The 144,179-nt window shown below is 42.3% G+C and overlaps 2 protein-coding genes across 4 annotated transcripts; both read right to left on the minus strand.

The window, feature by feature from the left end:
• Positions 1-8,329: 8,329 nt before the first annotated feature.
• Positions 8,330-29,684, minus strand: LOC106612955 (tsukushi). 2 transcript variants are annotated; one of them, XM_014214670.3, is made up of 2 exons: positions 29,411-29,684; positions 8,330-11,348 (listed from the first exon to the last, which is right to left on the minus strand). In XM_014214670.3, the coding sequence occupies exons 1-2, from the start codon at positions 29,417-29,419 to the stop codon at positions 10,287-10,289; spliced, it is 1,071 nt and encodes a 356-aa protein (XP_014070145.3). In that variant the 5' UTR covers positions 29,420-29,684; the 3' UTR covers positions 8,330-10,286. The 2 variants fall into 2 exon arrangements, with proteins under 2 accessions (XP_014070145.3, XP_014070146.3); XM_014214671.3 differs by lacking the exon at positions 29,411-29,684 and adding an exon at positions 13,662-13,831.
• A 2,220-nt stretch (positions 29,685-31,904) lies between these two features.
• LOC106612954 (serine/threonine-protein kinase ULK2) lies at positions 31,905-107,422 on the minus strand. Of its 2 annotated transcripts, XM_014214668.3 has the most exons (26): positions 106,085-107,421; positions 95,535-95,627; positions 95,291-95,332; positions 64,063-64,095; positions 62,235-62,271; positions 53,158-53,331; positions 52,614-52,687; positions 52,361-52,462; positions 52,103-52,161; positions 51,924-52,006; positions 51,757-51,807; positions 51,527-51,615; positions 50,910-51,078; positions 50,586-50,640; positions 46,268-46,414; positions 44,192-44,340; positions 43,973-44,056; positions 40,417-40,688; positions 40,108-40,289; positions 37,288-37,397; positions 36,789-36,932; positions 36,149-36,363; positions 35,875-36,053; positions 35,525-35,643; positions 35,036-35,329; positions 31,905-34,573 (listed from the first exon to the last, which is right to left on the minus strand). In XM_014214668.3, the coding sequence occupies exons 1-26, from the start codon at positions 106,172-106,174 to the stop codon at positions 34,509-34,511; spliced, it is 3,111 nt and encodes a 1,036-aa protein (XP_014070143.3). In that variant the 5' UTR covers positions 106,175-107,421; the 3' UTR covers positions 31,905-34,508. The 2 variants fall into 2 exon arrangements, with proteins under 2 accessions (XP_014070143.3, XP_014070144.3); XM_014214669.3 differs by lacking the exon at positions 36,789-36,932 and having other exon boundaries at positions 106,085-107,422.
• Positions 107,423-144,179: the final 36,757 nt, after the last annotated feature.

The raw sequence follows: 144,179 nt of genomic DNA on the forward strand, positions 1-144,179 counted from the left end.
AAACACCTAGGTATTTGTAATTGTCCACATATTCTAAGTCAGAACTGTCCAGAGTAGTGATGCTAGGCGGGCGAGCGGGTGCGGGCAGCGATCGGTTGAAAAGCATGCATTTAGTTTTACTAGTGTTTAAGAGCAGTTGGAAGCCACAGTTGGAGGCTGTGATTGGTGTGTAGGTGGATATTGGTATAAGACATATATAATGGTCTGTGTAAGGGGAACCCCTATATGGGAACAAATCAGACGGCTACATTAGGTTTAACGGCCTTAATGAACACATTTTGGCACTGCGGAAGAAATATGTGGCCTAGTCTTCCTCCTGGTTGGTCAGGATACTACACCCTAGTGAGACTAAACACCTCCCTTATGATTATTCCAACGCAGCATCCAACCCGGTCTCAAAGGAGAAGAAGTTTGAGCAAACACAACTCAGTTCCCCTAGGCCATAGGTGATCAACCCCTTGGGAAAACTTCTGGAGAGGACTTGTGCCCTGGTATAGGGCCACTGAGAATGCTCATGAAATAGGTAGGCTGGGTTATGTTCCTGAAGGGTATATCAATTCAACCATGCTTGGGTTTAGAGCTGCCTCCGCGGAAATAAAACAGAATAGGTTAATGACTTTGCAAAATAGGGCAGCCTTGGATTATCTGTATGTACTCTAGCGGCAACTTCATGTTATAATTTCATTCCAGACTCTACTGGAAATAGCTCTACTGCCATAGAACAATTAGACAAGCTAAGCATTAATGGAAGGAAAAGCTGGACAAGGCAGATTACCTTTTGCATGGCTGACTTCCCTGTTTGGGCCTTGAGGAGCAACATTTTTCCATGGCCTCATCTATGGCCTAGTAATCCTTTTTGCTGTACCACTTATCATTGCTCGTGTTAAGAAACTATGTAGCAAAGCGGTTGACACTGTCCTCATTATGCCATTACTTATCATTGAAGATGAGGCATCAGAGCCTTACCCCCCAGACTTGTTTCCCATGCCTGATTACATGTCTGATGAAGATGATGCTAATCAAGAGCATCGGGATGACAACGTCGAGCTGATGGTGCACCAGGTCTGTAGGACATGCCTACAGTGAGGCTTTTGTAAGTGGTGCTCTAAGGAGCTTCATGCGGGTTATTTTCACCATGCTGAGCCTTACCAGTGTGGACAGTGTCAATGTGATGATTGTCCTCTTCATACAGACGAAGAGTGTACTCCTTGTAACTGTTTAAATAATTTGTAACTGTTTAAATGATTTGCAACTGTTTACATTATTCCCTTAAGAATGTTTTGCACTATGAGAAGGTTGAAAGCTCAGTGGCTCTATGGAAGCCATTTACAAAGATAATGTACAGGTGTAAGAAAGCCCTCTCCTACAATGCTTTATATTTTGCTTGGTTGAAGTTTTGCTTAGATTACATCATAATTGTCTTACATTATGAATTATTACTTACATGTTTACTCGTAATTTTGTATTAGGTTGAGATTAGTCTCAAAGGGGAGGAATATGGTGGAATATGGTGGAAAATTACAAACTCTTTTATGTACATGCACATGAGCCTTAAACCTGTACATTTACACTGCCTGTTTGAAGGTCTTGTAAAAAGAAGCTGGCATTTTACCACTCTGCCTATGTTCATTCAACTTAGTCACACGGCCAAAGACAAAGGGCCATCTGAGAGTGACCAGTTTTTGGTCCATCCTGTTATTTTCGTATCTTTCAAGGGCACTGCTGTGTGGAGATATGAAGAGAACAGAGGATGGCTTGCAGTAGGGATGACCATGGATGTTCTCTTGACAAATGTGTGAATGGATCATTTTCCTGTCATGCTAAGCATTCAAAATGTAACGAGTACTTTTGGGCCTCAGGGAAAATGTATGGAGAAACAAATACATTATTGTCTTTAGGAATGTAGTGAAGTAAAAGTTGTCAAAAATATAAATAGTAAAGTAAAGTACAGATACCCCAAAAAACTAAAGTACAGATAAACCAAAGAAATGCTCTACTGTAAGACAGAGTAAGACTGGGGTTACTTCAGGATGTCATGCTGTGTTTTTGATGAGGTAAACCTATTTGTATTATCTCTGTTGACACAGAATATGAACAAAGTCCCACCACCATACAGTGTCATTACAGCAGGGCTAAGAGGAGGTTAAAAAAGTGGGTCATCCATCAACACATGGGCTAAAGCGGAACAAAGAAGGCACTTCATGTGTGATTATTAATAGGCCAGCTCCTTGGATTTGATCTACCCCTGGGTTTAACAATATCACATTTCCTACTCACATGACATTAGAGACAGAAGAGGACGCGAGATCTCATTCGCTCCTTTTTTATCTGGTTCATATACAGTCAATGAACTAAGCAGACCAGACTCAGCTGCTAATGCATTGGAGCCACCCCTTAAGCAGACTGGATCAGTGACAAAAAAAAAATCAATGGTAAATGGCCTGAGTGGGACATCTTCATTTATCCACAATCTTTGGAAATGCTTCTCTGTCTCTCTTGCTGAGATACTCTAAAAACACACCACTTGGATACAGCTACCAATGGAAGTTACTTTTTCGTAACAGGTTAGGAGAATTAGGTTAAGGTTAGGAAAAGAGTTATGGTTAGCGAAAACTCACTTCCAGTTGTAGCTGAATCGAAGTGGCATGTTTTTAGGGAGCCCCTCTATGCTGGCATTAGAGGTATAACTTCCTCCTCTCAGGGAACTGGCCAATCAAAATCCTCATCAAGCCAGATCCAAAGGCAAAGGGATTCTGTGGATAACAGGGCTATTGATAAGGGTGCTGCTGAGGTCTTTAAAATATTTTTGACAAAAAATGACACTAGTTCAATGCAATACAAATGGCGCTAGGATATACTGTATGTCTGCAGATAGCTACTGTACATTAGCAACCACTCTTAGACATCCAGGTTACAGTATGACAATTTTCTGTGAATTCCACGATGTGTTAATCTTTTTGTCAGATGAAGACATGTTGTCATAAAAAGTGTAATGAAAATCTTTACATTTACTGGGAAGCATTGATTTTTCTCAGCTAGTGAATTCATAATGCATGGAGCCCATGGCCAGCTGTGTGTGTGTGTGTGTGTGTGTGTGTGTGTGTGTGTGTGTGTGTGTGTGTGTGTGTGTGTGTGTGTGTGTGTGTGTGTGTGTGTGTGTGTGTGTGTGTGTGTGTGTGTGTGTAATGAACACTATAATGAACACTATCTTATAATCCATTATGAAGTGGCCTGGGGATGTTGAACATGTCTCCAGAAGGTTCAGTAAGTAAACCACTGCTGCATTAAAACACCTCAGGAGAGTTGAGCCTTTGGCTCACTGCTATGTGTTCTCATGGGCTACCTTGATACAGTACCTCTGAGAGTGTCATGACCCCTCATATACCTGAACCTTTTATATTTCCCTGGAGAGATGTGTGGATATCAGTCTAAAACCACAGATAAAGTAACAACCATAGTGCACAGCAGATTGAGTCACAAACAGGTAAATAAATAGTAAAGAAAAGTTAAAATCCTTGCGACTCTCTTATGATTCTCATTTATGTTATTATTCTGATTAGTTGTATTTGGATTGCAAATGTTTTTTTGTTGTTGTAATTTAACACCGTTCAGGTTGATCCTGTCAGGCTGACCTGAAGGAGGTAGTTGTGATTGACAGCCCTCCAACCTCCCCGCCTCCAAATTCCTGCTCTCCAGAAGATAGACAAATGGCCCAAACATCTGGAACTGGTTTACTAATGGGGCCATCTGCAGAGGGCCAAACTCTCAGAAAATCAAGTTTGCTCTTCTCTCTCTTTATCACTCTCTCTCACACACAACCTCTTTTGCTGCTTGGTTGGCTAAAATATATCTAAAAGAGTATTAACTGAAGCAAAATCACTAAGGAAATATACTGTTTAGTTGATCCTAGCAAGCCATACTTTTCCTGAGCAGGATGTTGTAATATAGATGTAATCTGGAGGAAACCTTTTGTGGAGTCAGACTTTTCTTGGTACATGGGTCTCTTAGAATTTCAAAGAACTGTGCTTTGGCAACCACTGCAAGGGCTGAAGGGACACCTGAATGCTCTCTGTGTCTCTGAGGAGGAGCACACAATGGAACACTCTCAGAGCACAGAGATCTGTGGAGTTACAGCCAGCCGTCATTACACATTCAGGCCGCTCTCCTCCTTCTTCTTCTCCCCTTCTCTTTCCCTCTCATCGGCTTCAGACATCAGTCCACAGTTGCATGGCTCCCTGCCTGGAACTAGTGTATCTGACCGCTTGTGTTTATTAAGGACCTCTCGAGTGTGTGTTTGTGTGCGTTTACAGGCAGAGTTCAAAGTAAATAAAGGAAGGAAGTTAGGCAGCATGTGAAAGTAAATAAAGTGATGCACTAGGCACTGAGGAAGACATAAGTGCTATTGTTACAGGACACATCCTTTGAGTCAGTACAGCAAACAAAATGAAATCACATAAATCCAGCTCTATGAAATACAGGGAATTCTGTGAAATTGTGAAACCCTGTTGGAGTGACGACAGTGGGCTTTAAGTGTGGTGTGTGTTGAAACCCAGACAATGTACACTACCATTCAAAAGTTTGGGGTCGCTTAGCAATGTCCTTGTTTTTGAAAGAAAAGCACATTTTTTGTCTATTAAAATAACATGAAATTGATCAGAAATACAGTGTAGACATTGTTAATGTTGTAAATGACTATTGTAGCTGGAAATGGCAGATTCTTACATTTTTTTAATATATAGATTTTTTTACCTCCTTTTTTTCTCCCCAATTTCGTGGTATCCAATTGGTAGTAGTTACAGTCTTGTCTCATCGCTGCAACTCCCACACGGACTCGGGAGAGGCGAAGGTCGAGAGCCATGCGTCCTCCGAAACACAACCCAACCTAGCCGCACTGCTTCTTGACACAATGCACATTCAACCCGGAAGCCAGCCGCACCAATGTGTTGGAGGAAACACCGTACACCTGGCGACCTGGTCAGCGTGCACTGCGCCCGGCCCGTCACAGGAGTCACTAGTGTGCGATGAGACAAGGATATCCCTGCCGGCCAAACCCTCCCTAACCCGGACGACGCTGGGCCAATTGTGCGTCACCCCATGGACATCCCAGTCGCGGAGAATGGCTGATTTTTTATGGAATATCTACATGGGCATACAGAGGCCCATTATCAGCAACCATCACTCCTGTGTTCCAATGGCATGTTGTGTTAGCTAATCCAAGTTTATGATTTTAAGGCTAATTGCTCATTAGAAAGCACTTTTGCAATTATGTTAGCACAGTTGAAAACCTGTTCTGATTAATGAAGCAATAAAACTGGCCTTCTTTAGACTAGTTGAATATCTGGAGCATCAGCATTTGTGGGTTCGATTACAGGCTCAAAATGGCCAGAAACAAAGCACTTTCTTCTGAAACTCGTCAGTCTATTCTTGCTCTGACAAATGCAGGCTATTCCATGCAAGAAATTGCCAAGAAACTGAAGATCTCGTACAACGCTGTGTACTACTGCCTTCACAGAACAGCGCAAACTGGCTCTAACCAGAATAGAAAGAGTGAGAGGCCCCGGTGCACAACTGAGCAGGAGGACAAGTACATTAGAGTGTCTAGTTTGAGAAACAGACGCCTCACAAGTCATCAACTGGCAGCTTCATTAAATAGTAGAGGTCGACCGATTATGATTTTTCAATGCCAATGCCGATTATTGGAGGACCAAAAAAGGCCGATACCGATTAATCTGACGATTTAAAAAAAATAAGTATTTATTTGTAATAATGACAATTACAACAATACTGAATGAACACTTACTTTAACTTAATATAATACATCAATAAAATCAATTTAGCCTCAAATAAATAATGAAACATGTTCAATTTGGTTTAAATAATGCAAAACAAAGTGTTGCAAAAGAAAGTAAAAGTGCAATATGTGCCATGTAAGAAGGCTAACGTTTAAGTGCCTTGCTCAGAACATGGGAACATATGAAAGCTGGTGATTCCTTTTAAAATGAGTCTTCAATATTCCCAGGTAAGAAGTTTTAGGTTGTAGTTATTATAGGAATTATAGGACTATTTCTCTCTATACGATTTGTATTTCATATACCTTTGACTATTGGATGTTCTTATAGGCACTTTAGTATTGCCAGTGTAACAGTATAGCTTCCGTCCCTCTCCTCGCTCCTACCTGGGCTCAAACCAGGAACACATCGACAACAGCCACCCTCGAAGCAGCGTTACCCATGCAGAGCAAGGGGAATAACTACTCCAAGTCTCAGAGCGAGTGACGTTTGAAACGCTATTAGCGTGCACCCGCTAACTAGCAAGCCATTTCACATCGGTTACACCAGCCTAATCTTGGGAGTTGATAGGTTTGAAGGGGTGGGTATAATTTAAGGAACGTTCCAACAGGAATCTGTTCCAAAAATCAGATTCCTGTGGCTCAGTTGGTAGAGCAGGGTGTTTGCAACGCCAGGGTTGTGGGTTCGATTCCCACGGGGGGCAAGTACAAAAAAAAGAAAAAGAAAAGCATGATATGTATGCATTTGCTACTGTAAGTCGCTCTGGATAAAAGCGTCTGCTAAATGACTTAAATGTAAAGTAGAAGGTTGCCAACCAACAATGCATACAAACCTAGGTAACTAGCTGCCGAATAGGCATCAACTCACCATGTAGATTATTCTTAATGTTTGTCCATAGGCAACCAGAGTGAGGACAGACATTTTTCGGAATAAACGTGATGAGTGAAAAATGCAATGAAATAGACCACTCCCTACTCGGTATCTTTTTCTGCCGCTATACAACTTTGTATGCGTTGTTTTTTGGCAACCTTGTTATTTACGAAGTTTTTGGAATAGATTCCTGTTGGAACGTTCCACAAATTATACCCACCCGGCTTGAAGTCATAAACAGCTTGAAGCACAGCGAAGTGCTGCAGGCAAAACGCACGAAAGTGCTGTCTGAATGAATGCTTACGAGCCTGCTGGTGCCTACCACCGCTCAGTCAGACTGCTCTATCAAATCATAGACTTAATTATAACATAATAACACACAGAAATACGAGCCTTAGGTCATTAATATGGTCGAATCCGGAAACTATAATCTCGAAAACAAACGTTTTTTCTTTCAGTGAAATACGGAACCATTCTGTATTTTATCTAACGGGTGGCATCCCTAAGTCTAAATATTCCTGTTACATTGCACAACCTTCAATGTTAAGTCATAATTACGTAAAATTCTGGCAAATTAGTTCGCAACGAGCCAGGCGGCACAAACTGTTGCATATACCCTGACTGCGTGCAATGAACGCAAGATAAGTGACACAATTTCATGTTAGCAGGCAATATTAACTAAATATGCAGGTTTAAAAATATATACTTGTGTATTGGTTTTCAAGAAAGGCATTGATGTTTATGGTTAGGTACATTGGTGCAACGACAGTGCTTTTTTCGCAAATGCGCTTGTTAAATCAACACCCGTTTGTCGAAGTAGGCTCTGATTCAATGAGAAATTAACAGGCACCACATCTATTATATGCAACACAGGACACGTTAGATAAACTAGTAATATCATCAACCATGTGTAGTTGACTAGTGATTATGTTATATTGATCGTTTTTTATAAGATAAGTTTAATGCTAGCTAGCAACTTACCTTGGCTTCTTGCTGCCCTCGCGTAACAGGTAGTCAGCCTGCCATGCAGGCTCCTCGTGGAGTGCAATGTAAGGCAGGTGGTTAGAGCGTTGGACTAGTAACCGGAAGGTTGCAAAAACAAATCCCCGAATCCCCCCTGAACAAGGCATTTAACCCCTGTTCCTAGGCCGTCATTGAAAATAAGAATAGGTTCTTAATCTGACTTGCCTAGTTACAAAGAGGTGTAAAAAAAAAAATAATAATAATTTTTAAAAAAAACTTTAAAAAAAAGGTATAACATATTTTTTTTTAATAAACAATTTTCTTTAAAAATAAATAAATAATTTTTTTTTAAATTGGCAAATCGGTGGCCAAAAATACCAATTACCGATTGTTATGAAAACTTGAAATCGGTCGACCTCTATTAAATAGTACCCGCAAAACACCAGTCTCAACGTCAACAGTGAAGAGGCGACTCCGGGATGCTGGCCTTCTAGGCAGAGTTCCTCTGTCCAATGTCTGTGTTCTGTTGCCCATCTTAATCTTCTATTTTTATTGGCCATTCTGAGATATGGCTTTTTCTTTGCAACTCTGCCTAGAAGGCCAGCATCCCGGAGTCGCCTCTTCACTGTTGACGTTGAGACTGGTGTTTTGCGGGTACTAACTGGCGGCTTCATTACACAGACATTACAAAACTATTTGGACAGCTGTCAGTGTGAGAATAATCCATTTATTTTACATTTATAAAGTTATAACTGAGTGTACAAAACATTAAGAACACCTGCTCTTTCCACGACAGACTGACCAGGTGAATCCAGGTGAAAGCTATGATCCCTTATTGATGTCACTTGTTAAATCTACTTCAATCAGTGTAGATGAAGGGGAGGACACAGGTTAAAGAAGGATCTTAAAGCCTTGAGACATTAATTGTGTACATGTGCCATTTAGAGGGTGAATGGGCAAGACAAAATATTTAAGTGCCTGTGAACGGTGTATGGTAGTACGTGCCAGGCGCACCCGCTTGTGTCAAGAACTGGAACGCTGCTGAGTTTTTCACCCTCAACAGTTTCCTGTGTGTATCAAGAATTTTCAACCACCCAAAGGACATCCAGCCAACTTTACACAACTGTAGGAAGCACTGGAGTCATCATGAGCCAGAATCCCTGTGGAACGTTTGACACCTTGTAGAGTTCATGCCCCGACAAACTGAGGCTGTTCTGAGGCAAGGAGGGGGGGGGGGGGGGGTCAGGGGTGCAACTCAATATTAGGAAGATGTTCTTAATGTTTTGTACACTATCGATAAAGAAATATACAATCTTTACGCAGATGTTTAACATCCAAACCAGCTCATGTGAAGTTATGAGGCTGATTGTCTCTTTCGGTCCATATTATACCACAGGGATAGCAACCAAGGCAGGTGTTCAAACATGTAGTTGTTGTTGCACAGAATATCTGAAGGATTTTGGCCAATGTAGATCCAAAGTTGATGCTGTAGAATAGCTGCGACATTTACAATATTTCAAAGTAGGGTGAATAATACAATGTATCAAATGACATGTGGTATAGTGTTTCAGTTAAAACACACTTCTCTGTCAGAAGAGATATGAAAATACAGGACAAAACATGTCTGTCTAATACAAGTACAAGGAGACAGTTTTATGTTTTGAAATGAATGGTCATGGTCATGAGAAACGGATTCAATAATGGAGCAGCGAAAAAACACCTGGGTGACATTCATAAATGTGTTTATACATTGATTTGTTCAGACCACATTTCAACCTCAGTTGTGTAACTGCTCTTTGAAACAGAACAGGCAATGTTGGCTTCTAGGTCTTAGACCATGTAAACATGACTGAACAAGATAGCAGGAGAATGCGTCCACTTAATAAAACTAGACATCAGAGGAGGCTGGTGGAAGGAACTATAGGAGGATGTGCGCATAGCAACAGCTGGAATGGAATAAATGGAACATAGTCAAATGTGGTTTCCAATCTTCACCCGGCACAGCCAGAAGAGGACTGGCCACCCCTCAGAGCCTGGTTCCTCTCTAGGTTTCTTCCTAGGTTCCTGTCTTTCTAGGGAGTTTTTCCTAGCCACTGTGCTTCTACATCGCTTCCTGTTTGGGGTTTTAGGCTGGGTTTCTGTATAGCACTTTGTGACATCTGCTGATGTAAAAAGGGCTTTATAAATACTTCCTATGATAGCTATATACTCTACATAGGATGTTTACATTTCGTTCTGAAATAAGGGTGGTCCTTGCATAGTAATGTGTATACTTCAATGATCTGATAATTGTTATGGAATATAACAATATTTTTCCTAATGGCTGAGGTCTGTTTCTATTTCCAGATCCTAAAAAACGAAATGGTTTTAATATAATATCCATCAATGCTATTGCTAGCTTGCTACTGTAGTTGAAAGACATGCTTTATGCATAGCAAGCATGACGTGATAGTACAGTGGATTAATATAAATACCTCAGGCCTTTGGAATAAAAGCAAAATACACATTTTTTAATTTAAATTTAAACAAAAACTGTTCAAATAGTAATTATCATGATTGGCAGCAATAACAAAAAGTCTTCTTTGCATATAGTGATATAAGGCACAGTTTTAGCACTAATGTGTTAGCTAGATGTCCATACTGAAGGCAACGATCCGAACACAATCACGAGATGACCCCTTCAACGTCACAGGTTAGCACCTCGTCATGTTTCTGTTCCTGTCCAAGCTGCCTGTGAAACTGGCCCTGCTTTTGAGCCCTCCAACAATGGATATTCTGGCCCAGGGTAATACTCTTGATGCTTGGCAAGTGACTTAGCATGTTATTTGGCAATGACGTTACTCCAGAGTTGGACAGATTGAGCTCCTGTAGAGACACAAGTCCACTGAAAACAGCTGGGCTCAGTGTTTTTAACTTGGCGTTGTTGGACAGGTCCAAGACCTGAAGGTTCTGTAGGCCTCTGAAACAGTTGGGCTGGATGTTAAAGAGCTCAGGAAGCCCACTGAGGGACAGGTAAACAAGGTCCTTGAGGTCCTCAAAAGCACCCTCCTCAATGTGGGAGATACTGTTCCCATCCAGGCTTAGGTCCCTCAGCAGGATGCCTTTTAGCTTGGGCACGGCCCTCAGCTGGTTGGCTGCTAGAGTCAGGCTCTGGACATGTAGCAAGGGGCTCCTAGAAGAACTCCAGGAGACCACTGTCAGCCGGTTGTGGGACAGATCCACGCTGATTGCCTCTCCGTGATCTTTAGTGATGAACATGTCCAGATCAAACTCCCGGAAGTGGTTGTGGCTGAGGTCCACCTCGACCAGGGGGAGGCCAGAGAAGCAGCCCTCTTCCAGGCCCTCCAACGAGTTGTGGCTGAGGTCCAGAGACTCCAGGTAGCGCAGCCTGGACAGGGCCTTGGGGCTGACCATGGAGATGAGGTTGTTGCTGAGGTCCAGGCTGACCAAGGTGGTATAGCCAGGCCCAGAGAGCATGGTGTCGGTCAGCAGGGACATGGAGTTGGAGGACAGGTCCAGGTGGGCAGTGTCCAGGGGGATGGAGATGGTGTTGATGCTAGGGCCCACTCCCCTGCAGTCCACCCTGGTCAAGCTGAAGCTGTCGAACAGGCCGAAGCTCTCCACCTCACAGTGGCAACCCGGGTGGCAGTTCTTCACGGCTCCAGCCTGGCCATGGACAGCCAGGAGCATCCACAGGCTAACATACAGGAGAAACGCCATCATGCTCTGAGGGGACACAAAAACAAAACAAAGATGTTACGTCAAATGTATTCAGATACTTTTAATGTATGTGGACACCTCTTCAAATTAGTGGATTCGGCTATTTCAGCCACACCCGTTGCTGACAGGTGTATAAAATCGAGAACACAGCCATGCAATCTCCATAGACAAACATTGGCAGTAGAATGGCCTTACTGGAGAGCTCAGTGACTTTCAACGTGGCACCGTCATAGGATGCCACCCTTCCAGCAAGTCATTTTGTCAAATTTCTGCCCTGCTAGAGCTTCCCCTGGTCAACTGTAAGTTCTGTTTTTGTGAAGTGGAAATGTCTAGGAGCAACAACGGCTCAGCCACGAAGTGGTAGGCGACAGAATGGGACCACTGAGTGCTGAAGCTTGTAAAAATAGTCTGTCCTCAGTTGCAACACTCAATACCGAGTTCCAAACTGCCTAGGGAAGCAACGTCAGCACAATAAATGTTAATCGGGAGCTTCATGAAAAGGGTTTCCATGGCCGAGCAGCCGCACACAAGCCTAAGATCACCATGCGCAATGCCAAGCGTCAGCTCGAGTGGTGTAAAGCGCTCCGCCTTTGGACTCTGGAGCAGTGGAAACTGGAGCAGTGTTTTCTGGAGTAATGAATCCCGCTTCACCATCTGGGAATCCAATGGACGAATCTGGGTTTGGCGGCTGCCAGGAGAACACTACTTGCCCCAATGCTTAGTGCCAACTGTAAAGTTTGGTGGAAGAGGAATATTGGTCTGGGTCTGTTTTACATGGTTCGGGCTAGGCCCCTTAGTTCGAGTGAAGTGAAATCTTAACGCCACAGCATACAATGACATTATAGACAATTCTGTGCTTCCAACTTTGTGGCAACAGTTTGGGGAAGACCCTTTCCTGTTTCAGCATGACAATGCCCCCATGCAAAAAGCGAGGTCCATACAGAAATGGTTTGTCGAGATCGGTGTGGAAGAACTTGAGTGGCCTGCACAGAGCCCTGACCTCAACCCCATCGAACACATTTGGGATGAATTGGAATGCAGACTGTGAGCCAGACCTAATTGCCCAACATCAGTGCCTCAACCTCACTAATGCTCTTGTGGCTGCAAGTCCCTGCAGAAATGTTCCCACATCTAGTGGAAAGCCTTCCCAGAAGAGTGGAGGTTGTCATAGCAATAAACAGGGGACCAACTACATATTAATGTCCATGATTTTGGAATGAGATGTTTGATGAGCAGGTGTCCACATACTTTTGGTCATGTAGTACATCTAAGAAAAGGTAAACGGAGAGATACATGGAATACTAATAATCTAATCTCTTCCCTTTTTTCTAATATAAAAAGGTACAGCTAATTGGATATAATTTTCAGTGACCCGAAATAAACACACAGTATATGGGCCATTAACAACACTCTGCATCATCTGGTGAACAGAGCAACACCCTGATAAGTTAAGAGGAGATCGGGGCTCCATAGACACTACAGGCAGTAAATAATCTGCGAGTCACATTGATATGCAATCCATTACGGAGATATAAATACATACAGCTAGCGTTAAACACATAATGCATAAACATAATCTCCACATAACATTAAAAACAAAATAAATATGACAAATGTGTTAACGGCCATAATTTACTTTTTTTATTTTTATAATTTTTATTTAGCAGACGCGTGTTAGTAGTTCATGTTTTCAAACTGTATTCCTTCCCTCAAACCACTTATCTGAACAACATTACATTGAAGATTACACTCGGAACAGACAGTAAATGTAGTTTTAGAATTCAAATAAAGAGTTTTTCCTTTCAAAATGCCACCGTAGCCATATTTGTTACTCTTGTTTATGGATACACTTCAAGCTTTCCTTGCAACACACACCAACAGCCCTAATTTCTCTTTTCTTTGGGCTCCCAATGGATTTGACCTCATTTTCTTTATCAAAATGTATCACAAATGTTTTCTTAGTTTACAACACAAACTATTCATGGTTGTGATGATGCAAGCGGAGACATCATCACTGAAGGTCCTTATAATATCTGTGTCTAATCTGTCTAATGTGTCTTTAGGAAAGTCCTCATCGGTCTCCTCCAAGCCGACAGTTATGTATAAAGATGTCTAATACACCAGTAGCTACTCATTAGAAAGTTCACATTCACATATTAAGTATTGTGTGGCAAAAGGCACGCATTGATGACTACCGTATCACAAATAACAATGGAATGCCATTGGCAAAACAGTTAAATGATTCCTTCAGAAACCTTGAAAACATTTAAATAAGTTGAATAACCAAGCAATAAGTAAAAATGAAAATGCACTTCATACCACTATTTTCTGTTGTTGTTGATAGTTTCTTGTTCACTGCACAGCTCTAGATATCTAACTGAGAAGGCTAGTGGTTCGCAGGACTTTAGTTCCTGAACCCACCTAACCTGCGTCCTTTGTGCAGGAAAAATGATCTGCTTCTAAACCTCTTTGTGCATTTGGCAGCAACACTGCCATAATGAGTAGAGCACAGAGTACCCACACGCAACACATGGAAATTGGACAAAGGTTAAAGGGGCAATCAGCAGTTGCTACATTCATTTAATTTGTACTTGGAAATGAATGATATGTACCCATTGAGTATTTAAAGAATATAACTTATAAATGCCTCATGAGTTTAGTTAAACTGTCATACCCCATCAGAACACAAAATATAAGCTTGTTTTACACCAATGTTTGTAAACAAAGTAAATGAAAACAAACACTGTATTGCCTAAAAACATGGTTAAAACTATAATTTTGATATCATGGATGGTCTGTCCTTGCATCTATAGCTGTCTTTTGAGAGTAGTAACATTTCTCTAACCCCATCCCAACAGCTTTTTACCAAAACAGTGGTGGGGAGGGCTTTAGTGTTGTTTCAATTGCTGATTGCTGCTTTAACAGTTGTAGTTGTATAACAACTGGATAAGTGTTCAGGAGGTGTATAGCCAAGCATGACCCAGCAGAAACGCCATTGAAGGATTGATCATTAATTTGTGCAGTGGGCCAAAGTTAGGTAAAGTCCGTGGAAGGTTATCACATCAAGTTTTCCTGTAGTCAAATGACCAAATTGACCTCTAATGGCCTCATGGGTGGAATGTTATTAATATCTTTCATTATTTCGTAATTAATTTAAAACAAATTAAACAGCAGAAAATCAGGTGTTTCTATGTCAAGGGGTTTTGTTATATTTCAGTCTTCAGTGATGTATATAAAGTGTAATATTGGGATGCAAACTCAAAATGTAATACATACTTTATCTAGCATGGTACAGGTGTCTTTTTTTAACAACTTGACCATGTGTGTGAGGTGTATACTTTCGTTTCAAAGTAGATTTGTTTAAGACTACCAAGAAACACTCTGCGTGGCCCTGATTTAGTCCACTGAATTAAAAGGTTTGAAAAGTTCCAAAGGCTACAGAATGGCCTGCAAAGGCTACAGAATGTTCTTATGTAACAGGGGATGTTGGATAATCAAAAAGGACATCTGGAATACTTGAGATTCAACATGAAGGCTGATTATGTGTTAAGCTTCCCAGAAACTCTGATATACTCAACTGGAGCTTTTCATTTTGTGTGGTGGTTGAGACTGTTTATTTTATTAATCTGAAGGTTAAAAAAATGCCCAGTAATACTGGTTCTGATGTTTAAAATCAGGCAAATGTATACCGAATTTGAGTAATGTAGCAAAATGTTGGTTAAAAAAAATAATTCTGCAAAGATCTATCAGATTTGCACATAAATAAGTCAGTTTCCCTGTATCCAGTGTGAAATACTGCCCCCTATCCCAAACAGATTAAAAACCAAAAACCGATGTCAAAGCTACTGTGCATACCTATATAACGAAGGTACATGACGCAATGACGCCATGTAAAATGTTGCACTACACATGTAACACAGCATTCCTAACCTAGCCCACACAATGTCTGCTGTGTGGATCGAGCAGTCAACAAGTCGAGCAGTCATTTGAAAGAGTAAGAACATTTCAGCGAGACAACTCAAAGGCGAAATCCATTAACCTGTTTGGGATAGGGGGCAGTATTTTCACGGCCGGATAAAAAACGTACCCGATTTAATCTGGTTACTACTCCTGCCCAGAAACTAGAATATGCATATAATTAGTACATTTGGACAGAAAACACTCTAAAGTTTCTAAAACTCTTTGAATGGTGTCTGTGAGTATAACAGAACTCATATGGCAGGCAAAAACCTGAGAAGATTCCATACAGGAAGTGCCCTGTCTGACAATTTGTTCTCCTTCTGTGGCATCTCTATCAAAAATACAGCATCTCTGCTGTAACGTGACATTTTCTAAGGCTTCCATTGGCTCTCAGAAGGCGCCAGAAAGTGGAATGACGTCTCTGGGCGAAAAACAGCAGGAGTTTTTGTGAGTGGTCAGGCAGGGAACAATGACACTGGAGATGCGTGTGCACGAGACGACTCCATGTTTTTCTTTCAGTCTTTGAACGAATACAAAGTCGCCCGGTTGGAATATTATCGCTATTTTACGAGAAAAATAGCATAAAAATTGATTTTAAACAGCGTTTGACATGCTTCGAAGTACGGTAATGGAATATTTTGAATTTTTTTGTCACGAAATGCACTCGCGCGTCACCCTTCGGATAGTGACCTCAACGCACGAACAAAACGGAGCTATTTCAATATAACTATGGATTATTTCGAACCAAAACAACATTTGTTGTTGAAGTAGAAGTCCTGGGAGTGCATTCTGATGAAGAACAGCAAAGGTAATCCAATTTTTCTTATAGTAATTTTAAGTTTAGTGAGCACCAAACTTGGTGGGTGTCAAATTAGCTAGCCTGTGATGGCCGAGCTATCTACTCAGAATATTGCAAAATGTGCTTTCGCCGAAAAGCTATTTTAAAATCTGACACCGCGATTGCATAAAGGAGTTCTGTATCTATAATTCTTAAAATAATTGTTATGTTTTTTGTGAACGTTTATCGTGAGTAATTTAGTAAATTCACTGGAAGTTTGCAGTGGGTATGCTAGTTCTGAACATCACATGCTAATGTAAAAAGCTGGTTTTTGATATAAATATGAACTTGATTGAACAAAACATGCATGTATTGTATAACATAATGTCCTAGGAGTGTCATCTGATGAAGATCATCAAAGGTTAGTGCCTCATTTAGCTGTGGTTTTGGTTTTTGTGACATATATGCTTGCTTGGAAAATGGCTGTGTGATTACTTTTGGCAGGGTACTCTCCTGACATAATCTAATGTTTTGCTTTCGCTGTAAAGCCTTTTTGAAATCGGACAATGTGGTTAGATTAACGAGAGTCTTGTCTTTAAAATGGTGTAAAATAATCATATGTTTGAGAAATTGAAGTTATAGCATTTTTAAGGCATTTATTTTGCGCGCCACGCAATATAACGTAGGGAACGTCTGTCCCTAACAAAGCCAAAATAATTGAATTCCTTGCCCTTGACAAACAACCGTTCTCTGTCGTGGGTGATGTTGGCTTCGCCGACTGGTCGAGAACAGGTACACATTAACAAGTGCGCTATTTTTCAGATGTTGCCCTTACAGAGTAATAGCGTCACTGCTATTAGCTTCACGACATATATACTATGGAACGCCGTTTGGGTCTTTGCGTGTCAAAAAAGATACAGTAGCACTGTCAAAGCTGTAAAAAAAAATCTGCAAACAAACACTGGCCACGAACGATGTGTTAACAATACCGAGTTGGTAATAAAGCATAATTTGTTCGACTGCAACTTCTGGGGTAACTAGCTTTAGCTTGGTACCTAGCTAGCACTAATACAACCAGCCTGAAAACAATGACCAGTAGAAACTGCAGTCGTTTTCATTATTATTAGCAATGATTTAGGAACATTTGTGAGTTAGTATTAGCTAGGTTGCCACTTCTTGTTCGCCTATTGAAATTGAACTTCAGTTAATGAAAATAAATAGCTAGTATTGGGTTTTTTCCAGAACATATGTGGCAATTATTTATTATTTGCAGCGCTGTCATTCAACAGCCGATGATGCGCTGTAAGCCATTGATTTGTCACTCCCACTCGCCAAATGGTCTCATTCTCGCAACAAGTTCTGACTGAGCTCAATCATCATGAAAAGCCAATACACCGATAAGATTCTCTCTTTCATACAAACTTTGAGAATTAACGAGGAGCTCCGTCAATGTGTTTTGTGCGGGGAAGTGTTTAGTAATGAGTCAATCAAAACGAACAAATTCATATAACGACACACCCTGACCAAACATCCACAGCATGATGGTATACCCAGGGAATTCTTTCAGAACAGGACAGAATGCTTCAGGAAACAGTGCTTCGACAGTGGAAAAGTAAGTCAGCTAGCAAGGCATTGTTGTCATTTTATAAAAGGCGATGAAAAGCAGAAATAAGGGAGTACCATCTCATAGTAGTATACAGTTGAAGTCGGAAGTTTTAAAACTTGTTTTTCAACCACTCCACAAATTTCTTGTTAACAAAGTATAGTTTTGGCAAGTCGGTTCAGCCATCTACTTTGTGCATGACACGTAATTTTTCCCAAAATTGTATACAGACAATTTATTTCACTTATAAATCACTATCACAATTGCAGAAGTTTACATACACTAAGTTGACTGTGCCTTTAAACAGCTTGGAAAATTCCAGAAAATTATGTCATGGCTTTAGAAGCTTCTGACATGCTAATTGACATAATTTGAGTCAACTGGAGGTGTACCTGTGGATGTATTTCAAGGCCTACCTTCAAACTCAGTGCCTCTTTGCTTGACATCATAGGAAAATCAAAAGAAATCAGCCAAGACCTCAGAAAAACTATTGTAGACCTCCACAAGCCTGGTTTGTCCTTGGGAGCAATTTCTAAATGCCTGAAGGTACCATGTTCATCTATACAAACAATAGTACGCAAGTATAAACACCATGGGACCTCGCAGCCATCATACTGCTCAGAAAGGAGACGCGTTCTGTCTCCTAGAGATGAATGTACTTTGGTGCAAATAAATCCCAGAACAACAGCAAAGGACCTTGTGAAGATGCTGGAGGAAACAGGTACAAAAGTATCTATATCCACAGTAAAACGAGTCCTATATCGACATAACCTGAAAGGCTGCTCAGCAAGGAAGATGCCACTTCTCCAAACCCGCCATAAAAAAACAGACTACGGTTTGCAACGGCAAATGGGGACAACGATTGTACTTTTTGGAGAAATGTCCTCTGGTTTGATGAAACAAAAATAGAACTGTTTGGCCATAATGACCATCGTTATGTTTGGAGGAAAAAGGGGGAGGCTTGCAAGCCGAAGAACCATCCCAACCGTGAAGCACGAGGGTGGCAGCATCATGTTGTAGGGGTGCTTTGCTGCAGGAGGGACTGGTGCACTTCACAAAATAGATGGCATCATGAGGTAGGAAAATTATGTATATATATTGAAGCAACATCTCAAGACATCAGTCAGGAAGTTAAAGCTTGGTCGCAAATGGGTCTTCCAAATGGACAATGACCCTGTTCTGTTCCAACCTAGACAGATATGTAAGAGTTTTTAAATGGGGGAAATAAACATGACTAGCTATTTATATGGCTATTTCATTTCATTGTTATTTGTTTTTGTCTATACTGCATTTGTTTTAGGCATAAGGGCAATGAAATGTACCAATATTTACATATAGTTCCACATGATCCTAAGCTTGGGTCCCAGGAAAACACAGAATTTCTAATTTGGGTCCCAAGCTGAAAAAGTTGAACAACCCCTGCTCTGCAGTTTCCATGCCCTAATGTGAAACCAAATAAAAATTAGTTCAAGGCAATAAGATAACGGTGGCTAAATGCCAGAAGGGAAGACGTAAGGAGGAAAAATGTATAAGAAGTATGTATCAAGACTGGAAAGGGAGTTGCTTCACGAACCAGCTCGGCTTTTGTCATATTGTAATAAAAGTCTAATTGAACTCACAGGCTTCGGTAGTTGATAAATATGATTGACTGTTTACTTCCACGACACTTGCCAGCTACTTAACCCTGTTGCCCAAAGCTAACGTTATAAGCAGCCAGCTAGCTTCATCTGGCTAGTGAGGCTCGATCGGACCGGGTTATGTGTTGTGAAGCTAGCTACACTAAGGATTAGGCACAATAGTGGAATTTGCGGTTTTCCTTCAAAATAAATGTATGTCATTGACTGTGATGCAAATGAATACAAATAGTAGAATTATGCAAAACTTTTATTTTGAAGGCTAACCGCAAAGTCCACAGTTGTGGCTAATCCTTATTATGGCTAGCTTCACATAGATGGGTCCGACCACCGTTAATCTAATAAAAATATATAAATTAGGGTTATTTTAGATGACACCTAGCTATATAGTTAGCTAGCTAACTATAGCTAATGAAACAGATGATGTCGTTATGCTATGTTATTGGGGAAGAACATTGTTTGCATCCATGAGCTAGCTAGCTTTTTTTTTATGACCAGCACTGTAGGTGCGCGAGACAACTTTACCAGCATAATAGCATACGTATCGATGAATCGTTGTGACATATGAAATACGAGTTATAGTGTAATCAATGTGTAATAACTACGTAAAAAATGTATGAGCGTGTTGAATTATTATGTGACGTGCAGTCATATTCAGGTCCTGATTGGTCAACAAGCTTATTTGACACGTCAAAAAGAATGAAACGACTGATCAAATGAACAACGAAACAGCACAGCAAGTAAGTGAAAGAAATAGGTTTTGATTATGTTTTACTGGTAATGGGGACATATGTAAATGGGAACAAAATAACTTTTTGGTCAGTGTGGTGTGTGTTTGTGTGTGTGTGTGTAACCTTTATTTAACTAGGCAAGTCAGCTAAGAACAAATACATATTTACAATGACGGCCCGGACGACGCTAGGCCAATTGTGCGCCACCCTATGGGACTCCCAATCACGGCCGGATGTGATACAACCTGGATTCGAACCAGGGACTGTAGTGACCCCTCTTGCACTGAGATGCAGTGCCTTAAACCGCTGTGTCCATGTGTGTGTGTTAACTATTTAACTGTACTAGAATGCTTAAAAGGTCACAAAAATTGTAAATATCGGTATCGTTTTTTGGGGGGCAAGGAAAATATTGGATATCGGTATCGGCAAAGAATGGCATATCAGTGCATCACTACTGACTTCACACAAATCCAAGATAAGGGATATATATATATCTTTCATGAGGTTGTGTTTTCACAACACTGGATGAACTTTTACTACCCATGTTTTCCTTTTAATTAAAACTATTATTTTAACAGGAAATCATCCTCCTCCATCCTCCCCAGACACCGACTACACCCTGAGTGAATAGCTTTATTAGAAAACTGATGAGGGGGCAGACTAAAGCCATGCAGTGGGAATCTGTGGCTAAAACTAAGTGCTCATTTAGTTTAGAAGTCTAGTCTACTACATTGGTGCAGCTAGTGTCTTTCCCTCTCTCTTCATTGTCCATGTATGTTATCCATGAATACATCTGCTGCTCTTTTACTGGGGGCCGTGAACATTTCCACACCAGGTGTTTCTCATATCCTTTCACCAATAAATTACAGCAAATGACTGTTAGCCCAGACTTCAAATCAGCTCAACATTTACCACTATAATTACATGACAACTACGGCTGTTCGCGCCTCAACTCTCCTTATGTGAAATTATAGGCCAAACACATCTCACTTTTAGGATCTTATATTTCAACAATCTTATATCCTCGTAATACACCATATACAGTGCATTTGGAAAGTATTCAGACCCCTTACCTTCTTCCACATTTTGTTATGTTACAGCCTTATTCTATAGTTGATTAAATCTATTTTTTTCTCTCCTCATCAATCTACACACAATGCCCCATAATGACAAAGCAAAACTATATATATATATTTTTTTAAATATCACATTTACATAAGTTTTCAGACCCTTTACTCAGTACTTTGTTGAAGCACCTTTTGCAGCGATTACAGCCTGGAGTCTTCTTGTGTATGACGCTACAAGCTTGGCACACCTGTATTTGAGGAGTTTCTCCGATTCTTCTCTCCAGATCCTCTCAAGCTCTGTCAGTGTCACGCCAGCTCCCACTCTTCCCTGCGCCAGGCTCCCCATCATTGTGTACTCCTGCCACCATCATTATGCACACTTGCCTTTCCCCCATCACGCGCATCAGCGATTAATGGACTCACCTGGAATCAATCACCTGTTTATTACCTCCCCTATATTTGTCAGTTCCCCAGCTCTGTTCTCTACTGCTGCATTGATTGTTGTTTGTCATTGTGTATCCATGTGTTGACACTGTTTCTGTCTTGCTCTTTGTCTGTTCCTAATTAAATGTCAACTCCTCATACCTGCTTCTCGTCTCCGGCGTTGGTCCTTACAGTCAGTTTCGATGGGGAGCGTCGCTGCACATCTATTTTCAGGTCTCTCCAGAGATGTTTGATCGGGTTCAAGTCTGGGCTCTGGCTGGGGCACTCAAGGACATTCAGAGACTTGTCCAGAAACCACTCCTACGTTGTCTTGGCTGTGTGCTTACCCATGCCCAAACTGGACTCGTGCGTGCATCCGTGTACGCCATTGTGCGCAAATAGATTTTGTCCCACAACACCAAACGTGATCACGACACGCAGGTTGAAATATCAAAACAAACGCTGAACCAATTATATTAATTTGGGGACAGGTCCAAAAGCATTAAACATTTATGGCAAATTAGCTAGCTAATAAACATTGAGTTGTTATTTTACCTGAAATGCACAAGGTCTTCTACTTCAATAATTAATCCACACAAAACCGGATCATACCTGGAGGAGCAGGAAGAAAGAGAGCAAGCCAGAAGCTCAGTGAGGAGCCAGACCAGCCAGACCCGACAGACCAGAAAGAGGTTAGTGGAGCAGTTGGTTAAATACCCTGAGCCCAGGTGGCTCCAATCACACCAGCTGCAATCACTAACAACCCTCCTCTGCCTGCAGGGGGAACCACCCCTGCACTGCAGAGGAGGAGCCGTGACATGAGAGACAGAATAACAACAAAAAAATCCAGAAAAACGCATGTCAAAAATGTTATAAATTGATTTGCATTTTAATGAGGGAAATAAGTATTTGACCCCCTCTCAATCAGAAAGAATTCTGGCTCCCAAGTGTCTTTTATACAGGTAACAAGCTGAGATTAGGAGCACTCCCTTTATGAGTGTGCTCCTAATCTCAGCTTGTTACTTGTAAAAAAGACACCTGTCCACAGAAGCAATCAAGCAAGCAGATTCCAAACTCTCCACCATGGCCAAGACCAAAGAGCTCTCCAAGGATGTCAGGGACAAGATTGTAGACCTACACAAGGCTGGAATGGGCTACAAGAACGTCACCAAGCAGCTTGGTGAGAAGGTGACAACAGTTGGTGCAATTATTCGCAAAATGGAAGAAACACAAAAGAACTGTCAATCTCCCTCGGCCTGGGGCTCCATGCAAGATCTCACCTCGTGGAGTTGCAATGATCATGAGAACGGTGAGGAATCAGCCCAGAACTACACGGGAGGATCTTGTCAATGATCTCAAGGCAGCTGGGACCATAGTCACCAAGAAAACAATTGGTAACACTACGCCGTGAAGGACTGAAATCCTGCAGCGCCCACAAGGTCCCCCTGTTCAAGAAAGCACATATACATGCCCGTCTGAAGTTTGCCAATGAACATCTGAATGATTCAGAGGACAACTAGTGAAAGTGTTGTGGTCAGATGAGACCAAAATGGAGCTCTTTGGCATCAACTCAACTCGCTGTTTTTTGAGGAGGAATGCTGCCTATGACCCCAAGAACACCATCCCCACCGTCAAACATGGAGGTGGAAACATTATGCTTTGGGGGTGTTTTTCTGCTAAGGGGACAGGACAACTTCACCGCATCAAAGGGACAATGGACGGGGCCATGTACCGTCAAATCTTGGGTGAGAACCTCCTTCCCTCAGCCAGGGCATTGAAAATGGGTCGTGGATGGGTATTCCAGCATGACAATGACCCAAAACACACGGCCAAGGCAACAAATGAGTGGCTCAAGAAGAAGCACATTAAGGTCCTGGAGTGGCCTAGCCAGTCTCCAGACCTTAACCTCTTGGCGTTCCCCTAGGATAGGGGGCGCTAAAGCGATTTTTGAAAAGAATTTGTGCCCATTTTAAACGGCCTCCTACTCAAACTCAGAAGCTAGGATATGCATATAATTAATACTTGTGGATAGAAAACACCCTGAAGTTTCTAAAACTGTTTGAATGGTGTCTGTGAGTCGACTCATAGGCAGCAACCCGAGACAGATGGAAACTGTAAGTGGAATTCTGAATTGCAAACTCAACTTCATCACGTTGCCTATTAATCACACCGTGAGCTATGGTTCATTGAGCACTTCCTATTGCTTCCACTAGATGTCCCCAGTCTTCACAAATTGGTTTGAGCCTTCTACCTGTTAAAATTTAATGAATGAGACGCTGTGGAACGTGGTCACACGGAGAGGGCCATCACCATTATGACGCCGGCGCCCCTGGTTACCCTCCCCTTTCGAAACGTTTTGAAACAATGCAATCGTCCCCCTCGAATCTTATTGGCTCTCTTGTTGAAAAACGCCCTGAATATTTATGTTATACAACGTTTGACATGTTTGAACGAACCTAAATGGGGAAAAAAATGCATTTTCTCGAAATGGCTGTCCTGTGGCCGACGAAGCATTTGGATCAGCCTTCAGACGCGCTAACAAGAACAAGCTCTTGGAACATAAAGGAGTCATTTTTTCGAACGAAAATACATTTGTTGTGGACCTGGGATTCCTGGAAGTGCTTTCTGATGAAGACAACCAAAGGTAAGGGATTATTGACAATAGTATACAAGACTAGATGTGATATGCGATTGTTCCAAGATAGCTAGCCTATTGCTATTGCTAGCCTATTGTTCTGAGTATCGCATCCCCTTTTATCGCAAAGTGTGATTACCCAGTAAAGTTATTTTTAAATCTGGCATTACAGGTGCTTTCAAGAGATATTCATCTATAAATCTTAGAATGACAATATTACATTTAAAAAATGTTTTCGAATAGTAATTTAGTAAATTGTAGCTCTGTTTCATCGGATGCATTTGAGGGAAAATAGTTAGTCAACGTTACGCACCGATGTAAAATGCTGTTTTTATATATAAATATGAACTTTATCGAACAAAAGAATGCATGTATTGTGTAACATGATGTCCTAGGTGTGTCATCTGATGAAGATTGTCAAAGGTTAGTGCTGCATTTAGCTGTTTTTTGTGATGCATGTGGTTGGTCGGAAAATGGCTATGTGGCTACTTTTACGATATACTCCTAACATAATCTAATGTTTTGCTTTTGCTGTAAAGCCTTTTTGAAATCGGACAACGTAGTTCGATTCAGGAGAGGTGTATCTATAAAACGATATAATTTGAAATTTTTTCTTTAAATTTTTTTATTATAACATTTTGTTAAGCTAATGGCGATATGATTTTTCGCTGGATGTCCGTCCGAGGCCGCACAGGGGTTAATCCCATAGAAAATCTGTGGAGGGAGCTGAAGGTTCGAGTTGTCAAATGTCAGCCTCGAAACCTTAATGACTTGGAGAAGATCTGCAAAGAGGAGTGGGACAAAATCCCTCCTGAGATGTGCAAACCTGGTGGCCAACTACAAGAAACGTTTGACCTCTGATTGCCAACAAGGGTTTTGCCACCAAGTACGAATTCATGTTTTGCAAAGGGGTCAAATACTTTTTTCCCCTCACTGTAGATACTTTTGTACCTGTTTCCTCCAGCATCTTCACAAGGTCCTTTGCTGTTATTCTGGGATTGATTTGTACTTTTCACACCATAGTACGTTAATCTCTAGGAGACAGAACGCGTCTCCTTCCTGAGCGGTATGACGGCTGTGAGGTCCCATGGTGTTTATGCTTGCGTACTATTGTTTGTACAGATGAACGTGGTACCTTCAGGCGTTTGGAAATTGCTCCCAAGGATGAACCAGACTTGTGGAGGTCTACAATTAGTTTTCTGAGGTCTTGGCTGATTTCTTTTGATTTTCCCATGATGTCAAGCACAGAGGCAGTGAGTTTGAAGGTAGGCCTTGAAATACATCCACAGGTACACCTCCAATTGACTCAAATTATGGCAATTACCCTATCAGAAGCTTCTAAAGCCATGACATCATTTTCTGGAATTTTCCAAGCTGTTTAAAGGCACAGTCAACTTAGTGGATGTAAACTTCTGACCCACTGGAATTGTGATAGTGAATTACAAGTGAAATAATCTGTCTGAAAACAATTGTTGTAAAAATTACTTCTGTCAAGCACAAAGTAGATGTCCTAACCGACTTACCAAAGCTATAGTTTGTTAACAAGAAATGTGTGGAGTGGTTGAAAAACGAGTTTTAATGACTCCAACCTAAGTGTATGTAAACCTCCGACTTCAACTGTATGTGTACATTTATTTTGCAAAGCTCTCGCACTCAACGTGTCCGGTATGGGCAGTGTGTTAAACAGGGTTGTTGTCCAATTGGAAGGTGAACCTTCGCCCCAGATTGAGGTCCTTAGCGCTCTGGAGCAGTTTTTCATCAAGGATCTCTTATTACTTTCCTCCATTCAGCTTTCCCTCGATCCTGACCAGTCTCCTAGTCCCTGCCGCTCAAAAACATCCCTAGAGCATGATGCTGCCACCATCATGCTTCACCGTAGGGGATGTTATTGGCCAGATGATGAGCGGTGCCTGGTTTCCTCCAGACGTGACGCTTGGCATTCAGGCCAAAGCGTTCAATCTTGGTTTCATCAGACCAGAAAATCTTGTTTCGCATGGTCTGAGAGTCCTTTAGTTGGCTTTTGACAAACTCCAACCAGGCTGTCATGTGCCTTTCACTGAGGAGTGACTTCCGTCTGGCCACTCTACAATAAAGGCCTGATTGATGGAGTGCTTCAGAGATGGTTGTCCTTCTGGAAGGTTCTCCCATCCCCACAGAGGAACTCTGGAGCTCTGTCAGAGTGACCATCGGGTTCTTGGTCACCTCCCTGACCAAGGCCCTTTTGACCCGGTTGCTCAGTTTAGCCGGGCGGCCAGCTCTAGGAAGAGTCTTGGTGGTTCCAAACTTCTTTCACTTAAGAATGATGGAAGCCACTGTGTTCTTGGGGACTTTTAATGCAGCACACATTTTTTGGTACTCTTTCCCAGATCTGTGCCTCAAAACAATCCTCACATGCTGACCAGACCAGATAGGTCGCGTGCGCGAGCGTCGCAAAATAAATGTAGAAATCAATGTTATTCAATTATTGCACCCACACAGGTCGCGTGTGCAAGCGTCGCAAAATAAATTTAGAAATCCATGTTATTCAATTATTGCACCCACACTGCTCGCGAGTGCCAACGAGCGTCTGCGATGCCAAGGGCTAAAATATAACTCCTTTCTATTTCTGACGCAGATCGCGCTGAAAGTCCTGCCTCTCCCATCTCCTCATTGGTTTTTAGAAGCAGGTACCCACGTGCCATCTCCTTATTGGTTATACCCACGTGGGTGATTGAAAGACGAAATGTTTTGCCGGTTCGTGGTAAAAGTGTAGATGCCAATCACCATATAAGTTCAAAGATGAAAAAGCCTGGAAGGAGGAGAGATGACTAGAAACAATTCAGTTGGCTGTTTTATGTGTGGATTAATTGTCGGAGTAGAAGACCTTGTGCATTTCAGGTAAAATAAGAACTCAATGTTTATATCCCAAGACAAATTAGCTAGCAACAGCAAGCTAGCTAAATAGGACAAATTAGCTAGCAAGTGCAAGCTAACTAGCTAAATTGCCATGCATGTTTAATGCTTTTCGACCTGTCCCCAAATTAATGTCATTGGTTCAGAGTTTGTTTTGATATTTTAACCTGCGTGTCATGATCTCGTTTGGTGTCGGGGGACAAAATAAATCTATACACGATAGCGCACGATGGTGCACGCGCACAGCCGGTTTGGGTTCCGTGTCAGAGCTCTACAGACAATTCCTTTGACCTCATGGCTTGGTTTTTGCTCTGACATGCACTGTCAACTTTGGGACCTTATATAGACAGGTGTGTGCCTTTCCAAACCATGTCCAGTCGATTGAATTTACCACAGGTGGACTCCAATCAAGTTGTAGAAACATCTCAAGGGTGACCAATGGAAACAGGATGCACCTGAGCTCAATTTCGAGTCTCATAGCAAAGGGTCTGAATACTTATGTACTGTACATAAGCTATTTCTACTTTTTATCATATGGCAGAAATGTCTAAAAACCTGTTTCGCTTTGTCATTAGGGGTATTGTGTGTAGATTGATGAGGGAAAAAAATAATTGAATCCATTTTAGAACAAGGCTGTAACGTAACAAAATGTGGAAAAAGTGAAGGGGTCTGAATACTTTCCGAATGCACGGTACATTTCATCTGACTTTCCTTATTCTTTAACTCTCAACATGTGAGTAATAAAAAGTTATGCTGTGTGGGAACTGGGAAGGATGTTTTACTGCATTTTCAGCTATTGTTCAGTTTAATTTGATGTCCCGGCATCTGAGGATGTGTTGAGCCTCATTAGTATAGGCCTACGTAGGCCTTTGCAATGTAACGCATACCTGATCTCTGCTGCTCATACAGCAGGTCTATCAGAGTTCAGAAGCATCCTCCATGTGGTGGAGAGTACACTCTTAGAAAAAAGGGTTCCAAAAGGGTTATTCGGCTGTCCCCATAGGAGAACCCTTTTTGGTTCCAGGTAGAACCCTTTTTGATTTTAGGTAGAACCCTCTATGGAAAGAGTTCGACCTGGAAATAAAAAGGGTTCTAAATTGAACCATTGAAAGGGTTCTCTTATGGGGCCAGCTCTTAGGTTTTAGATAGCATATTTTCTTTCTAAGAGTGTATTTTACCAGCTTAATCCCAAAGTCAAAGCCTACAAACAATGTAATTAGGAGATAGATGGTGCGGGCACGCTAATCCATTTAAGACAAATTAATGCATGACATTAAGAAGAGCCACGTTTAATGTGAACTTGAAGTAGTGCAGAAAACAGTATAGGCTAGGCTCATCAGGACAACAACAAGTAAGTCCTCATTTGCCATGATTAATATGGTTGAACTATTGCACTGTCTATCTGTCTGTGATGTCAGTGTATGGTTAGAGTTTACATAGCGTGTTAAAACTTCAAAAGTGGTCTTAAGATGAGTTCCACACCATCTGTTTTGAATATCTAGCTACCTGACTCAATCCCAAATTAATGGAAACGATGGGCACTAATGTCATCATTTCAGACACTTAATTTCATAGTTCAGATGGTGTCTATCTTTCACATTCATTTGGAATTAAGGAATACAAGCATGGTGCATGGGTGCGTCCCCCGTGGATGGTAGTTGTGATTTAGCTTTACCCATATTCTATACACATGGCATGACATTATCTCAACATTAGATTTTAGAGTGACGTTTCTCGTGTTTGCCATAATAATCGTAAAGACATGGCAATGTCTTCCTTGCATTCTTTAGATAAAGTCTGACTCAAAGCCCTATGCATGCATATCCACATAGGCTGCCTACATGACACTTTCAAGAAAAAAATTATTTAGTACTTAAGCGCAATATGAAATGGAGGAGTAATACGAGTAATACAAGTAATACAAGGCTAGCAAATTAACTTCGTTTTCCGCTGGAAATCACATTTCCTGTAGCCGTGGCAAACCGAGCCTTACCTTGCAGCCTACCGACTTTTCTGAGACTATCAAACTCATCCGTGAGAAATGAATCAAATCTCATATCTACCAGACGACTACCAAGTCCCGCCACCTTCCTCTGTCAATCATCACTCGATTTGTCACTTTCTCTGAAGCACATCACCCAACCAAGTTTACGCATTTGGCCTGTGAATAAGTAATGGTTTTCTGGGGTTTAAAATATAAAGTAACTATATGATTATAATTGTAATTAAATAATATGATCTGACCTCCGTCGTTCCGAGACTTGAAAACCTTGAAATCCAAAGAAAACTAAAATACCGTTGACAATAAGGGTTATTCTAACTTGCTCACACATTTTCAGACATACCTTGACCATCAAATAGGAATTTAGATAGTTGGCTCGCCTGGACAATCCAGTTTACTTCACAGCGCCAAGGAATCCTGCATGAGACTCAACTTCCGCTCCCATTTTTATTAGTCCCATATCATTGTGTGGTTCAGGCAAACTAGAGAGATGTCTTGCGGTTTTATATTAACTGTCAGTGCTGCGACTAGCTATTCTGATTGGAGGTCGAGACGAGACTCCCCCCAACTTCTTCGCAGAGCACTGAAGTCCGGATAGGTTTCCTTCAGCGCCCCTGTCTTTTTCTAATCACTTTTGATGTTGGTCACGAACGGTGCGCGCTCTAGTGGCGAGACTGGTGCAAGAACCGTCATGAAATTATTCCATTGTTACAGATATACAGAATGTTATGCAATAGAGCCTCACAGTGGAAGTGTCATAATACCCATAGAACCTAGCGTCAAACACGGAAATGGTTCCAATCGTTCACTCACCATTCATTTTTCACATTGGGCATTAAAATAAAGGCTGTGTTTCGTGTAGGCGTTGATAACCATGTAAATCTCTCTCGGACAAGGTGACATATCAATATATTTGGCTCCATTTACTCTGATTCGAAAATGCTAATTCGTATCAAAGTAGACATAATGCAAACTATAAATCCCTGCAAGCTCCTGCACATCATCTCTAGCTGGCACCTTTGCTAACAGGTATTATGTCAATTTTAAACGTGCACAAGACTTCACAGAATTGTCCATTTAAAGAAATGTAGACATTTCTTAATTACTACATTAAGCTAACATTAGATAGTTAATCCAGAGAGACTTATCTTTATCTTGATTCAGCAGTCTCGTCCAGATCATCATGGCATTTGTAATTCTTTGTGATAGCCACATTAGCAGCTAATTAGCGTTTCATTTTTGGTGGGGGAAATACAGGCATATATTTTGATAAGTCACCTTCTTCTAGAGAGATTTACAGTTATCAAAACTTCACGCCAGGGTAAGACTACATGAAACAGCCCTTATTTGAAGTGCTTCTAAAATCCCATATAGGAAAAATGAACGGCGTAAAAACGATTGGAATCATTTCCCTGTTTGACTGCTAGTTTTTATGGGTATTATGACTCATACTGTGGTACTCTATAGGACATCTGTTTTTACTCAACATGATTGGGTTCTACTTTAGGAAACATAGCCCTTTTGGCTAAAGGAAATTTAGAATATTTTTGCGCTTGCACACCTTAGGGAAAATGTGGCTGTTAATGAAATGTGAAACCCCAAATAGCCTACTGTATCTATTATCTATCTAGAAACACTAGAATGCCTAAGGGTATGCCTAACAGAATTTAACAATGTTACGTAGCCTAACTCAAGATTGCATTTAGGAAATCTAAGTATAAAAAGGCAACAAATTTAGTTTGGTTAATGGGAAATGTCCCCAATAATGCAGACTAATGGATTCCATGCTTTTAGTTCTTTACATCTACTGCAGCCTCAATATGGTGATGAAGGCCATTCATAGCAACTAACAAATGGTTGATGTAGACATAAACAGCAACAGGGGCACTGGGTGTTAACAAAGCTTTAAGAGGAAGAAAAGGCCATTGCTGCACAATATTGGGCGTGACGCTGTTCATCTGTGGGTTCTGGGCTACATTAATTGTTTTCACAGTATAATGACAGAGAGTGGGCCACAACACACACACACACACACACACACACACACACACACACACACACACACACACACACAAATGAAGAGGCAGGTATGAAAAACACTGAAGTGGAGAGAGAAAACAATACAATGACTTTTCAACTGTGGGCTTCCCTCTCCTTTTTTTCACAGAAGTGGTCCTCTTGTCAGAATAATTTTGGAACCTGGCCGCACCTCTCCTCTAACTGGACTTGTTCAGGTCTGTAAAAAGAAAACAGCTGAAGTCGAGATTAAAAGGTTGCCACAAACAGTTTGTGTACTAGATCAATTTGTATGCAGAATTTGTTTCAAGGATAAATAATTTGCTGACTGTGTCCTCAGAAAACATAGGCAGTAACAGTCCTAAAATATCCCTTCCTCCCCATCTGTCACCTTCTATTTGGCAGTAAATGACTGGAAGAGTTAGAATAGTTCCATAGAGAACCGTATGATTTTGGAATCCTGTTAATTTATTAGGTGATATTCAGAGAATGAGCCCCTTGTGTAGCTAATTATGTTATCAGAATCTGTATGGATGGGGATGCTTGTTACAGATGATAAAAAGTTACTCCAGCTGAGGGATGGGGCTGGAGAAATGTAACCACCACCAGAACTATGGACTGGTGGGCAATGTAATTGACATGATGGTTTGAAACATACTTTGAAGCTGTATATTGATGTTGTGCAAAAAAAAAAAAAGGATTCTGGCTCAATCTATTGAATGTTTGAGTCAAAATTACTGCTAATTGGCTCAAATGGGGTCCCTCGAAGACCCACAAATGTTATATTAGTATTTTCCATGAAGTAAGACAGACCATGCATGTAGTTCCAACTTTTCTTTTTAATTAACAAAGGCTGAATTTGTAGAGTTCCATAAAGAAAGATGCCCTTTAACACATATCAAGTAAAACATTAACATTTCTCATTGAAAAAGAGGTGTGTGGAAATTCAGTTGCATTTTCGTGGTCGGTTCGGGGGGGATTGACCATCACAAGAGTTGGTATGCATTCAGCTTCAGGTGCAAATGACAGGGAGGGTAAATACATTCACTCTACGGGATATAACATGTGCTTAGTACCAATGGTTTGTCTCTAAAACAGTCCATCGTTAGTACTCCATTCTTCATAAACTACTGCTAGAGAGGGTGTGTGGCCTAAAACCCCAGCGCTATAAATAGATGCATGTATTAGGTCAATTCAGACAGACTATTGTTTTTAATTTATTCCTCCCTCAACTCAGTGCACAGAAAAGGCTTTTTGTGGTGCAGTGCTCACCAGCAGGGGAGAGGACACAAGAAGAACAAAACCAAAATAAATCACAGAAACTTGGATATGTCTATAAAAAAAGAACAGTACATCATAAAAAAAACCTAGTGGCCACCAGTTGCAAGTTTATGCATTACACAGTATTCACACTTGTACAATAGGAAATCAAAGGAGTCTGCCCACTTTTCAAACAGGCTTATGAGGCAGCTATTCTTCTGTAATGGACTTTCTATGATCACTGGCCTTTTGCATACCTGACGTGTGCAGACTCACTAACACTATTGTATTGCGAGCACAGCAGATGTTTGGGGAGAGAACAGACTTGAATGGTTGCTAGGCACTGCCTTTCTTTACTTCCAATACACCGTAGATTTGATCTCTCCACATAGAATTTCCATATCCAGTATAGTATATGAACAGTCCTAGTACAAAGAGGAAGTTGTGTGAAGATGTTCTGAGCAGCTGCCGTGTGGTTGGCACCTTCCTCTGTGCCAGGGACCTCTAATGGAGGTAGGTTGACTGAACCCGTGGCAGGCGTGGTTAAAAGGACATATCAAATCTCTATGTACATAAAAATGTTTGTGCTCTTTGAGAGGCAGGGCATCCAATGGCGTTGTCTCGCTCACTGACCCCCTCACTCTCTCACTGTGCTCTCACACACACTTAGGAAAACAAAATAACAAAATCCCATGCACAACATACACATTTTTTACACTCTTGCAAACATCAATTTACAAGGAAATTAGCTACAGTTATTCATGTATGAACATAAAAAAGCTTGTTTCTGTATTATTTAGCGAAAATGAAACTTAAGGTAATTACTCAAGTAATTTGACTGTTTTGTCTTGATTCACCCTGGAGAGGGGGGTGCCCCCTTGGTTAACTGATCAGGAGCCCCTCCTCCCCAAATGCCTATGCTGGTCACCGCTAAAAGTTCCACAGGCAAAGAAAACGTCAATTTTAGTCTGATTCTCTGTCACCCACAGGCTTCTTCTTACCATAGTATTCTAAAAGCCCACCAGTGGTGTGGAGATGTGTAGAGACTGGATGTTTCATATGACCCCTCACCCCATTTCCATGGCAACACTTATTCAGAGAGCATGCGAGCAGGTTGCCCAGCAATGAGGGAGAGCTGTGGCAGGGCGAGTGGTGTTGCAGGCTGAGGAGGGTGTGAGAGACCCCCCCCCCCATCCCTTTAACCCACTTGAGCTACAGCTCGCAGCCTTCACACTTCTCTTACCTAAATTGTCATGGCAAAGTGTCCCCCCCACATTTCACAATAAAGTGCTTCAGCTAACAAATGAACAAAAAGATCTAATTACAAATCTACAGATTCCTTTGCTCTTCAGGATTCCTTCCATGTGTGTAACAACAGTGTGTGTGTGTATTCTTGTACTGTAAAGTGTGTGTTTGGGCGTTTAAGTGTGTGTGTATTTGTTTCAGTGTTGGCCAGACTGCCTGCCTTTAAGTTGACTAATCTCATATACTCCTTCCTTCCACTTCAATACTAAAGACGATGTCAGGCGGGGATCACATCATCCTTCTTCTTCTATCCCAAACCAATAAATAATCACAACAGCATTAATAACACAGAGTAAAAACCTTTACATTATTATAATAACAACTGTGAATTGCATTAAAACGTTTTCTTTTTCATCGGTGTATAAGTCTCTGGGTTGTCATTGTCCTCATGTCAATCTCTTTCTTCTGGTACAAAATAATTTTAAAAATCCTGCAAGTCAGAAACAAAAAGCTGGGTAGTTTGTTTGATCTGGTGGTGTGTGTCCTCGTCCCACTCTCTTCCAGGAGTCGGTTGACAGACAGCATGCGAGAAGATGCCTGCGTCTTGTTCATGTCCTGTGAATGTCTGTTGCAGGATCATTGGATCATCTTTGGTAGTGAATGTGTGCATCATCTCTTCTGCACTTCAGCGGTCAGTCTGCGATGCCAAAGAAGGTTTAATACTATATGTCGTGTTGCTGTTTGCTTAAACTCAGAAAAAGATAAAGAATCTGAAAGTTACTTGAACTGCTACGTGAGTGAACATTGGGGTTCTGTGCTTGTTCTCAAGTTTCTATGGTTAGGGTAGAGAGTGGTCCCTCTGGGCAGAGAAGGAAGGCAGGGAGGTCACAGCTGCCCCTGATGTGTGTGTGTGTGATCTGCTACTCGTACAGTGTGACAGTGCAGTAGCAGAGGGCAGAGATTCTCCGGTCCACACTGGCCTTGTCTGTTGAGGAGACACAAACACAATCAGAACACAGTCACTGGAGCGGATGTTCCATGTCACAATGCCTTGGCTGCCATGCCACACACTCTGTCAAAGCATCATAATGCACTCTAAACCTACTCTGATTGAAGCCTCATCTGAATGCAGCTCAGAGATAGAGTAAGTGGTTGAAGCAAGCCTGTGAGTGCCGGTTACCATTATGATAAGAGGTCAAAGGGATTGTTCTCAAGAGACTCTAGTTAACACACTTGACTGTCCATACTAATATCCATGTCCACTACACCAGAGTCTCTGATACACTACAATGTGATAAGCTAGTCTGGTCTCTGACAGAGCCTGTTGGGGGAGTCTAGCCTGGTTGTCAGATGGATTTGTGCCTTTGGCCATACATGACATATCAATGGCGTGGCAGAAACAGACTGGTATCCAATCTATAGTTGAGGACGGTGGGTGGATACTTACACTTGGCCACATTTTCAATGTCTGCAGGGTCCTGGAGGATCTTGGAGAGGCCATCTAGCAGCATGGCAGCCTTGTTGTAGCGGTAGGCTATGTCCTCCGTCTGCTGAAACATCTCATCCAGAGCTGCAGACTGCACTGTTTCCACAGCGTGGTTGTAGATGAGTTTCTCTGCGGTCACACTGTTGATCTCGTCTACAAAGCGCTGCTTGTCGGAGAAGAAGTGGTTCAGCTTGTCTGTGAGCCGACGACACAGGGAGATGCAGCTCTTGTAACGCTCGTTCAGACTCTTCACCACTGAGCAAGGGGAGGGAGGGGGAGAGAAAGCTAGTTATGCTCAAAATAAACTAAAATAATGATATCTAAGTATTATACATGCATCTGGATACTAATGATATTTTAAGTTAGTGTGCCGTTTTTAAAAAATGTATTTTTTTCCATAAATACTATAGTGTAATGGTACTGTTACCGGTCTGGGGACTACTGTCTTACCCTGCTTGACTGCACTGGAGGGGTTGAGCTTGGCTGATTTAATCTGGGCCTTGGCCAGGTGGAGGGAGGAGGCTAGGAGCTGGGCAGCCTTCATGTACAGCACCAGCTGCTCCACCTGCCTGTAGAGGGCAGTACAGCACACATTACTAACCTATACATCTTACTTCTTTTCATGGCTTTTCTTTCTAAAAAAATAAAATCATCCTTTTCTTTCACAACATTTATTTAAATTGTGATGAAACAACGTTTTTTGTGCATCACTGACGAAATGCAACAGGTTTGGGTCCGAACTAAAACCAAAATACATTCAGTTAAACTGACCCTCCCCGCATATTTGGTCTCTCCCTTACCCCCACTCCTTGCTGAGCTGGCTGATCTGGTCCACTACCACACTCTCCTGAGGGGGGTAGAGGGAGGCAGCCGATATACCCAAGTCTGCCCCTCCTGCTCGCACCGCTGCGATATCCAGGACACAGTCAGTGAAGGACAGCATCATCCGTAGGTGCATCAGAGTGTCTGTGTGCTCTCGCTGTAGTCACAAACACGTGATACAGGTCAGATATCACATAAAAACGTGTGCAAATAGAAATGACACACACACACACAGAAGGTCCCCTCTCTCACCTCCATGAGTGTCTCCTCAGGTAGCTCTGGGGCCTCGAAGGTGATGAATCCATCCAGGCTGGGGGGAGAGGTACCGTAAGGGACATAGCGTAGGCTGCTGGGACCTGCCTCTGCCCCCCCTTGGGGAGGGGTCCCAATTGCCATGCCTGGAGGAGAGCCCACATAAACTCGCCCACTGGTGGAGCACAGGGAGCCTGCCGAACTGTTGGAGCCCACTGAGATCGAGAGGGATATAACTTTATTGTTCATGTGAGTCATTTTGTAGACCTATCACTTTGGCATAATTTGATTGCTCTTTTCATTGGTTGAATTTGAATTCTAGAGAATTTCAGATTTTAAGATACAATTTTTATTTTATTTTCCAGAACAATGTTCAGTCCACTGAGACAGACTATTATTGATAGTACCCACTAAGATGGACAGCACAAGGAGAGGGAGAGAGATTGCCCACTAAATTGCAGTTATGTACCTCAGGGGACTGGCACTGGAACCACTACCCCTGAGTGAGCGCTTCACTCCAGGTAGGCAACATTGAGTGTCATAGTAATTAGCGTTAGCTAGGAGGGTGTAGCTTTGGGAAGTGGGGTTTAGCAAATGGTTAGCCTAGCAGGTTAGCCGCTGACGCAGTGAGCGGTCTCACCTGAGGTGGTGCGCGGCCGGGTGCCCAGGTGGCTGCAGGTAGGGGGGGTGCTGCTGTTGGGGGGCGAGCCCACGGTGAAGAGAACGGTCCGGGGACTCGCCGCCCCGCCCTGAAGCTGAGCCAGCCCAAACGGTCCTGCCGGGGCTAGGGAGGGAGGGGGCGGTCATTCACACTAAGCCAATCAAGCTCTCACAGGAAGTGCCTGTCAGAGCAGCCAATCCAAGCAGTTCATGCAGGGCGAGAAGCCATGAAGCAGAAAGACTGGTGAGTCTTTGTATTAGTCTTGTTCTTTGGGACAATGACAAGTGTCATCTACTAAACCATTGTTGTCCAGGTCAGTTTACTAGCTAGGTTATTTCTTACTAAACTCTCTAATTTCACAACCCATTTTCTGTCTCCAGCTGTTTTCTAATTAAAGGTACAAACATCTGTTCCATTAATTATACCGGTGAGGACAAACTAGAACAGTGTGTGTGTGTGTCAGTGTGTGTTTATTTACCTGTATCCATGGGCCGCTCTGTGTTGAGGCTGTCCGTGCTTCCCTGGTAGGGCTGTCCCCCTAGAGTGATTCTGATTGGCTGTTCAGACAGACGGCCAGTACTGACAGACCTGGGAAGAGAAATACATGCAGAACACATTGAGATGAGGAAGAGATACACTATATATACAAAAGTGTGTGGACACCGCTTCAAATTAGTGTATTCGGCTATTTCAGCCACACCCGTTGCTGAAAGGTTTATAAAATCGAGCACACGGCCATGCAATCTCCATAGCCAAACATTGGCCGTAGAATGGCCTTACTGAAGAGCTCAGTGACTTCGATGTGGCACCGTCATAGGATGCCACCTTTCCAACAAGTCAGTTTGTCAAATTTCTGCCCTGCTAGCGCTCCCCCGGTCAACTGTAAGTGCTGTTATTGTGAAGTGGAAATGTCTGGGAGCAACAAGGCTCAGCTGCGAAGTGGTAGGCCACACAAGCTCACAGAATGGGACCGCCGAGTGCTGAAGCTCGTAAAAATTGTCTATCCTTGGTTGCAAAACTCACTACAGAGTTCCAAACTGCCTCTGAAAGCAATGTCAGCATAATAACCGTTTGTCGGGATCTTCATGAAATGGGTTTCCATGGCCAAGCAGCTGCACACAAGCCTAAGACCACCATGCACAATGCCAAGAGTTGGCTGTAGTGGTGTAAAGCTTGCTGTCATTGGCCTCTGGAGCAGTGGAAACGCGTTCTCTGGAGTGATGAATCACGCTTCACCATCTGGCAGTCGGACGGACTAATAATGGTCTGGGGCTGTTTTTCATGGTTCGGGCTAGTCACCTTAGTTCCAGTGAAGGGAAATCTTAATGCTACAGCATACAATGACATTCTAGACAATTATGTGCTTCCAACTTTGTGGCAACAGTTTGGGGAAGGCCCTTTCCTGTTTCAGCATGACAATGGCCTCGTGTACAAAGCGAGGTCCATACAGAAATGGTTTGTCAAGATCGGTGTGGAAGAACTTGACTGGCCTGCACAGAGCCCTAACCTCAACCCCATCGAACACCTTTGGGATGAATTGGAATGCCGACTGCGAGCCAGGCCTAATTGCCCAATATCAGTGCCCGACCTCACTAATGCTTGTGGCTGAATGGAAGCAAGTCCCCACAGCAATATTCCAACTAGAGGTCGACCGATAAATTGGTCGATTAACCGATGTCAAGTTTTTCATAACAATCGGTAATCAGCATTTTTGGACGCCGATTAAACTGTGTGGCAGGCTGACCACCTGTTACGCGAGTGCAGCAAGGAGCCAAGGTAAGTTGCTAGCTAGCGTTAAACTTATCTTATAAAAAACAATCAATCTTCACATAATCACTAGTTAACTACACATGGTTGATGATATTACTAGGTTAACTAGCTTGTCCTGCGTTGCATATAATCAATGCGGTGCCTGTTAATTTATCATCGAATCACAGCCTACTTCGCCAAATGGGGGATGATTTAACAAAAAAGCGCATTCGCGAAAAAAACACAATCGTTGCACGAATGTACCTAACCATAAACATCAATGCCTTTCTTAAAATCAATACACAGAAGTATATTTTTTTAAGCCTGCATATTTAGTTAAAAGAAATTCATGTTAGCAGGCAATATTAACTAGGGAAATTGTGTCACTTCGCTTGCGTTCATTGCACGCAGAGTCAGGGTTTATGTAACAGTTTGGGCCGCCTGGCTCGTTGCGAACTAATTTGCCAGAGTTTTACATAATTATGACATAACATTGAAGGTTGTGCAATGTAACAGAAATATTTAGACTAAGCGTTGCCACCCGTTCGATAAAACACGGAACGGTTCCGTATTTCACTGAAAGAATAAACGTTTTGTTTTCGAAATGATAGTTTCCGGATTTGACCATATTAATGACCAAAGGCTCGTATTTCTGTGTTTATTATATTATAATTAAATCTATGATTTGATATTTGATAGAGCAGTCTGACTGAGTGGTGGTAGGCGGCAGCATCGTAAGCATTCATTCAAACGTTACTGTGTTTGCCAGCAGCTCTTAGCAATGCTTGATTCACACGCTGTTTATGATTTCAAACCTATCAACTCCTGAGATTAGGCTGGCAATACTAAAGTGCCTATTAGAACATCCAATAGTCAAAGGTATATGAAATACAAATGGTATAGAGAGAAATAGTTGCCGCGTCATAATTCCTATAATAACTACAACCTAAAACTTCTTAACTGGAAATATTGAAAAACTGGGAATATTGAACCACCAGCTTCATATGTTCTCATGTTCTGAGCAAGAAACTTAAACGTTAGCTTTTTTACATGGTGCATGTTGCACTTTTACTTTCTTCTCCAACACTGTTTTTGCATTATTTAAACCAAATTGAGCATGTTTTATTATTTATTTGAGACTAAATAGATTTTATGTATGTATTATTGTATTATTATTGTATTAAGTATTTTATTTTCATTGTTCATTCAGTATTGTCATCATTACAACGCCAATACCGATTATTGGAGGACCAAAATAAGCCGATACCGATTAATCTGCCGATTTATAAATCGGCATCGGCTTATTTTGGTCCTCCAATAATCGGTATCAGCGTTGAAAAATCATAATCGGTCAACCTTTAATTCCAACATGTAGTGTAAAGCCTTCTCAGAAGAGGGTAGGCTGTTATAGCAGCAAAGGGGGCAGCAACTCCATATTAACGCCCATGATTTTGGAATGAGATATTCAACAAGCAGGTGTCCACATACATTTGGTCATGTAGTGTATATTACCCACACAGAAAGAGAAAGACCATAGTGCTCACATTACCTGCCAAAGTTGGTCCTACTGGCCTCAGGGGCAGACTGGCGCCCACTGGGATAGGGGGTGCAGTGGTGGGCACAGATGTCCCGTGCGTCCGCCAGGGTCTTAGTGGGTGTGGGACTGTCTGCCAGGGCCATCAGGTTACAGGACGCCTGCGTCTTAGGGATCTTGAATGGAGCCGAGATGGGCTGAACAGGGACAGAGGTCAACAGTTATTGGGAATACTCACTCCAAGGTTGTGGCAAGTAGGACCGTAGCAAAACAGATTTGGGCTTATGATTAAAATATGCCAAAATGGTTATCAACTTAACCGACCTTGGTGGGGGAGCCAATGATGGTGGGCAGCGGTGACTTTGTCAGCCAATCAGAGGAGCGGGGAGAGGTGCCCAGGTGTTTGGTGGGGGAGGTGCCTAGATTGCCAGGGCGACCCAGATGAGGGGAGTGGCTGGGGGGGTAGTTGGAGGTGGAGGGCTGGATGGGGTCTGACAGCTGCTTGTGGAGTTTCTGTCTGGTTTGGTAGACCTCGGTAAGGGTGGGGGCACTCTGAAGGCGAGCCCCCAGTAACTGGGACGACGGCACTGGAGAACCTAAAGGAGACACACAGTCATTCATACAAGTCATTTATCACTTAATGTAAAAATTTAAGTTTCATCAGTTACATTAGTGTTAGTATAGTGTCAGTGGAGTTGGCCCATACTGATCTAGAGAAGATGTACAATTCACCACTAGATGGCTCTACAGTTTTGAAATTTGTATTTTTCCACTGTAAACCAAGTCAAAAATAGCAGCAGTGAAGGGCCAACTAGGTTAATGTTTTTATGAGCCTCTTGATCATTCAGAGTATTGCTGCTGAGAAGTTCAAAAAGACCCCGGAAACTGGTTTCTTCTTTAGCAGGTCATCAAGTCTATTGGTTTCTTCTTTAGCAGGTCATCAGGTCTGGGTTGTTTCTTCTTTAGCAGGTCATCAGGTCTGGGTTGGTTTCTTCTTTAGCAGGTCATCAGGTCTGGGTTGGTTTCTTCTTTAGCAGGTCATCAGGTCTGGGTTGTTTCTTCTTTAGCAGGTCATCAGGTCTGGGTTGTTTCTTCTTTAGCAGGTCATCAGGTCTGGGTTGGTTTCTTCTTTAGCAGGTCATCAGGTCTGGGTTGTTTCTTCTTTAGCAGGTCATCAGGTCTGGGTTGTTTCTTCTTTAGCAGGTCATCAGGTCTGGGTTGGTTTCTTCTTTAGCAGGTCATCAGGTCTGGGTTGGTTTCTTCTTTAGCAGGTCATCAAGTCTATTGGTTTCTTCTTTAGCAGGTCATCAGGTCTGGGTTGTTTCTTCTTTAGCAGGTCATCAGGTCTGGGTTGGTTTCTTCTTTAGCAGGTCATCAGGTCTGGGTGGTTTCTTCTTTAGCAGGTCATCAGGTCTGGGTTGTTTCTTCTTTAGCAGGTCATCAGGTCTGGGTTGTTTCTTCTTTAGCAGGTCATCAGGTCTGGGTTGTTTCTTCTTTAGCAGGTCATCAGGTCTGGGTTGGTTTCTTCTTTAGCAGGTCATCAGGTCTGGGTTGGTTTCTTCTTTAGCAGGTCATCAGGTCTGGGTTGTTTCTTCTTTAGCAGGTCATCAGGTCTGGGTTGTTTCTTCTTTAGCAGGTCATCAGGTCTGGGTTGGTTTCTTCTTTAGCAGGTCATCAGGTCTGGGTTGTTTCTTCTTTAGCAGGTCATCAGGTCTGGGTTGTTTCTTCTTTAGCAGGTCATCAGGTCTGGGTTGTTTCTTCTTTAGCAGGTCATCAGGTCTGGGTTGTTTCTTCTTTAGCAGGTCATCAGGTCTGGGTTGGTTTCTTCTTTAGCAGGTCATCAGGTCTGGGTTGGTTTCTTCTTTAGCAGGTCATCAGGTCTGGGTTGTTTCTTCTTTAGCAGGTCATCAGGTCTGGGTTGTTTCTTCTTTAGCAGGTCATCAGGTCTGGGTTGGTTTCTTCTTTAGCAGGTCATCAGGTCTGGGTTGTTTCTTCTTTAGCAGGTCATCAGGTCTGGGTTGTTTCTTCTTTAGCAGGTCATCAGGTCTGGGTTGTTTCTTCTTTAGCAGGTCATCAGGTCTGGGTTGGTTTCTTCTTTAGCAGGTCATCAGGTCTGGGTTGTTTCTTCTTTAGCAGGTCATCAGGTCTGGGTTGGTTTCTTCTTTAGCAGGTCATCAGGTCTGGGTTGGTTTCTTCTTTAGCAGGTCATCAGGTCTGGGTTGTTTCTTCTTTAGCAGGTCATCAGGTCTGGGTTGTTTCTTCTTTAGCAGGTCATCAGGTCTGGGTTGGTTTCTTCTTTAGCAGGTCATCAGGTCTGGGTTGTTTCTTCTTTAGCAGGTCATCAGGTCTGGGTTGGTTTCTTCTTGTAGCAGGTCATCAGGTCTGGGTTGTTTCTTCTTTAGCAGGTCATCAGGTCTGGGTTGGTTTCTTCTTTAGCAGGTCATCAGGTCTGGGTTGTTTCTTCTTTAGCAGGTCATCAGGTCTGGGTTGTTTCTTCTTTAGCAGGTCATCAGGTCTGGGTTGTTTCTTCTTTAGCAGGTCATCAGGTCTGGGTTGTTTCTTCTTTAGCAGGTCATCAGGTCTGGGTTGGTTTCTTCTTTAGCAGGTCATCAGGTCTGGGTTGTTTCTTCTTTAGCAGGTCATCAGGTCTGGGTTGTTTCTTCTTTAGCAGGTCATCAGGTCTGGGGTTGGTTTCTTCTTTAGCAGGTCATCAGGTCTGGGTTGTTTCTTCTTTAGCAGGTCATCAGGTCTGGGTTGTTTCTTCTTTAGCAGGTCATCAGGTCTGGGTTGGTTTCTTCTTTAGCAGGTCATCAGGTCTGGGTTGTTTCTTCTTTAGCAGGTCATCAGGTCTGGGTTGTTTCTTCTTTAGCAGGTCATCAGGTCTGGGTTGTTTCTTCTTTAGCAGGTCATCAGGTCTGTGTTGTTTCTTCTTTAGCAGGTCATCAGGTCTGGGTTGGTTTCTTCTTTAGCAGGTCATCAGGTCTGGGTTGTTTCTTCTTTAGCAGGTCATCAGGTCTGGGTTGGTTTCTTCTTTAGCAGGTCATCAGGTCTGGGTTGGTTTCTTCTTTAGCAGGTCATCAGGTCTGGGTTGGTTTCTTCTTTAGCAGGTCATCAGGTCTGGGTTGTTTCTTCTTTAGCAGGTCATCAGGTCTGGGTTGTTTCTTCTTTAGCAGGTCATCAGGTCTGGGTTGGTTTCTTCTTTATCAGGTCTGGGTTGGTTTCTTCTTTAGCAGGTCATCAGGTCTGGGTTGTTTCTTCTTTAGCAGGTCATCAGGTCTGGGTTGGTTTCTTCTTTAGCAGGTCATCAGGTCTGGGTTGTTTCTTCTTTAGCAGGTCATCAGGTCTGGGTTGGTTTCTTCTTTAGCAGGTCATCAGGTCTGGGTTGTTTCTTCTTTAGCAGGTCATCAGGTCTGGGTTGTTAATCTCCAGGTTTTCCAAAGGAGACAAAGTACTAACTGTATCGGCACTGTTTTGCTCAAGGCAAGTCCTTCCTATGACACTGTGGTTGCCATGGATACTGGCACTGTGACACACTTCTGACATCTGCATGGACGGGTGGTTGAAAGGCTCCAACTCCCATACACACAACCTCCCTCCCAGAGTGTTAATGGAATACTTGTTATTTCAAATAAAACCTGACTCATGGCTTTGTCAATCATAAACATCCACCTCAGGGGAGGGGAGAGAGGGAAGAACATGTAAACACTTCTGTAGCTGCCTTTAGTCTGTAGCTCTTTAAAAGTCATCCTAGGCTGGGTTTCCCAAGAGCACTAAGATCATACGTTGTCCATTTAGCTTCAATGGAATGAAGATCTTAGTGCTATGATGTTTTTGGGAAACCCAGCCTTATTCTATTGGTCTGTCTGTCTACTGAACTCACCTCCTGAGGAGCTGCGGCTGCGGGACTCATGGCCCTTAGTGTGTCCACAGCAACAGTGACCCAGCTGCTCTGGGATTGTGCCCACTTGAAGAGAACCACACACAGACATATTAATGCAGTGTTGCATTAGATGTCAACAGAAGGTTTCAATGTAAAATGATTATGATGCCAGGCATGTTGAATGATATGAGATGGGGACATGTTGGGGCATGTTCTTACCCAGAGGTGAGGGGGAGTATGGGCGGGAGCTGCCTACGGAGAGACGTCTGCCTGTCATCTGAGGGCTGCAGTCTGCAGAGCTGGCGGACCCAGAGCCAACCTTAGGGAAACCCATGGGACTGGTGTTGGACCGCCTCACTGTACCAGACCTGCATAGACCACAAGCACACACAATGGAGGTTTAGATATCACAAATATACAATACATGCATACAAAAATGTTATACACATTCATTGTTAGTCCACCAGAACCAACACCACCTACAGTTCATGAACCCCCTTTTTAGTTACAGCGATGCTCTAGTTTCCAACCACTATCCTTCATGTTATCATCAAATAACACTTGAATAACCTTTCTAAAACATCTGAAAACATGAACTTTTGGCAATGAGCTTAGCTAGATTCTATTCCCTCAGCTCAGTGTCTAACAGTTTCCTTTTTTCACTTGGCTCTAATTTCAACTTCCGGAGTTATTCAGCGACCGTCAGTTTGCTGCCAAGACCACCCTGTCACGCTGCAAGCACTTCCAACATGGCTGTTAGCCTACCCTCGTGAAAAAACAAGCATGTCGGAACATTGGTTTAGCAACTGTTGTGCTGACAGCGAGTACTCTTCCACTCTCTCTCTTTTTGCCTCACTTCCTCTCTTGAGCTTTCTGGAGTTTAAAAAAAAATATGTATGACAGAGAAAGAGTAGGCAGCAGGCGGGCACATATGGAAGCCAGTCTTCCCCTGAGATGTCTGCACAGTGTCTGTCTGCTAGCCTGCTGTGCTAGCTCTCTGCATTCATCTCTTCTTGAACATAAAGAACCGGCGCTAAACGCTAACTCGTTAACTAGTCAGACACGGTCAACGACAGGGTAGTCGGTCTATGACAGAGAGCTTAATCCTCCTTGGAGGACACAGAGTAAGACCCAGGGCCAAAGGAAAAGGGTCAGCAGTCGGGGGAGGCTGGCTACTCAGTACCCACTGTCCAGGCTTTGGGGCCCTGTGGTGAGGGTAGGTAGGGGGCGGAGGGTTCACTGTGGAGCTAGGCTACTCCAGTACCGCATTCCCATTGTGGATTTACCCCAGTGTTTTACCCAAAAGACTCAGACTTTTCTGTTTCCTTCTATGCGGGCCAGCACCCATGTCTCATTGGGCTCCGGTGGACTTGCTCTAACTTGTAGCCAAGGCAAGGCCCTGGGTACTTCTCAGCTTGAATTTACATAACAATGGCTAACTTTGAACATTAACACCTTCTTGCAAAGCAACAGACTTGATGCAGATGTTGTTGATTCTGCTTGCCACAAGTCTTTAGTGTCACAGTCCTGATGGAAACACAATAATAGCAGAGCCTACATTAACAAAAAACGCTGGCTGCTTGGAAAAGCACCACAGGAACACTATACTAATCCCTGTGGCAATGTTCTTATCTCATCTCACAACAGTCAATAGAAGCACAACAATAAAACGAATTTGCCTCTAAAGGAGATTCAAAACCTCCTCCTATTCCCTCCCTTTCTATGTCTTGAAACACTCCCCCCATCACACCACAATATAACAAGCAATATCCACTGACTAAACTGATGAAACTTAGTGAAACTTTACCTGATGCAATAACTGACAATTGAAGGTGAATTTTCCTGTTCCCACCCAAAGGTTAGTCATAAGAAATCCAACAACATGAAAGACTAGTCTCTGATCAGCCAGGTGTGACTGTATGCACACACAAGACAAAAAATGTCTTAACCATGACAGTTGTACTTCGAGAACCACCCAGGACACGAGCACCTCAAAACGCTATACAGCTGCACCATTGAGAGCATCTTGACTGGCTGCATCACCGCTTGGTATGGCAAATACTAGGTATTCGACTGCAAGGCTCTACAGAGTGTAGTGCGTATGGACCAGTACATCACTGAGGCCCAGCTCCTTGCCATCCAGGACCTCTATACCAGGCTGTGTCAAAGGAAGGCCCTAAAGCCACCCAAGCCATTGACTGTTCTCTCTGCTACTGGACGCCCTACTGCTGGACTCCCTACTACTGGACGCCCTACTGCTACTGGATGCCCTTTTCCTCAGACAGTGTCTCTTACCTGGGGGAGCTGTAAAGCGTGGTGGTGGGGCTGATGGAGAGGTTCTGCTTGATGCGCTGGTAGTTCCGCACCTGGGTGGGCACAGGGATGGGGGTGGTCTCTGCCCGAGGGGACACCATGGGGGTCTGTCCGGTGGTCTGCGGCTGCCTGGAAGGGTGAAGTGGGAAGAGCAGGCCCGTTAGCCAGTCTGTCTGCTAGTTCTGCCAAAACTGCACCATCTGTTCAGGAATGTCAACACCCACAGAACTCTATGTTAAAAAATACTTCAGTCCTACCGAGACAACATTTGTATAAATAGAACGTGGAGAGCGCAACAGTTGGACTAAATAAAACTCTAGGCTGACTCAAAGTTTCTAACTAGGCTATGTCTCTGAGTTCTTTGTTTACTTCTACACATATGGCATTTTCAACTGAGGCTGGGTGAGGAACTAAACGTCAGTCCTGCTGTAAGGGGGCTGGCCCAACCCAGAGGGGGCAGGGCTGTTGTGTAAACCCACGCGTATCTGCCCAATCAGTCGGGAGCAGTCTGTGCCAAGAGGAGGAGTTATGGGCGGGCCTGAAGAAACTGTGGTTTGTGGGCTCAGCCAATAGCACGTGCTGAGCCCTCCTCCTTTCTATCAGACACAGAGGGACAGGAGGGAAAAAAGCCAGGCTAATTTGCATTCCTTTGTTATTCGATTGGTACAAAATGTTCCCTGAGCAAAAGTCATACACGAGTCAACCATAGGGGGTTCACTTGGGTTTAGAATGAAAAAGGGAAAGAGAGGAAGGGGGGAGGAATATAAATGTTATAGAACAGGACAGATTCAGCCTAGCAGCATTATGTAATAAGATGATTAGCGGGGGAGGGTGTAGACCAGAGACATGGGAATAGACTGAGAGATACACGTGAGGCACGCGACCACCCGTCTATTCTGTACAGCAGCAACACACAGACAAAGACACAGAGGGGTTCCTTTGTTTGCTTTCCACTCCGAGAAGCAAATAAACACATTTTACAACAAGACACACATTGACATAGCTTTCGATTAGACACAATCGCCCTTCAAGTTCCAACGATGAGTCAGCATATAGGGAGGAGGTCAGAGACCTGGCAGTGGTGTCCAGACAACAACCTCTCCCTCACCAACAAACTTTCATGGTCCAAACACACCAAGACAGTTGTGAAGAGGGCACGACAACGCCTATTCCCCCGCAGGAGACTGAAAAGATTTGACATTGTCCCCAGATTCTCAAAAAGTTCCACAGCTGCACCATTGAGAGCATCTTGACCAGTTGCATCACTGCCTGGTATGGCAATTGTTCTGCATCCGAGCGCAAGGCACTACAGAGGGTAGTGCGTATGGCCCAGTACATCACTGGGGCCAAGCTTCCTGCCATCCGTACCTCTATACCAGGCGGTGTCAGAGGAAGGCCCAAAAAATTGTCAAAGACTCCAGTCACCCAAGTCATAGACTGTTCTCTCTGCTACCGCACAGCAAATGATACCAGAGCACCAAGTCTAGGTCTAAAAGACTTCTTAACAGCTTCTACCCCCAAGCCATAAGAATCCTGAACAATTAATCAAATGGCTACCCAGACTATTTACATTGACCCCACGCCCTTTTATTTTTTTACACTGCTTCTACTCTGTTATTATCTATGCATAGTCACTTTACCTGTGCATAGTCACTCTATCCTGTACCGCCGCACATTCACTGTGTACCGGTACCCCCTGTACATAACCTCATTATTATTATTCTATTGTGTTACTTTTTATTACTTTAGTTTATTTAGTAAATATTTTTTCTTAGAACTGCATTGTTGGTTAAGGGCTTGTAAGTACGCATTTCACTGTAAGGTTGTATTCAGTGCATGTGACAAATAACAATTGATTTCAACCAAAAGTAAAAGGGCCATAAAAGGTTAATCAAAGTGGCATTTAAAAATGGAAAACAAACCAACTATTCCTGTGGTTTATTCTCTAACCTCAGTACACTGTATTACCCCATGCAGTCATTAAGTTTAACACATTCATTTATCCCCAGAGCAGGTCGTTAAAATCTGTTGTGTTCGAACAGAAGCTAATTGGGACATTGGAGCTACACAGGGTGCTCTCCCTAACAAAAGGCAGTTTTTTAGGTCAGTGTTGCTTTACTGTTGACCCGTTTGTCTTTACTGCATCTACCCAGAGGGGAATGGAAACACAGCACTGTCTTTTCCTTCTCCTCCTCTGTGTGCACGCTCTCTCTCTAAATACTCTCCCCTTTTTCTATTTGCTTTGTGTCTGCTCGTTGCCCTCTCCTCATTCATCTAGGCAGCTGTTCTCTCTTTCTACTTACCGTCTTTCTACTCCTTTCTTTTCTCCATATTCATCCTTAGTAGTGGCTCTGTCTCTCTGCACTCCCATCTCCCTCCCTCCCTCCCCCTCTCATTCCCTGGCTCAGGAATCGATTAAGGACAGACAGAGCACAGGGGAAAAACAATTGACTGTGGGAGGTGAGCTGACTGAGGGGTGGGATCCTCCAGGAATAGAAAAGGACTCTCTGGCACTCAGACTAGCTCCTCACCTCACCTCATCCACAATAGAGAGTGGTCACAGAGGGGCAGGCTGAGTATTAACCACCTTGCAGTACAACCAGGAACCAAGGGAAAGAGAACAAAGAGGGGAGGAATGAGGGAAAGGGACAGACAGAGAGAGTTAAAGATGCAGCCCAGGATCTTAAGTACTTAAAAAGTATTAACATATTTTACGATTTGCAATTCGTAACCTTTGGAGCATCACTTTAAGAGACAGGGTAAAGAGGGGGAGAGAAAAACCATCACCCCAAAGATGAATATGGAGAGATGGTGAGAAAGGAGGAAAGCAGCTATTTGTTTGAGGAGAGCACGAGGGGAAACAAACTAAGGAATAGATGAGGGTGACTACAAAACTGTGAGAGAGAATGGAAACTGAGTGATAGAAAACAGTATTACTGGAGGCTGTTTACAAAGAGAGAAACCGAGTGATAGAAAACAGTATTACTGGAGGCTGTTTACAAAGAGAGAAACCGAGTGATAGAAAACAGTATTACTGGAGGCTGTTTACAAAGAGAGAAACCGAGTGATAGAAAACAGTATTACTGGAGGCTGTTTACAAAGAGAGAAACCGAGTGATAGAAAACAGTATTACTGGAGGCTGTTTACAAAGAGAGAAACAGGGAGAGGAACATGGGGAGTGAAAATAAAAATAAAATTATAGATGACAGTGGAGAGCATTGTCTTGCTGCAGGCTATTTACAAACACAGAGTGTGGGGGTCACACGAGACAAGGAAGTGGTGTTTGTGCCTCTGCTCTCAGTGTGTGTGTGTGTGTGTGTGTGTGTGTATGTATATATATATGTGTGTGTGTGTGTGTGTGTCAGTCATTTAAGATGCCGCGACAACAACAGTCACATTTGCCCAAAGCGATTTCCTGTGTGTGTGTAAGAGATCTATTCTTATACCACAGGCCTGCCTCGTCTGGGTGGTTCAGGATATAACTGACCTATACACAGTAGCCGTTTATCTGAGACATCTACACAATTTTGACATGAACAAAATGCCTTATTTAGGCTTTGACATAGCTTCATAGAGATGGAAGACTGATATATTGCTTTCAGAGACAAATAGCATGTCGTTTATGACTAAAGAGTATAAAACACAGCTGCTGTGCACACTGACAGACACACTGAGATGTAGCGTGTTTTATGTAGCGTTCTACATAGACATGTCCATGTGGAGTAGACAGAATGACTTACTCATGCAGAGCTCATTCACAGCACACAGACACACACACAATATCTGGGGCTAAAATAGCAGCATGCACATCAGACTGGTTAATTTTTCCATCAGCTATTCAGTCGGTTTTTAACGTTGATCATTTCACCACACATATGTATTGTGTTATGTTTTGTGTCAACCATTATTAGATCTGTCCAATGTGCTATAAATCAAATTGATCTAATACCTAAAAAATAGTCGGACAGTGGAAATATCCTGAAATATCCCAGCTTAGGGACACAAACAGACTGTTTGTTAATCCTCTCTGAGTTTAGGTTACATTTCTATGATGCAAGAAGTCAACAGTGAAAAAATGATAGATTTCCATGGAGCAACACAGTCAAGCCCAGGGGAGTCAACAGAGGAACCAGGTCAGGTCATCTAGATATTGTGGTCCTGGGAGTTCTTTTGTGTTCTGGTATTCTCTAGTATGTAGAGGAAGTGCAGGGACGGGGTTTATGTTCCTTTCTGATGGTGGCCGGCCCAAATCAGACAACAACAATATGTTAAGAGCTGAAGTTGATGACGTTACACTCACCCTCCACACCACTCTGCGGACGCCCGACGCCCCACTGCTCCCATTGGCTGGTCATCTAAGGAAGAGGAGGGAGAGGGAAGTGAGCGAACCAGACAAGAATAGAAACCATGCCACATTAGTGAATTAACTGACTACCCATACCACCACTCAAAATGTGTCTATTTGGTCAACTGTCTGTGTCAAGTGTGAGCAGGTGCTCAGTGTGTGTGTTTTATAGCAGGTGCTTAGTGTAAGAGAAGTGCTGCCAGTAGGCCTAATTAGTGTAATAAGGAGTAGCAAGTGTTCAATATTTTTGTGTGTGTGTGTGTGTTCCTGCAGACTCACACGACTCTGTGGAGAGGTGTGGCACCAGGACGAAGTCATCCGTGTCGCTGGAAGAGTTCTTGCTGCTGGTGCTTCCTCCAGACTCCTTAGACAGCTGCAGGTAGTTTGGAGGGCCCAGGGGGGGCGATGACAGACAGTCCTCAGGTAACGTCTGCATGTCTGGGAGAGACTGGAGAAGGGAAGGGGTATGTGTGTGTTGTAGTGAGCAAAAGGTGTGTGTATGTTGGTGGGGGTAGGTGGTGTGTGTGTGCGTACAACCGGTGTGTGTGTGTGTGTGTGTGTGTGTGTGTGTGTGTATGTGTGAATGTGAGGAGCGTAGGGCAAGAGAAAGAAAGCAAGAGGATTAATCTCAGTGAGAGAGAGGGCTTGGGCTGTACAATTCAATTAGAGCCAGACTGGGCTATCTAGACTGTCAGAATAATGCAATCACAGTGGGCAGAGAGAAAAAGTACATCCCTGGGAAACTCAGTTTGTCTGTTTTCCCACTGAGCTACTGTACAAAGTCTGGATTGTTCAGTGCTCAGTGTTGAGGTGTGGTGCTATGCCTTGAGGTACAGATAAAGTCAATTGTTGTGGAATGCAACTATGAGGTGTATAGGCAGTCAGGATTAATTTACGGCAGGGGAGTTGTAGCGAACAGAGGGCGAGCTGCCACAGGTGATGTCGGTCACAGCGCTAGGGCAGTTGGGTACTGGAACAGGACATGCTGGAGAAAAAACATACAAATACACGTTTTCACACAAGACCTAAGTGCTCTCAACATCAATGCCATGTCACAATACAGCTATGATACCACAACATGTATTTCCCTGTTATTGATGAAGGAAGTTCTCATCTATCAACTCACATTTTTTGATGGCAGATACTGGATCTAAGAAAGGATGGCTGAAAAATGCATCTGAAACAACAAGACAGAAGTGTGAATGTTAGACAAGTAATATCCAATTGATGGATAACAAACACTTTTGTTTTAAATCATTTCCTTTCTAGAAGGGAAGTGGCGTCAGAACTGACCGAAGTCCATCCTGTCCTTCTGGTTCCTCTGCAGCAGGCCTAGCAACAGGTTGCCAAGGGGAGGAGACGTCTCCCTCGGGATGCTGGGTAGTAGAGGCACAGACATAAATTCCGGTTAAAAACACAACTTTTCAGCCCAAATGGCCTCGATCAGATAGTTCTTAAAGCCTATCACCTACATGGGCAGCAGCGACTTGTTCTTCTCATAGAACATCCTCAGGTCCTGGGGACTGTTGGCCTAGAGAGAGAAGAGAGAGAGAAGAGAGAGAGAGAGAGAGCGCACAGAGTGACAGGGGGTTTGTATACTACTTCTATAAATGCACACCATGGGTGACATTTTTCTTGCAGAGGCATGTGCTATTTTCCTCGCACAGTTTAATTCTGCTTTGTGAGAGGAAAAAAAGATGCCCCATATCAACTCCCTCTCTCCATCCTACCTGGAAAGGTGGCTTCCCTACGAGACACTGGTAGACAACCGTCCCAATGCTCCACATGTCTGCCTTGGCGTCATAGTTCTGAGACATGATCACTTCCGGGGCCTGGTTAGAGGACAGAGGTTAGAGGTCATGCTCTGAAAGGACCGTTCCAGTTGCAGGTTGCTGAGTAAGCAAAGCTGTTGTCACAGGAGAACAAGAGACTTAGACACAACACCCTTATACACACAACAAACACTAACCCGCATCCACTCACCATGTACATGGGGGAACCACACAGTGTGGCAGCCATCATGTTGCTCTGGAGATATCGTGCGAAGCCAAAGTCAGCTGAAAGAGAGAAGTCCATCAGTCAGTCTGTCTGCCTGTGTCTGTCTGTCTTTTTAATAACAACTACTGTCGGAGTGTCACGACTCCTATTCCCAAGCCTCTCAGACACTAGACAATTGGGCACGAGTGACCACACCTTCTGGGAATAGCATTGTGCAAACTAAATATAGCTGTGAGGTTCAAAACAACTAACCATGACCTTAGCTAGCTATCATTGTGGTGCATCTTGATACATGATATATGACTTGTGTGACACAATAAGACAAATCATATGATGGCTAACAGTTCATAGATAGGCCATCTCTATATTTACAGTATAAACAGTATTTATATCGTATAAACATTATGAAGTTGTGTATATACAGAAATAACACTATATACAGAATTGAAGGGATAGTTGTCTTTTTGAAGGTTTAGCTTAGTTTTAGCTGAGTGTGTGTTGTGTTTGAGGGGCTGGGTTGTTCAGTCACCTATTTTGATGCGGATGCCGTTGATGCTGGATCTCTTGCGGCTCGTGTATGACAGCAGGATGTTCTGTGGTTTCAGGTCTCGGTGGATGATGCCTTTACTATTGAGGATCCTCATTGCTGCTGCTATCTGCTGGAGGAACACCCTCAGAGTGTCTTCTCTCAGTGTCCCCTTGGCTAGGGAGAGTAGAGAGGAGGGAAAAACAACTTACCCACAATCACTCATTATACAGTATTAACCTGTCTGGGCTAGGGGGCAGTATTTTCACGGCCTGATGAAAAACGTACCCAATTTAAACAGGTTACTACTCTGGCTCAGAAACTAGAATATGCATATTATTAGTAGATTTGGATAGAAAACACTCTGAAGTTTCTAAAACTGTTTGAATGGTGTCTGTGAGTATAACAGAACTCATATGGCAGGCAAAAACCAGAGAAAAAAATCCAACCAGGAAGTGGATTGTAGTTTTTCAAGACTGGGCCTATTTAGTGACTTAGGGTTCAATTTGCACTTCGTAAGGCTTCCACTAGATGTCAACAGTCTTTAGAACGCGTTTCAGACTTTTGCAGTCAACAGAGAGCGAACAAGACCTCCTGGAGCCACAATTACGCGTGTTCACGTGAGGAGGTAGCTGTGTTCCATAACGTTTTTCAAGACATTGGAATCGTCCGGTTGGAATATTACTTAAGTTTTACGTTAAAAAGGCCCTAAAGATTGATGTTTTACAACGTTTGACATGTTTCAACGAACGTAAATATAACTTTGTCGTGAAATATTCGGCGCGCTTCCTACATTTGGAGTAGCTTACTGAACGCGCAAACAACAAGGAGCTATTTGGACATAAATTATGGACTTTATCGAACAATACAACATTTATTGTGGACCTGGGATTCCTGGAAGTGCCTTCTGATAAAGATCATCAAAGGTAAGTGAATATTTCTAATGCTATTTATGATTTTAGATGACTCCAAAATGGCGTGTATCTGTATTGCCTGGTGTATTTTTCTGAGCGCAGTACTCAGATTATTGCAAAGTGTGCTTTCCCCGTGAAGCTATTTTGAAATCTGTCACAGTGGTTGCATAAAAGAGATGTTCATCTATAATTCTTTGAATAACAGTTTAATATTTTATCAATGTTTATGATGAGTATTTTTGTAAATTGTTGTGCTGATTCACCGGCAGTATTGGAGGCAAAATATTTACTGAACGTCAATGTAAAATGCTGTTTTTGGATATAAATATGAACGTTATCGAACAAAACATACATGTATTGTGTAACATAACGTCCTAGGAGTGTAATCTGATGAAGATTGTCAAAGGTTAGTGCTTCATTTCGCTGTGTTTTGGGTTTTATTGACACATGTCCTTGCTTGGAAAATGGCTGTCTGATTATTTTTGTCTATGTACTCTCCTAACATAATCTAATGTTTTGCTTTCGCTGTAAAGCCTTTTTGAAATCGGACAATGTGGTTACATCAAGGAGACGTGTATCTTTAAAATGGTGTAAAATAGTCGTATGTTTGAGAAAGTTGAATTATGACATTTTGTTGTTTTTCAATTTGCCGCCCTGATATTTCACTGGCTGTGTCCCGCAGGTACCTAGCCCATAGAAGTTAATGTATTGGCACATAATGTATGAAGACCAGGGATGCAGTGGTAAAAGAATACTACACCCAGACTGGCTATTAGCATATTTTATCTATACAAAACTACATTTTATTAAATTTTTTATTTATTTCACCTTTATTTAACCAGGTAGGCAAGTTGAGAACAAGTTCTCATTTACAATTGCGACCTGGCCAAGATAAAGCAAAGCAGTTCGACAACATACAAAAACACAGAGTTACACATGGAGTAAAACAACATACAATCAATGATGCATACATTACCCATACTACACTGAAATCTCTATAAAGGACATTACCCATCCACTATGCACTAGCCTAGAGGCCACAGATACAACTTTTTACAACCATTTTACACACTAACGTTTCACCCACACTGATCATTAATATGCATTTCCATTTTTATATTTCCATTTTAGTAATTTAGCAGACGCTCTTATCTAGAGCGACTTACAGTAGTGGGTGCATACATTTTCATACTTTTCCCCTGTGGGAAACGAAGCCCACAACTCCGACGTTGCAAGCGCCACGCTCAACCAACTAAGCCACATGGGACTCATACAAAACATTTGCCAGCAGTTATACGCACTCAATACCTCCATCTCCCTTAATGACTGATTGCCTCAGCTTACATTTAAGCAGGGGCGTTTTAGAAGTGGGGGGGGGGGACATACAGTTGAAGTCGGAAGTTTACATACATCTTAGCCAAATACATTTAAACTCAGTTTTTCACAATTCCTGACATTTAATCCTAGTAGAAATTCCCTGTCTTAGGTCAGTTAGGATCACCACTTTATTTTAAGATTGTGAAATGTCAGAATAATAGTGGAGATTTATTTCAGCTTTTATTTCTTTCATCACATTCCCAGTGGGTCAAAAGTTTACATACACTCAATTAGTATTTGGTAGCATTGCCTTTAAATTGTTTAACTTGGGTCAAACGTTTTGGGTAGCCTTCCACAAGCTTCCCACAATAAGTTGGGTGAATTTTGGCCCATTCCTCCTGACAGAGCTGGTGTGAGTCAGGTTTGTAGGCCTCCTTGCTCGCACATGCTTTTTCAGATCTGTCAACACATTTTTCTATAGGATTGAGGTCAGGGCTTTGTGATGGCCACTACAATACCTTGACTTTGTTGTCCTTAAGCCATTTTCCACAACTTTGGAAGTATGCTTGGGGTCATTGTCCATTTGGAAGACCCATTTGTGACCAAGCTTTAACTTCCTGACTGAGATGTTGCTTCAATATATCCACATAATTTTCCAACCTCATGATGCCATCTATTTTGTGAAGTGCACCTGCCCCTCCTGCAGCAAAGCACTCCCACAACATGATGCTGCCACCCCTGTGCTTCATGGTTGGGATGGTGTTCTTCGGCTTGCAAGCCTCCCCCTTTTTCCTCCAAACATAACGATGGTCATTATGGCCAAACAGTTCTATTTTTGTTTCATCAGACCAGAGGACATTTCTCCAAAAAGTACGATCTTTGTCCCCATGTGCAGTTGCAAACCGTAGTCTGGCTTTTTTATGGCGGTTTTGGAGCAGTGGCTTCTTCCTTGCTGAGCGGCCTTTCAGGCTATATCAATATAGGACTCGTTTTACTGTGGATATAGATACTTTTGTACCTGTTTCCTCCAGCATCTTCACAAGGTCCTTTGCTGTTGTTCTGGGATTGATTTGCACTTTTCACACCAAAGTACGTTCATCTCTAGGAGACAGAACGCGTCTCCTTCCTGAGTGGTATGACGGCTGAGTGGTCCCATGGTGTTTATATTTGCGTACTATTGTTTGTATAGATGAACTTGGTACCTTCAAGCGTTTGGAAATTGCTCCCAGGATGAACCAGACTTATGGAGGTCTACAAATTCTTCTCTGAGGTCTTAGCTGGATTAATTTGATTTTCCCTTGATGTCAAGCAAAGAGGCACTGAGTTTGAAGGTAGGCCTTGAAATACATCCACAGGTACACCCCCAATTGACTCAAATGATGTCAATTAGCCTATCAGAAGCTTCTAAAGCCATGACATCATTTTCTGGAATTTTCCAAGCTGTTTAAAGGCACAGTCAACTTAGTGTATGTACACTTCTGACCCACTGGAATTGTGATACAGTGAATTATAAGTGAAATAATCTGTCTGTAAACAATTGTTGGAAAAATTACTTGCACAGAGTAGATGTCCTAACCGATTTGCCAAAACTATATTTTGTTAACAAGACATTTGTGGAGTGGTTGAAAAACGAGTTTTAATGACTCCAACCTAAGTGTACGTAAACTTCTGACTTCAACTGTGTGTATATATATATATATTTTTTTTTATCCAGTCAGATAGACGCTCCAAACAGCCTACCCGACCGCTAGGAGGCGTCCACATGGTCCTAAAGCACACCGTTTCCTAGTTTTGTATTGCATTCCAATGATAAAACTGGGGGGAACAAAAATGCAGAATGTGTGTGTGTGTGGGGGGGGGGGGGGTGAAAGTTGCACCCATTCAACTGCACCCTGAATCCAAGGGAAAGCAACATGCACAAAATGCTTATTCTGCAAGTAGTCTACATCTTTTATGCAAGCACAACTGATTAGGGTAGTAATTGTTTGAACACTAGCAGCCTAAGTAATACAAGTATTAGCAGTGAATGTTAGCTAGCATACAAGGTTAGGCAGTGGAGTGTGTCTGGTCCCTGCCTGTACTGGTTGCAGTGAAACAACAACATTAGCTAATCCAGTGAGCTGCTAGCTAAAAGGATTCCTGGGTAAAACAAACCATTAATCGTCACAATGGATCTTATTTCAATCTAACCGTGCTTACACACATTAAATCAGGGATTTAACAACATTCTCTCTAAAGTACAACAGAGGTAACTTCTTCTAACACAGCAAAGTTGTGCAATTAGTGAAATAACATAACATGGTTGTGTGATGCTATTATACAAGGGTTTATAAGAGAGGGAGAAAGAGAAACAGCGAAGTGAGAGTGAGAGAGAGAGTGAGAGAGAGAGAACACGACAGAAAGGGTGTGTGTGACAGTGCGTGCTAGAACAGAGGTACAGACACTGTACCATGCCCTGAAGTGATGTGAAAGCGTGCACCTGTACAACATAAAAAATAAAATAAAAACAGTTCCCCTGATAACAAGTGAATCAGAACAACATGAGGACCAGAGTCCACAACACTGCTTTCCTCACTACACCAATATTTACACTAAACATGCTGCACTGGGACGTTCTGTTCCTCGGTGCCTCTTAAGACTCCCCATTTGTTATGGTGTCTATTTCATGATGACCTCTCTCCTGCTCTTTCTCTGTTCCTCAACTGTAGCTCTGCTGGGATTAACACATAACTACCTGATGTTGATATACAGTACCAGTCAAAAGTTTGGACTGACCTACTCATTTCAAGGGTTTTTCTTTATTTTTTACAATTTTCTACATTGTTTAATAATAGTGAAGACATCAAAACTATGAAATCACACATATGGAATCATGTAGTAACCAAAAAGTGTTAAACAAATGAAAGTATATTTTATATTTGAGATTCTTCAAAGTAGCCACCCTTTGCCTTGACTGCTTTGCACACTCTTGGCATTCTCTCAAGAAGCTTGACCTGGAATGCTTTTCAACAATCTTGAAGGAGTTCACACATATGCTGAGCACTTGTTGGCTGTTTTTCCTTCACTCTGTCCATCTCATCCCAAACCATTTCAATTGGGTTGGGGTTGGGTGATTGTGGAGGCCAGGTCATCTGATGCAGCACTCCATCACTCTCCTTCTTGGTCAAATAGCCCTTACAAAGTCTGGAGGTGTGTTGGGTCATTGTCCTGTTGAAAAACAAATGATAGTCCCACTAAGCCCAAACCAGATGGGATCGCTGCAGAATGCTGCCGTAGCCATGTTGGTTAAGTATGCCTTGAATTCTAAATACATCACAGACAGTCTCTCCAGCAAAGCACCATCACACCTCCTCCTTCATGCTTCATGGTGGGAACCACACATACGGAAATCATTCGTTCACCTACTCTGTGTTCCACAAAGACACGGCGGTTGGAAAGAAAAATATAAAATTTGGACTCCTCAGACCAAAAGGACAGATTTCCACCAGTCTAATATCCATTGCTCATGTTTCTTAGCCCAAGCAAGTCTTGTCTTCTTACTGATGTCCTTTAGTAGTGCTTTCTTTGCAGCAATTCTACCATGAATTGGTTTTTTCCCGGGCTCTGAGCACCTATGGACGACGTGGGAAGTGTCACGTTAGAGCAGAGATCCTTAGTAAATGATAGAGATGGAAAAGAAGTTCAAGAAATGGTCAGACAGGCCACTTCCTGTAAAGGAATCTCTCAGGTTTTGACCTGCCATTTGAGTTCTGTTATACTCACAGACACCATTCAAACAGTTTTAGAAAATGTAGGGTGTTTTCTATCCATATGTAATAAGTATATGCATATTCTAGTTACTGGGTAGGAGTGGTAACCAGATTAAATCGGGTATGTTTTTTATCCAGCCGTGTCAATACTGCCCCCTAGCCCTAACAGGTTAAAGTAATGACAGACTGTTGCCTCTGTTTGCTTATTTGAGCTGTTTTTGCCATAATATGGACTCTTTTACCAAATATGGCTATCTTCTGTATACCACCTCTACCATGTCACAACACAAATTCCACAAATTCACTTTAACAAGGCACACCTGTTAAATTAAATGGATTGCAGGTGACTTCCTCATGAAGCTGGTTGAGAGAATGCCAAGAGTAAGCAAAGCTGTCATCAAGGCAAAGGGTGTCTACTTTGAAGTCACTCAAATATAAAATATATTTGTTTACTACATGATTCCATGTGGTATTTCATAGTTGTGATGTCTACAATATAGAAAATAGTAAAAATAAAGAAAACCCTGGAATGAGTAGGTACTGTACATATGCAAACATGATCCATGACTGAGTTCATCAGGAAGTGTATAGGAGATGTTGTACCCACTGTGATTATTAAAACCAACCCTAACCTGGGACCATGGATAGATGACAGCATTCGCGCAAAACTGAAAGCGCGAACCACCGCATTTAACCATTGCAAGGTGACTTGGAATATGGTTGAATACAAACAGTGTTGTTATTCCCTCCGTAAGGAAATCAAACAGGCAAAACGTCAGTACAGAGACAAAGTGGAGTCGCAATTCAACGGCTCAGACACGAGACATATGTGGCAGGGTCTACAGACAATCACGGACTACAAAGAGAAAACCAGCCACGTCGCAGACACCGACGTCTTGCTTCCGGACAAGCAAAACAACTTCTTCGCCCACTTTGAGGCTAACACAGTGCCACCAACGTCGCCTGCTACCAAGGACTGTGGGCTCTTCTTCTCTGTGGCCGATGTGAGTAAGATATTTAGATGTGTTAACCCTCGCAAGGTTGCCGGCCCAGACAGCATCCCTAGCCGCGTCTTCAGAGCATGCACAGACCAGCTGGCTGGAGTGTTTACGGACATATTCAATCTCTCCCTATCCCAGTCTGTTGTCCTCACCTGCTTCAACATGTTCACCACTGTTGCTGTACCCAAGAAAGCAAAAGTAACTGAACTAAATGACTATCGCCCCGTAGCACTCACTTCTGAGAGACAAGTCAAGGATAATATCACCTCTACCTCACCTGACACCCTAGACCCACTTCAATTTGCTTACCGCACCAATAGATCCACAGACAATGCAATCGCCATCGCACTGCACACTACCGTATCCCATCTGGACAAGAGGAATACCTATGTAAGAATGCTGTTCATTGACTATAGCTCAGCATTCAACACCATAGTACCCTCCAAGCTCATCATTAAGCTCGAGGCCGTGGGTTTGAACCTCGCCCTGTGCAACTGGGTCCTGGACTTCCTGACGGGCCGCCCCCAGGTAGTGAAGGTAGGAAACAACATCTCCACTTCGCTGATCCTCAACACGGGCCCCACAACGATGCATGCTCAGCCCCATCCTGTACTCCCTGTTCACCCACGACTGCGTGGCCACGCATGCCTCCAACTCAATCATCAAGTTTGCAGACGACACAACAGTAGTCGGCCTGACTCCCAACAATGATGAGACAGCCTACAGGGAGGAGGTGAGGGCCCTGGAAGTGTGGTGCCAGGAAAATAACCTCTCACTCTACCTCAACAAAACTAAGGAGATGATCGTGGACTTCAGGAAACAGCAGAGGGAGCACCGCCCTATCCACATCAATGGGACCGCAGTGGAGAAGGTGGAAAGCTTCAAGTTCCTTGGCGTACATATCACGGACAAACTGAAATGGTCCACGCACACAGACAGTGTGGTGAAGAAGGCGCAACAGCGCCTCTTCAACCTCAGGAGGCTGAAGAAATTTGACTTGGCACCTACAACCCTCACAAAAGTCTACAGGTGCACAATAGAGAGCTTCCTGTCGGGCTGTATCATCGCCAGGTACGGCAACTGCACCGCCCGCAACCGCAGGGCTCTCCAGAGGGTGGTGCGGTCTGCCCAACACAGCACCGGGGGCAAACTACCTACCCTTCAGGACACCTACAGTACCCGATGTCACAGGAAGGCCAAAAAGATAATCAAGGACAACAACCAGCCGAGCCACTGCCTGTTCACCCTGCTATCATCCAGAAGGCGAGGTCAGTACAGGTGCATCAAAGGTGGGACCGAGAGACTGAAAAACAGCTTCTATCTCAAGGCCATCAGACTGTTAAATAGCCACCACTAGCACATTAGAGGCTGCTGCCCTATATACATCGACTTTAAATCACTGGCCACTTTAATAATTGGAACACAAATCACTTTAACAATGTTTACATATTTTGCATTACTCATCTCATATGTATATACTGTATTCTATACTATTTACTGTATCTTAGTCTATGCCGCTCTGACATTGCTCGTCCAAAAATGTATATATTCTTAATTCCATTCCTTTACTTTAGATTGTGTGTATTGTTAGATATTACTTGTTAGATATTACTGCACTGTTGGACCTAGAAACACAAACATTTCGCTACACCCACAATAACATCTGCTAAACACGTGTATATGACACTTTTTTGTTGTTGATATCAACAGGGAGGCAGGTGTGTGTGTTATGCAATTCACAGCTATGGACTGCTATATCAATAAAGTCAATGACATACCACGTAGACCTCCACAAGCAGAATCCTATTAAGACATTCAGTGCTTGGTGCTTTCTTGGGAAGCATTATGAGAGATGAGTGACCTTTGAGATGGCACATTTCTAGACTTGCGTCAGAGCTGTGCTGACCTCGGTGCTAAAGAAAGAACCCATTGTGTCATAACACTGTGGTAGCTCCTACACACAGCACTCCCATGCATTGGGACACACACACACACACACACACACACACACACACACATACACACCCTCCTCTCCAACGCTAGTTACTTTGTTTTGATGAATAATACCCAGTGTGTGTTGAGATTAGTGTGATGCTTACCTTGCAGATAGTCAGCCAGATCGCCACCGTTGCAGTACTGTGGGGAGGAACAAGACAAACAAAACCATTCTATTAGCGGGCTGTGGAAGAACAACATGGATTAACAGTATCAAGCTGTGTGTGTGTGCGAACGTGCGTGTGTTGTGTGTGACCACAAAGCCCAGATAACGATGGGTCTCATCAATTAATCTGATGAATGGCTGTGCTGTTATCAGTACTGACAGTCTCTGTTAATCCTGGCATTAGTCAACACAGAGAATGGAAAGGAGAGTAGTCCAAGAAAGACAGAGAGAGTTAGTGAGGGAGTTAGAGATAAGGTATGAGGGAGAAGGGGAAAGAAAGCGGAGGAGAAAGAGGGCAGCTAGGTGGTAGGAAAATGTATGCTAGCCTCTACCCCATGTCTGTCCACCATTTCCAGTTCTGTCAGTTGAACCACCAATTAAATCCTGTTGGTTACCAGAGCTTCCACTGATCAAAGCATTGGTTTGATCTGGCCTTAAAGAGCCTCTGCCTTATCAGTGACCGATAGGATCTGACTCCAGTTCAGTTTATTACCACACCATGTTGTTTAGCCTTTGTACAGGGAAATCAATTACAGCTCAGATCCTTATATTGACACATGGATGGAGGGAGAGATATGCTCTGTGTGCATTCCAATCAGATTACTGCAAGCAGCAGAGGCATTGAGCAGAGTTTAAATCCGACATTCTTAGGGATCCACCATAACCACATAATGCTAAGGTAATATCCATATATTTAACTCTCATGGGAGTGCCCACGTTGATTGCTCTAAGGTTATGAGCTGCCATGATTTGTTTTCTGTGTGAGGAGAATCATTTATGAGGCACACCTAACATACTGCATATTAATAATGTTCGCTCAAAAAAAAGAGATTGCTTTGTTTCATACAGAGAGTCAATGTTGCAGCTGAAACGGCAGTGTTTCCCCTAAAACAGTTTCCTTTTCAATGTGTTCCTACTGGTGCCAAAATGCTGGAGTGTGAGCCCTGAGCACTGGCTGCTTAATAAGTAATAATTCATCTGATCCCTCTTCTAACCTGAGTAAGACAAGCCTTTCTTACTAGGCAAAACAAGCAGTCTGGCAAACATCAGCCAGATTAGCATCCATGCTAGCCTACTGTCGATACTATCTATGCTCATCTCTCTGGTAGGGGTATACATTGATTAAGCAGCCTGCTAGCTAGAAGACCAAAGCCAGATTTATGTATGTTTCTTTTCCTGTGCCAGGAGACCCCGCCTCCTTAGTGTCAGTGTGGCTCTTAGAACACAGCGGTATCTACAACAAGCTAGAACACCCCAGGTAGGCCAAGGTAACAGGTACCAGGGTCCCATGACACCTTGCACAGCCAGTTAGCTTAACAGCAGCAAGAATATTAGAAGGGGCAGAATAAGTATTACAGGGCTAAATATAAAGCAAATGAACAATGTTTTGCTCTTGGATAACAGAATTCCTTGAAATTGGGTTGTGGGTGTACAGGTATAATTTTAAAGGGCTGCTTGAGGTGTCATGTAGTTAGTTTCTTTCCTTCAGGTGGTTTGTGGAATGTTTTGGTCTTGAGCAATGAGAGGGAGAGAGGAGAGAGAGAAAGAAGGAGGGGGGAGGGGAGAGGCAGAGTGAGGACAGGAGCACACTGGGTTTGCAGGCTCTCATACGTGGAGAGAGAGCATGGGGGAGGGGCGGGTAATTAAGCAGAGTAAGACAGACAGCGAGAGAGGGGAGAGGTATCAACACAAAGGCAGAGACCCTGGCAGCCTACAGGCAGCTCGGTAGAAGAGGTTGCATGCTGATAGTGTGACACTCCACCTACCTCCATGACCAGGAACACAGAGTTGGGAGTTTCCTGGAAGACAGGAGAGAAACAACATGGGTTAGAGTGATCATCTCTCTCACAACACCTGTCACATCCACTACATAGAGGAACAGCTTCGTCACACAGACGGACATGTATGTATGGCGCAGACAGATATAGCCTACATATACTGTATAGATGGATCATATGTGTACAGTACAGACAATAGGATTCCTTTGCCACCCAGCATGATGAACTGAAGCCCATAGCATAACTGATCCACTGATCTGGATTGGATCCGTACAGTACAATCAATACCTGGCTCCAATCTAGACACATTGACACCCTCATCCTCCATCTCATACTGTGCGACCTACATGGGGTTAAGATCAAATTGGCGCCCCTCAAGAAAACGTCCCGTCCTTAGTGAACCCCTCACCTCCAAGCTGTGTCGTGTTACAGTCTACATTTTTGAGGGGAGAGGAATGGAGTTTATTACACAACAGGTCCAAGTGGAGGTTGTTGGGGTGTGCTGGGGTGTGTGTGTGTGTTCGGGATATTGGGTTCAAGGGAACTGGGCATGGTGACAGATATAGGAGCCATCTTGTCAACATGGTGATGCAGGAGCAAAGAAGATGCTGGACAGGAGCCAAAGTAACCCAAGCAGGCCTCCAGGTTAAGCAAGCTCACATGTATTTGGGGGGTGTTTGGGTGCGTGTTTGCGCATGCGTGTGGTGTCAGGTTGATGGTACTGCAGCATACGGCAGATCAAGCATCTTGGCGTGTGCATCAAGTTCTCATCAACAACACAATTGTCGTCACACATTTTCCAATCCCTTCAGTGCCATTCTAAGTAGGTTATCTATGATTAGATTCAGAAATGTTTCTTGTGACATGACCAGGCAAAAACCATTTCCAAATTTGAAGGAAACGCCTGCCACATGAAAGGCATCTTTCCTTTCTAAGGAGCGTATGAGTTCAAATACATTTTATAGCATTATTTTCTGTATACCGTACTAACAAATCAATGCATCTCAAAATCTATTCCTTGACTACCAACTGCCATACTAGTCAGTTACTGGACTGCATTACTCTCTGGTTCTAATGGTCTCTCAGCCAAGGTTGCCAGATAGAGAGCAACCACAACACCCACCCATTAATTCCACTTCAGCTCCTTTCTATCTGCTGACCTGTCAGCCTGCACGAGGCTTATTGGCTGGGCCCCCTCCTCCCTGGCCAATCCCATTGGCTCGTTGCTGTGGATACTAGGATAATGGGATTCTGGCCGGTGTGTGTGTGTTTGTGGTGGCTGGTCTTGGCCTGGGGAAGATTACATAACGAGCTGTTTTCAGCCCCTGCTCTATGCTGGTTGATGGGGACTGGGAGAGGAAGAATAGGAGGAGAGGAAAGAAGGGTGTTGGCCAGACTGGACACTGTCCTGGAGGGTAATTGATACGTGAGAGGTACAAATACAGGACAGCCTCACCCCCTTTAACCTCCAGCCCTCAGTAGGTTGACAATGTACATTGAACTGTCTATGCCACCATAAAATCAATCCTACTATAGAGTCCAAAACCTCTTCCATGGTCCAAATCTAGACTAAGTGGCATTCAGTATTTTCTAAGGCGGTGGTTGGTTACAGCTGTTATTATCAACACATTTACCACAAGAGAGGAGACACCAAATGAGTCAGAATGTACTGTGACACAAAACACTATCTGTTAAAGAATTGATGGCCCTTGGACAGACACACAAGACCAACTGCTAACAGGGTTATTCTACATAACCCTCCTTCCTCAAAGGAATACACCACAAGTAAAAACAGAAGCATAAACAATTCTGCTTCCTGCTATCCAACATCAGCAGCCCCTCACGCAAGCAGACATATTCCACTTATAAAAGCATTTCACAATCCTTCTAAAGACACAGTCACGAGGCGATCCAGTCAGAGTTATGCCACAAACAAGCTTTGAGCGATGCTCTTCCAGAAAACACTAGAAGGAACAGTACTACATCAGCTCGAAGAAATTTGGTATTGAGGGAAACTCAAAACATCCCCAAACCATTTTCCACCGCTTCAGCCCTCCACCTCACAGAAATGTTCAGAATGCCAACACAACTCTAGAGCCAGGCCAAAACAACAACGTATTCTTAGTGTGTCTGTCCTGTTTGTTGCGTCACACGGTAGACTAAGTCCTGGGCTACATAAGAACGAAGGGGCAAGGTAACAGCGGGAGAAGAGAGGGGGCCGGCTGGGCTCAGTTTAAAATTGTTGAGGACATTAGAGAATAGGGTTCTAAATGTGGACTGGAAATCCACTCGGCACACATCTGTTACGCAAATTCAGAGTAATCCTTAGCATTCTGAGAACCAAGAATCTAGCCTAGTCTAATATTACTGCACGCTATATACATAGCTGTGTTACACACTATGAGACACACTGTGGTGATTAATTAAGCAATAAGGCAAAAGGGGGTGTGGTATATGGCCAATATACCACAGCTCAGGGCTGTTCTTACGCACGACGCAACGTAGAGTGCCTGGACACAGCCCTTAGCCGTGGTATATTGGCCATATATCACAACCCCCAAGGTGCCTTATTGCTATTATAAACTGGTTACCAACGTAATTAGAGCAGTAAAAAGTTGCGTTTTGTCATACGCGTGGTTCAGCCAATCAGCATTCAGGGCTCAAACCACCCAGTTTATAATATGATGTATGTTATGATGATTACAGGGTGCTGAGAGAACGTTGTTCTGTTAATGTGTTTCAGAGGCAGGGTGAACCGTTTGAGCAGCAGGGGACATATTGTGTTGTTAGTGGTGGCACGGGACCCGTTGGTGTTTTCATCACACGTGTGCGCAATACACACACACACACACACACACACACACACACACACACACACACACACACACACACACACACACACACACAGTGGTGATCTACTCGCAGTTGCAGGGCATAGGCTGTCCCTATGGGAGAACCTAATGTCCTGCAAAGGCATCACATCGGAGACAACCTGGCACTGTCCCTCTATGAGCTCATCGTTTAGGTCACGATTGTCCGGAAATTAGGCCAACTAAGAAGAGGTATTCCTCTCCTTAGACCAAGACAAGACAGACCTATACAATAAAGAATGTTAGGAAAATATTGACTCAGGCTGTTGTCAGAAAAGCATAATGAAATTAGATGCCTCTAGCATAACACTTTCTCCTTGCTTGGTACATATGGAAAGTTAAAATCCTATAACCAAATATACTTGAGTGTGTGTGTGCTTGTCAAATAACACAAAGCTAAATCATTTTCCCTCTCTCGGGGCAAACAAAGCGCACACAAACTACCCCCAGCTGTTCTAAGACCTACAGTATTCTACTTTACCATCCCGTCAGCTGTTCTGAGACCTACAGTATTCTACTTTACCATCCCGTCAGCTGTTCTAAGACCTACAGTATTCTACTTTACCATCCCGTCAGCTGTTCTAAGACCTACAGTATTCTACTTTACCATCCCGTCAGCTGTTCTAAGACCTACAGTATTCTACTTTAACATCCCGTCAGCTGTTCTGAGACCTACAGTATTCTACTTTACCATCCCGTCAGCTGTTCTAAGACCTACAGTATTCTACTTTACCATCCCGTCAGCTGTTCTAAGACCTACAGTATTCTACTTTACCATCCCGTCAGCTGTTCTAAGACCTACAGTATTCTACTTTACCATCCCGTCAGCTGTTCTGAGACCTACAGTATTCTACTTAACCATCCCGTCATCTGTTCTGAGACCTACAGTATTCTACTTTACCATCCCGTCAGCTGTTCTAAGACCTACAGTATTCTACTTTACCATCCCGTCAGCTGTTCTAAGACCTACAGTATTCTACTTTACCATCCCGTCAGCTGTTCGAAGACCTACAGTATTCTACTTTACCATCCCGTCAGCTGTTCTAAGACCTACAGTATTATACTTTACCATCCCGTCAGCTGTTCTAAGACCTACAGTATTCTACTTTACCATCCCGTCAGCTGTTCTGAGACCTACAGTATTCTACTTTACCATCCCGTCAGCTGTTCTAAGACCTACAGTATTCTACTTTACCATCCCGTCAGCTGTTCTGAGACCTACAGTATTCTACTTTACCATCCCGTCAGCTGTTCTAAGACCTACAGTATTCTACTTTACCATCCCGTCAGCTGTTCTAAGACCTACAGTATTCTACTTTACCATCCCGTCAGCTGTTCTGAGACCTACAGTATTCTACTTTACCATCCCGTCAGCTGTTCTAAGACCTACAGTATTCTACTTTACCATCCCGTCAGCTGTTCTAAGACCTACAGTATTCTACTTTACCATCCCGTCAGCTGTTCTGAGACCTACAGTATTCTACTTTACCATCCCGTCAGCTGTTCTGAGACCTACAGTATTCTACTTTACCATCCCGTCAGCTGTTCTAAGACCTACAGTATTCTACTTTACCATCCCGTCAGCTGTTCTAAGACCTACAGTATTCTACTTTACCATCCCGTCAGCTGTTCTGAGACCTACAGTATTCTACTTTACCATCCCGTCAGCTGTTCTGAGACCTACAGTATTCTACTTTACCATCCCGTCAGCTGTTCTGAGACCTACAGTATTCTACTTTACCATCCCGTCAGCTGTTCTGAGACCTACAGTATTCTACTTTACCATCCCGTCAGCTGTTCTGAGACCTACAGTATTCTACTTTACCATCCCGTCAGCTGTTCTGAGACCTACAGTATTCTACTTTACCATCCCGTCAGCTGTTCTAAGACCTACAGTATTCTACTTTACCATCCCGTCAGCTGTTCTAAGACCTACAGTATTCTACTTTACCATCCCGTCAGCTGTTCTAAGACCTACAGTATTCTACTTTACCATCCCGTCAGCTGTTCTAAGACCTACAGTATTCTACTTTACCATCCCGTCAGCTGTTCTGAGACCTACAGTATTCTACTTTACCATCCCGTCAGCTGTTCTGAGACCTACAGTATTCTACTTTACCATCCCGTCAGCTGTTCTAAGACCTACAGTATTCTACTTTACCATCCCGTCAGCTGTTCTAAGACCTACAGTATTCTACTTTACCATCCCGTCAGCTGTTCTAAGACCTACAGTATTCTACTTTACCATCCCGTCAGCTGTTCTGAGACCTACAGTATTCTACTTTACCATCCCGTCAGCTGTTCTGAGACCTACAGTATTCTACTTTACCATCCCGTCAGCTGTTCTGAGAGCTACAGTATTCTACTTTACCATCCCGTCAGCTGTTCTAAGACCTACAGTATTCTACTTTACCATCCCGTCAGCTGTTCTAAGACCTACAGTATTCTACTTTACCATCCCGTCAGCTGTTCTAAGACCTACAGTATTCTACTTTACCATCCCGTCAGCTGTTCTAAGACCTACAGTATTCTACTTTACCATCCCGTCAGCTGTTCTAAGACCTACAGTATTCTACTTTACCATCCCGTCAGCTGTTCTAAGACCTACAGTATTCTACTTTACCATCCCGTCAGCTGTTCTAAGACCTACAGTATTCTACTTTACCATCCCGTCAGCTGTTCTAAGACCTACAGTATTCTACTTTACCATCCCGTCAGCTGTTCTAAGACCTACAGTATTCTACTTTACCATCCCGTCAGCTGTTCTAAGACCTACAGTATTCTACTTTACCATCCCGTCAGCTGTTCTAAGACCTACAGTATTCTACTTTACCATCCCGTCAGCTGTTCTGAGACCTACAGTATTCTACTTTACCATCCCGTCAGCTGTTCTAAGACCTACAGCATTATACTTTACCATCCCGTCAGCTTTTTTCCACCTTTTCTTTATATATGAAAAGGTATTGCCGGTATCAAAACCTAAAATTTACGCCAAACGACCTAGTCGCTGTAAATGAGAATGTATTCTCAGTCAATTTACCTGGTAAAATAAATGGTTAAATAACATAAATAAATAACAATTATTTCGATAAAGTTCTGCCTATGGCTTAGAATGAAACATATCCATAATGCTGAGGCGGCATTGGCACACATTACGCTCTTAAACTCTTGCAAGCATGGGGGCTCATCTTGATGAATCAATCTGACAGATTGAATATTGGTTAGACTACAATTAGGCTGGGGAAATGTTAGCTAAATTGAGGTGAGTGACGCTCATGATCATCTTGTCTAGTTGGGTCATTTATTACAACATTTTGCCATGTTATGTAGTTTAACAAGTGGATTATTTTGTTCTTCACTTGCAGTCGCTTAGTAGCCTAGGCCAACTCCCAACCAAAAGCCTGCAACTCCACTGGCTTGTCTGATAATCAATCAATGTGATTTTGTTTAACTGAATCTCTGTCTGTATAGGCTATTTGGATCATTGGTTTCTGTCTGGGCAAATACTGTAAGAGGAGGTGGTAAAACGAATCTATCACTGATCAGAAACATTTAGCATGCTGTAACGTAGCCTAAATCAAGAGTAAGCCTATAATTTTACTCATTCGCGTATAGGCAAATCCAAAAGCCTGCAGAGGTTGTGAAATATATACACCAGACTCACATGCTTTTGAAAATAGGACTGCTATTATTTTCTATCAGTATCATGACGAAGATAAGAACCTACACATGCTCCTTAAAACCTGTCTGGGATAGGGGGCAGTATTTTCACGGCCGGATAAAAAACGTACCCAATTTAAACTGGTCACTACTCTTGCCCAGAAACGAGAATATGCATATTATTAGTAGATTTGGATAGAAAACACCCTGAAGTTTCTAAAACTGTTTGAATGGTGTCTGTGAGTATAACAGAACTCATATGGCAGGCAAAAACCTGAGAAGATTCCAAGCAGGAAATGGCCTGTCTGCGAATTTATAGTCCTTCTGTTGCTTCTCTATCGAAACTACAGTATCTGAGCTGTTACGTGACACTTTCTAAGGCTTCCATTGGCTCTCTAAAGCCTTCAGAAACCGGATTGCGGCATCTCCTGTCTCTGGGCAGATAACAGGAGCACAGTTTGTCAGTGGACTGCCTGGTGACTAAGAGATTGGAGATGCGCATTCACGAGATCATGCCATTTTTTCTTTGCCTCTTTGAATGAATACAGCATTGTCCGGTTGGAATATTATCGCTATTTTATGAGAAAAATAGCATAAAAATTGATTTTAAACAGCGTTTGACATGCTTCTATGTACGGTAATGGAACATTTAGAATTATTTTGTCTGGAAATGCGCTCGCGCGTTACCCTTTGGATAGTGACCTGAACGCATGAATAAAACGGGGGTATTTGGACATAACTATGGATTATTTGGAACAAAAACAACATTTGTTATGGAAGTAGCAGTCCTGGGGGTGCATTCTGACGAAGAACAGCAAAGGTAATACCATTTTTCTAATAGTAATTCTGAGTTTAGTGAGCCCCAAAGTTGGCGGGTGTTTGAATAGCTAGCCTGTGATGGCTGAGCTATGTACTCAGAATATTGCAAAATGTGCTTTCGCCGAAATGCTATTTTAAAATCTGACATAGCGATTGCATAAAGGAGTTCTGTATCTATAATTCTTAAAATAATTATGTATTTTGTCAACGTTTATGATGAGTAATTTAGTAAATTCACCGGAAGTTTTGGGTGGGAATGCTAGTTCTGAACATCACATGCTAATGTAAAAAGCTGTTTTTTGATATAAATATGAACTTGATTGAACAAAACATGCATGTATTGTATAACATAATGTCCTAGGAGTGTCATCTGATGAAGATCAAAGGTTAGTGCTGCATTTAGCTGTGTTTTGGGTTTTTGTGACATATATGCTTGCTTTGAAAATGGCTGTGTGATTATTTTTGGCTGTGTACTCTCCTAACATAATCTAATGTTTTGCTTTCGCTGTAAAGCCTTTTTGAAATCGGACAATGTGGTTGGATTAACAAGAGTCTTATCTTTCAAATGGTGTAAAATAGTCGTATGGTTGAAAAATTGAAATTATTGCATTTTTGAGGTATTTGTATTTCGCGCCGCGTTCTTCCATTGGATATTTGGCGAGGCGTTCCGCTAGCGGAACGTCTAGATGCAAGAGGTTAACAAAGTGGAAGGATTTGCTTTGAATAAAAATATAAACGCAACATGTAAAGTGTTGGTCCAATGTTTCATTAGCTGAAATAAAAGATCCCAGAAATGTTCCATATGCACAAAATGCTTATTTCTCAAGAAGCTGATTAAACAGCATGATCATTACACGGGTGCACCTAGTGCTGGGGACAATAAAAGGCCACTAAAATGTGCAGTTTTGTCACACAACACAATGCCACAGATGTCTCAAATTTTGAGGGAGCGTACATTAGCATGCTGACTGCAGGAATGTCCCCAGAGCGGTTGCCAAAGAATTGAATGTTCATTTGTCTGCCAAAAGCCGCCTCCAATGTTGTTTTAGAGAATTTGGCAATACGTCCAACAGGCCTCACAACCGCAGGACACATGTATGGCGCCATGTGGGCGAGCAATTTGCTGATGTCAACGTTGTAAACAGAGTGCCCCATGGCAGTGGTGGGGTTATGATATGGGCAGGCATAACATACGGACAACGAACACAATTTTATCGATGGCAATTTGAATGCACAGAGATACCGTTACAAGATCCTGAGACCCATTGTCGTGCCATTCATTCCCTGCCATCACCTCACGTTTCAGCATGATAATGCACGGACTATGTCGCAAGGATCTGTACACAATTCCTGGAAGCTGAAAATGTCCCAGTTCTTCAATGGCCTGCATACTCACTCATTGAGCATGTTTGGGATGCTCTGGGACGATGTGTACAACAGCGTGTTTCAGTTCCCACAACAGCGTGTTTCAGTTCCCGCCAATAACCACCAACTTTGTAAAGCCATTGAAGAGGAGTGGGACAACATTCCACAGGTCATAATCAACAGCCTGATCAACTCTATGCGAAGGAGATGTGTCGCGCCGCATGAGACAAATGGTGGTCACACCAGATACTGACTGGTTTTCTGATCCACTCCCCTACTTTTTAAAATATTTTTTATAAATTATCTGGGACCAACAGATGCATATCTGTATTCCCAGTCATGTGAAATTCATAGATACATTTATTTCAAGACCTTTGAAATTGTTGCATGTTACGTTTATATTTTTTATGATGTATATTCTCAATGGATTTATTAAAATACACCCCCACCCACATCTGCACACCACTACTAACACTCATCCCCGGCATGCACACGAGAGGTATAAAAGGTGTATGCAGGCAAAAATGTGATAAAAATGGGCCTAGTTGTAAGGGGAGTCAAATAAATATTGCCCACATTTTTCTTTTTTTTACAAGCAAAATATCTTAAATCCAATGTGAAAGCAGTATGTGTGTGCGTGGGAGATTTGAGTGTTCTGGGTGTGAGTTTCTAACTCAGTGGAGGCTGCTGAGGGCAGGATGGCTCATATTAATGGCTGGAAAGGAGCAAATGGAATGGCATTAAACACATGGAAATCATGTGTTTGATGTACAGTGCATTCGGAAAGTATTCAGACCGCTTTACTTTTCACACGTTTTGTTAGTGGGTGTAGCTTTAAAAGTTGTGTCATACTGCAGCATACCTTGCGGGCTGCTGCAGCATTCTGTGGCACGTTATCTAATTGTCAGCCATTTTTTCTGTTAATGCAAGTTAGTGCTAGTTTAAACACCAGAGGACGTCTTTGAGAAGCGTTTGATAGTCTTCCATTGCTTAATTCATTTGATTAATATTATGGTGTTTCTATTCCATGAAAACCGAAAAACCCTCTGGGTAAAGTCAGACCGTTTCTTTCTCGGTGCCTACACCGGACGTTCAGGCCGAGTAGTAGGGTTGATTTGAGCGTTCTGGCCTTACAACGGCAGTCAAGCACTCAAGCTAACATTGGCTAGCATGCTAGCTACTTCCAGAAACAAATGAGACCACTCTGACCATTTTACTCGCCCTAGCAGAGTTGGTTAGGCAGTTTTCATGTTAACCAGAGTGTTGGTGACTGTAACTGTGCTGCTGGAAACAATTTAATTACGCTTTTTTGCCAACGTTTACTGACACCGACCATATTCAACGGGTGTTGAGCGCTCGTAAATTCATTATTCTGCGCTCTGGTACACTCAGATGAGAGTGCTGTGAAATCGGAGTAGATAGCCAGAGCGAATTTACGAAAGCACCCGAATGTCCATTGAGAACGAACAACGACTACCATTTACCTAAGCTAAGAATGACGTGAATAATCATGTCAATAAATGTTGGGTAGTTAGATAGCCTATAGTTAACCTGTTGGGGCTAGGGGGCAGTATTTTCACGGCTGGATAAAAAAACGTACCCGATTTAATCTGGTTACTAATCCTACCCAGTAACTAGAATATGCATATACTTATTATATATGGATAGAAAACACGCTAAAGTTTCTAAAACTGTTTGAATGGTGTCTGTGAGTATAACAGAACTCATTTGGCAGGCAAAACCCTGAGACATTTTCTGACAGGAAGTGGATACCTGATGTGTTGAATTACCTTTAAGCCTATGCCATTGAAACACACAGGGGTTGATTCATGTTTTGGCACTTCCTATTGCTTCCACTAGATGTCACCAGCCTTTACAAAGTGTTTTGAGTCTTTTACTGTGAGATCTGACCGAACAAGAGCCATGGAACGGTGATGGCCGATTAGACTCTGGCGCGCGAGTTCATGTTGGGTACCCTCGTTCCAATACGTTATAAAAGAGAATGCATTCGTCCACCTTGAATATTATTCATGTTCTGGTTAAAAAAGGCCCTAATGATTTATGCTATACAACGTTTGACATGTTTGAACGAACGTAAATATATTTTTTCCCCTCGTTCATGAAGTGAATTCCGGCGGGCTTAGATCATGTGCTAACAAGACGGAGATTTTTGGACATAAATGATGAGCTTTTTTGAACAAAACTACATTCGTTATGGACCTGTGATACCTGGAAGTGACATCTGATGAAGAGAATCAAAGGTAATGGATTATTTACATAGTATTTTCGATTTTAGATCTCCCCAACATGGCGGCTAGTCTGTATCGCAACGCGTATTTTTCTGTGCGCAGTGCTCAGATTATTGCAAAGTGTGATTTCCCAGTAAGGTTATTTTTAAATCTGGCAAGTTGATCGCGTTCAAGAGATGTAAATCTATAATTCTTTAAATGACAATATAATATTTTACCAATGTTTTCTAATTTTAATTATTTAATTTGTGGTGCTGACTTGACTGCCGGTTATTGGAGGGAAACGATTTCCTCAACATCAATGCCATAGTAAAACGCTGTTTTTGGATATAAATATGAACTTGATAGAACTAAAAATGCATGCATTGTCTAACATAATGTCCTAGGAGTGTCATCTGATGGAGATTGTAAAAGGTTAGTGCATCATTTTAGCTGGTTTTATGGTTTTGGTGACCCTGTCTTTGAATTGACAAAACATTACACACAGCTATTGTCAATGTACTCTCCTAACATAATCTAACTTTATGCTTTCGCCGTAAAACCTTTTTGAAATCGGACAACGTGGTTAGATTAAGGAGATGTTTATCTTTCAAAGGGTGTAAGATAGTTGTATGTTTGAAAAAATTGAATTTTGACATTTATTTGGTTTCAAATTTGCCGCTCTTGAAATGCACCTGCTGTTGATGGAGTGCACCACGGGGGGGACGCTAGCGTCCCACCTAGCCCATAGAGGTTAATATACTGTCAAGTTTGATGTATAACTACTAACGTTAGGTAGATAACTAACATACCGGTACATACTGCTGTAATAAGCTATGTTGTTCGTAAGGACAGCGTAGCTAACAAATTGTCAGCCAACATAACGTGTAAGGTAACTTATTTGAAAAAGTAATTACTTTATTACATTGAGTAGCAAGCTACCGCGAGGACGCGCTCTATTGACTTTGCGACTTGAGCATGCTTTTGGTGCACAGTCGATAGCGCGCTGGACTTCGGGCAAGAAGGTTGAGGGTTTGAAACCTGCTCCCTGCTTGTTTCATTTGAAGTCGTGCACAATTATCAGTTTATATTGCTCATGCATTGTTAGTTAGACACACAGTAGTGCATTGGGACCCAAAAGCATAAATCAGTGCTCTAACTCCCACTTGGTCCTTAAGGTCAAATCTGGTCTGTGATAGGACGGGGGTTTTTCACACCTAGCTCGGCTATTAGACTATTCTCTAGTAAAGGTTGAATAGTCTTTGTTCAGCTATTAGCTCCCCTCCCCAACTTGCAACAAATGGATGTCTTTTTGTTGAGAGCAAAACTTTATTTAATTTCGCTATCAATCACACTCCATTTTGGCAATTTTTGGAGTGTCTGTTTGGCTACAACCAATACTATTCAGCCTTTCTTTCCGACACAAAGGAAGTCATAGCGGACACCTACGAAGGACGGTGTGATGATGGAATCTCAGGTAAGCAGCACTGGATGTTCTTCCGTCCAACTTCCACATAGCTAGTAGTTAGCTCCTATGATTCAGTGTCGGTTCATAACGTTCTACTGTATTACATATATACCGTAGAATGATAAATCATGCAATTATTCTTCTCAAGCTAACCAAACACATTTAGCTACGAATGCCTGTTCTCACCATTTTCAGTTGAATTCATCTAACTTTCTTTCATGTCAACTCATAAGCAGGCCATGTCCTATTTGTTTCATAGTCAATATATAATCATACCTCATGACAGTGTAACGGTTAGCTTATTTAAATTTTTACAGAAGGATGAAAGAACACAATATGTCTGTCAGGGACTGCTATTCTGATATGTCAGATGAAGTGTTAGACCAGAAAGTCAGGGCCATTAAGGCAAGGATGACCCATGCAGGCTTTAGAATGGTCAAAGGAAGTCTCCAAGCAATGGGCCATCGTGTACAATGGTGAAGTAAGTCGCTCTGGATAAGAGCGTCTGCTAAATGACTAAAATGTAAATGTAAAGAGTTAGGGAGTCTTTGCAGCGTGTAGATGGTGCAGGTATCATTGCCAGAATTATCAAGCTTGGTTGCATTGTTCGGCAAAAATACTCTGTCCCTGCTCCCCAGTCTCTCATCCACACTGATACAAATCATAAATTGACAAAGGTACTAAGATGTATAATGTATCCATCAAATCTAAGAAGTAATTTTAACTTTTTATTATTACTTATTTGTAGAATAATTTTCAATGATGTATGAAATTGGAGTTGTTCTTCATCAACTGGTGATACATAAATAATGAAACAGGTTAATAGGTTAAACATTTCACTTTTAATTCCAATGCTTTTTTTCAAGAGACAACATTGTCATCTTTGGCGGTATAGATGGATTTATTTGATGGATTTATTTCAGGTACAGTTGAAGTCGGAAGTTTACATACACCATAGCCAAATACATTTAAACTCCGTTTTTCACAATTCCTGACATTTAATCCTAGTAAAAATTCCACCTTAGGTCAGTTAGGATAACCACTTTATTTTAAGAATGTGAAATGTCAGAATAATAGTAGAGAGAATGATTTTTTATTTCTTTCATCACATTCCCAGTGGGTCAGAAGTTTACATACACTCAATTAGTACTTGGTAGCATTGCCTTTAAATTGTTTAACTTGGGTCAAACGTTTCGGGTAGCCTTCCACAAGCTTCCAACAATAAGTTGGGTGAATTTTGGCTTATTCCTCCTGACAGAGCTGGTGTAATTGAGTCAGGTTTGTAGGCCTCCTTGCTCACACACGCTTCTTCAGGTCTGCTCACAAATTTTCTATAGGATTGAGGTCAGGGCTTTGTGATGGCCACTCCAATACCTTGACTTGGTTGCCCTTAAGCCATTTTGCCACAACTTTGGAAGTACGCTTGGGGTCACTGTCCATTTGGAAGACCCATTTGCGACCAAGCTTCAACTTCCTGACTGATGTCTTGAGATGTTGCTACAATATATCCACATAATTTTCTATCCTCATGATGCCATCTATTTTGTGAAGTGCACCAGTCCCTCCTGCAGCAAAGCACCCCCACAACATGATGCTGCCACGCCCGTGCTTCACGGTTGGGATGGTGTTCTTTGGCTTGCAAGCCTCCCCCTATTTCCTCCAAACATAACGATGGTCATTATGGCCAAACAGTTCTATTTTTGTTTCATCAGACCAGAGGACATTTCTCCAAAAAGTACGATCTTTGTCCCCATGTGCAGTTGCAAACTGTAGTCTGGCATTTTTATGGCAGTTTCGGAGCAGTGGCTTCTTCTTTGCTGAGCGGCCTTTCAGGTTATGTCGATATAGGACTCGTTTACCTGTGGATATAGATACTTTTGTACCCGTTTCCTCCAGCATCTTCACAAGGTTCTTTGCTGTTGTTCTGGGACTGATTTGCATTTTTCGCACCACAGTACGTTCATCTCTAAGAGACAGAGCGCATCTCCTTCCTGAGCGGTATGATGGCTGCGTGGTCCCATGGTGTTTATACTTGCGTACTATTGTTTGTACAGATGAACGTGGTACCTCCAGGCATTTGGAAATTGCTCCCAAGGATGAACCAGACTTGTGGAGGTATACCATTTTTTATCTGAGGTCTTGGCTGATTTCTTTTGATTTTTCTATGATGTCAAGCAAAGAGGCACTGAGTTTGAAGGTAGGCCTTGAAATACATCCACAGGTACACCTCCAATTGACTCAAACGATGTCAATTTGCCTATCAGAACTTCCAAAGCAATGACATTTTCTGGAACTTTCCAAGCTGTTTAAAGGCACAGTCAATTTTGTGCATGTAAATTCTGACCCACTGGAATTGTGATACAGTGAATTATAAGTGAAGTAATCTGTCTATAAACAATTGCTGGAAAAATTACTTGTGTCATGCACAAAGTAATGTCCTAACCGACTTGCCAAAACTATTCTTTGTTAACAAGAAATTTGTGGAGTTGTTGAAAAATGAGTTTTAATGACTCCAACATAAGTGTATGTAAACTTCAACTGTAAGTATATTATTTGCATGCATATTGCATATTTCCCATTACCTAATGAACAACCACAATACCATTCTGGTGTTAAGCTGACTGTGCTGTATTGACGTATCCTGAAAATAACATTGCTGCTTTAGATTGAACATTCATTTCTCAGTTATTGTTTTAATATCTACAAAAAATAAGCTATTTTCTTTACTTTCAGAGTGCGAGCTGATCAAGGGGTCGAAAAAGTAGATATTGCCAGATGTATCTTCACTGTCCGAGGAACTGGCCGTAGAAGCCTTATTGTTGGCAAAAGTGTCCATAACCAGAGGTAAGTAAACTGTTCTGTGTTCTTTTTCCTCTCTGCCTTTCTTGTTGTACATGGAACCTGCCTCACATGCATTAATAAAAAAACGCTTAAGATGTCAGCTGCTAATTTTCAGATTTACACCAAACACTCAGCCATTTTGACTGGACTATCAAGCCCGTTGCTGCCAAATTTATATCGTCACTAATACAGATTTGTTTCTTTTGAGCATTCCACATTCAGCAGGTGGAGGACCTGCTTTATCAGGAGGATAATCTGGAAACACTGACAATGAGGTCATTGTTCCTGACATCCCATGCCCCCGTCTACTGAGAATCTTGCTGTGCTGCAACGTCAAGTGAACCCTACCAACGACTCATCTTTTGGTCAGGACATGCATGCTCTTCGATTAGTTATGAGTCTCCAGCCTATTTAGGTGCAGTCCTCCCACACTATATAGGATATTGTTTTAGCCCCAGTGCCACTCTTGATAATGGCAAACATTTTTATTTTTTGGAGGAGGGTGAAAGGATAGCAGGCCCAGCTGTCAAAGTGAGAGGGGAGGCTATTCTGGATAGAGAAGGTACTTGTGTGTAGTCTATTTCTTGTGAGCTTTTCTGTCCTCAGAGACAGAGAGCTGTGAAAGCCTGTCTGCAGATTAAGAGGTCCCAATGAAGAGCAGCAGTTCTCAGTCCTGGTCCTGAGTATTATTACTAGTATTATTAAAAGAGACGCTTTAGATTGAAATACAAATAGAGATGTAGTAGTCCCAGAGTTAATGATCCAAGGTCAGTTTTGCATTTCACCTCTTGATGATTATGATAACTGACCGTGTTAGAATAAAAAAAATAAAAATAAGCTAAATCATGCTCTCTCTCTATCCATCTGTCTCTCGTCTGCAGGTATGTTTTGATGTGAGAGAGGAAGACAATCCCGTCATGGCCGCCTCACCCGCTCTTAAAATAATCTTCGGGCCGACTGGGAGTCCAAGGATGGTTAGAAGACACCGCTAGAGACACTATGTAATTGTTATGAACTGAGAGAATATTAGGGTGGCACTAATTTATTAATCATAGGCCGTCTTCCCTGCTTTACCTCACTCCCCACCTCATTCTTGTATTTATAATATTACAATTATAATATTTATAATGAATGTATTATGTATTTATAACACCTGGATAATGAACTTTCAATAAAGTGTTTCACATTCTCCACTGGTTGAAATTAAGTATCTCATTAAGATACTATACCTATCCTGTGTCCTCAGATTAATGCAGATGAAGGGAGATATGCATAGGTGTATTTCTGTATATATGAATTACAAATCAGCCTTTACTTAAATCATGTTTCTAGTCTTATGCATAGTTACAATGTGTAATCATTGATATTCCAGGAGTGGTAAACACTGTTGAAGTGAATCATTGTAATACATACATGCAGATACAGCATCATTCAAAGAATGGAGTTTGATACACCTGGTATTGGATATGACAGAGATTCATACCTGAACCGCAACTGTATTTGCCAAGGAAGAGTACATGATCAGTGAATATATTCAATGTACATGCTACAATGTGGGGATCTCATGCATGGTAATAACTACTGTACATGTATATAGGACTTGCATCCTTGGCACAATAAAGTTACTATATTCTACTCAATCCATAGGCTTCATTAATGCCATTCGATACAACTATGATAGCTGAGGTTCATTGATAGGTTCTGAACTAATATTCATACCAAAGGTTCTGAACTAATATTCATACCAAAAGTTTTAGAGTCCATACACCGATCGGCTACATACTACTGCCTTTGGATGCTACACATCCAAAGGCATACAGTTATTTTTATCCTCCAATACACAATAAGCAAATAAATAGTTAGCTAGCTATGTTACTTCAGCTGTATTGCATGGCAAATATAAGCACGGCAAGCTAACACAATTGCACATTCAATTTGCAGTAAATGCTAGCTAGATTATTTACATCCACTGTTTCACAAGAAGACAGCCTGGTTTGCTGGTTCTCTCAGGAGTCTCTAAAATATTAAACAACAAGAACTACAAATTCATACTCATGTCATAACACTAGCTAGCTAGCTAGCTAGTCAGCTAACTTGCTAAATAGCGATTTTCGGGAATTAACTTTAAGACAAAAAAATATGCACAAACGTTTGTCTCTACATTAACTAACATATTCCTCTCAATTGTAAATTTTTTCTTGACTCATGTTACATGTTTACATGTTAGTCATTTAGCAGACGCTCTTATCCAGAGCGACTTACAGTAGAGTGCATACATTTTTATTAAATTTTTAAATACTGGCCCCCCGTGGGAAACGAACCCACAACCCTGGCGTTGCAAGCGTCATGCTCTACCAACTGAGCTACAGTGGGACTCGTCATGAAGTTATAACTACTTACATTTGCTTCCACCGTAATGTTTTCTCAGCTATCTTTGCTGAAAAAAAAGTCACCAGGGACGGGTGGCTCGCGTCAAATTCGTCATTGGCTTGGTTTTTGCTGTGACATGCACTGTCAACTGTGGGACCCAAATGCATAATGACTATTCTAACTCCCCCTTTGTATGACGATAAATGCTTGGCACACCTATTTTGCGGAGTTTATCCTATTCTTCTCTGCAGATCCTCTCAAGCTCTGTCAGGTTGGATGGGGAGCGTTGCTGCACAGCTATTTTCAGTTCTCTCCAGAGACGTTCAATCGGGTTCAAGTTCAGGCTCTGGCTGGGACACTCAAGGGCATTCAGCGACTTGTTCTGAAGCCACTCCTGCGTTGTTTTGGCAGTGTGCTTAGGGTCGTTGTCCTGTTGGAAGGTGAACCGTCACCCAAGTCTGAGGTCCTGACTGCTCAGGTTTTCATCAATGACCTCTGTACATTGCTCTGTTCAGCTTTCCTTCAATCCTCATCCTTCCTTCGAAAGAGTTCAATCTTGGTTTCATCAGACCAGAGAATTTTGTTTATCATGGTCTGAGAGTCCATTAGATACCTTTTCGCAAACTCCAAGCAGGCGGTCATGTGCCTTTTACTGAGAGTGGCTTCTGTCTGGCCACTCTACCAATAAAGGCCTTATTGCTGGAGTGCTGCAGAGATGGTTGTCCTTCTGGAAAGTTCTACCATCTCTACAGAGGAACTCTGGAGCTCTGTCAGAATGACCATCGGGTTCTTGGTCACCTCCCTGACCAAGGCCCTTCTCCCCCGATAGCCGGGCGGCCAGCTCTAAGAAGAGTCTTGGTGATTCCAAACTTCTTCCATTTAAGAATGATGGAGGCCATTGTGTTCTTGGGGACCTTCAATGCTGCAGAAATATTTTGGTACCCTTCCCCAGATCTGTGCCCAGACACAATCTTGTCTCAGAGCTCTACAGACAATTCTTTCAACCTCATGGCTTGGTTTTTGCTGTGACATGCACTGTCAACAGTGGGAGCTTATATAGACAGGTGTGTGCCTTTGCAAATCATGTCCAGTCAATTAAATTTACCACACGTGGACTCCAATCAAGTTGTAGAAACATCAAGGATTATCAATGGAAACAGGATGCACCTGAGCTCAATTTCAAGTTTCATATCAAATGGTCTGACATTCCTTTTTTTCCTTCTAAAAACCTGTTTTCGCTTTGTCATTTGGCATATTGTGTTTAGATTGATGAGGAACATTTTTTATTTAATCCATTTTAGAATAAGACTAACGTGACAAAATGTGGAAAAGGTCAAGGAGTCTGAATGCTTTCCGAATGCACTGTATTTGATACCATTCCACGTACTCTGCTCCAGTCATTACCACAAGCCCCTTCTCCCCAATTAAGGTGCCACCTACCTGCTGTGTACTAACTGCTACAGTATGGAGATTACTCTTGGTTTGTGTTCTAACCTGTTTAATGGGGTGTAAAAAAAAGCCTGATGATTGAATGTATAGATGGGCAGGCAGTTCGTTTTCTAAGAAAACCGACAGGATTTCTGAAATCTCCCATGTGCGCCAAGAACAAGTTCCACTGCCAAGAGCCCAGCCCATCTTTTATCAAGTCAGTTTCATGTCTGTTGAATCAGTGTGGGCTGTGTACCAGGCTAGTGTCATAGATGCCAATTCAAGATGGACAAATACTGTGTGTCTCGAATCCATTAAAATGCCTTATGGAATTCTGGTCTACCCCTTACACACTCACTCTCTCTCTCACACACACTCTGCAGTAAACCTTTAATGAAATAGCGGGGATGTACTGAGCTATGCTGTACAGTACAGTGCGGGCTGTGTCAGCCTGCATAGAGCGAGACAGAGAGAGAGAGAGAGAGAGAAACACTCCACCCTGTGATTACTATTCTCTGCATCACACTGCTGCATCCCTCTCCCGCTTAACGCTAAACAGCTCCATAAAGAAGTGCAGGGACAGACATAGCCTAGCGCCTAGCTAATGTAGCGCAGGCCTGTTATTATGATATACGCCTAATGAGCAGCACAGCTCAGGATCTGATTAAGCCCTGTAACCTTCCCGTCATCCAGCCCTACTCCCAACTGGCTTTATAAACAAGACTCCTTTATGAAAACATTCAAATTAATTACAGTTACAGTACATTCAGAAGTAGTCAAACCATGACTTTTTCCACATTGTTACGTTACAGCCTTATTCTAAAATTGATTAAATTGTTCCCCCCCATCAATCAACACACAATAGCCCATAATGACAAAGCAAAAACAAGTTATTAGAAAGATTTGCAAACAAAAACAAACAAATGAAATATCACAGTTACATAAGTATTCAGACCCTTTACTCAGTACTTTGTTAAAGCATCTTAGGCAGCGATTACAGCCTCAAGTCTGCTTGGGTATGACGCTACAAGCTTGGCACACCTGTATTTGGAGAGTTTCTCCCATTCTTCTCTGCAGATCTTTTGGGGAGCGTCTCTGCACAGCTATTTTCAGGTCTCTCCAGGGATGTTTGATCGGGTTCAAGTCCGGACTCTGGCTGGGCCACTCAAGGACATTCATAGACTTGTCCTGAAGCCACTCCTGCGTTGTCTTGGTTACATTTACATTTCAGTCATTTAGCAGACGCTCTTATCCAGAGCGACTTACAGTAGTGAATACATACATTTCATTTAATTTCATGCATTTTTTTTTTTGTACTGGCCCCCCGTGGGAATCGAACCCACAACCCTGGCGTTGCACACACAGTTGGTAGAGCTTAGGGTCGTTGTCCTGTTGGATGGTGAACCTTCACCCCAGTCAGAGTTCCTGAGCTCTCTGGAGCATGTTTTCATCAAGAATCTCTCTGTACTTTGCTCCGTTCATCTTTCCCTTGATCCTGACTAGTCTCCCAGTCCCTGACGCTGAAAAACATGCACACAGCATGATTCTGACACCACCATGCTTCACAGTAGGGATGGTGCCAGGTTTCCTCCAGACGTGACGCTTGGCATTCAGGCCAAAGAGTTCAATCTTGGTTTCGTCAGACCAGAGAATCTTGTTTCTCATGGTCTGAGAGTTCTTTAGGTCCCTTTTGGCAAACTCCAACCAGGCTGTCATGTGCCTTTTACTGAGGAGTGACTTCCGTCTGGCCACTCTACCATAAAGGCCTAATTGGTGGAGTGCTGTAGAGATGGTAGTCCTTCTGGAAGATTCTACCATCTCCACAGAGGAGCAATGTTACAGTGACCATCGGGTTCATGGTCACCTCTCTGACCATGGCCTGACATAATCCTGTCACGGAGCTCTACAGACAATTCCTTCGACCTCATGGTTTGGTTTTTGCTCTGACATGCACTGTCAACTGTGGGACCTTATATAGACAGGAGTGTGCCTTTCCAAATCATGTCCAATCAATTGAATTTACATCAGGTGGACTCCAATCAAGTTGTAGAAACATAAAGGATGATCAATGGAAACAGGATGCACCTGAGCTCAATTTCGAGTCTCATATCAAAGGGTCTGTTTTTTATCTTTAATAAATTAGCAAACATTTAAGGGGTATTGCGTGTAGATTGATGAGGGAAAATTAATTTAATCCATTTTAGAATAAGGCTGTAATACAACAAAAAAGTCAATACTTTCCGAATACACTTGAGTCTTTGGTTTGGTTTCCACAGAGACTTGAAATACGTGCAGCAGGAGGTAGAAACAGTCAGAAATCTCTCACACACACACACACACGCTCCCAAAGAATATTTGTGACACTACTAAGTGCTTGGTTAGAGACCACATTCACAGACCAGGAATAGCCACAGTGTGATCGTATGAGAGCATGATTGATATAATAGTTGTGAGTGTGTGTGCCTATGTGTGTGTACTTACTAGTGATTGATGTGTGTGTGCGTTGAGCCATGACAGATTAACTAGTTTGAGTGTGCATTCTGTGTGTGCATGACACCGTACCCAAACCGTCCACGCGCATGCGCCATCGTGTGCAAATCGAGTTTGTCCCCCCCCACACCAAACGCGATCACGACACGCAGGTTGAAATATCAAAGCAAACTCTGAACCAATTATATTAATTTGGGGACAGGTCCAAACGCATTAAACATGTATGGCAATTTAGCTAGCTAGCTTGCGGTTGCTAGCTAAGTTGTCCTATTTAGCTAGCTAGCTTGCTGTTGCTAGCTAATTTGTCCTGGGATATGAACATTGATTTGTTATTGTACCTGAAATGCACAAGGTCCTCTACTTCGACAATTAATCCACACATAAAGCGGTCAACTGAATCATTTCTAGCCATCTCTCCTCCTTCCAGGCTTTTTCTTCTTTGGACTTTATATGGCGATTGGCAACTAACTTTCATAATAAGGTGTATTACCACAACCGACCTCAGTTCATCTTTCAATCACCCACGTGGGTATAACCAATGAGGAGATGGCACGTGGGTATATGCTTCTAAAAAGCCAATGAGGAGATGGGAGAAGCAGGACTTGCATCGCATTCTGTGTCACAAATAGGACTGACTTCTATTTTAGCACTTGGCAACGCAGACGCTCGTTGGCGCACGCGAGCAGTGTGGGTGCAATAATTGAATAACATGTACACTACCGTTCAAAAGTTTGGGGTCACTTGGAAATGTCCTTGTTTTTGAAAGAAAAGCACATCTCGTACAACGCTGTGTATTACTCCCTTCACAGACAGCGCAAACTGGCTCTAACAAGAATAGAAAGAGCAGTGGGAGGCGTCAACAGTGAAGAGGCGACTCCGGGATGCTGGCCTTCTAGGCAGAGTTGCAAAGAAATAGCCATATCTCAGACTGGCCAATAAAAAGAAAAGATTAAGATGGGAAAAACACAGACAGTGGACAGAGGACCTTATTCTTTGCAACTCTGTCTAGAAGGCCAGCATCCCGGAGTCGCCTCTTCACTGTTGACGTTGAGACTGGTGTTTTGCGGGTACTATTTAATGAAGCTGCCAGTTGAGGACGCGTGAGGCATCCGTTTCTCAAACTAGACACTCTAATGTACTTGTCCTCTTGCTCAGTTGTGCACCGGGGCCTCCCACTCCTCTTTCTATTCTGGTTAGAGCCAGTTTGAGCTGTTCTGTGAAGGGAGTAGTACACAGTGTTGTACGAGAACTTCAGTTTCTTGGCAATTTCTCACATGGAATAGCCTTAATTTCTCAGAACAACAATAGACTGACGAGTTTCAGAACAAAGTTCTTTGTTTCTGGACATTTTGAGCCTGTAATCGAACCCACAAATGCTGATGCTCCAGATACTCAACCAGTCTAAATGGCAGATTTATTGCTTCTTTTATCAGCATAACAGTTTTCAGCTGTGCTAACATAATTGCAAAAGGGTTTTCTAATGATCAATTAGCCTTTTAAAATGATAAACTTGGATTAGCTAACACAACGTGCCACTGGAACACTGGAGTGATGGTTGCTGATAATGGGCCTCTGTACGCCTATGTAGATATTCCATAAAAAAATCTGCCGTTTCCAGCTACAATAGTCATTTACAACATTAACAATGTCTTCAATAAAATAACATCAAATTGATCAGAAATGCAGTGGACAATTATTTTTTGCTTTTCTTTCAAAAACATTTCCAAGTGACCCCAAACTTTTGAACGGTAGTGTATGTTTTAATTTATTTTGCAACGCTTGCGCACGCGACGCGGGTGGTGGGGTCAGCATGTGAGTGGAAGTCTCCCTGTATAGCCCTCTGAGTGTGTACTGTATACTACACATGAATGACTGATATCACAACGTCTGTGATGTGTGTTTATAGGCTAGGCTTTATGTTTTGCCTGCATTGAGATCTAAAGGAGCCCTCACAGTGCAGCGGGCCTTTCAAAGGTCAATGAGCCCCAGCAGCGTTCTCTAACGAGGCACCACCTCACACTCCTACAAACACCCAGCGACAGTGCTCCTACCCTCAGCTAATGACCGTCGACTGTAAACAGACCACACTTTCTTAACCTGTTAGGGCTAGGGGGCAGCATTTGCACGTCTGGATAAAAAAAATGTACCCGATTTAATCTGGTTACTAATCCTACCCAGTAACTAGAATATGCATATACTTATTATATATGGATAGAAAACACTCTAAAGTTTCTAAAACTGTTTGAATGGTGTCTGTGAGTATAACAGAACTCATTTGGCAGGCAAAACCCTGAGACATTTTCTGACAGGAAGTGGATACCTGATGTGTTGTATTACCTTTAAACCTATCCCATTGAAAAACACAGGGGCTGAGGAATATTTTGGCACTTCCTATTGCTTCCACTAGATGTCACCAGCCTTTACAAAGTGTTTTGAGTCTTCTGGAGGGAGATCTGACCGAACAAGAGCCATGGAACGATGATGTCCCATTAGACACCTGGCGCGCGAGTTCATGTTGGGTACCCTCGTTCCAATACGTTATAAAAGAGTATGCATTCGTCCACCTTGAATATTATTCATGTTCTGGTTAAAAAAGGCCCTAATGATTTATGCTATACAACGTTTGACATGTTTGAACGAACGTAAATATATTTTTTCCCCTCGTTCATGACGAGAAGTCCGGCTGGCTTAGATCATGTGCTAACAAGACGGAGATTTTTGGACATAAATGATGAGCTTTTTTGAACAAAACTACATTCGTTATGGACCTGTGATACCTGGAAGTGACATCTGATGAAGAGAATCAAAGGTAATGGATTATTTACATAGTATTTTCGATTTTAGATCTCCCCAACATGACGTCTAGTCTGTATCGCAACGCGTATTTTTCTGGGCGCAGTGCTCAGATTATTGCAAAGTGTGATTTCCCAGTAAGGTTATTTTTAAATCTGGCAAGTTGATTGCGTTCAAGAGATGTAAATCTATAATTCTTTAAATGACAATATAATATTTTACCAATGTTTTCTAATTTTAATTATTTAATTTGTGACGCTGACTTGACTGCCGGTTATTGGAGGGAAACGATTTCCTCAACATCAATGCCATAGTAAAACGCTGTTTTTGGATATAAATATGAACTTGATAGAACTAAAAATGCATGCATTGTCTAACATAATGTCCTAGGAGTGTCATCTGATGGAGATTGTAAACGGTTAGTGCATCATTTTAGCTGGTTTTATGGTTTTGGTGACCCTGTCTTTGAATTGACAAAACATTACACACAACTCTTGTAAATGTACTGTCCTAACATACTCTAAATTTATGCTTTCGCCGTAAAACCTTTTTGAAATCGTAAAACGTGGTTAGATTAAGGAGATGTTTATCTTTCAAAGGGTGTAAAATAGTTGTATGTTTGAAAAATTTGAATTTTGACATTTATTTGGATTCAAATTTGCCGCTCTTGAAATGCACCTGCTGTTGATGGAGTGCACCACGGGTGGCACGCTAGCGTCCCACCTAGCCCATAGAGGTTAATTGGCCTTTTAGCGGTGTGGCATCGATAACCACCAGACGCCCTCCACCTCAACTGAGATTGAAGAGTATGACCAAGGATAAGCTAATATCTAAGCCTATATCTGAATCCAGATGCTAGGGCAGGGGTCTGCGAGCGACAAAGAGAGAGCGAGCGAGCGACAGAGAGAGAGCGAGCGAGCGACAGAGAGAGAGCGAGAACGAGCGAGCGACAGAGAGCGAGCGAGAACGAGCGAGCGACAGAGAGCGAGAACGAGCGAGCGACAGAGAGCGAGAACGAGCGAGCGACAGAGAGCGAGCGAGCGACAGAGAGCGAGCGAGCGACAGAGAGCGAGCGAGCGAGCGACAGAGAGCGAGCTAGAGAACGAGCGAGCGACAGAGAGCGAGCGAGCGAGAGACAGAGCGAGCGAGCGAGAGACAGAGAGCGAGCGAGCGAGAGACAGAGAGCGAGCGAGCGAGAGACAGAGAGCGAGCGAGCGAGCGACAGAGAGAGAGCGAGCGAGCGAGCTAGAGAGAGCGAGCGAGAGCGAGCTAGAGAGAGCGAGCGAGCGAGCGAGCTAGAGAGAGCGAGCGAGAGCGAGCTAGAGAGAGCGAGCGAGAACGAGCTAGAGAGAGCGAGCGAGCGACAGACAGAGAGCGAGCGAGCGACAGACAGAGAGCGAGCGAGCGAGCGACAGACAGACAGAGAGCGAGCGAGCGACAGACAGACAGAGACAGAGAGCGAGCGACAGACAGACAGAGAGCGAGCGAGCGAGCGACAGACAGACAGACAGAGAGCGAGCGAGCGACAGACAGAGAGCGAGCGAGCGACAGACAGAGAGCGAGCGAGCGACAGACAGAGAGCGAGCGAGCGAGCGACAGACAGAGAGCGAGCGACAGACAGAGAGCGAGCGAGCGACAGACAGAGAGAGAGCGAGAGGGACAGAGAGAGAGCGAGAGGGACAGAGAGAGAGCGAGAGGGACAGAGAGAGAGCGAGAGGGACAGAGAGAGAGCGAGAGGGACAGAGAGAGAGCGAGAGGGACAGAGAGAGAGCGAGAGGGACAGAGAGAGAGCGAGAGGGACAGAGAGAGAGCGAGAGGGACAGAGAGAGAGCGAGAGGGACAGAGAGAGAGCGAGAGGGACAGAGAGAGAGCGAGAGGGACAGAGAGAGAGCGAGAGACAGAGAGAGAGCGAGAGGGACAGAGAGAGAGCGAGCGGGACAGAGAGAGAGCGAGAGGGACAGAGAGAGAGCGAGAGGGACAGAGAGAGAGCGAGAGGGACAGAGAGAGAGCGAGAGGGACAGAGAGAGAGCGAGAGGGACAGAGAGAGAGCGAGAGGGACAGAGAGAGAGCGAGAGGGACAGAGAGAGAGCGAGAGGGACAGAGAGAGAGCGAGAGGGACAGAGAGAGAGCGAGAGGGACAGAGAGAGAGCGAGAGGGACAGAGAGAGCGCGAGAGGGACAGAGAGAGCGCGAGAGAGACAGAGAGCGCGAGAGAGACAGAGAGCGCGAGAGAGACAGAGAGCGCGAGAGAGACAGAGAGCGCGAGAGAGACAGAGAGCGCGAGAGAGACAGAGAGCGCGAGAGAGACAGAGAGCGCGAGAGAGACAGACAGAGAGACAACTAAATAAACAAAGACCGTGGGAAGAAACAAAGAAGAGAAATGAGAGTGCAATAGAAAGAGAGAGAGTGAAAAGAAAGCCTAGAAAGAGAGGACGCTTGGAGGCCTAACACCCATCTCTAACACTGCAACACTATCTTCGTCTCCCTCTAAACGCCGAAGCAGCAGTCTCTTCTCTCTTTCCTTTCAGACGGCATCTCTAAGCCCCAATGCCTGTGTGCCAAAGGCGACAGCTGCAGAGGCGAGAGATGGCCCAGGGAGAGTACAGCCCTGCCAATGGGAGGAGAGGGAGACTGACTCTAAGACACGCTACACACAAAGCCCAAACCAGTGTCTTCAGTGTGTGTTCTGTGGCAATCCTATTCACTTCCAGGTAGAAATTGCCCCTCCCCCTAATCACATATCTAGTAAAGATACCCTGACCCCAAATCCAAATCTTAATCATAAGGGGTATGAAAAGATAAATCGGCAGCACCAAGTGCCTGTATTAGTGGATTTAACCTACTTCCACTCATCCAGTCTGCTCAGCATTGACAAGGAACTTATCAAACACATTTTACATCACACACTACATTAGCATAACGGAAATGTCTGACTCTATAAGTGGTGATTACATCAGGGGCGCGGCCGGAGAGATGAAGGGAGGAGGGCCGGAAGCGTAGAGCAGCAGGGTCCCGGTGGGAGGCTTACATAAACACAGGAAGTGCCTCACCGTGTGGGCAGCACTGCTTGATCATCGCTTCAATAGCTCTCTCTAATACCACTCTTTCAATCTCTCCCAATTGGGTGGAGCACTACCGGAAATACTTTTTATAGCTAGAGAACGCAGAGAGACTCATAGCGCTACCTGCTAACCATGGAGTGAACAATGAAGCCCACACAGAGAGAGCCCATGAACTGAGGAGGGCTGAGCTGGTGTTTCAAAGGCTGTTTCCTGTTCTTTTATAGACAGCTCTCAGTGATTTCCATGCTGACCCAAAGCTACAGGTCTACTAGTCACCATGAAGTAAGGTCACGATGAGCTCGACTAACACCTGACCTTTGGTGGCGGCCATTTTGTCCCCCACCTTGGACGACCCTGCCCGTTACATCACTGAGGACAGTCGGTGCTGAGTTCTGATTGGCGACCAGGGAGATGGGCCATACAATGCATGCTGCTGGTATAACCATGGCCAGTCATGTGGTGTCATGTGACTGAGAAGCTCCCAGGCTCCACCAGTCAGTCAGTGGTCACAGCCTTGGCCCACCAGTCAGTGATCTGTCAGAGTTCAAACTTCTTGGTGACAGGGGGCAGTATTCGGAAATTCAGATGAATAACGTGCCAAAATTAAACTGCCTGCTACTCGGGCCCAGAAGGTAGGATATGCATATTATTAGTATATTTGGATAGAAAACACTCTGAAGTTTCTAAAACTGTTTGAATGATGTCTGTGAGTATAACAGAACTCATATGGCAGGCAAAAACCTGAGAAAAATCCAACCAGGAAGTGGTTTGTAGTTTTTCAAGTGATTGCCTTTCCAAACTACTGTGTCTGTGGGGTCATTTTGCACTTCCTAAGGCTTCCACTAGATGTCAACAGTCTTTAGAACCTTGTTTCATGCTTCTACTGTTACTGGGGAGAGAATAAGAGCTGTCTCAAGCATGAGACCAACGAGTTGTTTACTGGGCGGGCGGGCACGCAGGCACGCCATTCCTTCTTTTTTCTCTGTAATGAATACGCTATTGTCCAGTTGGAATATTATCGAAGATTTATGTTTAAAAGACCCTAAGGATTGATTGTAAACATCGTTTGACATGTTTCAACAAACGGTAATGGAACTATTTGACTTTTCGTCTCGGGTTTTGCGCTCGCGCATTATGCCTTTGGATTAGTGATCTGAACGTGCGAACGGAGGTATTTGGACATAAATATGGAGTTTATCGAACAAAACGAACATTTCTTGTGGAAGTGGGAGTCCTGGGAGTGCATTTCAACGAAGATCAGCAAAGGTAAGTGAAGATTTATAATACTATTTCTGAGTTTTGTTGACTCCAGAACTTGGCGGGTAACTGTATAGCTTGCTTTGATGGCTGAGCTCTGCACTCAGAATATTGAACAATGTGCTTTCGCCGTAAAGCTATTTTGAAATCTGACACAGCGGTTGCATTAACCTCTATGGGCTAGGTGGGACGCTAGCGTGCCACCCGTGGTGCACTCCAACAGCAGGTGCATTTCAAGAGCGGCAAATTTGAATCCAAATAAATGTCAAAATTCAAATTTTTCAAACATACAACTATTTTACACCCTTTGAAAGATAAACATCTCCTTAATCTAACCACGTTTTACGATTTCAAAAAGGTTTTACGGCGAAAGCATAAATTTAGAGTATGTTAGGACAGTACATTTACAAGAGTTGTGTGTAATGTTTTGTCAAGTCAAAGACAGGGTCACCAAAACCATAAAACCAGCTAAAATGATGCACTAACCTTTTACAATCTCCATCAGATGACACTCCTAGGACATTATGTTAGACAATGCATGCATTTTTAGTTCTATCAAGTTCATATTTATATCCAAAAACAGCGTTTTACTATGGCATTGATGTTGAGGAAATCGTTTCCCTCCAATAACCGGCAGTCAAGTCAGCGTCACAAATTAAATAATTAAAATTAGAAAACATTGGTAAAATATTATATTGTCATTTAAAGAATTATAGATTTACATCTCTTGAACGCAATCAACTTGCCAGATTTAAAAATAACCTTACTGGGAAATCACACTTTGCAATAATCTGAGCACTGCGCCCAGAAAAATACGCGTTGCGATACAGACTAGACGTCATGTTGGGGAGATCTAAAATCGAAAATACTATGTAAATAATCCATTACCTTTGATTCTCTTCATCAGATGTCACTTCCAGGTATCACAGGTCCATAACGAATGTAGTTTTGTTCAAAAAAGCTCATCATTTATGTCCAAAAATCTCCGTCTTGTTAGCACATGATCTAAGCCAGCCGGACTTCTCGTCATGAACGAGGGGAAAAAATATATTTACGTTCGTTCAAACATGTCAAACGTTGTATAGCATAAATCATTAGGGCCTTTTTTAACCAGAACATGAATAATATTCAAGGTGGACGAATGCATACTCTTTTATAACGTATTGGAACGAGGGTACCCAACATGAACTCGCGCGCCAGGTGTCTAATGGGACATCATCGTTCCATGGCTCTTGTTCGGTCAGATCTCCCTCCAGAAGACTCAAAACACTTTGTAAAGGCTGGTGACATCTAGTGGAAGCAATAGGAAGTGCCAAAATATTCCTCAGCCCCTGTGTTTTTCAATGGGATAGGTTTAAAGTCAATACAACACATCAGGTATCCACTTCCTGTCAGAAAATATCTCAGGGTTTTGCCTGCCAAATGAGTTCTGTTATACTCACAGACACCATTCAAACAGTTTTAGAAACTTTAGAGTGTTTTCTATCCATATATAATAAGTATATGCATATTCTAGTTACTGGGTAGGATTAGTAACCAGATTAAATCGGGTACATTTTTTTTTATCCAGACGTGCAAATGCTGCCCCCTAGCCCTAACAGGTTAAGGAGAAGTGTATCTATAATTCTTTCAATAACTGTTGTAAATTTTATCAACGTTTATGATGAGTATTTTTGTAAATTGATGTGCTCATTCACCGGGAGTTTTGGAGGCAATACATTTTCTGAACATCACGCGCCAATGTAAAATGGGGTTTTTGGATATAAATATGAACTCTATCGAACAAAGCATACATGTATTGTGTAACATTGAGTCCTGGGAGTGTCATCTGATGAAGATCATCAAAGGTTAGTGATTCATTTTAGCTGTATTTCTGTTTTTTGTGACGCCTCTCCTTGCTTGGAAAATGGCTGTGTGGTTTTTCTTGTTTAGGCGCTGTCCTAACATAATCTAATGTTATGCTTTCGCCGTAAAGCCTTTTTGAAATCGGACAATGTGGTTGGATTAACGAGAAGTGTATCTTTAAAATGGGATATAAGTTGTATGTTTTAGAAATTTGAATTATGAGATTTTTGTTGTTTTGAATTTGCCGCCCCGCTATTTCACTTGCTGTTGGTCTAATTGAGCACTGTTGTTGAGAATGGCTAGATGAAACGAAGAGCGGTCAGTATAAAAAGCACCTGAGTGAACTAGAGGCTCAGTCAGCATGCAGCCTCCGAGTTTTAGTGACGCTAGGCTAACTCGGCTTTAGTAGTGACGCTAGGCTAACTCGGCTTTAGTAGTGACGCTAGGCTAACTCGGCTTTAGTAGTGACGCTAGGCTAACTCGGCTTTAGTAGTGACGCTAGGCTAACTCGGCTTTAGTAGTGACGCTAGGCTAACTCGGCTTTAGTAGTGACGCTAGGCTAACTCGGCTTTAGTAGTGACGCTAGGCTAACTCGGCTTTAGTAGTGACGCTAGGCTAACTCTGCTTTAGTGACGCTAGGCTAACACAGTAGACACACTCGGTCTACCTGCAATCAACTGAGCTCTACCTTACTTCAATGGAAAACAAGATAAGGACTTACCTGGACATCATAAAGCGCCACAATGTTCTCATGTTGAAGTTCCTGGAAAAAGTAATGAAGAAAACAAGTACATTAGCGATGCATTAGCTACTGTACATTTTACGTGACAACTGGCTTCTATTTAGATTTATAAGTCAAGGCCTTTCAGTCAAACATGATGACTAATGGAAGATCGATGTCAACTCATTCTTTAAATACGTTTCCAAGATAAGTGAGAAGGAATTAGGTTAAGCATACTACTCACCTTGAGGATTTTGATTTCCTTGCCAAGCAGGATCTGGGACTTGGAGAGGTTCTTCTTGGTAATGCTCTTGACGGCCACCTCCCAATCAGTCTTCTGCAGTCGTAGGAAGGAGTGAAATAAAGGAACAACTAGTTAAAATCCCTTTAAACCTGTTCAGTTCCTCCATCACTTACACTAATGCCAAGGGAAGCTTGTGTGTGTGTGTGTGTGTGTGTGTGTGTGTGTGTGTGTGTGTGTGTGTGTGTGTGTATAAAGCTCAGGCCAACTGGCCTTTAATTGCTTTGCATGCAGTGTATCATCGTTTGTGAGAGAGATGCAGGGGAAGAGAGGACATCTTGGACAATAAACCAACACAGGTTTCTTGGGTTTCAATCAGATAGGCCTCAGACTGAATGAAGAAACAGTCAAATGAATACTAGAACACCGTTATCATGCGCTTGATGGTTTTTGCAACTGCACTTGAAAAAAAACTTCACATTTTCCAGATTGACCGACCTTAATGTCTTAATGGACTGTCGTTTCTCTTTGCTTATTTGAGCTGTTCTTGCCAATAATATGGATTTGGTATTTGACCAAATAGGGCTATCTTGTTTGGTCTCCCGAGTGGCGCAAAGGTCTAAGGCACTGCATCACGGCCGGTGATTGCGAGTCACACAGGGCGGTGCACAATTGGCCCAGCATTGTCCGAGTTAGGGTTTGGCCGGGGTAGGCCGTCATTGTAAATAAGAATTTGTTTGTAAATAAAAGCAAAATATTCTTATGGTGACAATAACATTTGTTGGCACCTTCAATTGTTGCACACTCATAAAAAGTATATGTCAACACTCAACAGTTCAGGCAAATTTGACGAGCTACTAAACTTGGAACCAATCAGAACTCCTGTACATACCCCTCGTGATGAAGGTAGCCAATGGCCTTCTAGAGGCGAAAGAAACGCACACCTATTTAGGCGAGGTGCTGGCTAACGGAGTGGAACACTTAAAAAAATAGAGAGCCGCACACTCTAAGGGTGTTCAGATGGCCTTCGCCTATCTACGATAACAGTCTCTTGTGAAAACGAGAGCTGCTGTCTGATGAAGAGGAACAGATATAGCAAGCTAGCTCCCAGACTGAAATAAAATAAATCCTTTGAGTGCACTTGAAATATGCAGCATGCAAGAGGAATTGTTTTGATCATATGAAGAGGTAACTCCATTCACCCTTTAGTCAATTTATTGCCAATGTCACAGACTAGCCTAGCCAGCTACTGTAAATGTCAATTTCAATTTCATTAGCCAGCTCTGTCAGTGAATTCAATTGTTGAATCATGTTTTGGCATGATTATGTGTCACTTTTCAAAGAATTAGCAGCAGGATTAAGAAACATTAAATCAAATGCTTTGCATAGAAACCCAAATAAAAGCATGCAGAGAAATAGGTGTGTTTATGTGTGTCATGTAAAAAAAAAACAGCTGCATATGCATATTAGCCAATAAATATGGCATAACCTAAACATACAGTAGTAAAAAGTTGACACACCAATTCATTCAAGGGTTTTTCTTTATTTGTACTATTTTCTACATTGTAGAATAATAGTGAAGACATCAAAACTATGAAACAACACATATGGAATCATGTAATAACCCCCCAAAAATTGTTAAACAAATCAAAATATGTTTTATATTTCAGATTCTTCAAAGTTGCTCTTGGCATTCTCTCTACCAGCTTCATGAGGTAGTGTGCCTTGTTAAAAGTACATTTAATGCGTTTGAGCCAATCAGTTGTGTTGTGACAAGGTAGGTGTGGTATACAGAAGATAAATGGATTTGGAGTGGGTCTAGGGTCTCCGGGAGGATGCTGTTGATGTGAGCCATGACCAGCCTTTCAAAGTACTTCATGGCTACCGACGTGAGTGCCACGGGGCGGTAATCATTTAGGCAGGTTACCTTCGCTTCCTTGGGAACGGGGATTATGGTGGTCTGCTTGAAACATGTAGGTATTACAGACTTGGTCAGGGAGACGTTGAAAACGTCAGTGAAGACACTTGCCAGTCGGTTCGCGCATGCTCCGAGTACACGTACTGCTAATCTATCTGGCCCAGCAGCTTTGTGAATGTTGACCTGTTCAAAGGTTTTTTTCCCACATCGGCTACCGAGAGTATTATCACACAGTCATCCAGAATATCTGGTGCTCTCGTGCATGCTTCAGTGATGCTTGCCTCGAAGCGAGCATAAAAGGCATTTAGCTCGTCTGGTAGGCTCATCACTGGGCAGCACGCGTCTGGGTTTCCCTTTGTAGTCCGTAATAGTTTTCAAGCCCTGCCACATCCGACGAGCGTCAGAGACGGTGTAGTCGGATTCAATCTTAATCCTGTCTTGACGCTTTGCTTGTTTGATGGTTGGTCTGAGGGCATAGCGGGATTTCTTAGAAGCTCCATGTTAGTCTCCCGCTCCTTGAAAGTGGCAGCTCTAGCCTTTAGCTCGATGTGGACGTTGCCTGTAATCCAAGGCCTCTGGTTGGGATATGTACGTACAGTCACTGTGGGGACGACGTCGTCGATGCACTTATTGATGAAGCCGATGACTGAGGTGGTGTACTCCTCAATGCCATTGGATGAATCCCGGAACACATCCCAGTCAGTGATAGCAAAACAGTCCTGTAGTGTAGTGTCATCTGACCACTTCCGTATTGAGCGAGTCACTGGTACGTCTTGCTTTAGTTTTTGCTTGTAAGCAGGAATCAGGAGGATAGAATTATGGTCAGATTCGCCAAATGGAGGGCGGGGGAGAGCTTTGTATGCATCTCTGCGTGTGGAGTAAAGGTGGTCTCTGATTTTTTTTTCTCTCTGGTTGCACATGACATGCTGGTAAAAAAAAAATCTGTTTTACCAAATTAAGTTTGCCTGCATTGAAGTCCCCGGCCAATAAGAGAGCCCCTTCTGGGTGTGCATTTTCTTCTTTGCTTATGGCCTTATAGAGTTGGTTGAGAGCGGCCTTAGTGCCAGCTTCGTTCTATGGTGGTAAACAGACAGCTACGAATAATATAGATGAGATCTCTTAGTAGATAGTGTGGTCTACAGCTTATCATAAGGTACTCTACCTTAGGCGAGCAATACCTCGAGACTTATTTAATATTCGACATCGTGCACCAGCTGTTATTGACAAAGACACACAACCCCACCCCTCGTCTTACCAGAGGTAGCGTCTCTATTCTGCCGGTGCATGGAAAATCCCGCTAGCTCTATATTGGCCGTATCGTCGTTCAACCATGTCTCTGTGAAACATAAGTTAGTTTTTAATGTCCCGTTGGTAGGATAATCTTAATCGTCGGTCATCAATTTTATTATCCAAAGATTGCACGTTAGCAAGAAGAACGGATGGCAGTTGGAGTTTACTCGCTCGCCAACGGATCTTCAGAAGCATGCCTGATCCGCGGTCCCTTTTCCTGCATCATTTCTTCACGCAAAAGGCGAGGATCTGGGCCTGTTCCACTGAAAGCAGGATATCATTCTCGTCGGACTCGTTAAAAGAAAAAAGTTTCTTCCAGTCCGCGGTGAGTAATCACTGTTCTGATGTCCAGAAGTTCTTTCGGTCTTAAGAGACTGTAGCAGCCACAATACATACACAATAAGTTAAAAAAACGAAATGGCACAATTTGTTGGGAGAATATAAAACAATCAGCCATGTTCTTCGGCTCCATCTTATAATAAACAAAAGAGAAAGACAGTCCATCATTACTTTAAAAGTCATGAAGGTCAGTCAATACGGAACATTTCAAGAACTTTTAAAGTTTCTTCAAGTGCAGTCGCAAAAACCATCAAGCGATATGATGAAACTGGCTCTCATGAGGAACGCCACAGGAAAGGAAGACCCAGAGTTACCTCTGCTGCAGAGAATAAGTTGCAGTTAACTGCACCTAAGATTGCAGCCCAAATAAATGCTTCAGAGTTCAAGTAACAGACACATTTCAACATCAACTGTTCAGAGGAGACCGCGTGAAATCAGGCCTTTCTGGTCTAATTGCTGCAAAGAAACCACTATTAAAATAACACAAGTAAGAAGAAGAGACTTGCTTGGCCAAGAAACATGAGCAATGGACATTAGACCGGTGGAAATCTGTCCTTTGGTCTGATGAGTCCAAATTTTAGATGTTTGGTTCCAACCGCCATGTCTTTGTGAGATGCTGAGCAGGTGAACAAATGCTCTCCGCATGTGTTGTTCCAACCGTGAAGTATGGAGGAGGAGGTGTTATGGTGTGGGGGTGCTTTGCAGGTGACACTGTCAATGATTTATTTAGAATTTGATGGCACACTTAACCAGCATGGCTACCACAGCATTCTGCAGCGATACGCCATCCCATCTGGATTGCGCTTAGTGAGACTATCATTTGTTTTTCAATAGGACAATAACCCAAAACACACCTCCAGGCTGTGCAAGGGCTATTTGACCAAGAATAGTGATGGATTGCTGCACCAGATGACCTGGCCTCCACAATCACCCGACCTCAACCCAATTGAGATGGTTTGGGATGAGTTGGACCACAGAGTGAAGAAAAAGCACCAAACAATTGCTCAGCATATGTGGGAACTCTTTCAACTGCTGGAAAAGCATTCCAGGTGACTACCCCATGAAGCTGGTTGAGAGAATGCCAAGAGTGGGCAAAGCTGTCGTCAAGGCAAATGGTGGCTACTTTGAAGAATCAAATATGTTTGTTTAACACCTTTTTGGTTACTAAATGATTCCATGTGTGTGTTAATTCATAGTGTTGATGTCTTCACCATTATTCTACAATGTTGAAAATAGCAAAAATAAAGAGAAACCATTGAATGAGTAGGTATGTCCAAACTTTTGACTGGTACTGTATTACTTCCCTTGCAATACAACTTTCACTCAAAATAGTTGTACAATGTGGTCAGCAATACAATAAAGTTTGGTGGGCATGCATAATGTTGATGCATTGGAATAGAAGGTATGGAGAATGTTAAAGAGCCTGTAGGATTATTTTTTAAAAGCAGTTGGGAAATGAATATTTGAGTTTCAAATACAACATGTTCAGTGAATGTGAGTATATTTAAGTGGTTTAAATGATTCACTTCCGTACTAACCTAAAAGTGCCAAAATCGTATTCTACCAAAAATGACTGAGTGCGAGACATGTTTTCCATAATGTACATTTCACGCATGCGAACAAAGAACATCACAAAGTGTTTCACAGGTTATTGAGCACAGAGACAAAAATCAGGTGTTTCAGGCAGTATTTGCGTAACCTACCAATCAATGTACAGTGCATTCTGAAAGTATTCAGACCCATTGACCTTTTCCACATTTTGTTGTTACAGCCTTATTCCAAAATTGATTAAATAGTTTTGTCTCAATCTACACACAATACCACATAATGACAAAGCAAAAACAGATTTGAAATTTTAGCAAATTTATAAATGAAAAACCCCTGGAAATATTACATTTACATAAGTATTCAGACCCTTTACTCAGTACTTTGTTGAAGCACCTTTGGCAGTGATTACAGCCTTGAGTGTTCTTGGTTATGACACTACAAGCTTGGCACAACTGTATTTGGGGAATTTCTCCCACTTTTCTCTGCAGATCCTCTCAAGCTCTGTCAGGTTGGATGGGGAGCTTCACTGCACAGCTATTTTCAGGTCTCTTCAGAAATGTTCGATCGGGTTCAAGTACGGGCTCTGGCTGGACCACTCAAGGACATTTAGAGACTTGTCCCGAAGCCACTCCAGCATTCTCTTGGCTGTGTGCTTAGGGTCATTGTCCTGTTGGAAGGTGAACCTTTTTCCCAGTCTAAGGTCCTGAGCGCTCTGGAGCAGGTTTTCATCAAGGAACTCTGTACTTTGCTCTGTTCATCTTTCTCTCGATCCTAACTAGTCTCCCAGTCCCTGCAGCTGAAAAACATCCCCATAGCATGATGATGCCACCATCATGCTTCGCCGTAGAGATTAGAGGTCGACCGATTAATTGGAATGGCCGATTAATTAGGGCCAATTAACATTTTCATAACAATCGGTAATCGGTATTTTTGGCCACCGATTTGCCGATTATTATTTATTTTTTCTAATATTTTTTTTAACTAGGCACGTCAGTTAAGAACACATTCTTATTTTCAATGATGGCCTAGGAACGGTGGGTTAACTGCCTTGTTCAGGGGCAGAATGACAGATTTTTACCTTGTCAGCTTGGGGATTCAATCTTGCAACCTTACGGTTAACTAGTCCAACGCTCTAACCACCTGCTTTACATTGCACCCCACGAGGAGCCTGCCTGTTACGCGAATGCAGTAAGAAGCCAAGGTAAGTTGCTAGCTAGCATTAAACTTATCTTGTAAAAAATTATCAATCAATCATAAATCACTAGTTAACTACACATGGTCGATGATATTACTAGGTTATCTAGCCTGTCCTGCGTTGCATATAATCGATGCGGTGCGCATTCGCGAAAAAGGACTGTCGTTGCTCCAACGTGTACCTAACCCTAAACATCAATGTCTTTCTTAAAATCAATACACAAGTATATTTTTAAACCTGCATATTTAGTTAACATTGCCTGCTAACATGAATTTATTTTAACTAGGGAAAATGTGTCACCTCTGCAACAGAGTCAGGGTATATGCAGCAGTTTGGGCCGCCTGGCTCATTGCGAACTGTGTGAATACTATTTCTTCCTAACAAAGACAGCCAACTTCGCCAAAAGGGGGATGATTTAACAAAAGCGCATTTGCGAAAAAAAGCACAATCGTTGCACGACTGTACCTAACCATAAACATCAATGCCTTTCTTAAAACCAATGCACAGAAGTATATATTTTTAAACCTGCATATTTAGCTAAAAGAAATCCAGGTTAGCAGGCAATATTAACCAGGTGAAATTGTGTCAGTTCTCTTGCGTTCATTGCACGCAGAGTCAGGGTATATGCAACAGTTTGGGCCGCCTGGCTCGTTGCAAACTAATTTGACCGATTTTTACGTAATTATGACATAACATTGAAGGTTGTGCAATGTAACAGGAATATTTAGACTTAGGGATGCCACCCGTTAGATAAAATACGGAACGGTTCTGTATTTCACTGAAAAAATAAACGTTTTGTTTTCGAGATGATAGTTTCCGGATTCGACCATATTAATGACCTAAGGCTCGTATTTCTGTGTGTTTATTATATTATAATTAAGTCTATGATTTGATATTTGATAGAGCAGTGTGACTGAGCGGTGGTAGGCACCAGCAGGCTCGTAAGCATTCATTCAAACAGCACTTTTGTGCGTTTTGCCAGCAGCCCTTCGCAATTCTTCAAGCATTGCGCTGTTTATGACTTCAAGCCTATCAACTCCCAAGATTAGGCTGGTGTAACCGATGTGAAATGGCTAGCTAGTTAGCCAGGTGCGCGCTAATAGCGTTTCAAACGTCACTCGCTCTGAGACTTGGAGTAGTTGTTCCCCTTGCTCTACATGGGTAACGCTGCTTCGAGGGTGGCTGTTGTCGATGTGTTCCTGGTTTGAGCCCAGGTAGGGCTCGAGGAGAGGGACAGAAGCTATACTGTTACACTGGCAATACTAAAGTGCCTATAAGAACATCCAATAGTTAAAGGTATATGAAATACAAATCGTATAGAGAAATAGTCCTATAATTCCTATAATAACTACAACCTAAAACTTCTTACCTGGGAATATTGAAGACTCATGTTAAAAGGTACCACCAGCTTTCATATGTTCTCATGTTTTGAGCAAGGAACTTAAACGTTAGCTTTTTTACATGGCACATATTGCACTTTTACTTTCTCCAACACTTTTGCATTATTTAAACCAAATTGAACATGTTTCATTATTTATTTGAGGCTAAATTGATAGTATTTATGTATAAGTGTTCATTCAGTATTGTTGTAATTGTCATTATTACAAATAAGTAAATAAAATTGGCCGATTAATCGGTATCAGCTTTTTTGGGTCCTCCAATAGTCGGTATCGGCGTTGAAAAATCATAATCGGTCGACCTCTAGTAGGGATGGTGCCAGGTTTCCTCCAGATGTGACGCTTGGCATTTAGGCCAAAGATTTCAATCTTGGTTTCATCAGACCAGACAATACTGTTTACCATGTTCTGAGAGTCCTTTGGGTTTCTTTTGGAAAACTACAAGCGGGTTGTCATGTGCCTTTTACCAAGGACTGGCTTCCTTCTGGCCACTCTACCATTAAGGCCTGATTGCTGGAGTGCTGCAGATATGGTTGTTCTTCTGGAATGTTCTCCCATCTCCACAGAGAAACTCTGTAGCTCTGTCAGAGAGTGACCATCAGGTTCTTGGTCACCTCCCTGACCAAAGCCCTTCTTTCCCGATTGCTCAGTTTGGCCGGGCGGCCAGCTCTGTGTTCACTGTCTTCTTGGGGACCTTCAATGCTGCAGAATTTTTAGGTACCCTTCCCCAGATCGGTGCCTCGACACAATCCTGTCACGGAGCTCTATGGACAATTCCTTCCACCTTACGGCTTGGTTTTTTTCTCTGACATGCACTGCCAACTTTGGGACCATATATAGACAGATGTGTGCTTTTCCAAATCATGTCCAATCAATTGAATTGACCACACATGGACTCCAAGTTGTAAAAACATCAAGGATGAATAATGGAAACAGGATGCCCCTGAACTATGAATAAACAAGGTATTACTCATAAGGTATCTGTTTTTATTTTTTGTAAATGAGCAAAAAACTGTTTTGCTTTGTCATTATGGGGTATTGTGTGGAGATGGATAAAATAAAAATGTGCTGCATTGACCATGCAGACTGAACGCAAGTATCTCATGGTTGAGGAACAACAAATGCACTCCTTGAGTGACAGGGGGCGGGGTTAGGTCTGTGTGGAAAGCGGCATGGAGAGAGCAGAAAGAGAAGACTCAATTAGCTAACTATAAGAATGGATGTTACACACGGCCTATCCCATTTAACAAAATATTCAAATATCACATAGAAGTAAAAACCCAAACAGCTCCATGCATCAATCAGTATATCGTAAAATACAGGTATACCGCCCAGCCCTAGATCCCACCCTGGTCACCAATGTAGCGAGAGAAATGTACATTTTAGTAATTTAGCAGACGCTCTTATCCAGAGTGTAAGACAAAACTTGACTGTGTAAGACAAAATCCAGAATAGAAAAGACAACAGGCAAATGCAGACAAGGCCCCACTGTCTAAATCAGGGATGGGCAACTGGCAGCCCATGGGCCGCATGAAGGCCCTCGGATCAATATCCAGTTTCAATTTAGGAACTAATTCAGAGTCTTAACTTACTGTTGCGAGTTAGAATACACAAGGTGCAATTTTGAAATTTGGTTGTGCATTAGCAGTTTTTCTCTTGTTATGTAAGACACTGGCAGTCAGTCATTTAGCCCATATCAGCTAAACTATTTTAGAAGTTAGCTGTCTGCAAAACTATCTAAACTTGTTACTAGCTGGGGGGACCCCATTGATTTTGTTAGGTCAGTCTCTCTCCACCCTATGGCAAAATGTGTAGAATTGCACAAAATTAACTAAAATGTTAATAAAAAATAAACAAGTCTCTCCATTGTTAAGAGGGGAGACAGTAAAATGCTTTGCTGACAATGTGGGGGGGAATGGATGTGGATACACAGACTCACGAGCAACTGTGGCAATAGGGTAGCATGGTGACATCATCCCTGGAAGCATCACACAGTGAGATAGATGTGGAGCAGGCTCAGACATAAGTAACATTCTCTCCTCTCTGACCGTCCTTCAGCTGCGCCTTGATCGACAGGCCTGGATCAACAGAACAGTTTGGTCCACATCCCCATCATGGACAGTCACCACAGTCCTGTCAGTCAGTCGGTCAGTCAAGATGCTTTGTTATCACTGGTGTGTGACCAATCAAGCTAATAGTACGAATGTATTATCACTAGACTATCAACTCATTGCATTGATCATATAAAAATAAAAAAAATAAAAAGTCAGGATTGCATTGATGTGTAGACTATTATCATGGCTCATATCATCACTGAAGATGGAGAAAGAAGACCTCTTGAGGAGGAAAAACAAGAAGACATGCTCCATTCTCTCCACCTTGTCTAGGCTGGCTGGCTACGTCAGCGAGATATTCACTGCTGTTTGAGTCATCCGTTTCATGAATGAACGGCTGGCATCTCAATGCACCCCAGTGCCAGACCATATCGCAAGATTGCGCAACATCGCATGATCGAGGCTTATGAAACAATAACATGCATGATCAAACATGTAAATAACATTGTTATATTTGAATAAGGTGAAGCCTGTAAATGGATATAATTGTATTTCATTGCAATACTTGCATCACTATCATAACAAATATTTAAACATCTAGTTAGTTGAAGGAAAACTAAACAAAATTATGCCAAATGACAGTTAATTTACTGCAGTGCAATGCCATTGACCCAGATTTATATAAACGTCACCACTCTCACATAACCTCAGAGAAAAATAGAGGAGAGGGAAGGTAGGCAAGGAGGAGGGAGGAGGCAAGCAATGCAATGGGAAAGATGGAGATGCAGACCTTTAATGTTCCAGATATTTACCTTTCTGTGCCTTCCTTTGAACACCACAGCAAAAGCACCATGTCCCACCAGGTCCTTTCTGCTGTATTCAAAGTCTCCAACAGTCTCCATTGTCAACGTAACTGTCCAATTTAGGTCAGGTGTCAAAAGGTTCTTTCTTCAGTAATGCACTTTGAAGGATATTCTCTTTTGATAGTGGAACCTTGATTTAGCTGTCAAGCAAACTAGTGCTTGTGGCGTTAACACAATACAAGTCAGTTTTACAAGGACAAGCATGCATTCCAGTCCACCTTTGATATTGCCTAAGAAACAGCCAGGTTATGATGCAACTGATCACGTTTAAAATGGAATGCGAAACTGGAGCTAGTGTCAAATTCTTCCCTGTCAGTAGCCAATTACAACAGATTATGTAAGGCTTTACCTTGAACTATTTCCACAATCAGACACTGCAGTCAGCTTTACGCATGGCTGGCCGCAATCCCAAGGTACACAATGTCAGTCCCTACTGTCAGCTGTCATTTTCTGACCCAGATTGCTAGCGTTGCAAACTGGCTAGTTAGCTAGTTATATATACATTTAGAAGGCAAACAAATTAGCTCAAAAACTGCTTTGCCAGACATTCTACATGATGTCAAGTGTTCTGGATAAATAGATTGCAAGCTTCAAACACCCACAAACACTTCAACTATATAACCAGAGTGACATGTTATGACGACAAGCGTCATGTTGTCCATGCATTGTAGCTGGCAAGCAACCATGCTGACAACATTTTATACAGTTAACTAGCTAGCTACCTTTGACGTTAGCTTCATGCTAACTAAACAGAATATCAATTGAATTGACGGACATCAATTTGTGATTATCAGATTATCGCAAGAAAATACAAAATACAGGCCTAACGTTATATATTTGCCTGAAAAACTATGAAATGCAACACCAATGAGTTTGAATAGAATTTGTGTAAGTCACAGCCAGCTAACGTTAGCTGTCATAATAGTCCTCTTGTGGCGAGATGTTCAAAACAGGTGACGTCTCTCCTCTTCGAAAACATTGATGTTCGTGCGATTCTCTTCAATGTAATCCAAATTGCATCTATTCAAATTCCTTGATTTTCATCATTGGTCATCACATCTCAGTCACAGCGCGAAAATCATTGGGTCAGCAAGAAAATGGCAACCGATTCAAGTTAACCTTTATAGTACGACAAGTAAAACCATTGAACGTATGTCCCTTATTACGCTTCACCTGAAAAATAGTTTTGGTTTCGTCTTGTCCCTTCCCATCACATTGACCAGGTACAGCGTTGTCTGCTGACACGCTACCAATGTCAATACAGAGCAAATTGCGAAAAGAGTACTGTGAAACATATTTTACACCATATCCCTCCGCGGACTACGTCAATGCGCAATATACCCTCCGCCACGAATGATAGTTCCATGGTGTCATAGGTCATCTCGGTTAGCCCAGAACTAAAATCTCGCTTTGTAGCATTGATTTAATTTGAATAACAACATATTACATCCTTAATTGTAAATACATGGATCGTATTAATGAAATTAAATATGTAATTACTTAGTTAACTCGCTCCAAAATAACTTCACAGTCACACATAAACTATGTGTGTAAAAGTTTCCCCTACTCCTACTGAATTAATAGTTAATTTCTTAATTCTCTATGGTACATTTTACTTACACAAAATCCAATATCAGTCACCAAATGCAACATTTTTTAAAACTTGAAATCGAATATTTAATAAAATATCTAGAATTAGTCAATGACAAAAAACAATATGTATTCTTACAACTCTACCTTAGGTTTATACAATTGTAACTCCTGAACTTTGAATTTGATTGGAGGTGCTTTCACTTTAATGAAACTGTTGTCACTGGCAAATTCATGTGTAGTGATTTTTATTCATAATTTTTGTTTTATTTCATAAGAATACAATATATTTGTAGTTATGTCCTATCTTTATTTGTAATTGTATTGTAATTTCAATAATACAAAGAAAAAAAATAACTAAAGTCTTGCGTAATTGGTCAGATGCTTGATCCACGAGAGATTATCATTTAGGCTACTCATCTTTTGCTGTTCATTTAACTGGTATGGATCTACCAGAAGCAAGGTATGTTTCATTAAAAAAAAGAAACCATACAATTGTTTGGCTGACACCCATAAGATAAATGCCGAGTTCATGTGCTTGTTGGAACTAGGAAACTCGAAAATGTCCGATTTACTGATTCGTTGACTGACTAGGTAAAAAATATGCCGATGTGCCCTTGAGCAAGGCACTTAACCCTAATTGCTCCTGCAAGTCACTCTAGATAAGAGCGTCTGCTAAATGACAAACGTACTGTATCATTAACAAATTTAGCCTATCGACTGTCATCACGTGTACAGTAATTTGATATCCTTATCTCACTATGTCTTGAGATGATATTTCAAAGCCAAGGTACCCCAAGGATGTATATGTACCCCATGCCATGGTCAGCCTCTTCTAGTGTTCTAGAGGCAGTGATAGGCTACCAGAGATTTGCATTATCATTCGAGCATCTGTTTGTAGCTCCAGACTGGTCCTTCATGCCTTTGCTTTGTATATGTTGCCCCCTTTTGGATTTATTCAGGTATGACATATCGCTTGAACACGTTTGAAAATTAAAAACTGTTGACTCCCTTGTCACTTAGTGTTCTGGATCCTTTATTAATTAATTTGTGCATGAACTAAGTAGGCCGATAGTTTATTAGTGTGACTTGCTGTTCTTCATGGAGATTAATTTGCATTACATTTTATTGAGTGTATTATGCTAATTAGGTCCTCTGGGAGTCCAAACGTGACAGCTATGTTGGGTGCTTTTTGAGCATCTACAGGTCCTCAAAAGGTTCTACAGCTGCACCATCAAGAGCATTCTGACCGCTTGGTATTGCACCTGCTCAGCATCTGACCGCAAAGGTCCTACAGAGGGTAGTGTGTACGGCCCAGTACATCACTGGGGCCAAGCTTCCTGCCATCCGGGACCTCTATACCAGGCCGTGTCAGAGGAATGTCCTAAAAATTGTTAAAGACTTCAGCCACCCAAGTCTTAGACTGTTCTCTCTGCTACCGCATGGTAGTCCTCAGCAACTCTGGGACCAAAAGGATCCTTAACAGCTTCTACCCCCAAGCCATAAGACTGTTGAACAGTTAATCCAATTGCTACCCAGACTATTTGCATTGTCCCCCTAATTTTATTATGATTTAGAATTATTTTCTGTACTGACTCTCTTGCACAGGCTCGATGTACCCTCACCGGACTCACCTAACCACACACACATGCATATTGACAACACACACAAACACTCAAATTCCTTCACACATGCTGCTGCTATTCGCTGTTTATTATCTATGCACAGTCACTTTACCCCTACCTTCATGTACATATTCTCTCAATTACACTACATGATCAAAAGTATGTGGACACGTGCTCGTCGAACATCTCATTCTAAATTCATTGGCATTAATATGGAGTTGGTCCCCCCCTTTTTGTTGTTGCTATAACAGCCTCCTCTCTTCTGGGAAGGATTTCCACTCGATGTTGGAACATTGCTGCAGTGACTTGCTTCCATTCAGCCACAAGAGCATTAGTGAGGTCAGGCACTGATGTTGGGTGATTAAGCCTGGCTCGCAGTCATTGTTCCAATTCATCCCAAAGGTGTTTGATGGGGTTGAGGTCAGGGCTCTGTGCAAGCCAGTCAAGTTCTTTCACACCAATCTTGACAAACCATTTCTGTATGGACTTCGATTTGTGCATGGGGCACTGTCATGCTGAAACTGGAATGAGCCTTCCCCAAACCGTTACCAGAAAGTTGGAAGCATAGAATCATCTAGAATGTCATTGTATGCTGTAGCGTTAAGGTTTCCCATTCACTGGAACTAACGGGCCTAGCCTGAACCATGAAAAACAGCCCCAGCCTCCTCCACCAAACTTTACAGTTGGCACTATGCATTCGGGCAGGTAGCGTTCTCCTAGCATCCGCCAAGCCCAGACTAGTCTGTCAGACTGGCAGATGGTGAAGCGTGATCCATCACTCCAAAGACCGCGCTTCCACTGTGAGCTTGTGTAGCCTACACGTGGTAGTAATAACCTTCAATCTGGATAACAACACAAAACAAATCATAAGACTAGAGAAATTTATCGACAAATACAAACATAACGGAGAGTAAGACGGGGGAACCTATTTCAAAATGAAAATGTGACTCTTCTACAGACGATTTAATATTTTCACCCCCGGGAATGGTAAAGGTTGAAACCAATCTGTTAAAATCAGTAAATGACAAACTGGGTATACTTGAACTAGTCAGTAAGGATATAAAAGAGTTGAAGGCAAGCCTCAAGAGTGACGATGAGTGACGAAAAAGCTGCGACATTGGAGAAAGACACAAACAAGCTAAAAGGGACAGTCAATAAGATTGAAACCGAAGTTAATGAACTTAAAAAGGAGAACATCATTCTGACAGAAGCCTTACTTGACATACAGACTAGATCCATGAGAGAGAATCTGGTACTTACAAGAATCTAAGAGAAATAAGGAGAAGTTCCTGAATCTGTAGTTAGTGAGTTCGTCCTTACAGAGCTTCAGATCACAGGTGAAGCTATCGACAACAGTGATGCCAACTTAGCAATTTTGTTGCTAGATTTAGCAACTTTTCAGAGTACCCTGGCAACTTTACTTTCAAACAGCACCTAGCAACAAATTTAGCTACTTTTAAAAATGTATTTGGAACTTTTAGCAACTTTTGAAAAGTGACCCAAACACTAAAATGCACGCATTTTCCCTCTAAATGATACAAAAAATATTTTCTCTGTCACACACTCAGTCACAACACATGTGCCTGGCTGCAAAAGTGCATTGTGAGTGACGTCAGCAGCAGGCGCTCAGCTCGTGCACAGGCAGCAGCAGGCCAGCAGCAATTTCAGCAAATTGCAAATCATTGTTGGCTGACTGCAACAGCAGTAGTAAAAAAAGAACCGTTGTGTCCACATTTCTCGGGCTGGTTGAATTGGAGGGGGACGATGCCAGATCAATAGCAAAGGCGGTAGTTGAGTTTCTTGAGAAGTGTAACTTTAAAAAAGAGAATCTTCAGGGTATTGGCACTGATAATGCGTCTGTGATGACTGGGGTGCACAACGGGATGCACATGATTTTAAAGGAAGAATGTGCATTGCCCAATTTGGTACTCATCCGCTGTGTGTGCCAGTCTTTACAATTGGCTGTCTGTGCAGCATCCAAAGAAACCATCCCTAGGAGTGTTGAGTACTTGATCAGGGAAACCTACAACTGGTTTTCAATTTCCCCAAAATGGCGCAAGGCGTACAAAGCAGTGTATGCCACCATTAATTGTGGCCAGAAACCCCTGCAGATCACCAAAGTGTGTGCCACACGTTGGCTATCGATTGAGCCTGCGGTAACTCGTATATTGAGCCAGTGGGAAGAACTGGAACTCCACTTTGAGTTGACCAAGGCCAGTGAGCGTTGCTACATGGCGGATGTGCTCCACGCCATGTACATGGACGAGACCAACTATGTCTACCTGACATTCTTGAAATCAATCCTGTCCGACGTACAAGTTGCAGTGAAGTCATTTGAGGGAGAGCAAACAGATCCTGTCAAGCTTTTGGACAATCTGGTACACCTCTTAACATCAATTTGCAGCAGAGAAGTCAACCCTATGGCAAAAATTGATGTTCTGAAGGATGCCATTGATGGACATCTCAGTCCATCACCATATCTTCGGTAGCTTTTCGCGGGCACGGTGTACCAACTCAGTCGTGCGCCACCAGAGGACAAAAAGGTAATTCGGAGACAGTGCATCAACTACATTGTTGCTTTAAGCAAGGAGCTGCAAGCAAGGCTCCCAGACAACCTTGAAGCCTTGCGAAACATGGCCTTGTTCAGTGTTAAGGAAACGCTAAAGCACAATAAAGGCACCACTGAAATTATTAAAGTAACTGAGCTACTGGGATACTAGACCCAAACAATTGATAAAATTGTTTCCTAATGGAGAAACATCCATCTGTTTAGGTGGGACTCAACTGAAAATACAGTTGAGTTTTGGAGTGAAGTCAATAACTACACGGACTCTTCCAGGTCAAATCCATTTGAAGAACTGTGCAATGCTGCACTCGCTGCACTCTCCTTACCACACTCAAATGCGGAGGTTGATCGGCTGTTCAGCCAAATGAGTGTGGTCAAGTCAGAGTTAAGAAATAGAATGTCACTGCACACTCTCAACTCCATACTCCTGTTGTGGTATGGACTGAAGCTGGCTGGTGATACCTGTTACCAGCATAAACTACCAAGTAAAGTTCTGCAGCAGTTTGGCACCACAGCAGCATACAGCTTTAAGGCCACTCCATCCTCTTCTGCTGGTTCCAGCTCCGTGATAATGTAGTTGGACAGTGAAGATAAAGAGAATTTCCTTGCCAATCTATGATTCATCATATTTACAGTGTGTATGCAAGGAGTGGACTTTCTGGAACTGGCGGAGACACACAGCTGATGGTGGCAGTGTGTACTGCAGTGTGTGCGAAAACAGTGGCAATATCTGGAGGAAACCATTGAGCAGCTAGCCAGCCAAGCAGCACAACAACCTGGAGAGAGCTGGAGAGAGATGCCTAGCGCATACATCATTATTTGAGTTAAGTTGCTTGTTCAATAAGATAGCATATATACCTTGTTAATAGCCTGTACCTGTAATTGTTGATCAGTTAGGTAGCATGTAAACTAACTACCAAAACACTGCTTAAAACTATAATTGTTCAGAATGTGTAGGTTTACTAGTTAAAAAGAAAATAAATAAAATGTAATTGTTCAATAATGTGTAATTGTTAATTCAATGTGTTGTGTTTAAAAATAAAAATGTGATCATATAAAAATGTGTTGTGTTTATACACTGCTCAAAAAAATAAAGGGAACACTGAAACAACACAATGTAACTCCAAGTCAATCACACTTCTGTGAAATCAAACTGTCCACTTAAGAAGCAACACTGATTGACAATAAATATCACATGCTGTTGTGCAGATGGAATAGACAACAGGTGGAAATTATAGGCAATTAGCAAGACACCCCCAATCAAGGAGTGGTTTGGCAGGTGTGGACCACAGACCACTTCTCAGTTCCTATGCTTCCTGGCTGATGTTTTGGTCACTTTTGAATGCTGGCGGTGCTTTCACTCTAGTGGTAGCATGAGTCGTAGTCTACAACCCTCACAAGTGGCTCAGGTAGTGCAGCTCATCCAGGATGACACATCAATGCGAGCTGTGACAAGAAGGTTTGCTGTGTCTGTCAGCATAGTGTCCAGAGCATGGAGGCGCTACCAGGAGACAGGCCAGTAAATCAGGAGACATGGAGGAGGCCGTAGGAGGGCAACAACCCAGCAGCAGGACCGCTACCTCCGCCTTTGTGCAAGGAGGAGCAGGAGAAGCACTGCCAGAGCCCTGCAAAATGACCTCCAGCAGGCCACAAATGTGCATGTGTCTGCTCAAACGGTCAGAAACAGACTCCATGAGGGTGGTATGAGGGCCCGACGTCCACAGGTGGGGGTTGTGCTTACAGCCCAACACCGTGCAGGACGTTTAGCATTTGCCAGAGAACACCAAGATTGGCAAATTCGCCACTGGCGCCCTGTGCTCTTCACAGATGAAAGCAAGTTCACACTGAGCACGTGACAGACGTGACAGAGTCTGGAGACGCCGTGGAGAACGTTCTGCTGCCTGCAACATCCTCCAGCATGACCGGTTTGGCGGTGGGTCAGTCATGGTGTGGGGTGACATTTCTTTGGGGGGCCGCACAGCCCTCCATGTGCTCGCCAGAGGTAGCCTGACTGCCATTAGGTACCGAGATGAGATCCTCAGACCCCTTGTGAGACCATATGCTGGTGCGGTTGGCCCTGGGTTCCTCCTAATGCAAGACAATGCTAGACCTCATGTGGCTGGAGTGTGTCAGCAGTTCCTGCAAGAGGAAGGCATTGATGCTATGGACTGGCCCGCCCGTTCCCCAGACCTGAATCCAATTGAGCACATCTGAGACAACATGTCTCGTTCCATCCACCAACGCCACGTTGCACCACAGACTGTCCAGGAGTTGGCGGATGCTTTCGTCCAGGTCTGGGAGGAGATCCTCAGGAGACCATCCGCCACCTCATCAGGAGCATGCCCAGGCGTTGTAGGGAGATCATACAGGCACGTGGTGGCCACACACACTACTGAGCCTCATTTGGACTTGTTTTAAGGACATTACATCAAAGTTGGATCAGCCTGTAGTGTGGTTTTCCACTTTAATTTTGAGTGTTACTCCAAATCCAGACCTCCATGGGTTGATAAATTGGATTTCAATTGATTATTTTTGTGTGATTTTGTTGTCAGCACATTCAACTATGTAAAGAAAAAAAGTATTTAATAAGATTTTACAAATAAAAATATATGACAATATACAAACAAATCTAAACTAACAAATGTCAAATCATATTTTTCGCCGAGATGGCCAGTCAATTTGAGTAACGTAATTGTGTATTCTACGTAATGACGCAGTTTTACGTTATTACGTAAGGACGTCATCAGGCAATGACATCACAACGTCATTTAGCAACTTTTAGCAACAAATCGACCTGCCTCTAGCAACTTCCCCTGAAAATTAGTTGGCAACACTGATCGACAAAATCCAACTCGAACTTTGGACAGAGGTATGAACGCCCAATCGTTGCCAAATTTGCTTTCTTTGAAGATAAAATCATGTTTAAAAGACTTGCTGGACGGAAATAGGCATGAATGACCAGTTCCCGAAGGGAATTGCAGAACGGTGTAAAGTTCTGTATCCAATTTTCAAGGAAAATAGATTGAAAGGGAAACGCGTAGCTCTCGTGGTCGATAAAATGTAAATTGATAACCAGTTGTTCAGAGACACAAAGACTACTCCATGGCTATTTAAAAAAATTACAAAGTTCTCATAGAGGAGGAAAATAATGAAACACACGATTCTAGCCCAGTTATGGATTGTAATAATACAACAAAAAAATAGAGGTTTTCTATCTATCTTCAAATATAACTAATTGGAACACAAAAGCACTAATTCAACATGGTGGAGATAAAAACACAGCAAATAGAAGGCACGGTATGGATGCCTGGTGTGGTGTGTGTTTTTTGGTGTTTCGGAAAGTGGTGTTGAGTGAGAAAGGAAATGGTTGCATATCCTAGAACCAACGTATTTCTGTTAGCAGGGGTTGTGAGAGAGCTTTCAATGTTGTGCAGATGAGGGATATACATTTTATAATGAATTATGCATCTTATTTATTTATTTAATGTCCTATCATGGTGGAACAGTGTTTTAAAAATAAATTATACATCTAATATTTTTATTGTCCTATCATGGGGAACAACATTTTTCAAATAAATTCTACATCTAATTTATTTAGTTATGGTCCTATATTAATGGAACGGTCCACAACCCTATACCCTAGACACCCACCTGAATGACCCAGATACTAAGGAGAAGTCCCTATCTGTGCTATGGGCCTGCTGTAAGCGGCCTGTGTGCAGCCAAAATGTGGTCAGAGACTTAGAGCAGCACTGCCCCCTCAAGATTCTGAGCCTGCCTGGCAGGGTTGGTCCTGCAAAGCCAAAGCCCCCTGATGGGAGAGCATAATATACAAGGAAATTCTCAAAGCTGTTAATGAGAACCTTGACGACCTTGTACCTAGTCGGTGGGGATTCCGGTGGGGTGCCCCCACCCAGGCAGTGGCAGTGCTGGCAACACTAGCTGCAGTTACCCATGGGGAGGGGGTCACATTCAGAGAGGGGGCATATTATTGTGGCCCTGGTGGCACAAAATCAAAGAAAGAAATTATCTCACTCAAATACATTTTTATCGAAAAAATGGATAAGATCTTGCTACCATGGAAAGGAAAATACCTGTCTATTTGTGCAAAAATCACCCTGATTAACTCTTTAGTCATATTATAGTTGATATATTTGCTTATGGTTTTTCCTACACCTAGTGACATGCTTTTTAAATTATATGAACAAAAAATATTCAGTTTTATTTGGAATGGCAAGCCAGACAAAATTAAAAGGGCCTATTTATATAACGGATATGAATTCGGAGGGCAGAAATGATTAAATGTTAAAGCATTAGACCTCTCACTAAAGGCATCAGTCATTCAAAAGTTATTCTTAAATCTGAAATGGTTCTCTAGTAAATTAATAAGAATGTCTCACCCCATGTTCAAGAATGGCCTTTATCTCTTTATTCAGATTGCAACTGCTCACTTTTGGTTAATTGAAAACAAAATAGTCTCCAAAATATAGTTATTTTATAAACAAGCCTTAGAAAGTTGGTTGCAATTTCAGTTTAATCCACCTGAAAAGACAGAACAAATAATACAACAAATATTGTGGTTAAACTCATACTGTCACGTCCTGACCAGCAGATGGAGCTGTTGTAGTAGTTTTGGGGTCAGGACGTGGCAGTCTTGTGTGTGTGATTGTTCTGTGTTGGTCTTGTGACTCCTGATCAGGAACAGCTGGGGATCGTTGTTCCTGATTGGGAGTCATATATGTAGGAGTATGTTTGTCACTTGGTTTGGTGGGTAGTTGTTTTTGCACTGCGTTGGTGAGCCTGCAAAACTGTTGTGGGTATCATTTATTGTTTTGTCAAGTGGATGCTTTACTCTTTTTTGTTAATTAAAATATGAGTATCCACAACTCCGCTGCATTTTGGTCTTCCCTGCAACACAACGAAGGATTTTGTGACACATACATACTAATTGATAAAAAAAACGTATTTTTCCATTAAATCTATAATTTTTGTAAATGATATCATAAATACGACTGGTGGATTTGTCACACATGCAGCTAACAGACATATGGGAATGTCTGCCCTACCCAGAATTACAACCGACTAATTGCAGCATTACCACAAATGGAAGAGGCAAGTGTCAGGATTCACCTAGGGGTCATGATTGGGACTGTAAAAATGTTTGATGTATTAGAATAATTGATTATGCTTATGTTTTATTAATAAAAGGGGAGGGGTTATAAGACCCCCCTCCTATTTATAGGGTCCTAGACTACAGATGAACAATATATATATTCATTATATAGTTTTAGAATTGTTCCACAGTAGTTTGCTCTTTCTCTGTCTCTCTCTCTCTCTCTCTTATAAAGAAGACCCCTCTTAGAAATGTGTGACTGAGACAGAACTTTGCAGAGGAGTGTGGGAGATAACAGACTAGTCAGACATTCCACAATAAATCAACTTTGGGGAGGGGACATTTATTGCTTAACTTTTAGATAACACTGAAACTCTATGTTTGTATAGCTATGGATGCAGGGTTTTGGTCTCAGGAGTAGAAAGGTAATGACATCACTAAGGCGGGACTTTGGTTTATTAAAACAACTTGAGACCTTTTGTTTGATGCAGAACTTACTCGGAAACATGCGTGCTATGTTCCTGATTGTCAACTTCTGTCTGCAATTGCATTGATAAAGGTTTTTGAATGATTTAATTAAAGATATTGTCATAACGCTAATTTCACCAATGAACCAATGATTGACAAGGACGAAGTAGGAACGAACCCTAACACAAGTAGAAGGGGGAAAAAGTAAGAAACTTGTCTGTCGGCCCTGCATTAAAGACCATAAATTGTTCAAGAAAATTGTGTTAAATAAAAACATATACCAAATTCATTTAAGGACCAAAAATGGAGAGTTGTGCCATATAAATTGCAAAATAGTTGGGTAGAGTTTTTCGAGCAAAAATTGTTATCTTTAATTTACAATCTGTAGAAGTTCTGAGAATAGAATGGTTCAGTACTTTTGTGAAGCATCACAGCACAGTTGAAAAATAAACTCAGCAAAAAAAGAAACGTCCCTTTTTCAGGACCCTGTCTTTCAAAGATAATTCGTAAATATCCAAATAACTTCACAGATCTTCATTGTAAAGGGTTTAAACACTGTTTTCCATGCTTGTTCAATGAGCAATAAACAATTAATGAACATGCACCTGTGGAACGGTCGTTAAGACACTAACACTAACAGATGGTAGGCAATTAAGGTCACAGTTATGAAAACTTAGGACACTAAAGAGGCCTTTCTACTGACTCTGAAAAACACCAAAAGAAATATGCCCAGGGTCCCTGCTCATCTGCGTGAACGTGCCTTAGGCATGCTGCAAGGAGACATGAGGACTGCAGATGTGGCCAGGGCAATAAATTGCAATATCCGTAATGTGAGACGCCTTAGACAGCGCTACAGGGAGACAGGACGGACAGCTGATCGTCCTCGCAGTGGCAGTCTACATGTAACAACACCTGCACAGGATCAATACATCCGAACATCACACCTGCGGGTCAGGTACAGGATGGCAACAACAACTGCCCGAGTTACACCAGGAATGCACAATCCCCCCATCAGTGCTCGGACTGTCTGCAATAGGCTGAGAGAGGCTGGACTGAGGGCTTGTAGGCCTGTTGTAAGGCAGGTCCTCACCAGACATCACCGGCAACAACGTCGCCTATGGGCACAAACCCACCGTCGCTGGCCCAGACAGGACTGGCAAAAAGTGCTCTTCACTGACGAGTCACATTTTTGTCTCACCAGGGGTGATGGTTGTATTCGGATTCACATTTAAGGTTGAAGGAATGAGCGTTACACTGAGGCCTGTTCTCTGGAGCGTGATCGATTTCGAGGTGGAGGGTCTGTCATGGTCTGGGGCAGTATGTCACAGCATCATCGGACTGAGCTTGTTGTCATTACAGGCAATCTCAACCGCTGTGCATTACAGGGAAGACATCCTCCTCCCTCACGTGGTACCCTTCCTGCAGGCACATCCTGACATGACCCTCCAACATGACAATGCCACCAGCCATACTGCTCGTTTTGTGTGTGATTTCCTGCAAGACAAGAATGTCAGTGTTCTGCCATGGCCAGCGAAGACCCCGGAACTCAATCCCATTGAGCACGTCTGGGACCTGTTGGATCGGAGGGTGAGGGCTAGGGCCATTCCCCCCAGAAATGTCCGGGAACTTGCAGGTGCCTTGGTGGAAGAGTGGGGTAACATCTCACAGCAAGAACTGGCAAATCTGATGCAGTCCATGAGGAGGAGATGCACTGCAGTACTTAATGCAGCTGGTGGCCACACCAGATACTGACTGTTACTTTTGATTTTGACCCCCCTTTTGTTCAGGGACACATTATTCCATTTCTGTCAGTCACATGTCTGTGTGGCTCAGTTGGTAGAGCATGGTGTTTGCAATGCCAGTGTTGTGGGTTCGATTCCCACGGGGGGACCAGTACGGAGAAAAGATGTATGGAATGTATGCATTCACTACTGTAAGTCGCTCTGGACAAGAGTGTCTGCTAAATGACTAAAATGTAAAATGTCTCAGTTGTTGAATCTTGTTATGTTCATACAAATATTTACACGTTAAGTTTTCTGAAAATAAACGCACTTGACAGTGAGAGGACATTTCTTTTTTTGCTGAGTTTATACATATATATATTTACCCCCAAAATATATGGAGGATTGGAAATGATGCAGACAATTACATTGATGGAAGCAATAATCTATCCGCAATTTTAAAGCTGCAATTTTAAAGCTGCACCCCTTAAACATTTTTGATAATTCAATAAATAAATATAAATGGGTGTGGCTGAAATAGCCAAATCAACAGATTTTAAGGGGTGTACCTTGACTATCCAGCACCCCTGCACATTGGCACGGTACAGGTACCCCTTATATATGGCTTCGTTATTGTTATTTTATTGTGTTACTATTTTTCCTTTTCTTATTTAACACATTTTCTTACTTTTTTTAAATGCTGCATTGTTGGTTAAGGGCACGTAAGTAAGCATTTCACGGTAAGGTCTACATCTGTTGTATTTGGCACATGGGACAAATAAGATTTGATTTGATTAGATTTTTTGCTACAGAAAATAGAGATGACATGGCATTCAGAAATTATTTTGGATGTAGGTTAATATATAACTACTATTCTCAGTTACAGCTCAACATGCATTGTATTTATAGGTGAGAACCATCATCTTGAGGTTTGGAAAATGTAAATACCTTTATATTGAACAAAAATAATACCACAATTTCAATGTTTTTACTGAGTTACCTATAAGGAAATCAGTCAATAGAAATAAATTCATTAGGCCCTAAACTATGGGTTTCACATGACTGGGCAGGGGCGCAGCCATCGATGGGCCTGGGAGGGCATAGAATTAGTTTTTCCCCACAAAGGGTCTTTATTACAGACAGAAATACTCCTCAGTTTCATCAGCTGTCCGGGTGGCTGGTCTGAGATGATCCCGCAGGTAAAGAAGCTGGATGTGGAGGTCCTAGGCTGGCGTGATTACATGTAGTCTGCGGTTGTGAGGCCGGTTGGACGTACTGCCAAATTCTCTAAAACACGTTGGAGGCGGGTTAAGTAGAGAAATTAACATTAAATTATCTGGCAAAAGCTCTGGTGGACATTCCTGCAGTTAGCATGCCAATTACACGCTCCTTCAAAACTTGAGACATCTGGCATTGTTGTGTTCATATTTTTGTTCAGTATATACAGTACCAGTAAAATTCATTCAAAGGTTTTTTGTTTTTTTTTACAATATTTTACATTGTAGAATAATGGTGATGACATCAAAACTGTGAAATAATACATATGGAATCATGTAGTAACCAAAAAAGTGTTAAACGAATCCAAACATATTTTATATTTGAGATTCTTCAAGTAGCCACCCTTTGCCATGATGACAGCTTTGCACACTCTTGGCATTTTCTCAACCAACTTCATGAGGTAGTCACCTGGAATGCATTTTAATTAACAGGTGTGACTTGTTAAAAGTGAATTTGTAATATTTATTTCGTTCTTAATGCATTTGAGCCAATCAGTTGTGGTGTGACAAGGTTGGGGTGGTAAACAGAAGATAGCCCTATTTGCAGTGGCGGAACTAGAGTTTTTTCATGGGGTGGCCAAGGCTACTTCAGGGGGTCCATAGACCATGACAGAAAAGTATTGTGTAACCCTAACTTGATATCTAAAGAGCATGAATGAATCCTACGATTTCTGATTAAAGGTAGAAGTGATAATTCACTTAACCTGGAGTTCTTCAAAGTGGCAGATAGTGTGGCACAAAAGGGTTAATTCACTAGAATTCTTTATCATATTAAAAATAGTCAGTGTCTCCACCTCGGAACTGCAGCTCAATTTCTTTCTTTCTTTTCTTTTCTTTTCTTTTCTTTCTCTCTCTCACATACTGGAGAGACTTGGGTCACTCTGTTTTCATGAATGTATAATCTGGGTCTATACAGTTGAAGTCGGAAGTTTACATACACTTAGGTTGGAGTCATTAAAACTCGTTCATCAACCACTTCACAAATTTCTTGTTAACAAACTATAGTTTTGGCAAATCGCTTAGGACATCTACTGTGTGCATGGCACAAGTCATTTTTTCAACAATTGTTTACAGACAGACTTTTTTACTTATTGCTTACTGTATCACAATTCAGTGGGTCAGAAGTTTACATACACTAAGTTGACTGTGCCTTTAAAAGCTTGGAAAATTCCATAAAATTATATCATGGCTTTAGAAGCTTCTGATAGGCTAATTGACATCATTTGAGTCAATTGGAGGTGTACCTGTGGATTCATTTCAAGGCCTACCTTCAAACTTAGTGCCTCTTTGCTTGACATCATGGGAAAATCAAAAGAAATCAGCCAAGACCTCAGAAAACAATTGTAGGCCTCCACAAGTCTGGTTCATCTTTGGGAGCAATTTCCAAAAGCCTGAAAGTACCACGTTCATCTGTACAAACAATAGTACGCAAGTATAAACACCATGGGACCACACAGCCGTCATACCACTCAGGAATTAGATGCGTTCTGTCTCCTAGAGATGAACGTACTTGGGGCGAAAAGTGCAAATAAATCCCAGAACAACAGCAAAGGACCTTGTGAAGATGCTGGAGGAAACAGGTACAAAATAATCTATATCCACAGTAAAACGAGTCCTATATCGTCATAACCTGAAAGGCCGCTCAGCAAGGAAGAAGCCACTGCTCCAAAACCACCATAAAAAAGACAGACTACGGTTTGCAACTGCACATGGGGACAAAGATCATACTTTCAGGAGAAATGTCCTCTGGTCTGATGAAGCAAAAATAGAACTGCTTGGCCATAATGACCATCGTTATGTTTGGAGGAAAAAGGGGGAGGCTTGCAAGCCGAAGAACATCATCCCAACCGTGAAGCACAGGGGGTGGCAGCGTCATGTTGTGGGGGTGCTTTGCTGCAGGAGGGACTGGTGCACTTCACAAAATAGATGGCACCATGAGGGGAAATTATGTAAGTTAAAGCTTGGTCGCAAATGGGTCTTCCAAATGGACAATGACCCCAAGCATACTTCCAAAGTTGTGGCAAAATGGCTTAAGGACAACAAAGTCAAGGTATTGGAGTTGCCATCACAAAGCCCTGACCTCAATCCTATAGAAAATTTGTGGGCAGAACTGAAAAAGCATGTGCGAGCAAGGAGGCCTACAAACCTGACTCAGTTACACCAGCTCTGTCAGGAAGAATGGGCCAACATTTACCAAACTTATTGTGAATGAAATAAAAGCTGAAGTAAATCACTCTCTCTACTATTATTCTGGCATTTCACATTCTTAAAATAAAGTGGTGATCCTAACTGACCAAAACAGGGAATTTTTACTAGGATTAAATGTCAGTTATTGTTTAAAACTGAATGTAAATGTATTTGGCTAAGGTGTATGTAATCTTCAACTGTAAGTGTTGAACATCCAAAATATTTTCAGAAAATAAAGCTCAAGCACCAAGGAGATAAGATAGTTAATTTACAAAAATGTAAATTTCCCCCAAAAAACACATTGCAATTTGCCATACCAGGTAACAAGCAGAAAAGACTTGAAAAATGTAAATAATTTTGGTGCCCATCAATATTACAAACTTACAGTATCATATATATTATGTTAACTAATAGCAAAGAAAAGTTTTGGAATTGGCCTAATCAAGACCAAATTACATCTGTGTGACATGATACCCTTTGGATTTATCATTGTAGAATGTCAGTGTATTAGTGTTACGATTGTCTGAAGAACTGGACCAAGGTGCAGCGTGGTAGGTGTACATATTACTTTTAATAAAAATGACACCAGAAAAAACAACAAAATACATAAACGAACGTGAAGCTATATGCAGTGCAGAAAGCAACTACACACAAACAAGATCCCACAATCACAGGTGGGAAAAAGGGCTCCCTAAGTATGATCCCCAATCAGAGACAACGATAAACAGCTGCCTCTGATTGGGAACCATACTAGGCCAACAAAGAAATAGAAACATAGATATACCCACCCAAGTCACACCCTGACCTAACAAAATAGAGAATAAAAAAGGCTCTCTAAGTTCAGGGCGTGATAACTAGCTAGTACACAGTGCAGGTTTTAATCATGACCAGAGGGACCGTCTAAGCACCAAATTATCCTAAGTAGAATTAAAACAGCATAATTCTGCTTTTCTGGTGAGAACTGGCAAAATGTTTCACAAACTCATCGTTGTTGAGGGAGTGTGCCCTCCTTGACACAACACTGAGAATTCCGACGTGAGTAAACCTGTCATCAACCATTGTTCTCCTAAGGTGGGTTTTAATCAGTTTTAAAGCTGAGAAGCATCTCTCGCAGGAAGCACTGCTGACTGGTGTAACAACAGAAATATTGCAAAGTCAAAATATCTCATGGAAGACCTCTTTATAAGGTTCTAGAAACACAACAAAGTCAAGGAGAGTAGACAGTCTGTCCCTTCCACTTTTCTCTCTCCTATCAAGAAGCCGCTTGGTTTGATGAATCTCATGTTTGAGGTCCTCTGAATCTGACTCAAAGGTCTGAGCAAAGGCAAACAGAGGCTCCACATTCAAGAATGTTGTACTCTTTGGGTTGAGAGACCGGACCCCTTGCATTATCTCGCAATTCTTCTTTGAAAAACACCTCTGCAGCTCAGCTGTGAGACTGTCAAGCACGTGATAAAAGATAGCTCTTTGGAAGTTCTCACCATCACTTTGGTCACTATTATTCTGTCCAACAGTGCTCATCATCAATGAGTCATTAAATCTTAAGCTTATTTTAGGCTGTCTTTTACACACTGTTTGTACACTGATTTTGCAGTGCTCTGCAATCTCTTCAACCTCTTTCCATAGTTCTCCAAAGTAACCCTCACTTCTGTAATCCTGTAATGTGTCTGTAAGGGTATCTACTAGATCCACAGCGCTTGCTAGGTCAAGAGAGCTTGACTGGAGCATGTCAGAAAGACATTTGGCATCTCAAATCTCTTTACAGAAGGCAACCAAAGCCCAATGAAATGTAAATCTATCTGAGAAAGAACTGGCAACTTGAACTGTTGCCAGTTCAAGTGTGATATCCTGTAGCACTCTCAGAACTGCTGGAAGCCTGTCCCTCAGATTACGGCATGCCATGTATCTGCATGCCCATCTTACATCCGTAAGTCTCTGTAGTTCCCTGGGCTGCTGCTGTGGATACAGCTTTTTCTGAACTGCAAGCCATTTGAGATGAATGTATGAGCCAGAATGCTTATGACGATTCTGCAGGAGAGCAAAAACGTTAACTGCCTCAGGCACTGATTTTACAGCATCGACAAGAATCAAATTCAAACAATGTACATTACAGTGCACATAAAATGCAAATCTTGCACTGTTTTTAATCCGTGCAGACACACCAGAATGCTTTCCACTCATGACGGATGCACCATCATAGCCTTGCCCCACAAGATTATTTCCCTTAGTCCAGACCATGTTTTTCAAGGCAATCAATTATCATTTTTGTGAGACCTACTGCATCTAAGCTTTCAGCTGATTGAAAGTGTAAAAAGATTTTGTCGATTGTCCCCATTGTAATAGCACTAAAGACATTTGTTATTTTTTTTTTTATCTTTGATTTCCTCTGCAATTACACTAAAAACATAACTTTCTTTTACTTCTCTTATTATTTAACTATGTACCATCTCAGTTAAGCCTTCAAGAACTTAGTTCTGGTCTTGCGTACTTAGCATTGCCACATGCATTCATGCTTTTCTCTATGAAAGGGTCATGCTTTGCTATTTCTTCTAAGATTGTCAAAAATGACCCTTGTTGTGAGAGTCATCAGTCTCTCAATGACCTTGCTGCATTTTATTTTGAGTGGCAGTTAATAGGAGCACATCTGCAATTGTATTAATGTAAGTACAGTTTTCCTCCACTTTTTCCGGTCTTCATTTATGGAATCTAACATTGAAGAGTTGCTGTCAATAGCCTTTTTATGCTGATTCCAAGCATACATAGCATTGATATGATGCTCTGCCTTCGAATTAAGCTTAAACCCATAATCTTTAAACCATGCCTTTTTCCAGTTACAAAAACCTGACTGTGATGTGAAGGCAGATTCAGGTGTATTGGGCAGAGAAAAATGCCTACAGTCGAATCTTGACTTACAGAATAGTCAAGCCTGTCACACCCTCATCTGTTTCACCTATCTTTGTGCTTGTCTCCACCCCCCCCCCAGGTGTCGCCCATGTTCCCCATTATTCCCTGTGTACTTATACCTGTGTTTTCTGTTTGTCTGCTGCCAGTTCGTCTTGTTTGTCAAGCTTACCAGCGTTTGTCCTGGTAGCTCCTGTCTTTTCCCAGCATCTCTTATTCTTTTTTACCCTTGCCTGTCCTGACCCTGTACCCGGCCGCTTGACCACTCTGCCTGCCACTGACCCTGAGCCTGCTTGCCGTTCTATACCTTTTCCCCATCTGGATTTCCGACCTCTGCCTAACCTGACCCTGAGCCTGCCTGCCGTCCGGTACATTAGCTCTGTTGCTGTAATAAACATTGTTACTTCGACGTGGTCTGCATCTGGGTCTTACCTTATCCTTAAGGCCATGAATTGTCCTCATACCAGGAGCTGTTGAAAGCCCTTTTCCTAGTACCCTCCTGAGATCTAGGAAACGTTTTCAAACACGTCTGTGCAGGACCCTCTTCTCTGGATCTTGAAATGTCTAAAATACACGTTAAATAATGTGTTATATCTCTATGGAAATGTATAATTACCAGGGATCCACAAGATTAGATACTAACAGCTGTTAACTAAAATGTGCAGTTTAAAGTACAGGCCTGGACTACAATTGGGTCCTTTTGGAACAGAAGTTTGATATCTCTCCCTTTCTTTTCATGTTAATTGACCCTATGCAAAAATAAGACAGTCTATGGTTACATCTAAGCATCCAATTAGCCACATTTTAGTCCAATTTCAATCTTAATTACAAATCCCCATTATCATAACTGTACCTTAAAATCAACTACCAGCCTAAGTTTGATCATGGCTGGCCCTTCTCTGCAGTATGTAACTTAGCTAGCTATAATTTCTTACACCTTTACGATAGCAAACAGGATATCTGCAAATTCTGTCATACTTTTCAGGTCTATGCCCAAACAGTTCGAGCTTCTAATAAAAAAAAGACCTCTTTGGTGCAGGGCACCAGTTTGGAATCACAGAGAGACAGTAATGGTTGAGAGTTCTCACTTTGGCATTTATGGAGAGCATCAAGTCCAGTTGAGTTCACCTCTTGTAGTATTGCCTCGCTCTTACTTGTCTCAGATTGCTCTGGTGTTTTCTCTTCGACACAGCAAGTTGAATCCCGCACACCAGATACAGAAGATGAGCTACTGTCTGCTATAGGGGATTCACTCCTACTTGGTGAATGCAAGCTCAGGATTGAGACAAGCAGTTCACTGGAGTCGGTGTGCTCCGGAAGCACAATGCAGTGTCACATTTGGGGATCTCTCTTGGGCGCTTGTTGGCTGATCTAATTTAGCTTAGTTCACAATGTCCTTGACATCTTCAACAAAGTTAGCAATTATTTTTGATGCCTCAGAATCCACGTTGGTCTGTAGAAGCACAGTGGCCGCGGAATCAAGGATCCTGTCAGATGGGCCAGATGCGTTCATCAAGCTGGGAGTGGCACTAAATTAATGGGAAGGTTGAACCATATAAGAGATACCACTGCTGAACCTTTTCACGACAATTTCGCTCACTGCCTTTGAGGCTTTGGTCTTGAACTTCACACTAGACAGAGTGGCAAGATGTACATATTATGTTCAGCTCCTTTGGAACAGAAGAGTCTTCAGCATCCAGGTGCTCCACTGCAATGTCATTGCCAGATACCAACATTTTAACTTTCACAGCCACTTCTCGAAGCAGCTTAGCTGATTCCGGATATTATTTTTCCAATTCATCCACCATGTCTGCAATAACAGTCATCACCTCTACCGTTGCAAGTGGCCAAGGCAGCAACTACTCTACTATTTTCCTAAACTTTACTAAGGGTTGTTAACAGGCTGATTGGTCAGCTATTTGAGCCAGTAAAGGGGGCTTTACTATTCTTAGGTAGCGGAAGGACTTTTGCTGCCCTCCAGGCCCGAGGGCACACACTTTCTAGTAGGTTTATATTGAAGATATGGCAAATAGGAGAGGCAATATTGTCCGCTATTATCCTCAGTAATTTTCATCCAAGTTGGCAGACACCGGTCACTTGTCATTGTTGATAGACGGCAACAAAAACATTCACCTCTTCCACCCTCACTTTACGGAATTCAAAAGTACAATTCTTGTCTTTTATAATTTGGTCAGATATACTTGGATGTGTAGTGTCAGCGTTTGTTGCTGGCATGTCATGCCGAAATTTGCTAATCTTGCCAATAAAAAATAATTTAAAGTAGTTGGCAATATCAGTGGGTTTAGTGATGAATGAGTCATCTGATTCAATGAATGTGTAACGCCCTGGCCATAGAGAGGGGTTTTTGTTCTTTATTTTGGTTAGGCCAGGGTGTTACATTGGGTGGGCGTTCTATGTTCTTTTTTCTAGGTTGGTTTGTTTTGTTGATTTTGGCCGTGTGGCTTCCAATCAGGCACAGCTGTAGTTTGTTGTTGCTGATTGGGAGTCACATAAAAGTAGCCTGTTTTTCCTTTGGGTTTTTGTGGGTGATTGTTTCTGTCTAGTGTATTCTGTTAGTGTGTTTTCCTGACAGAACTGTTTCTGGTCGTTTTTGTTTCGTTTTGTATTGTGTTCGTTCAGTCAATTAAAATGTCTAATGAGGAACACATCCTCCGCTGCACCTTGGTCTAATTCTGACGACGGTCCTTACAGAATGATGGAGCTGAGTTTGCCTTTTTTTTCATTAACGTAATCGAAAGTGCTACAAAGCTTTTTACTACCATTCTTTGTCATTAATCTTAGTTTTATGTCATTTCTTAGTCTTTTAATTCAGTTTACTCACATGATTTGTCAATTTGCAGTATGTTTGCCAACCAGTTGTGCAGCCAGACTTATTTGTCATTCCTTTTACCTCATCCCTCTCAACCATACCATTTTTCAAGTCCTCATCAATCCTCTGGGATTTAACAGTTTTATAGTCAGTTTCTTAATGGGTGCATGCTTATTAGTAACTGAGAAGCAATTTCCTAAATATGTCACATGCAATGTCTGGTTGCTCCTCATAACACAACACGGACCTACAAATATTCTTTACATCAACAACATAGGATTCACTACAAAACTTATTGCATGACCTCTTATACACTATATTAGGCCTAGCCTTTGGAACTTTGGTTTTCCTAAATATGGCTACTATATTGTGATCACTACATCTGATGGATCTGGATACTGCTTTCAAGCACATTTCTGCAGCACTAGTAAAGATGTGATCAATACGTGTGGATGATTTCATTCCTGTGCTGTTTGTAACTACCCTGGTAGGTTGACTGTTAACCTGAACCAGATTGCAGGCACTGGTTACAGTTTGAAGCTTCTTCTTGAGTTGGCAGCTTGATGAAAGCCAGTCATTATATAAATCACCCAGAAAATATACCTCTCTGTTGATATCACATACGTTATCAAGCATTTCACACATTATCCAGATTCGGACTGTTAGCACTTGGTGGTCTATAGCAGCTTCTCACAAGAATGGGCCTTATGTGAGGCAGATAAACCTGTAGCCATGTTACTTCAACAGTATTTAACATGAGATCCTCTCTAATCTTTACAGGAATGTGGTTCTGAATATAACCTGTTAGGGCTAGGGGGCAGTATTGACACGGCTGGATAAAAAACGTACCCGATTTAATCTGGTTACTACTCCTGCCCAGTAACTAGAATATGCATATAATTGGCTTTGGATAGAAAACACCCTAAAGTTTCTCAAACTGTTTGAATGGTGTCTGTGAGTATAACAGAACTCAAATGGCAGGTCAAAACCTGAGAAGATTCTGTACAGGAAGTACCCTGTCTGACCATTTCTTGGCCTTCTTTGTCATCTCTATCCATTACAAAGGATCTCTGCTGTTACGTGACACTTCCCACGGCTCACATGGGCTCTCAGAAGGCGGCAAAAAGCTGAATCGTGGCTTTGCAGGCTCTGGTTGAAAAAAAGTAGCGCGTTTGGGTAGTGGCTGGTTACAGTACTGTGAGACTCAGGTGCGTGCCCGCGTCGACCGAATGCTTTGTTTTCTTTCCTCTGTTTACCTAAACGGAGATTCCCGGTCGGAATATTATCGCTTTTTTACGAGAAAAATGGCATAAAAATGGATTTTAAACAGCGGTTGACATGCTTCGAAGTACGGTAATGGAATATTTATATTTTTTTTGTCACGAATTGCGCCATGCTCGTAACCCTGATTTACCATTTTGGATAGTGTCTGGAACGCACGAACAAAACGCCGCTATTTGGATATAACGATGGATTATTTTGGACCAAACCAACATTTGTTATTGAAGTAGCAGTCCTGGGAGTGCATTCTGACGAAGACAACAAAGGTAATCAAACTTTTGTAATAGTAAATCTGACTTTGGTCAGGGCTAAACTTGGTGGGTGTCTAAATGGCTAGCCGTGATGGCTGGGCTATCTACTCAGAATATTGCAAAATGTGCTTTCACCGAAAAGCTATTTTAAAATCGGACACCTCGATTGCACAAAGGAGTTCTGTATCTATAATTCTTAAAATAATTATGTTTTTTGTGAACGTTTATCGTGAGTAATTTAGTAAATTGTTAGTAAATTCCCCGGAAGTTTGCGGGGGGTATGCTAGTTCTGAACGTCACATGCTAATGTAAAAAGCTGGTTTTTGATATAAATATGAACTTGATTGAACAAAACATGCATGTATTGTATAACATAATGTCCTAGGTGTGTCATCTGATGAAGATCATCAAAGGTTAGTGCTGCATTTAGCTGTCTTCTGGGTTTTTGTGACATTATATGCTAGCTGGAAAATCGGTGTCTGATTATTTCTGGCTGGGTACTCTGCTGACATAATCTAATGTTTTGCTTTCGTTGTAAAGCCTTTTTGAAATCGGACAGTGTGGTTAGATTAACGAGAGTCTTGTCTTTAAAATGCTGTAAAATAGTCATATGTTTGAGAAATTGAAGTAATAGCATTTCTAAGGTATTTGAAAATCGCGCCACGGGATTCAACTGGCTGTTGCGTAGGTGGGACGAATTCATCCCGCCTAGCCCAGAGAGGATAAACAGCAACATTTCCACCACTGGCATGTCTGTCTTTTCTGTCAATGTTATAACCTTGTATTGCTACCATCATCAAAGGTATTGTCTAAGTGAGTTTCAGAGATAGTCAGAATATGAATGTCATCTGTTACTAGCAAGATATTAATTTTATTAACTTAATTTCTCAAGCTGCATATGTTAACGTGGGTGATTTTGAGCTCTTTTCTGGGATGCTTGCTTGTTTTCATTGCTTTACTGGCAAGCTTAGCAGAAGTAGATATTCTGATGTTATTTATGTTAGTGCAGGGTGAGCTGCACACAGTGGACTTCCTACTAGGGCACACTGTCTCAGTGCTATATTAATATCAGTGCTATATTAATATTAAAACTATGGCACCCATATAAGTTCTTCAAAGAACCCCTTTTAATGGATCCCCGAAAAACCTTTTGCGGTACATTTGTGAACTATCCCCCACCCCTGTTGTTTGGGTTATGTTGAGAGTATAATTACATACAATTTAAACCCCCCATTCGTAGACATACGTAGGTTTTGAGTTGGTATCTTTAATGGATCATTTGATAAAGATGAGGTTTTAAGCGTTATTAAACTGTCTACAATGTTTGGGAAATTGTGCTCTAGAAACTGATTGGAATATGTCCACTTTTGGTTATCTTACCCTAACTATGTAACTATAAATGCGTATTGGATTATAACCGTCTGGGTAAAACAGTTAAAAAAAAACTGCCCTTAAGGTCTGAAACTGTTTTATTTTTTCCTCCCAGTATGAGAGGAGTTGCTGGATTTATTGAATAAACCGTTTTCCATAAAGTTAGAGCGAATTATTAAGATGGAATCTCGACGTCATTTATAAAGTCGGACAAAGCCTAGGGTATCCATCAAACTAATTATCATTGCCTGATTTTAATATGATGAAGTAAAGTAATTAAAATTCGATGAGAAAACATAATCTACTTTTATTAAAAGGCGCAAGATCTGTTTCCTAGTCTATGAATGTTGATTTTACTCTTTGACTGCTAATCTATTCATTTGGCATATGAGAATCATCACCGGAGTAAAGCTTGGACTTTGTAATTAGGGATATTTTATGGGAATTGTCTCGGTAATACGTGCCTGATTTTACGACTACAGACAATTGTAAATGGGTTTATTTGCTGGGAGTCTTGATCATTTAAATAGCGTTGGTGGTTTAGGGGTAGAATTATCACCTGCCACGCAGGAGGCCCGGGTTCGTTTCCTAGCCTATGTACCAATTGACTAAAAATCTCTCTTTCTGATTATAATTCAACTATTGATATGTTTTGCCTGGAAAGATATGGTCGCTGGTGTTCGTTTAAGATATAAACTTAACGTTTTGATAGGTTGATTAGTTTAAATTGAAAGACTAATTAATTAGAAAATAATAGCGAGGCAATTTTGATATGATATGTTGTCTGTTGCTGGAAATGACATACAGAGAAAGAGTTGAATGAAGTATGTTATAAGTATGGCGATTTACGTGTTATTTTTAAAGTCTTGGACATTTCATAAGTGTGAAGCCGAAAGAGAAGAGGAAGTTGTAAAGTTTGGTTTTAATCTTACGATAGAGTAGTGGGTTATATTTTTGCTTACGGGTAAAACAAAAGATGAGAAGAGAATTGGTTATGTGCGCTGGGCTATGCTTGGGCTATGTTTGGCTAGAAGGAAACATTTTGTGATGTGAAAGCTGGTTATTGATTCTTGGTTTGAATGTTTAGGTAACACCAGTGAATTTGAAAAGGAAGTTTATGTATTCAAACATTATACTCTGTTTCCATTACGTGGAACAATGTCAGGTCAGTACAGTGAATTGCAGGTTGTGTTACTTTTATTTTACAGGGACAGTGAAAATTAATCACAGTTGTGCGTGTGCTTGGCCGGTGTGCGCGTTCCTGTAAGACGTAGAGTCGCAAGCTAGCGAGAGGATGTGCTCTTTGAAAGGGGGGAGTAATCCTAGATTTGAAGTATAGTTTTGTTACTTCTGTAGTAAAACAATTTCATATGTTTTGGAAATTAGCTAGGTTGCATTTGGTTATTTGAATTACCTTTTTCATTTGCTTTTAAAAGAGAGGTTGGACTCAAGTATGATGCCGTGGAACTTAAAATCAGATATCACGTGGAACTTTTCCCCTGATACATAGACATCTGTCTCAGGGGCATTACTTGTTTTCTTTGTGAGGAACATGCAGACTGTGTTTTTTAATTTTTTTTATTGAGATGCTATCATGAGTCTCTGAGCAACTTTGTCATCTGAACCATTACAGTAGTGAGTTCTTGTGTAGATTGTTGTTTGTTATTTGCATGCATTTATCACTGTATTATCTGCATACATTGGAACTTCAGACCCTGTACAGACAGAAGAAAGATCATTAATGTACGAGCTGAACATTATTGACCTTTGGGGAATGAAAACATTGTATATTATGAGTGGAAAAAAGTTTGTTTTGATTCTTACGGTGATGTGACAGCACAAACTTTTGAAAGGTTTTAGATTTGTTTAACAAAATGTATGTTTATACAAAATTTATGCAACAGGTTGAAATGATTTGACTGCTGGAAAGGGGTTATGAGTTTGTTTAATGTTTACTGTTTATTGTTTATTTTTGGTGTTGTTTTCACTTAATTAAACATTGTATTGTCTGATGTGTTTGGGTAGGATTCTTTCCTCCAGGACAGATGGAAGTCAACTAAAGTATGTATGTTAAAGGCGACATGGGAGAACACGTCTCAAACTTCATTTTATTAAATGACTGGGATTAAATATTGCTGATTCCTTACGCTGAGAAATGTACTACATTTGCGACATAATTTCTTTTTCCATTTAGTGGGGTAACAGGAACAATCCAAAGGTGAAAAAAGCTATCACATATTTGTTGGACTTTGGTTTAGTAATGATACCAGGATAATTGTAACGCATGTTTAATTAAGCATACATATACTTTGATGTAGATTAAAAAATGATTCATGATTTGAGGGAGTACAGTGGAATTATTATTATTAGGTTTTGTTTGTAGTTAACTTTTGGGTTTCTGAATCAGTGTAGTATAATGAATGCTAACGAAGTGTTTTGTGTTTGTCTTTGGGAAAATGGGGATTTCATTGTCTCTCTTTGGAATGTTTCCTGGGGCTATAATTTTGGGTGAGTGAGATTGAGGCAGTAAACTACCAAAATGGAAAAGGCCTGGAAATGTTTTGTTTGTTTTTACTTTAGGGTTTGCAAATACCCATACACAACACATTTGTTATTACTATTTGTTGGTGTTTTTAAAATAGTATGTTTGATTTGTTTTTCTATTTCCTGTGGGATTGGTGAGTTTTCCATTTTACTTTGTGCTAAGATATCTTAAAGGGGTATACACGTGAAATTTGTAGAAGTTTTTTTTCCCCCTGAGTTTTAATTAAAGATGTGGATTCTTTTAATTAAATAAATGTTCTGGGGACCTGGGATACAACAAGCAGAAAATGTTTTTTTTCTTTTTTTTTTTCTCTAAAATAGTAAGAAACATTTCTGTGAAGGGGTGGTTTGACTTATGGCCTTTGTCAATGTTTTCCTGTGTGGTCTGATCAGCCTCATGGGAAAGCCATTTGGATAATGAATTTTAGGTAATTTGTTATACTGATTTGAAGGTCATTCGTGAAATGTATAATTATGATGGAATTTAAAGTTCTTAGACATATTTGTAATTTGGACCTAAGTGATATAGGGCATTGCCTTTCACTAAGGGTAGGCTGCTTGAAGTCTATTTTCCTATGACCATATGGGTAAATAATTTTTTCTTTGTGGTTTTCAGAGTTGTGATTTTCATTTGGTTATGTTATTTGACATTTTATTTTATCTTTTGACCAGAAGTAGTGTTTATTTTTATACATTACTCTCATGGAGAGTTATGTGTTAAAAATGGGGGAGGATACAGTCCTTTGAGGTTTTGGATTCAGTTTTTTTAAATTTGGATTGACGTTTACACACCTTGAGTGATATGTGAAGGAGTGTATTGTTGTGTTGTTTGTTCTGTTCTATTCCCGATATGTTATAGGTCTAACTTCCTGATTTTGTGGCTCTGCGATGAAGTTGAAATTGTGATGGGAAGTATTAGCCAATTTGAAAGAATAGTTTCAATAGAATGTGTTGTTATTCTCTTTGAATTTTGTTTAGACATTTGTATTAAGAATAATTGGTAAAAGTAATCATTTATCATGTAGTTAGTGAACTCAACTAAACTGTTGTTCTGATCTGTTCTTTCTGTTCAGACGGTATCTTAAAACCTCTTACATCTAGATGTTCCGCTAGCGGAACACCGCTCCAATATCCAATGATAGGGCGTGGCGCGAATTACAAAGTCCTCAAAAATCCCAAAACTTACATTTTTCAAACATATGACTATTTTACACCATTTTAAAGACAAGACTCTCCTTTATCTAACCACATTGTCCGATTTCAAAAAGGCTTTACAACGAAAGCAAAACATTAGATTATGTCAGGAGAGTACCCAGCCAGAATAATCACATACCCATTTTTCAAGCTAGCATATAATGTCACAAAAACCAAAACCACAGCTAAATGCAGCACTAACCTTTGATGATCTTCATCAGATGACACACCTAGGACATTATGTTATACAATACATGCATGTTTTGTTCAATCAAGTTCATATTTATATCAAAAACCAGCTTTTTACATTAGCATCTGACGTTCAGAACTAGCATACCCCCCGCAAACTTCCGGCGAATTCACTAACAATTTACTAAATTACTCACGATAAACGTTCACAAAAAGCATAACAATTATTTTAAGAATTATAGATACAGAACTCCTCTATGCACTCGATATGTCCCATTTTAAAATAGCTTTTTGGTGAAAGCACATTTTGCAATATTCTAAGTACATAGCCCAGCAATCACGAGCTAGCTATTTAGACACCCACCAAGTTTAGCCTTTAGTTTAGAATATGCATATACTTATTACATATGGATAGAAAACACCCTACATTTTCTAAAACTGTTTGAATGGTGTCTGTGAGTATAACAGAACTCAAATGGCAGGTCAAAACCTGAGAGATTCCTTTACAGGAAGTGGCCTGTCTGACCATTTCTTGAACTTCTTTTCCATCTCTATCATTTACTAAGGATCTCTGCTCTAACGTGACACTTCCCACGTCGTCCATAGGCGCTCAGAGCCCGGGAAAAAACAGAATGTCGTCATTCCAGCCCCAGGCTGAAACACATTATCGCCTTTCTCAAGTGGCCGATCAAGGGACACTGGCTTATGCGCGTGACCCCGACCGCCCCCGCCTTTGGGATTTTTTCCTCTGTTTGCCGAAAAGGAGATTCCCTGTCGGAATATTATCGCTTTTCTACGAGAAAAATGTCGTAAAAATTGATTTTAAACAGCGGTTGACATGCTTCGAAGTACGGTAATGGAATACTTAGAATTTTATTGTCACGAATTGCGCCATGCGCGCGACACTTCTTTACTATTTCGGATAGTGTCTGGAACGCACGAAACAAAACGCCGCTATTCGGATATAACGATGGATTATTTTGGACCAAACCAACATTTGTTATTGAAGTAGCAGTCCTGGGTGTGCATTCTGACGAAGACAACAAAAGGTAATCAAACTTTTATAATAGTAAATATGATTATGGTGAGTGCTAAACTTGCCGGGTGTCTAAATAGCTCTCTCCACTGGCTTCCAGTTGAAGCTCGCATCCGCTACAAGACCATGGTGATTGCCTACGGAGCTGTGAAGGGAACGGCACCTCCATACCTTCAGGCTCTGATCAGGCCCTACACCTTTAAAGGGCACTGCGTTCATCCACCACTGGCCTGCTGGCCCCCCTACCTCTGAGGAAGCACAGTTCCCGCTCAGCCCAGTCAAAACTGTTCGCTGCTCTGGCACCCCAATGGTGGAACAAGCTCCCTCACGACGCCAGGACAGCGGAGTCAATCACCACCTTCCGGAGACACCTGAAACCCCACCTCTTTAAGGAATACCTAGGATAGGATAAAGTAATCCTTCTAACCCCCCCCCCCCCTTAAAAGATTTAGATGCACTATTGTAAAGTGGTTGTTCCACTGGATATCATAAGGTGAATGCACCATTTTGTAAGTCGCTCTGGATAAGAGCATCTGCTAAATGACTTAAATGTAAATGTAATGTAAAGCTATTGTCAATGTACTCTCCTAACATAATCTAACTTTATGCTTTCGCCGTAAAACCTTTTTGAAATCGGACAATGTGGTTAGATTAAGGAGATGTTTATCTTTCAAAGGGTGTAAGATAGTTGTATGTTTGAAAAATTTGAATTTTGACATTTATTTGGTTTCAAATTTGCCGCTCTTGAAATGCACCTGCTGTTGATAGGGTGCACCACGGGTGGCACGCTAGCGTCCCACATAGCCCCAAGAAGTTAAGAACTGCTGCACCTCCTTTTTCTTCACAAAAAAGAAACTCGAGGAGACGGGTGAATTGGAGGGCTGAATGTACCCCTGTCCCAGAGATTCCATGACATATGTCTCCATTGCCAACGTCTCCTTCTGTGACAAAGGGTACACGTGACTCTTGGGAAGCTCAGCATTTACCTGGCGATCTATCGCACAATCCCCCTGTCGATGAGGTGGTCATTTGGTCGCACTCTTCTTACAGAAAGCGTTCGCCAAATCGGCGCATTCAGGGGTAATGTGCACAGTGGAAACCTGGTCTGGACTCTCCACCGACGTAGCACCGATGGAAACTCATATACACCTCCCTGAACACTCCTCTGACCACCCCTGGAGAATCCCCTGTCTCCACGAAAACCGGGGATTGTGACTAGCCAGCCAGGGAACCCCCAGCACCAAAGGAAACCCAGGTGAGTCGATAAGGAAGAGACTAATCCGTTCCTTATGATTCCCCTGCATTACCATGTCCAGTGGAACCGTGGCCTCCCTGACCAACCCTGACCCTAATGGCCGGCTATCTAGGGAGTGCACGGGGAAGGGAGGATCTATCGGCACTAGCGGAATACCCAGCTTAATGGCCGCGAGTCCGCCATCCATAAAGTTCCCAGCTGCGCCTGAATCGACTAGCGCCCTATGCTGGGAAGAGAGAAAAAACAATTACAACGAACAGGTGACTGACAGGGGGTTCTGGGTGAGTTTGGTGCTGACTCACCTGGGGTGACCGAGAAGTGTTCTGCCTGCCCTCTCGACTCCCAGACTGGCTCCTCCAGCACCGGTCGGCCATGTGTCTTCTCCGACCACAGCTGGTGCAGGAGGAGCCACCTCCTCCGTTACCCCTCGGCACGGCCCCCCCTAACTCCATAGGAATAGGGGCGGGAGTGCACGGAGGTGGAACAGAAAGGACCCTTTCAGAACGCCCGCGGGCATCCAGCAGATTGTCCAGTCGAATCGACATGTCGATGAGCTCGTCGAGAGAAAGAGCGGTGTCCCGACACGCTAGCTCCCTCCGGATGTCCTCCCGGAGACTACACCGGTAATGGTCTATCAGGGCCCTGTCGTTCCACCCCGCCACAGCAGCCAAGGTCCGGAACTCCAGCGCGAAGTCCTGCGCGCTCCTCGTCTCCTGCCTGAGGTGGAATAGCCGCTCACCCGCCGCTCTTCCCTCCGGAGGGTGGTCGACTACAGCCCTAAAGCGGCGGGTGAACTCTGGGTAGTGATCCCTCGCCGAGTCCGGACCATTCCAGACTGCATTGGCCCACTCCAGAGCTCGGCCCGTCAGGCAGGAAATGAGGGCACTCACACTCTCCTCTCCCGAGGGAGTAGGTCTCACGGTGGCCAGGTACAGCTCGAGCTGGAGCAGAAATCCATGGCACCCAGCCGCCGCTCCATCATACTCCCTCGGGAGCGCAAGACGAAGCGCGCCGGAGCCAGATGAAGGGGGGGAGGAGGCGGATTAGTCGGAGGAGCCGGAGGTGGAGAGAGGAGGCCACTCCTCTCCCAACGGTCCATCCTCTCCATCATCTGCTCCATCGCCGATCCGATGGAGAACAGATGTGTGATGGAGAACACGTTCCTCCATCGAGGGTAGGGGGTTGGCAGCTGCTCCTAATGACTCCATTGAGGGTGCGGGATTCTGTAACACTTGGGCGTAGTGGGTGCAGAGTCAGGAGCAGGAAGCAGAGAATGCAGGGTAGTGTTTTTAATAACACACAACGGCAAAACACAAGCTGCCCCAACAGCGAACTAGGGCGCACACAAAACCAAAGTGCCCAAACACATGGGACAGAACAGGTCGGCGCAAGATACACACTCGCACCTCAAAATACAATGAGCGTGCAATCACAAGCTACACACAGATCAAATAATCCCGCACACAGAGCAGGCGGGCCTCCTGGCTAAAATAGCCCAGCTAATCAGCCCAAACCAAAAACAGGTGCACACAATAAAAGGGGGAAAGGGGGAAAAGGGAATCAGTGGCAGCTAGTAGGCCGGTGACGACGACCCCCGAGCGCCACCCGAACAGGAGGGGGAGTTACCTACGGTAGGAGTCGTGACAACAAGGCTGGAATGGGCTACAAGACCATCGCCAAGCAGCTTGGTGAGAAGGTGACAACAGTTGGTGCGATTATTCGCAAATGGAAGAAACACAAAGAACTGTCAATCTCCCTCGGCCTGGGGCTCCATGCAAGATCTCACCTCGTGGAGTTGCAATGATCATGAGAACGGTAAGGAATCAGCCCAGAACTACACGGGAGGATCTTGTCATTGATCTCAAGGCAGCTGGGACCATAGTCACCAAGAAAACAATTGGTAACACACTACGCCGTGAAGGACTGAAATCCTGCAGCGCCCACAAGGTCCCCCTGTTCAAGAAAGCACATATACATGCCCGTCTGAAGTTTGCCAATGAACATCTGAATGATTCAGAGGACAACTGGGTGAAAGTGTTGTGGTCAGATGAGACCAAAATGGAGCTCTTTGGCATCAACTCAACTCGCCGTGTTTGGAGGAGGAGGAATGCTGCCTATTATCCCAAGAACACCATCCCCACCGTCAAACATGGAGGTGGAAACATTATGCTTTGGGGGTGTTTTTCTGCTAAGGGAACAGGACAACTTCACCGCATCAAAGGGACGATGGACGGGGCCATGTACCATCAAATCTTGGGTGAGAACCTCCTTCCCTCAGTCAGGGCATTGAAAATGGGTCATGGATGGGTATTCCAGCATGACAATGACCCAAAACACACAGCCAAGGCAACAAAGGAGTGGCTCAAGAAGAAGCACATTAAGGTCCTGGAGTGGAGTGGCCTAGCCAGTCTCCAGACCTTAATCCCATAGAAAATCTGAAGGGAGCTGAAGGTTCGAGTTGCCAAACGTCAGCCTTGAAACCTTAATGACTTGGAGAAGATCTGCAAAGAGGAGTGGGACTAAATCCCTCCTGAGATGTGTGCAAACCTGGTGGCCAACTACAAGAAACGTCTGACCTCTGTGATTGCCAACAAGGGTTTTGCCACCAAGTACTAAGTCATGTTTTGCAAAGGGGTCAAATACTTGTTTCCCTCATTAAAATGCAAATCAATTTATACAATTTTGACATGCATTTTTCTGGATTTTTTTGTTGTTATTCTGTCTCTCACTGTTCAAATAAACCTACCATTAAAATTATAGACTGATCATTTCTTTGTCAGTGGGCAAACGTACAAAATCAGCAGGGGATCAAATACTTTTTCCCCTCACTGTATGTTCATTGACTAAGTAAGGAAGGAGGATAGTATAAGTGATTTTTATAACATACCAATACCAATTGAAATACATTTGTATGCCTCCTTGTCTGTATACCTGCAGAAACAGACACAGAAGTGAGCAGTTCAGTCATCTGCGCCCAATAAAGCTGGCCATCAACATATTCTTATAGCCTACATATTCTTACCTTTTTGTTGATTGATATACATTGAATTGTGTCCATTTTCTGTTTTAGAAAGATTTGCAAAAATATGAAAAGATATATGGTATAATCATAAAACAATATACATTTCGATCATACAAGGGACAAACCTTACCTTAAATTGAGGCGATCTTTACATTTGTCAGTTACGTGCCTACACCTGCTGTCCTGAAGTGTTTCAGTTGGGCTGTTAGGCAGCAAGAACCCCCACCAACTTAGGAGGTTCCTCAATGAACCCCACCTATGAGGTTATTGGAAAACCTCTTGGGGGCCATTTTCAGTGCCAAGAACACTAAGGTTCTTAAAATAACTTTAAGGATATTAGAAGAACCCTTGTTGAGACCCTAATTATTTGAGTGTACCAGAAGCAATAGGGGAGGACCGTCCTGAAATGATTCTGCTGATGGTCACAGAGAGGGACGAGTTAAGCTGTTCAACCACCTCCTTGATAAGACCAACAGTCAGCTCAGGTGGGCAGGAGGCCAAATCTCATTGTCAGAAAGATACTTGTGGACACTTCTGATAATACTGTCCTCTGGCATTCCCAGGTGGACTTTCACTGAGGTCTGGGAACTATAAAAGGAACAAGCAAAGCATGATAATTCCTGTCTGATGTTGGCAAATCGACCTCTTTACTGCAAACAAGTCTAACAAGCATTGTAACTCTACTATTATAATACAATTGACACGTGTCCTTTTGATCTCTTTCAATGCTCATTAAAACTTCTTACGGATCAAATCCCTTTAGCGGGATCGATTTGACAACCGCCAGTGAAAGTGCAGGGCGCCAAATTCAAAACAGCAAAAATCTCATAATTAAAATTCCTCAAACATACAAGTATTATACACCATTTTAAAGATAAGATTCTCATTAATCCAACCACAGTGTCTGATTTCAAAAAGGCTTTACGGCGAAAGCATAGCATTAGATTATGTTAGGACAGTACCTAGACAAGAAAAACCACACAGCCATTTTCCAGCCAAAGAGAGGAGTCAGGACAGCGGAGTCAATCACCACCTTCCGGAGACACCTGAAACCCCACCTCTTTAATGAATACCTGGGATAGGATTAAGTAATCCTTCTAACCCTCCCCTCCTACCCTCCCCCCCAAAAAATATATAGATGTACTATTGTAAAGTGGTGTACCAATTTGTACGTCGCTCTGGATAAGAGCGTCTGCTAAATGACGTAAATGTAAATGTATATGAGTCACAAAAAGCAGAAATAGAGATAAAATGAATCACTAACCTTTGATGATCTTTATCAGATGGCACTCATAGTACTTCATGTTACACAATACATGTATGTTTTGTTCGATAAAGTTCATATTTATATTCAAAAATCTCAGTTTACATTGGCTCATTATGTTCAGTAATGTTTTGCCTCCAAAACCCCCGGTGACTTTGCAGAGAGCCACATCAATTTACAGAAATAATTATAATGAACTTTGATAAAATATGCAAGTGTTATGCACAGAATTAAAGATGCACTTCTCCTTAATGCAACCGCTGTGTCAGATTTCAAAAAAGCTTCACGGCGAAAGCACACTTTGCAATAATCTGAGTACAGCACTCAGACACCAAAAGAAGCTATACAGATACCCGCCATGTTGTGCAGTCAACAGAAGTCAGAAAAAGCGTTACAAATATACACTTACCTTTGATGACCTTCATCGGCATGCACTCCCAGGAATCCCAGTTCCACAGTAAATGTTAGTTTTGTTCGATAAAGTTCATCTTTATGTCCAAATACCTCCATTTTGTTCGCGCGTTAGGTTCACTATTCCAAATGCAAGGCGCGCGCCTACTAAGTCCAGACGAAAAGTCAAAAAAGTTATACTACAGTTTGTAGAAACATGTCAAATGATGTATAAAATCAATCTTTAGGATGTTTTTATCATAAATCTTCAATAAAATTACAACCAGACAGTTCCTTTCTCTTTAGGAATGAAGATGAACTCAGCTCGCTCCCAAGGCTGCGCATGTTACTGAGCTCATGCCTTTTTTTCCGATACCTGACTCCATATGCTCTTATTCTCTCCCCATTTACAATAGAAGCCTGAAACAACGTTCTAAAGACTGTTGACATCTAGTGGAAGCCTTAGGAAGTGCAATATGACCCCACAGACACTGTATATTGGATAGGGAATCACGTGAAAAACTACAAGCCTCAGATTTCCCACTTCCTGGTTGGATTTTTCTCAGGTGTTTGCCTGCCATATGAGTTCTGTTATACTCACAGACATCATTCAAACAGTTTTAGAAACTTCCGAGTGTTCACTATCCAAATCTACTAATAATATGCATATCTTAGCTTCTGGGCCTGAATAGCAAGCAGTTTACTCTGGGCACGCTTTTCATCCGGATGTGAAAATACTGCCCCCTATCCATAAGAAGTTTTTAATTCAAATCTGCTCAAAGGTTGATACATTACATTATGTACTGCGCTACAAAGCGTAAATGCATTGGCTTGCAAATTGAGATAGATATGAAATTTAATGGAGAAATTCTTGCTCATCTGTTTATGAGGTTAGGGATATTCATATGTTAAAACCAGAGGAGGCTGGTGGGAGGAGCTATAGGAGGACTGGCTCATTGTAATGGCTGGAATGGAATAAATGGAACTGTATCAAACACATCAAACATATGGAAAAAAAGTTTGACTCCGTTCCATTTATAACCTTAACAGCTTTAACAGCTTTTGTCTACTGAAGCTCAATTACAGATCCTCTATCCAGGTGTTGATTCCTGGAGACTTAAGAAAAATCTGAAATTTAACAATATATGCTCGGATAGAATTGCTTGTATGCTTTTACAATAGGCCCAGTGGTGATTTTAGCATGTAAATCTTGGTTGGGCAAACTTCCCCCAATTTCTTTTGAGGCATGCCAGCAAAGCCACTACACTACACAACACTGAACAATACATTAGTTGCACTAAAACGGTGTCAAACGGGGCCCACAAACTGTTAGGGCCTACATAAAGCTGTCCCAACAGCAGAGTCCCAACAGCAGTCCCAACACTTTACCACTGCTACACCTGGCTATCAGAGGAGCCTTGTCTGGCAGAGAAACAATTCATTCAGCGTCATTTACTGTCTTTAAAAAAACATAGCTGATATGGCTGACTTGCTTAAATGAATGTGATTTCTACTGACAATTGCGATGTACAAACTATGGCATAAGGGGACGATGAGCGGATAAGAGGCAATCCGTAATTTCGATTAAGACATTAGTGGGCGAGCTAGGACGGACATAGTCAATATAACTATTTGTTCAGCACTTTTGAAATTGACAGTGACAGAATTCAGAACATGGGCCATTCTTACCTGTACACCAAGTCAGAACTGTAGGATAAATAAAGGGGGCATATAAGCAGACAATGAAAGCTCTTACAATATTTGATGGTGGCATTTCTCTAAAACAGGCTATAGGCTAAATGTTCACCACCAAGTCAGAACAGTAGACTAAGTTATGAGGGGAAAAGGGACCAACTAATTAGGGTGAGGCACATGGGCTAATAACAGCTTACTATACAACATACACTTTGTATTACTTTCTTAGCTACAGTATATATATCTCCCCGGCATATTACATCATTTTTTCAGC

Source organism: Salmo salar, chromosome 09, assembly GCF_965601325.2.
Source record: "Salmo salar chromosome 09, fSalSal1, whole genome shotgun sequence".
Taxonomy (NCBI): Eukaryota; Metazoa; Chordata; class Actinopteri; order Salmoniformes; family Salmonidae; genus Salmo; species Salmo salar.

Coding starts and splice junctions, on each gene's coding strand:
- LOC106612954 (XM_014214668.3), bottom strand. CDS start 106,174: ATGGAGACTGTTGGAGACTTTGAATACAGCAGAAAGGACCTGGTGGGA. Junction 36,933..37,287: donor AGAGCGGCCCATGGATACAG/GTAAATAAACAC, acceptor CTCCCTCCCTAG/CCCCGGCAGGACCGTTTGGG. Junction 36,364..36,788: donor CCGGCCGCGCACCACCTCAG/GTGAGACCGCTC, acceptor TCTCGATCTCAG/TGGGCTCCAACAGTTCGGCA.